Below are 130,905 nucleotides of genomic sequence, written 5' to 3' on the forward strand. Positions count from 1 at the left end.
GTGTCGACGAGGTAGCGAACTCTCGTTGTCACATCTGTGACGAATAACAGACGGCTTTGTTTGCCGGCTACGGTTGCCGTTAACGCGTGCCGGCCTGGAAGTTTCCCGAATTGTTTTTCGAATCAGTCGGTTTCGTGTTGGGAAAATTGCAGGGTTTTCTGCAATTTCTGGAAAGCTTTCCATACTGGTTATGATACCAGCACCAGTCGGGGTTATCTGTCTCTCGTGGTCTAGAGACAGATCGCTTACGAGAAATGCTTCTACGTGGTGTGCGCGATCTCTTACGGTCGGTACAAAGACTAAGATAACGCGTGAGTGTGTGACATAAGTCGGTTATATCATTCTGAGTCGTGTGAGGCTTTTCTTTGACTGAAAATACCTCGGTAGTAGAAGGTTTCGTAATTTCTAGAATGCGGTCGGCAGATGCAGCTAGCTCGTCTAAGCCGTTGTTCTGGAACGAGACCAGAACTGCTTGCACCTGTTGGGGAAGTTTTGACAAGAAGAGTTGTTTGAATAGACCTTCGTCGAAAGTTCTTAGGCCTATAACCTCTCTCATCCGTTGCAACATGTCTGTCGCAGAACCGTGTTGCAGGTCGATGTTATTGAAGAGTTGATCTAACCTTTGTCGATCGGTTAGATCTCCTCGTTTAAGAATCGAGCGTTTTAAGATTTCGTAAGGATCGGAAACATCACTAGTAAACATACTAGGTGTTACGTACCTGTTGAATTCGCGCGGTAGTGCCTTGACTACTGAGAGGAATTGTGCACGTGTGTCGATCACGCCGTGCTCGGAGAAGTCGGCTTCTGCGTAGCAAAACCAGGCTTCGATGTTGTCGGGCCAGAAAGGCATCAGTTGAAACGAAGGTGGGGACAAAGTCTTAAGCTTGAGTACTTTAGGTGTCTGTTCAGTCATGATGAAGTATGAAGTACGATAATGAACGAGGGGAAAATATATATATATCCAAGAAAAAACACGAAAAAAAAATCACAATGTTTAAAAAAAAATAAAAAATAAGGCAATGATCTATAAAAATCCCAAAAAGGAACAGACTCACAGTTGCAATTAGGTGTACCAGATCACGTCGGTCTCACCAATGATGATGTCACAGGTATTCAGTGTTCGACAACGCTTCTACCAGTAACACCTAATATATTTCGTTCCCACCAAGAGAAATCAAAAGACAGAGTCGAGGAGATCGGAAGAGTATATTTGGCGATGACCAATATACCGGAATTCTCTGATCTAATCTGGCTAGCGATTGCGGTTGATGTTGAGCACGGCGTTACCACATGTGATCTGGTGCGGATGCCTGACCGAGCGCCTTCAGCTAGGTGAGTCCACTAAAACATATGGTCAGCATCCAATGTCGAAAACTTAGTGCTATTTATTTTGGGGATTTATTTACCGCTACATTCCGTTTAGTTATCAATAATAACTACTATAAAGTATTTGTTTTATGACCAAATGATTCTATTCTATCTACCAAAATTTTCTAATGATACATTTTCTCAGTATATTGAGCACAACTGACTTGAGATCAACTAATTTCAATAAGAACACTAATTCAGTTACTGTATGTGGTTAATTACAACACACTACCGATTTATAGCAGTATAGCCTAGAGATGAACTTCTTGAAATTAATTATGTGTGAATATTATTATTAATATGGAAGATTTTAGAAAATTGACAAATTTGTATTTTGGATCACGAACTGGCTTCAACTAAATAAGCACTGAAAATTAGGGGACACCTGACAGCTGTTTATTCTTAGTATTGTTCTCTTTAGCAGTCTCTGATAACAAAAACTGACTGAGGTTAGAGATGTAAATCAACTGAGGGCTCCGAATTCTATCCCTAACTTGATTGTTTATGGGCACTGCGAAAGTCCTAGATGTTCGATTTTTCTTGGTTTCGAACAATACTTGATCATAAAAGTTATATCGGTAACTCAAAGTTAGTTGTTCATCTTACTAAATTACAATTTTCAAAGTTAATTTACATTTAGAAAACAATAACTAGTATTCTTTTCTGAATTGGTTTAATGGTTTCTGAACACAAAAAATAGATTTTATCATCTAATGAAATTCAATTAAATATCTTAAATATCCACTCAGTGCTGTCATTGCTACACTTGTCCTATGTGATAGACACGCTTGTTGGCCATCGGATAAAAGTTGTTCTGAACGTCTTCTACGCTTATAATGTCCATATACATTGGGATCAAAATTTTCTGGATTCATTTCTTCTGTATCAAATTTATGATAACAACCCATGATATTTTGCCATGAAATAATTTTCATTAACCAATCAATTTTACAGATTTGCCAAAATCCTGCCAAACCACAAAATCCAACTGAAAATAAATAAAAAAGAAAGTGAAAACTTTCAATTAATCCTATTCACCAGAACTCAATTTATCTGTTTAAAGGAGATTTCAATATTTTCGTATCTGATTGATATAACATTGAATCTACTTATAAACAAACTACTTTGATATAAATCACTCTATATGAAAGATAATAAATTATCCTTTGTTACGTGTACCTTGTATCTTGTGAGTAAATTCGACAATCATTCGTCTTAACTATTACAAAATCTGAGATTTCAATAAACTTAAGATACGAATGATAAAACATACGCTGCACCTAAAAGTCATAGATTTATATTGAAATTATTGTGGTTACAGACTTGATAAATAGCTTATAGCAAATCTGTAATCACGCGCCTCCCTGATTTGTTCTAACCTTTTTTCTAGTCTTACTATGGATAAAATATCCAGCATGTCTGACTTGGCGAATTACTCAAATGTAATCTTGAACGTGCTCTGATCATATGTATATATGCTAGCGCGGATGTTTGCATGCTTACCTGTATCTCTTTTATGTTTATAAAGACTGAATCACCTATTACTTACGCAGTTGGCATGCCTACCATCTTCGCTTCGCTTTGTTTTCCCCCTTTTCAACTTAATATCTATCTGAGTATGAAATAAATCCAAATCAATCCGTATTTGCTTCTTCATATGATGGAATAACAAAAAGGAAAAATCAGATTTCGACTTCTGTTTTCAATTTAATGTGAGATTACTTAGTGTAATATTTGTTTTATTCGCAGAGTTATATTTTATTCTGTATAACATTAATTTCTTTGAGTGTGATGTTTATTGAATACACAATATTCTTTGTGTTAAATTAACATGGACTATGCTCAGTGATTTCGTTCTAATTTATAATCAAAACGGGTGCATAATAAGTGTATTTTCGACTAAGGTCGTCGTCTTGTCCTGGGATTAGTAAATGTTTACTCGAACCAGTCTTAGCGTCATGCGAATTGCAGTGGTTCCTTTTTATCAAGTCTAAGTAATGAGATGCGCGGATACAACAGCTCGTATTACAGCCGTTGCTCAAACAGAGTCAGCCTAGGTGTTATACACAGAATTAAACAGGAGATTTATGTTCACGACATATTCATTTATTCATCTAAACCGAAGTCAAATTTCGGGCTATTACAAGCTAAATTAGTGCTCAAAATTTGTTAACTATGCTGTAATTCATGTTTTAACACCGACTTCATAAACTCATACTGTCCTACAGAGCTTATATCTTTAGTGATCACAACCATATCAGTAGCTGTGGTTTACATCTCACCATTTTTATGAAGTTTGGTAATTCCAGGTAGATGAATGTGTCAAATATAAGCACATGGATACGAATGAAAATGTCTAAGCACCTGTTCTACAATTATTATTACTATTTAAACTTGGATTAATTTTAGTTTGGTTATTTATTCTCTGAAGAAGTGGCTTACACCTAGTCACGAAACGTCACAAAATCCGATCTTTCTTCTCATTGGGATATTACAAATATATTACTTATTTGCGACAATCTGCCCAATGCTCAAGTTATTCAAAATTATCAAATCAAACCTTGGTAATGATACTTATTATTAAGCCCGTCTACATAGGGCGTACAATTTAACAAATCCATCGTCGTGTAGCATTACACCATCCATCTTGGTTGAGTAAATGACAGTTAAAGTTTATCTGAAATTTTATTATCGCTCAATTAGTAAAACAAAGTATTAAGTGAACTTTTAATGTTATCACATGTTATTCCATCAAATTTACCGCTTGGTTTACGTGTGAGTCATCTACATACTTTTGAAGATATTGGAACTCATATTCATAGACCTAATCATCCCACTTGAAAGTAGTTTGTATAACCCCTCTCTCTATTTTGGCCATCAAAATAAGAGTAACTCATAACTCAACTTTGTTTCACTTCATTCTATTCAACAATCTAATTTCTTTCACCTTTTGAATGTTTACACAATTTCGATATTCGTCTTTTGACTTTCACACAAAAATCGTAAAATTGACTTTGCTAAAATATTTTGCCTACATTATTACTAAATATTATGTGGTCTGGCAACCATTAGGTTACATGTTTTTAATTTTCACAAGTAATTACCTTTTTAATTATAATTACAACATCCTCCTTTTAATCACTTGACACTATTTTCATATTCACTTATGAAACTATAAAATTATGCAACACTACTGCTCGATTTAAATGGGAATTTTCTATCTACTGTAACTTAAACTAGTCATCAATACACATTAACATGAAAACAAACCTTGTTCCATGAACAGATCCCTAAAATCAGTTGGAAAATTTTTACTGGCAATAATTTGAGCTTCAACTGCAACGTTTGTACATAACTGTTGCAAATATTTTTCAGTATTCATTCCCGGTTGATTGAATTTTAGAAGATAATCCAATGTTTCACTACAATTAGTCTTCGTTACAAGATAAGTGAAAATGAAAAATGAAAAACTCTTAGTATTCGGCATGAAAAAAACAACAAATTTTTGAATTAATTCGATTTAAGATTACTGCAACACGGACTGGGTATAAATCAGGTGATTTTGTTAACGTCTTGGATGTGAGAAAATGGAGAGGACAAAATAATAAATCTTAATAATCATGATTTCAACCGTTTGTGAAGTTTTCAGCAAGAATCAGTGATGTGAATTAAACTATAACACGATCTATGTAAACCTTTATTCAAATTTCAATAGTTTTGCAGCTAATGTTATTTTCGCTGAAGTTGAAAAATCCACATCAATCAATTAAACTCACATAAATCTACCTATAACATGTTAGCAATTGTTAAATTTCGTTGAATGTGGTCAGAATTACTATGTTCTTTAACAAACCCAAGTTTCATTGTTCCTTCTCTATTTTAAACCGAAAGGTCAAAGCTTAAATGTTTGATTCAGGATATCATGGCTTTCTATAAATATATTATATATGAGAATAATCACTGTATCCGAAACGTTTCCCAATGTTTATTGAAATTAATTAGATATTATTGATACTAACAATAGTCTACATACATGTATGAACATATTCTCACCTGTTTTCCAATCATAAAATAAAATACCTGGTGCGTAAGACCATATTCAGTTTCACTGTAATCAGTAGCTGACTTCCAGCATTGTTTTGAAATTTTACAGAAATCACCACTAAAAAAATTGTACAAAGAAATTAGCAAAAGTTTGAATATGGTGATTTATGATGGTAAACTACATGATCGATAACAACTGAATAATGTATAGACATTTGCATTCACACAATTGATAGTGATATGTGAGATTCAGTTGAATTTTTCTGGTTCTTGGTTATCATGATAGATAGCTTGAAGAATGTTTACTAGTTGAGCTGAAACTTTGCCTTTACTAGCAGATTTACGTGGTAAATCATCTGTTTGATGAGTTTGTTAAATGGCGTTTTCGGTTTATATTTAATTTTTCTTTCTGTACAAATACATTATTTTCTGTCATATGATTTAAACTAGTGGTAATATTAATGAGAAACTATTTCAGTTTAAAAGAGCAGACGAACATATAAAGTTTTGAATTATCTATTTCAATAGTTTATTCTGCGAACTGATCATAATCAAATGTTCATCAAAAATGTGGAAGTACTGAACAGCTATTTCGTCAAAAGTGTATATCTGCGATCGCACCATAAGCCGAAACCAGAACCATCGATCTCGTATCCAAGCCTCTAACCTCTTAACCACTGATCCCGTATCTAGTGATATACATCTCTAACTCCAATCAATTCGCGTTATTGTGCGACCACCTTTCAAGGCCTGTTGTGGATAACTGCCTCAAATCTGGCATATTCGAACCCAACGTAAAGTTATATTTTAGACAAGTTTACTAGAAATGTGATATTCCTGTTAAACTCATCCTGGTATGCGGGTGTAAATAACTACTAAAATAATACATATAATTATAGTATAAGTATTCCTGACTGGAAATAAGGTGTAGATAACAAATAAAATGAATCCACATATTTTGTTCTACACTTATTACTGATTGTGTTTAAGGCGATAGGTTTGAATTACGATTGCATGATATATTGACCAAAAAAGTTGCACTTTATCACTTGATATTCTTTTTGTTGCCCATTTACCGGTTTGATCGTATGATGATATTAACGAAATTCAGATGCGGCCTACCGTCATGCATATCTATTGACTTAATTCGCGTTAGAGAATAACGGGATAAATACGAGAATGAATTTTAGATACGTATATTTCATGCACCCGTTGATCCAGACAGAAAATCAAATAAACGAAGCGGAAAAGAAGACCAGAGAAGGCAAACATGTCAACTGGATTTGATCATGCGTGACTCAATGTCTATAGCCAGAAAAAATAAGCTAAAGACGTGATAAATGGGGTTAGCAATAGATACATATACATTTATACAAAAACAATCAAGGTTATATTTTGATGGAGTTTCGTTCTCTGAACTGGATGGTTTGGTCGTGAAGCTTTCATCGTTATTCTGAATGAAATCGTCAGTAAAAACTTCGGGTAGAAGTATGTTTGCAAATATAGATAACTTATGGTTCTACAAAACAATGGTGAAATCATGAAACTAATCTAACCATACATATTGATTCTACTAAATTCGGATCCAAAAAATGCTGTTGGAGCTAATTTGAGACAATGAAAAACATATATCCCCAGCTTAAGGTGTCCGTTATCACTTAGGTAAATAGTTGCCATGCTTAAGATATGTAAGATTCGCCAATAAATTGACTGACAGTAAAAGGCTGGACTATTTCAGCTAAAACAAACGGACTTCGTTTGAACGATTTATTCCCTGAACAAGTAGCTTACAGTGAGTTGAGAGATTTTCTAATCATCCGGATATCACTATATATATATATATTCACATATATAAGCTTAGAAATAAACTTATTTCATGGAGTTGGTATAAAAGCCGATCTCCAAGATTCAATTATTCACTCAAATAAATCCTTCCAGGATGTTTCGAATCTAGGTTGTTTACTATAATAATTGTACGATGTGGTCAGCCTAAGTGTAAAGTATGAAGTTAACTGAGGAGTTATACTTCATCATTGCCGTCATTCATAGTGTTGATAACGGTCATTTAAAAGCATATTTGACCTTTGAATTAGATGTTCAAACAGAAATTTTGTAGTTTTATCCTATACTTTACATACGTTATGGTCAAAAGTAATGTGAACGTTGATGAAGATGGAATAACTGAAGCTATAGATTCCCTTATATAACAAAATGAATGAATTAAAAAGTCTCATACAGGAATATCAATAATTCGTATGAATATCTTGATATTGATATGAATTAGAAACGTATGAGCGAAAGTAACTCAGCTGTTGTACTTCAAAAGATTGACAGTATGTTATAATTTCTGAAATTATAAAGACCTGAAATAATGTAAACGAGTATTCACTATGACAATTGCGGTTTCATATTTTGATTCATGTCAATTACAATTCAGTTTAAATAGTGATAAATATTAAAATCAGAAGATCGACGATTCTAAAATATTGCTACAGTTTAAAATTAGAAAAATAAAAAAAATTATTGAAACTCACACTGTCTTGTAAAGAAACTCTCTGAGACAATTATCACTCTTGTACTCTGTCCACGAATCGCTTTTGTACTTTGACTTGTGTACCAAAGAATAGTTTAGTAGCGTGATCGGATAGAAACTATTCCATAGCTGCGGATCCAGCAAAAATCCTACACCTATAAAGTTAATTATAACAAACATACAACTAAGTGAAAAATATTTCGAAAATTCTTTCAAATACGTAAGGTTAAATAAACTGAATTCTTATAAAGTTGTCAGCAGAGTTTATTAAAAAAATGAAATAAATATGTAGAGAATTTTGAATGTGATTTCTGTATTTTATTTCACGTAATGAACGCCTGTCGATCTTCTAGGGTTAGTGCTGGTCCCAAGCCTGGGTAAAAAAGCAGGGTTGGGCATGGGGTCAGCAACCTCATACAGAAGAAAAACATCTTGCTAAAAGGAATGCCAAACAGAATAAACAAAATAAACAATTTAAACTTTGTCCTCCGAGTTGAACGATATTCAGTCAGATTACTTATGACTCCACAAGGTGAAGGTCGAGATTCTTCGGAAGTCAATGTCCATTAGCCGGATACCATCAACAAAAGCCTCATATGGAAGAGATCAAACCAGCTTCCAGCTGAAGATGAAATTATGAAAAGACGATGGAGTTGGTAGATAGAGTATACATTGATAAAATCACCAAACAGCATCACGAGGCAAGCGCTTACCTGGAATCCTTTATGGAAACGGAAAAGAAAAAGATCGAAGAATACACTACATCGAGAAGTTCATTCAGACATGAGAAGGATGAATAGCAACTGGAAAGGATTACCCAGTATAGGATTGAATGGAGAATGCTGGTGGGTAGCCTTTGCTCCTCCACGTGGAGCAACAGGCGTGAGTAAGTAATGTCGAAAATAAAATATTCCTTAATAATAGTCTGTTAGAACTTCAAACGGCAGACATATTATAACTTTCTGATCCGTATAAGTGTGAATTTGTCATAAAATCCTATTATGTTATGGATAAATTTCATAAATACATTATGTTTTTACATGCAGAAGTTTGCTTACTCCCATTTGTTAGTTTCTTATGTGTTAATGACACTGTAACTGTATACTGGACTTACTAATAAAAAATTTCAGCAGTTTAAAAATCCCCATAGAATATTTAAAAACGAAGAATATTTGAGCGAACAATTGTTTTCAATAACTTCATCATCAGGCTCTACAGTTATAAGTCCTTTGTTATAAGCCTTTGTAAAATATCATAATTATGGACTTATAACTGTAGAGGCTGATGATGAAGTTATTGAAAACAATTGTTCGCTCAAATATTCTTCGTTTTTGAATAAAATATTTCTTACATAGATTACAAATATATATCTATAATCATTGAACAAAAAAGGATTGAAAATAAGAACAATGTAATTTCTAATTCATTTTTGTACATGATTCAGAAGCTTTGGGATTTTTTGTCTCTTACATATTTCAATTATTCAAAGAACTGTTATTAACCTTCTTAACTATGTAATGAATATAAATTTATAATCAGTTACGGAAAATTGATCAGCTGACAATCAAAAGTTTAATAGAAAAGTTTCATGAAAATGTTTTTAGATTCTATTCAAAGGTTAACGGAATTGAGTCGGAAGTTGGTTATCTAGTTTATTGACGTCCAGGTGATGGCAATAATAATAATATGTTATTATAGTTATTACAATATAGAATTCTCGGAACACAATATTTAAAAAAATCTCTTATATCATGAAACATATAAAAATCCGCAAGCATATATGTGCGAAATAAGCAAATACATTACATAAGAGTAAATGAAAAGTTTCTAAGAAAATAATTAAAAAAGAAAAACGATGCAACTGTGAATTAGCAACATAGTGAAGAATTAAGTTGAAATTTGTGAATGTACCCATCACTTGTTAGAGCTATGTTTTACCGTTAAAGACATTCCACTAAAGGATCTTCTCTCAATGATACACAAGCATTGTAGTGAAGGAGAACCCAGGTGAGGATAACCTGATTCATACTTGGTAAAATAAAAAAAACCCATACTATAATACTTAATTTGCAAAATGTTCAATAATTGTCTCGAACTTTGTTGTTCTTGTATTTCCATCCTAATTGCTGTCTATTCCCGCTCTTCCTTTCTTGATCTTCCCCATTTTCTGCTGCTGGACATTACATTCCTGACTCGCGTCATATACTACTTATATCAATATAAGTAGCACGCACCACAGTATGATCATAAATGAAATATTTATTTCTTTTTCTCAGAAATAAATACTAAAGGAGGCAATACACAAATGTCTACATAGATCTAACATGATCACTAACTACTTTAGAAAAAAGAATAACTTAAACCAAATGAATTTCATTGAATGATAAAGTAGATCTTTGTCTAAAAGACAAGGGCGGCCTGCTTGAGCATCTGGACTACCTGTTCCTGCCATCTAGATATTTCAACAAGTTATCTATTTTTGTTTGTTTTAATATATCATCATGTTTATTAATCGCATGACTTATTCTGCTGCGTTTCTGAAAAGTGTACAACCTTTCGTTGTCAAAGTTACAAAAAACTCAATAAGAGACAATGTGGTTGCTGGGAATATACAGCGAAAAGAATGCACATTATTCAGATGTTCATTTACTGAACTGCTAACATCTAACTGGCGATCACTTAATATTTATCGCCAGGACCGACCAAGAAGAAAGAAAAGGAAACTTGTTGAAATACTTTACGCTGAGAATTCTATATTGTACCAAAAATATAATATTGAATAAAGCTGATAATAATAATATAGTTCATCCTCTAAAAAATAAAATACATGAAGACATAGTATTGATTAAACAGTTACAAAGGCCCAATATTAATATATATATAAACTGAAAATTTTGTTTCGGCAATTGCTAAATGGTCAGTGTCTAGTACCTTCACGTTTTGTACTTATTTTATAAACTTTTTATAATAATTCTTAATAATTAGTTTTAGTATACATATTTGAAAAACATTGTCTTTTATTCACAATATCTAGTCAACCAGTTCAAAGCATTACAAAATGTATGAATATTTATTTATCTGCTTACATAAATCTATCACAGGGAAATGAGCAAACATTCAAAAGTGAAACAACTCTCATTTAATATAATGAACAAACACTAACAATTTTCACTGGTTGTTCTTTCACCTGGAGACAGAAAAATATCTTATTTCAGTTTAATCTAATGACTCCACTGAGAAGAACACTTATTTCATGTGAACCAAGTATTAGTTGACTTTCTAAATGAAAATCAAGTCATCCATTGTGTCGTTGAATGTAAATAAAGAGAATTGAATGAAGAAAATTTTCTTTTCAACGGAATCATTTATTTAATCTAGTAGTTATACAAGAATGAAGGGACGAATGTTGAGAATAAATAAAATACAAGAAATGGGAGGAACACGAAAATAGTTTATTAAAGTTCTGTTACCAACTCACTCCTATACCGACGACCAAGATATTGAGAGTGGTTGTACAAACTTCGTTTTGATATGAATGTTTGGTTTGTGAACATGAATTTCAATTGGTTCAAAATGTGCAGAAGATGAACTCGTAAACTGTGTGAGAAATTTGATGGAATATCGTGTATATTCTTATAGACTTTTTTCAATTCAACTTGATGAGCTATATCGACCAAGTGAGCGACAATAGAAATCTTAATCACTCTTACATGTCGTTTGCTTAACCAAGACGGATGGTGTTCTGCTATGCAATGACGGACTTGCAGAATTGTACACTCTATAGAACTGGCTCCACAGGAGCAGTTGGATTGGTAAATAAACATGGATGTGGCAAATTTAGGCAATCCTTCATTATTAAATGTTCTTATTATTGGAAGGGTTGTAGTAGACGACACTCAGTTTTTCCGTATCGCTTTTTTTAACTTGCGTCACAATTTCCTACGTAGCATCATTTACCATTATTATTATTCAGCAAATGTGAATTTCCATTTACATTGTACATTCTTATTCATGGGTAAATATATAAGTCTATAAAAAGATAGAAGAGAATGCATCACAAAGTGATTCAAGACTCCAACTATCGAATTAGGTTGCGTAAAAATCAAGGGGTTTGAAGAGAATAAGAGCACCAGAATAAGTTACGGGTCAGAGTTATAAGAGATAATTGTCCGTTTGACCAATATGAAGAGAAAAAATGAAAAGCCTAAACGTCATGATAACAACTGAAAAATGGTCACGAAAGATTGTCAAAGGATAATAGTAATTGATTACGGTTCAAAATTACAAAACATTAATTTAAGAAAACCGAGACCAAAACATACCACAGAAAGGAATTAGGGCCAAAAAAGGATAAGAGTTTGGATGTATCATTTTTGCAAATTTCTTGTAAGTCTCTTCTCAAGATCACTGAATCTAGCCAAATCTTAGTTATTTGCCAAGTAGTGTAATCAAGCAGGTTAAGTGAAATAACGACCTGTAAATCCATTTGTTGTAAGTCTTAGATTTATAATTAAGGAGAATGGTCATTATATTTACAGTTGAGTTTTCGCTATCTCCAGTGACGTCTTTTCATTCTAGAAGTATATTTAATACTGATGTAGATAACTTTTTACATAATCTCTTATTATGTGTAGCTTATCATAATAGCATGAATTGTCAGTGATTAGAGAAAAATTAGGTAAACACTATAGTTTATTTTACTTATGATGCAACAATGTTTTAGCTGGCAACAATATTAAATGATCTATGTTGTTAGATTTAGGGTTCACAACCAAATCGAATAAGCATTTGAGTTTGAATGGATGTGACACTGATAAGTTCGAAACATTTATGTTCAGTTTTAGAGTAATTTTGTTCATGGGACTAGATGTGTAATAAAACTGGATGATACTTCTTTCATTAGATGTATATGCATCATTACACCTTGTTGTAATCACGTCTAGAATTGTGGTTAGACATAAATAAGATAACAAATTGTGGAATTCTTTCTTAGTATGTTGTACTTTGATTAGCGTATTATCCAAAGGGTAGCAATATTTTGTTAGAAACTTTTAATATAAACGCTTTATCTCGGTGGTATTGTGGTGTGTGCTACTTATGTCGACAGATATAAGTAGTATGCATCACTAATCGAAATTGGAGTGCCTGGCAGCAAAAGGTTGAAAAGATCGAATAGAAGAGAATAGTAACATAGAGTGATTGGTAAGGAAATGAAGGAAAAACAAAGTCTGAGACAATTGATGCATATTTTGCAAATGAAGTATTTAATGTATGATAATCACATTTTGCTAAATAACTCTTTGATTCTGTGCTCAAATACGTTTAGCCGCCCCCATCTGTGTTTTCGTTTGTTACAGTCTAATGTCAAACCATTCGTTGATTTAATTAGTAAATTTAAGCGAAGAACAATATATTTTTGAAAAATAGTTCAACTATTTAAAGTGTTGAGTAACCAACTTTTGTTGTTGACTTAAATTTAATTTTATATCCATTTACCTTGTAACTTCATTTGGAAAAATCCCATTCAACTCCCATGATGCTATATTCTAATTTTACAAAAGTCATAAATTTGTAATAAAGTTGATATGCTACAAGACGGTGAATGGGAAACTATTTCTGTAGATCAAAGTCGTACATGGATCATATAATGAAAAGTTATCTACATTATGTTTTACTTAAACAAACGTTTAACAGTTTATCAAATGTTATAACTTAGTTAGTGAAAGATGATATCGTACTACATAGACTAAATAAACTGTTTAATCCACATACTGTGAATGAGTTTATATGCTATCCAGTATTATTTAATCAGTTCATCAATTATTCGTATGTCTAACTTTTAAACATTGTATTTCATGTGATTTAAGACATGAATTTAAGTAATAACTAATAGTTAGATATGAAAAGTAGTTTCCAACCAAGTTGTTTATACATATTGTTAGCTTTACATCTTAGTACCTGATGGAAAAAAATTTGTTTAAGTTATTAATGTCATAGTAAAAGTTTAAAGTTATCTTGAAGTGTAGTTGTCTCGGTTGTTTGTATAGATGGTATAAACTTGCAGTAAATTTTGTAATTAAGGTTAAAATAAAAACAATGAACAACTAGCTTTTGTTCCATAGCTTTACACTTTTTAAAATGGTCTGATAAACTGCATTATTCTGAAAGATATGGTGTTTTGAGTAGGACCGAAGATAAAACTGATTGATTTTCAACCGATAACTATAATGTTATGTTGAATCTATGCACAAAGGCGGCCTCCTTGAATATCTGGGCTACCTGTTTTTGCCATCCAATTATTTCAACTTATCATTATGTCCATTATTCGCATAACCTATTAAGGCGCTTTTATGAAAAGCCTACGACCTTCCGGTGCACAAGTTACAAAAAAGTACGATAAAAGACATAGTGGTGGTTGGCAATATGCGTTAAAGAGAATGAACATTAATCGTATGTAGTTTCCCGAGCTCTTAAATTCTTACTGCCGATCACTAACCAACAAAGTGGACTATCTGCGATTCCTACTAAGTCAAAATATGTATCGTAATTGTGGTATCATCACAAGAATCTTGGTTAAATGATTTACAGGATGACTGCCTAGTATCACTACGTGATTTGAAAATTTATCGTCAGGATCGATCAAACAATAAAAAGAGGTGTGGTTGCGCTGTAGTTACGTTTGTAAACATAAACTGGTGTCGATCTTCGTCTGTGTGTTTTAAGTTTTCAAATGACTTTATCGACTGTCTAACTCTAAGATGTCGTCCAAAACATCTGAATAAATACAAATATGTTTATGTTACTAATATCTACGTGGCTCCAGACTGCACATTGTCTGCGCTATCTGTTTTCGCTGATGAATTCACTGAGTTCGCTGTTACTGCCTTCAGTGATTCACTTTCAGTTGTATGCTTACTTACTTACTTACGCCTGTTACTCCCAATGGAGCATAGGCCGCTGACCAGCATTCTCCAACCCACTCTGTCCTGGGCCTTCTTTTCTAGTTCCATCTAATTCTTGTTCATTCTTCTCATGTCTATCTCCATTTCTCGGCGTAATGTGTTCTTTGGTCTTCCTCTTTTCCTTTGGCCTTCAGGATTCCATATGAGGGCTTGTCTTGTGACTCAGTTGGGTGCTTTCCTTAGTGTGTGTCCTATCCACTTTAAGCGCTTCTTCCTGATTTCTTCCTCTGCTGGGATCTGGTTTGTTCTCTCCCACAGTACGTTGTTGCTAATACAGTAGAACCGTCTTGACGTTTGTATTGAAAATCCTGACCTTGATGTTGGTTGACAGTTGCTTTGAGTTCCAGATGTTCTTCAACTGTAAATATGCTGCTCTTGATTTGCCGATCCGCTCCTCCACATCTACATCAGATCCACCCTGTTCATCAAGGATGCAGCAAATTATGTAAAGGTTTTTACATCTTCCAAATCTTCTCCGTCAATTGTGATTGGATTGGTGAATGCTGTGTTGTATCGGAGAATCTTGCTTTTCCTTTTGTGTATATTGAGACCTACTGCTGCTGAGGCTGCTGCTACACTGGCCGTCTTTTCCTGCACTTGTTGTTGCGTTTGGGATAGAAGGGCCAGATCATCTGCGAAGTCTAGATCGTCCAACTGCATCTTAGATGTCCATTGTATCCCGTGTTTCCCTTCAGATGTTGACATCTTCATGATCCAGTCGATCACCAGGGGAAAGAGAAAGGGTGAGAGTAAGCAACCTTGCCTGACACCGGTCTTCACTTCGAACGACTTTGTCAACTGTCCTCCATGAACGATTTTGCAGTGTAATCCATCATATGAGTTCTGTATGATATTGACTATCTTCTGAGGCACGCCGTAGTATCGAAGAAGTTTCCATAGTGTTGTTCTGTCCAAGCTGTCAAATGCTTTCTCATAGTCAATGAAGTTGATGTAGAGTTATGAATTCCATTCAATAGATTGTTCCACAATGATCTGTGGAGTTGCGATTCGGTCTGTACACGATCTATCCTTACGGAATCGTGCCTGTTGGTCACGAAGTTGGGCGTCTAAGCAGTCCTTCATCTTGTTTAACAATACCCTGTTTAAGACTCTGGTGGAGTTTCGTACTCCGAGCTGGGTGGTTTGGTCGTGGAGCATTCATCGTTCTTCTGAACGACATCATCAGCACAAACTTCAGATAGAAGTGAAGTGTTTGAATTTCTCCATATGTGTCTCAAAGCTTGTTCTGTGCACCTCGACGTTGATTGGTTCTTATTGACCTTAAATTTGTCGTTGTTTACTTCTTTGTTTTGGTTGTGTTTCCAATTGTTTTGATTTTTGTTCTTATGTTTGTGCATGATTTTTCTGATTGGTTGATAAATTGGATTGATTTCAATATGCTTGTTGATTGCTGATTGACCTGAGTGCCAGGCTTCTAAAAATTCTCTGGTGTTTTTGGAGTTTCCTCTGTCTAAGATTTCCACATTTTTCCAATCGAATGAGTGTCCGCAGTTGTCCACGTGTATTGATATAAGTGAAGAGATATCATGCCGTTTGATTGCTAATTGATGTTCATGTAGGCGAAGGTGAAGGGGGCGTCCACTTTGTCCGATGTAGTGTTTTTCGCAGTTGGCACAATTTATCTTGTAGATGATGTTTGATTTGTTTTCCTTTGTTATTTCATCTTTTGGTTTGCATAAGATTGATTGTAGTGATTTTGTCGGTTTGTGTGCCACACCTATTCCGAAGGTTTTCAGCAGCCTCGTCGCGGTTTCTGATATTCCTTGTATATATGGTAGGGTGATCCTTTTGTTGATTTTTGTGCTTGACTTGAGTTCTAATGCTGCGTGCGGTTGGTATTTTTTGATGAAGTTGATGGGGTAGCCGTTCTTCCGAAATACATCCTTTAGGTATTTCTCTTCATTTCTTCGTGCTGCCAGTGTGCTGCAGTGTGTCCTTGCCCTCTTGAACAAATTGTGTACGCAGGTGATTTTGTGAGCTCTGGGGTTGTTGCTATTGTAGTTGAGAATTTGATCCGTATGGGTCGGTTTCCTATATACTTGAGTTTCCAGTTTTCCTGTGTCGGTTCTAGTGATCAATATATCCAAGAATGCTAGTTGGTTGTTTGACTATAGTTTGCCTTATTTCTTGTTGTGTTTCTTCACTGATTCCCGAAGTTTTGAGTGATGACTCCAGTGCTGCGAAGAATTCCAGCTTTGAGGCGTCGCTTGTATTGTAGTTTAATCCTTTTTGGAGTAGGTGCTCTTCCGTATTTGTTAATGGTTGTTTTGACAAATTTATCACGCAGTTGTTTGTGTTTTCTTCCATGGGTGGTTTTGAGATCTTGATCGGTTTTTTCTTTAAGGAGTTCCTTCTTTGTTCTCTGTGTCGTTTGCATGATATCTCGATGGCTGTTGTCAAGATTTCCAAGTGTTCTGACGTAAGTGTCCTGTGTAGCTTCATCTTTTAGTCCTCCCCTACACAATTCCTGGACCAAATTAAGGACATCCAAATCAACAACGACGAACTGATGATATCCTTCGACGTGACAGCACTATTCACCTCAATTGAACCAAAATTAGCAAAAGAAACTATATCCCTGCTGCTCAACAACGACACAAACCTCACTAAATACACGAAGCTTCAAATTCAAAGTCTACAGGAACTCATCAGTTTATGCTTAACAACATACTTTCAATTCAACAACAAAATCTACGAACAAACGAAAGGGACACCAATGGGATCACCAATATCAGGATTGATCGCAGAGGCAGTGATGCAAAGACTAGAAGCCGCTATACTACCACTGACCAAACCAAAAATTTGGATTCGCTACGTAGACGACACCTTCGTCATCGTCAAAAAGAATGAACTAGAAAACACTTACAACCTGATCAACAACGTCTTCGATGACATCAAGTTCACCATGGAACAGGAGTCAAACAACCAACTAGCATTCTTGGATATATTGATCACTAGAACCGACACAGGAAAACTGGAAACTCAAGTATATAGGAAACCGACCCATACGGATCAAATTCTCAACTACAATAGCAACAACCCCAGAGCTCACAAAATCACCTGCGTACACAATTTGTTCAAGAGGGCAAGGACACACTGCAGCACACTGGCAGCACGAAGAAATGAAGAGAAATACCTAAAGGATGTATTTCGGAAGAACGGCTACCCCATCAACTTCATCAAAAAATACCAACCGCACGCAGCATTAGAACTCAAGTCAAGCACAAAAATCAACAAAAGGATCACCCTACCATATATACAAGGAATATCAGAAACCGCGACGAGGCTGCTGAAAACCTTCGGAATAGGTGTGGCACACAAACCGACAAAATCACTACAATCAATCTTATGCAAACCAAAAGATGAAATAACAAAGGAAAACAAATCAAACATCATCTACAAGATAAATTGTGCCAACTGCGAAAAACACTACATCGGACAAAGTGGACGCCCCCTTCACCTTCGCCTACATGAACATCAATTAGCAATCAAACGGCATGATATCTCTTCACTTATATCAATACACGTGGACAACTGCGGACACTCATTCGATTGGAAAAATGTGGAAATCTTAGACAGAGGAAACTCCAAAAACACCAGAGAATTTTTAGAAGCCTGGCACTCAGGTCAATCAGCAATCAACAAGCATATTGAAATCAATCCAATTTATCAACCAATCAGAAAAATCATGCACAAACATAAGAACAAAAATCAAAACAATTGGAAACACAACCAAAACAAAGAAGTAAACAACGACAAATTTAAGGTCAATAAGAACCAATCAACGTCGAGGTGCACAGAACAAGCTTTGAGACACATATGGAGAAATTCAAACACTTCACTTCTATCTGAAGTTTGTGCTGATGATGTCGTTCAGAAGAACGATGAATGCTCCACGACCAAACCACCCAGCTCAGAGAACGAAACTCCACCAAAATCACCCACCTGAGCTACAAATCTTCTCCACCATCCCTGTTTAAGACTTTTCCCGGTATTGAGAGAAGAGTGATGCCCCTGTAGTTATCACACTTGCTGAGATCGCCTTTCTTCGGTATTTTGATCAGAAGTCCTTCTTTCCTGTCTGTTGGTACTTGTTCCTCATCCCAAATCTTATTGAAGAGAATGTGGAGTATCCTTGCAGTTGCCGTTACGTCTGCTTTTAGTGCCTCTGCTGGAATGTTGTCTGGTCCTGCTGCTTTGCCACTCTCGATTTTTCTGATGTCCATGCTTACCTCTTCGATTGTTGGTGGGCCAACATTGATTGGGAGGTCCGTGGGTGCTGCTTCGATGTTGGGTGGGTTCAGTGGAGCTGGTCGATTCAAGAGTTCTTTGAAGTGTTCTACCCACCTGTTTCGTTGCTCTTCAATGTTGGTGATTACCTTGCCTTCCTTGCTTTTCACTGGTCGCTCCGGTTTGCGGCGATTTCCAGAGAGTTTCTTTGTTATGTCATACAGTTGTCTCATGTTTCCTTCTCTTGCGGCCTTTCCCGCCGTCGTTGCTATATCTTCCACATATTTACGTTTGTCGGCTCTGATGCTCCTCTTCATTTGTTTGTTAACTTCTGTGTATTCAGCTCGTGCCTTGGCTTTTTCTGCTCTTGTTCGACTAGTATTGATTACTGCCTTCTTGTTCCTTCTTTCTTGAATCTTATCCAGTGTATCAACAGTGATCCATTCCTTGTGATGGTGCTTCTTGTGACCCAGGACCTCATGACATGTTGAAGTGATTGCCTCTTTGATCCCCTTCCAGCTGCTCTCCACAGTAGTTCCTTCTCCATTGAGAAGTTCATGAAAGGCCTGGAACTTAATGCTGAGGACTATCCTGAATTTGTTGAGTTTGTCAGTATCCTGAAGAAAGGCCGTATTGAACTTTTGTGATATTGTCTGCCCCGTTGTCCAGCACTTCTTGAGTTTCAACTTCATCTTGGCGACCAGCAAGTGATGATCTGATGCTATATCAGCTCCTCTCTTGGTTCTCACGTCCTCTATAGTCCTCCTGAACGTTTTGTTGGTGCAAATATGGTCGATTTGGTTTTGTGTAGAGTGATCCGGTGAAGTCCATGTGATTTTGTGTATGCGTTTATGTGGGAATATGGTGCCGCCTATGACCAGCTTATTGAAGGCACATAGATTTGCAAATCTCTCACCATTTTCGTTCCTTTCTCCCAGTCCGTGTCGTCCCATGATGTCTTCATATCCAGTGTTGTCCGTTCCAACCTTGGCGTTGAAATCTCCCATCAGAATGGTCAGGTCCTTTGTTGGGCACTTCTCGACGATTGACTGCAGCCTATTGTAGAATTGATCTTTAGCGTCTTCATTGTAGTCGTTGGTATGCGCATAGCATTGGATGATGTTCATTGAAATACCCTCTTTCTTTGTTTTGAACGAGGCTTTGATGATCCTTGGTCCATGAGATTCCCATGCTATAAGCGCATTTTTCGCTTGTTTGGACAGCATCAATGCAACTCCTTGTGTATGTTGTGCATTTTCTTCTTCATGGTCGGAGTATAACAGGAGCTCTCCTGTAGTTAGTCGTTGTTGTCCAACTTGTGTCCAATGTGTTTCACTGATCCCAAGTACCTCTAGGTTGTATCTTCTCATTTCTGCAGCAGTTTGGAAGGCTCTCCCGGTGTCCGACATTGTACGAACATTCCATGTACCTAAATAAATGGTCGCTCTGGTTGTCAGAAGGGGCATCGGCCTCGTAACTTCCGAAGGAATTCGGCTTTCATCATGAGGCGTCATAACTCTTCTAAATGAAGACCTTCTGACTCCCAGGGCAGAGCTTAAAAGGTTTGAATTATTTTTTCTGGTTAGCGTTTTTTTAGCGATTTAGTTTTCTACGAGATGGGGTCTCTAACCCCATGCCCAACCCTCCTCCTTTGTCCGGGCTTGGGACCGGCAGTAGCCCCCGGAGGGACTTCAGGCGGAGTTTTTCAGTTGTATGTGGTGATTTCAGTTCATGTAACTGTAGCTTCCTTACGTCACCAGGTCACCAAAATGTAGTAGATTTTCCTAACCGTTTTGGATACTCATTTAGACTTCGTTTTCATTAATGATTTGGGTATACATATGTGACTCGTAAACTTGCTCCATTTTCTAGCCTGAATCACTGTATAATTCGTGTTCTACCCAAAGTATGTGGAAAGCATGGGAAGAGCACACTCTTACATCAAACCATGAAAGTCAAATATAGGAATTACTCAGAAGAAAATATCCGAAATCTGAAAAACATGTTTCATACGACTAACTGGGAATTGTTTACTGATGACTCACTGGAAATCACTACTGATGTTATCACTTGTTACCTTAAATTCTGTTTTGATATTTGTTGTCCCACTGAAACCTTTTTTGTAAGTTTTTATCGACTTACATCTTCACAACTAAAAGGAATACGGAGGGTGAAAGAAAGAATGTACAAGGAGAAGAACTCAAATGAAGTTCGTAAGCTAAATGGTCTGATAAACCTAGAGATTAGACGTCTCAACTCCATGTTTACTCAAAAACTCTTGTGTTGCAAAAACTCTCCAAGTATGTGGAAACTCTTTAAAGAACTTACAGGCGACAGACACATTAGGAGCGATAACCAGCTGAATGTTTGTGACTTAAATACGTCTTTTGTACGTCAGTCATCTGATGTAATGCTCCCTCCATCCATAGGTTTAAAGAATAGCTGTGTTGCTAGTTTCACTTAAACTGATGTCCGAAGATGTATCTGGTCACTTAATTCATTTTGACGTTTGGGACCTGATGGTATCCCAAAGTATTTTTGTCAGTTGGTTCAACTTATTTCATAAGCTGTTATGCACGAACTTCTACAACCAGCTGGAGAAATATCAATATTGTCATAAACATCTATATAATAAAAACAAATAAACTACTTAGTATTCATTACCTATCTATAACAAACATTACGACCGACATATCAGCTAGGGGTCACATGACACAATGAAGAAATGTCCATAAGTAAAACGTGATCAAAATCTCGAAACCATCAACTAAATAAACAATAGATAAATATGTAATACATCCAACAGAACATTCACTATTCAGAAAAGTATAGTATATTCTCTAAATCAATTTGATAATGAACATGGCATATAATAAATCATATTATGATGTATTTATACATTGAAACAATTATCAGAGGGTGTTTGTGTAGATCTTAGAAATTTCACTGATTGGAACTATGAATCAATTGAAGCGCCTGGCGCGAGACTGATAGGTCCTGGGTACGAATCTCGCTGGGTGCGGGATCGTGGATGTGCACTTTTGAGGAGTCCCATACTAGGACGAAACGGCCGTCCAGTGTTTTCAGGTTTTCCATGATGGTCAAGCTTCAGTTGACTCATGATTTCAATCATTAAAAAAATTGTTCATCCATATGAAAACTAGGAATTCAACATAATCTCAGGTAGAAACTATACTATTTTATTCTTTATTAAAGAAGAAACTTAGAAAAAAAAGAAAAAGAAAATAATTAAATGTTACATTAATTTAAGAGAGATAATACATAAGGGATTACAGTAATTATCTGTTTCATAGACTTCCGGATATTTTTTTTAAGGCTAATATTTTCTTTCTTTCTAAACTTCTCTATTTATTTCGAATTGAAGACAAAAGTCTAGTTACATGTAAATGAACATAGAATCATTGATTATAATGAATATTCATTTCTTATTTAGGTAAATGACTGATTATTTTACTATTTCCATTGTAATTATCGTATTATATAATAGTCATTTAAAACTACATTCTTAAATAGATTAATGGGAAACGACAGTTAGAGGATAAGAAATTATCAGTTTAATCTAATGGATTGTGTTAATCAATCAAAAACGTAATAATTCGATATATAAAAAAAGCGAGAGAGAGGGAGAGAAGGTAGATAGAAGATAGAATGATACAAATCATTATTCGATTTTAAGAGTTTAAGGAGGGAAATTATTAAAATCAAAACAGGAGAATTTTAAGGTCAACATTCTTTTGTTGCTAGGGCATTGACAGAAGAAAATTCTGATTTACAATATTAATAATAAAAGTAATAATTGATTATGAAAATTGTAGATAACCTTTTTTAACAAAAAATATCAATATCAGTTCAATACAGTCATTTAGGTACATCAGGAAATGTAGTCTTACAAAGACGAACGGATATATTTATTATAGCATAAGAGTGAGACTATAATTTGTGGACGGCCTTTGGGGCGACGCCAAAGTGACCTTGAAAGTGAAAAAAAAAAAAAAAAAAAAAAATTTTTTAAAAAAATTTTAAAAAATTTAATTTTAAAATTTATTTTTTTATTTAAAATTAAAAATAAAAAAAAGTTTTTTTAAAAAAAAAAAAAATAACTTATAAAATAAAAAATCTACCAAAATGGATGAGTGAATTTCGCGCCAAAATATGAGATCTGTTACCTTATATCTGATTGGTTCGTCCATTACTTATAGACTCGCCTTATTAAGCCTTAATAGAATTATTAATAACTGGATTTTAGCGTTGAGTCCATTAATGTTATTAGACGTACTACGAAATTTAGGACCAAAGGATAGTGATTGTAGCTGAATAGTCGATAATGTTATGCTTGAGTAATTGAAAACATATTTCTCTGGAGATTTGGGAAAAGAAACTTGCGTCTCGAAACGTTGATCTTCTGACAAATCAAATAATGTATGTAAACGTAACGAAATATTCCGTTCCAATTCTAATATTCTAGACTTTATTTTGTCTATATAATTCAAAGTAAGACATTTCAAAGAACGGTGATTTGGATGAATATGGTTACGGCATAATGAATCGAAAAATGGTCTTGGATATTCACGTTTGTTTATACAGTTTTTCAGAAAATTGATTCAATTATTCTTTATGGCAAGCTTGACAGAAAAACTAAGAAACCCACTGAGTTCCTTTATTGTCACAGGATCCTTTGTAGCTCTTTAGATAATTAAAATAACCCATAATGTCATTGAATAAGAAAAAGATAATTCAGCGAAGAAAATTTTGTAGTATATCTACTAACATTAATCAACTCAAGGCTAAAATCCAGTTTGAAAGTCACATTCGTCAAATAAATGACCTTATTCCAGTATCTAATAAAGAAATATTCCTCTCAAGTTCATACATGTTTACTGAGTACATTGAAATCGATTTTCTATTTAGTTTAGAAACGTATTTATGCATTTTTGAACACATTAACATTTTCAACATCTGAGTGAATTGTAGTTAGTTACAGATATACTATATTTCTATTTCTATCCTTAGGATAAACAGTTTAATAGACCTGTTTAAATGTTTATGGATCTAAAGTGATTTAAACTCAGCGTCTATACTAGTTAATAAAAGAATCATATAACATACACATAGTTCCCTTTATTATGTTGAAAAGAGCAAAAACAAAGATTCTAGCAAAATAGCATGAATTCATTTTATTTCGTAAGTTCTCGTCAGCTACTTACAACCTGTGATATTTAAAATCATAATTACATAATGGATTTAAATTGGTTACTGAATATTGTAAATATATATTTAATGTGAAAGAATATTCTACAACATTAATTGTGACAACAGTTCAAAAGTGGGTTAGAAACAACTGATTACATAATGAATGAACATTGATAAGAATATAGTGAGTAGAGTTCAGTTGAAAGATTATTAATTTGGAAGATAGTTGAAAAAAATAAAATCAATGATGTAATAAATACAAAAGAAAACATTTTTAAGGTGCAGCGAAAGAATAATTGTCACCAAGGCAAGGAAAGATTAACAACCGTCTCCTTTTGAACACATAGGTCAGGTTTATGACGCCTGATGGCAATCCCTTTTGAGCTGTTGTCACAATTAATGTCGTAGAATATTCTTTCACATTAGGTATATATTCACAATTTTCAGTCTATTAATTTCATTTACACCGATGATATACTTTACAAATATGTCTTCAATATAACTTTCAACCAAATCCTCTAATGTAAGTAATTTAAACCCATTATGTAATTATGATTTCTAAATATCACAGGTTGTAAGCAGCTGATGAGAACCTACGAAATAAAAAATGAATTCATGCTAATCTGCTAAAATCTTTGTTCTTGCTCCTTTCAAAATCCCACAACAGTTTGTTATCTTCAACTATTTCGTTTAAAATTTAAGAACATTTACAATTTAATACCTTCTGTCTATGGAATTATCATTACATTTCAATAAGTTTCTATACTGCTTAGAAACTACGTAATTAAATAGAAATTTCACTTGAATACACTAATAAACTAGTACATTTATTTATTGGTTTTAGTTGCGAAGTTACAGTTTTTAATCCTTGAATTGAATATTTCATTTATCTGATGTGTTTTTTTTAGAACTTAATAATAAGATAGTTAGTCTGTATTTAAGTCGATATAATCCCAAATGGTTTGTATTTTTACTGTAGCGGATTTGTAGAAATGTTTTTAAATCTGGCAGATTATATATCCATTATGTAATCGATAAAGTTCTAAATACTTATCAAAGTTCTTTATTGCATAATCAATTACATAAGAAAATATTGTTCAGTTTACCACTATTTATAAGATAGAATGTTTCACTGGTTTCGTTTTAACATCTTATCAAGTTTTGAAGTAGTCAAAATAGACAACCTTTCAGTGAATCTAAATAACCCCTTGAGATAATCGATTGATCAAAAAGTTATAAGTTTGAAAAATAATTGAGTTTTCCTATTTCATAATAATAGACAATCATTATTCAGGATTTTGACAGCAGATAGCGTCAAATCAACCAATTATAATGAAAGTAAAGTTGAATAATCAATTACCTAATAATTATTTACCTGACCGTCAATGATTCCTGAAAAAAAGGGACGACCCGACTTTTTTTTATAAAAAAACTTGTCTTTTCATTATTTTAAATTATAGAAAAAACCAACTGCACGAAATTCTTTCTATTTGTTTCTCGTTTAAAATTACTAATTAATATTAAAATTCTGTTGAAAGGTTTGTTGGGAATAAGTGAAATAGGTTGGTTTTTCAGGTTGAAATTGAAAGCTAGGGATCATCGTTTCACAATTCCTACTTCACTAGACACGCCATATATATATATATATATATATATTCACCACTAAGGATGAAAAATTGGCAAATATATTTACGAATACAAGAATAACACATTGGCGGCCTGCTTGAGTATTTGAGCTACCTGTTACTGCCATCTAGATATCTCAACAAGTTATATGTTTTTGTTTGTTTTAACAAATCATTGTGTCTGTTAATCAATTAACCTATTCAGTCGCCTTTATTAAAAGTTTTCAAACTTTCTTTCTGGCAGGGCGGCGTTGACTGCAGCAGGTGCCTCGGAAGGTCGATGGAGCTATGGAGGTCAGCGCGCCGTAGACTCGACAGTTTGACGGAGAGCGTGGCACAGACTGCAGAGAAGAAGAAAGTGGCACGGCGAACGGAACCACCGCAAGAACGAATGCTTTAAAGGGGGACGAGTGTGATGTGGGTTACTTATATCCACACAAGTAGTATATGACGGTGGTCAGACATAGAATGTATTTCAGTAGAAGATCGAGAAGGAAAGAACGGGAACGGAACACGATTGGTATGAAAATGCAGGAATAATGAAATCTGAGACAATGGACTGATATTTGCAAAAGGAACGGTCAAATTTAAGACGATCAATTGATATTTTGTAAATTAACTATTTACTATCTTGTTCTCAGATATTATTGAGATGCTCTGTAATTGTGTGTTCGAATACATTCGATTGTCCCCACTCTTGTTCTTGTTCATTACTGTACAAGTTACAAAAGGGTTCAGTCAGTGATATCGTGGTTGCTGGTAATATACAGCGAAAAGAATTATTGTTCAGATGTCGATTCCTGATAAAATAACTTCTAACTGGTGACCACTCGATATTTAGCGTCAGAATCGATCAAGAAATAACAAAAGGAAACATGCTGAAATAATTCGTCCTGAGAATTTGATATTTACTAATAATATAGTAATAACAGGTTGTCAATATAGGTTAAATAATGTAGACTAGGTAGTAAAAAGTTTTGATTTTCTGTTTTTAGTTTTAACTAAATAATGAAATAGTTTAATATCAGATGGGTTTTTGTGGAGATTGTAGTAATTTCAATGGGTAAGATCATGAGTCCCACAATAGGACGAAACAGCCGTCCAGTGCTTCCAGGTTTTCCATGGTGGTCTAGCTTCAACTGACTCATGATCTTACCCATTGAAATGAAATAGTTTATTAATTATGAATATCATAATAGTAATCTAGCTTGTCACCAGTCAAATAGAACATCTTATTATCATAACCGATACAAGCTGAACAAATTTCTTTATCAATAAAATTTTCTGATTTTCTTTTCTCATAGAAAAACAAACAAACTAATCCTAAACTGCAGTAAAAATTTCATTATAAGATGATATCATTTTCTATTATGGTAAACAATCATAACCGATTCGGTATACATTGGTTTTTTCTGCTACATTGCACATAAGTAAGAAAATCAAAGTAAGGTCATACCTCACATACCTAACAAGTTACTTATATTCCTCAATGTTTTTTGCTATCCAATACTAAAAAAAAAAACGAACAAACTCCATTTTAACTTCAATTAGAGTAACATTAACCTAAACTTATCATTGAATCTATTCATCCATTAATCTACATTTGGTAAAAAAAATTCAATGTACGTGATTTGAAACTATTTATTTATCTATCTATCAATTAAATCATCATTTTATCATCAATCTTCTAGGTGAACTATAGAGTAAATTATTGTTTGTTTATTTGTTTGTTTTTGCATAGCTTTTAATTAAACTTAATTGTATCCATAGAATGATCAGATAAATGGTTATTACCCACAATTAAATTAGAAAATAAAAAAGAAACTTTCTTGATGATGATTTTCATTTCATTTTATTATATGAGAATTGAACATGGTTGATGTTATCTGTGTTTTTAAGTATGATCATGAATTGTTTAATAGTTCAGTAAAAGAAATATATGCAATTTGGATGGAGTTTTGTTCTCTGAGCTGAATAGTTTAGTTGTAGAGCTCTACTTGAGCTACAAATCTTCTTTACCATCCCAAAGCAACAATTGTAAATTTTTGAGATAAAATTTAAAAGTTTTTCTTTTTTTTTTAGAAATATGTTAGACTTATGAGAATATTGCTTGTTGATAATAACCATTTAATCTCTGATAGTTTATATGAGTCTGATATATTGAAACAACAAATTAAAATATTTCTAAAGTCTTTAATCCATTGATCAGTATATGGCTTACGAAATTTGAACCTAATAAACACTTAAGTTTCATTTCGATAATGCAATGAGAAGACAAAGATTATCAGAACTATGTGATAATATATTAGCGTAATACATTTCGAACAATTTGATCACACATGTACTTGTTAAGAATATTGATATATGTAAACTAAAAGATTAACTAGACTAGAAATGGAGGGTAAGAGTTGTCCTATTTAAAATTGGGTTCATTTTAATTTGGTTATTTATTCTCTGAAGAAGTGGCTTACACTAAGTCGTGAAACGTCAGAAAATCTAATTTTTCTACTTATTGCGATATTAAAAATATATTAGTTATTTAAGGATAATATCAGATATCTGATATTACACAAGGATAAAAAAGAAATAATGTGTAGACAATTTGAAACAGACCCTTATAATATTAGCTTATTATCCAGAGAGATAAGGTTTCAAATTATTTTCACATTAATTTCCCTATTATCCTTGTCTCCTCTTACCCTCCATTTCTAGTCTAGTTAATCTTTTAGTTTACATATATCAATATTCTTAACAAGTATATGTGTGATCAAATTGTTCGAAATGTATTACGCTAATATATCATCACATAGTTCTGATAATCTTCGTCTTCTTATTACACTACTGAAATTTATCAAAGGGACTAATTGTTTTAAATTTACGTTCAAAAAAACTTTTAATTATGTTTATTTTGTGTTAAATATGTTGTATATAATCAAATTATTTTGGTATACGGAACAACATACGTTTCATCGACTACTTAATCTGTATTTTGACATTTCATTGGAAAGTAGAATTAATAAATGAAATATTTTTTAATAGTTGAATTCATGAGTCAATTGAAGCTAGACCATCGTGGAAAACCTGGAATCTTGCGAGGCGGGATCATCGACGTGCACAGCTGTGGAGTCCCATACTGTGACGAAACGTCCGTCCAGTGCTTCTGGGTTTTCCATGGTGGTCCAACTTCAATTGGCTCATGAATTCAACTATTAAATTACTATAATGTCCACAAAAAACCTCTCTGATGAAATATTTTTACTAATCACCTTTTGACTACATTAAATATATCAATTTTAGTCGATTTTTAATGAGCGAGAAGAAAGATGGGGACAATCAATTGTATTTGTAATATAAAATTATAGAATATTTTGGCGAAGTATAAGAACTATACACTGAGTAATTTATTTGCAAATTTCTATCATTTGCCCTCCACATTCTGTGTGATTATTCCAGTTCGTGACTGCTTTCCATTTTTCTCTCTATTCTCTTCAACTCGAACTTCTTAGCCTTCTACTGCCAGGTTTCTCACTTCCGACTGACTGATCAGACAATTCACAAAAATGACATTTATATGATTTTAATCTGAGATCAGTTTGAGTTCAATAAATTACTCAGAGCAGTACCTTATGGTCAATAAAAACCATCAAGAATATGGTTACACAAATCTTGTATCGACTGATTACAACGGCTGATTAGGCCAGTTGAGCTTCACTTGTATACGGGCACCCTAACTACGTACTAAAATAAGCTCATTGAATTTAAACAGCTTAGATGGAATAGTTTCACTTATATATGTGGCTTTATGTAATAACACTCAATAACTTCTATTGAATTTTAATAATTCCGATTATAAAAGAAAATGTAATCTGACCATGAATTATTTTATATCAGAAGGGGTTTTGTGGATATTATAGTAACTTCAGTGGTTATGATCATGAGCCAATTGAAGCTAGACCACCATAGAAAACTGTTTTGTCCTATTGTGGGACTACTCAGCACTGCGCATCCATGATCCCGCCCCGTGAGATTCGAACTCAGGACGTATCAGTCTCTCACACGAGCGCTTAACCACTAGACCATTGAGCCGGCATCCAACGATGTTAATGTCTAACTTCAAATAATCCACGAAATTGAGCGACACATCTACCATTGTCTTCAATGAGTCACTATCTCACAACAGACCTGGTTGAACTCCACTGGTCACTACTTCTCACTAGAACCCCAGGAAATATCTCTTGAAGCCAGTCACTAGTGAGCATATGCTGATTAGTATCGAGAGGGGTTTTGTGGAGACCATGGACCACCACAGTTGTCTAGCTTTAATTAACTCATGTTTTCAACCATTAAAATATTTTATACCCAATACAAAATATTAGTTTATGTAGTCTTTACTCCCTCAGAAAACAATAAAAAGTCATTTAACACAACACTCATCACCAAGTGTCATCCAAGAAATCTCTTTATCATGAACTGAAAAAATATTACTGTTATGTTTATATGATGCATAATAGTTGCAAATTTATGTGTTTAGATAAAATGTGAAACATTCTTATTGTTATGAAAAAGAAAAATCAAACGAGCACTGAAAGATTTAACATCTCTTCACTTATCCTAATCTTAACTAATTAACCTCTGTCTAGTTAGTTGACAAACAAAATATTACATTTACTTTCCAAAGATTATTTCAAAACCAGCAGATATATTTTAAGAGAAATTTGTAATGAGTAGAGTATATAAAAAATAGCGACATTTCCAAAAGACTAAAAGATTTATTGGTTAAAGATAACTTTAATCACAATTGATTGATCAATGGGTGGTGATCAATGTTATGTGTGTCAAGTACTTATTTAGTTCAGATTGAATGTTATCGACCATGTTGAAATATGGCCACCAGTCTAGGTGACTCGACACCAGTTCCCTCAAGATTACAGGTACACCTTGCTGACGAGTGCCAAGTAGCATGAAACCCGGGTCGAGGGTTTCCTGTCAACTACCTCCAACCACCACCTAATCTCAGACAACTTTAACCTCAAGTTCGTATAAGTGGATAACCATTATTGATCGTTAGTATTCGGCTCAGTTAGTCATTCGGTGGTAATGAGATTATTATAATACCTGATAGTTTCCTGTGTGGTCCATTGTAGAATTATTTATAAATGACTAATTTATTCATAGCTTGAAAAGATTGGCCATTTATTGATTTATGGCTTTTAATAATCTAGATAATGTCAGTCTGTGATTAATATCATCATTTAATACACACAAAATAAACAAATAAATAAAATCGAAGTAATTAATAGGGGGATTTTTCACGCTTATTAATGAAAGAATAAGATATTTCCTATTTGAGTTTTGTACACAGAGTTTCTATTAACTTCATCAAAAAAATACATTTTTGTTGCCTGGATTACAGTAATTTATTACCACTAATCATAATAAATCTTCATAAGAAGTTTAAATAAACTGCTAGGAAAAATAAATCCAATTAGTATTGTTTACTTGAATCTTCCCGTTGATGTTTAGGACTGCAATTGATCAGTCTCTTATTGGCAATATGTGCATATTGCTTCGATATTGCCCTAATTCACAAGCATTATAAGTAAAGATGGACAATGACTCGCAGTTAGAATGCAGGACGCGCGTTTCGTCTCGTTTGAGACTCATCAGTTGGATATACTGCATCTCAGAGTTGGTGTTCACTATAGGACTAGAACTCAGTGCCGTTCGCTTCAAACGCCATCGCGTTATCCACTTAGCATCCAGCTGAAGTGTACCGAATGGGACGAAACGCACATCCTGGATTCCACTACTAGCCACTATCCATCTAATCTCAGTATATAGTGCACGCAGTGTCGAGTCACCTAGACTGATGACTACATTGCAGCATAGTCTATAGCATTCGATCTGCACTAAATAAGGACTTGAAACACATAACATTGATCACCACCCAGTGATCAATCAATTGTGACTATTCATCTTTGCTTATAATACTAGGAAAAATACATTAATAGAATTATAATTATCAAAGCAAATTAAAATATCGATGAACTCAGTTTATTTTTGTGATCATAAATAATAAAGATGAAAGTTGTTTAAAATATGATCTCTTTTCTCTTGCCGTAAATCTAAGAATAAAATTGTATAAATTACTGTAATATAAATCAAATTTATTTGAAGAAAAAAATAGGTGAAGACATCCATAAATCTATCAGTCTGTTTACTTTCCTTTTAAGTTAGATCATTTTATTTATTTAAAGATAAATAAAATATGTCTCTTTGAAAAATAATTACACAATGCTATAACTGAATAATCCCTCTCCCTCTTTATCCCCCCCCCTACATGTGTATATACTTTGACATTAGTGATCAGTGAGTAGCTAAATAGAAAATAATCATTCTAAGAAACTTGGGTAAAAAGTATTACGTTTTCTTTGATTTCCATTGTTCTAAAGAGAAAAAACTCTAGTTTGTTTATTTATGTATCATTTACGTGTTTGGTTACTATGACTAAGTGAATAAGTTCCATGGAATTTGTGATATATATATATATATATATATATATATATATATATATATATATATTTGAATAAAATGTGTTATATTGCATGATCAAGCCTTATTTAAGCAATTTCACATATTTATGATTCTTATATGGTATATTTAAAGTTCATTTTAATGAAATGATATAACTCAATCAGTTTATGTTACAAAGTGGTGTATTGAACTACATTTACTAAAAATGTAATGAAGGTTGAATATCATCTAGATGTATGATTGCTCGCTTTCTGAAGATCTTTAATTTCATTTTAAAGCTGAAATGAAGAAACTTACTAAATAATATCTCGTAAACATCAATATTTCAATTTAAGGTCTAGTTTCCTTCATGAATTTAAATGAAGCCAGAAGGAACATGGATGCAGAATATTACGAATTGATTATATTTCGTGGTTTTATCATCAGCTGCTTACAACCAAATATGTATTAAAATTTTACATTGAGGTAAGATATAGTATGCAATAATGGACATAAGTGAATGTAAAGAATTGGGATGACAAAGGTTATAAATAATAACTATATATATATGCAAGAACAGGTTAGAGATTATCTGTCATTAGAATCAAGAAGAGTACATCTTGGCATTTCCGAGCATGTTACAAAGAAATTCAGACTGCGGGGGACAAGAGCTCTTAACAGTGCAACAGTTCGACATTTACTTGACACCGGGCATACCATTGACATTCCTCATGCTTTTAAAACTATTAGCAGATAAAAAAATACTACTTCTCTTCGTTTTGCTGAAGCGATCGAGATAAAAAAACTGAAACCTGATTTATGTATCCAAAAAGAGACAGTAATAAACCTATCACTACCCTCTTAATTCAATTTTTGGTCATTAGTTCTATTTTGTTAATGTTTATTTCGTTACATTTCTCTTTCATTACCGAATTCTTAAACTACCCGTTCTCTCATACATTTCCACACACTCGATTCTCTTAAATTCTGCAAACTCTTCAAATCCCATTCAATTATTACGTAACCCATTTTACTAGTTCTTTAATCCCATGAATCTGATGTCAACCCTTCATTACATATTTGGCTGTAAGCAGCTGATGATAAAACCACGAAATATAATCTATTCATAATATTCTGCATCCATGTTCGTTCTGGCTTTATTTAAGGTCTAGTTTTCGTTTTGTGAAATTTTCGTCTTCGGTAAATATTGGTTGAATTGACGCACTAGTCATGTATTGTATGTAATTATCACATGAAAGTCCAGTAATTAAATGAATACACTTTTCAAGATAACAGAAACTATAAGTTTAAAAATAAACATTTAAATACAAGACAATATCCAGAAATTAAAAAATTATCCCAATATATGATTAAATCAATGAGAGATTAGTTCAAACGTTAAGATAAAACACTAAATTGAGTCACCCAATAAAATCTATGGAGAAGAAGGACTTGACATACATGACATTGATCACCACCCAGTGATCAATCAATTGTGAATAAATCTCAGTCCTACAGGTGGTCGTTCGCGGCCCGGATAGCCCAGTGGTAACGACTCTGACTGCGAAGCTGGGTGACACGGGATCGAATCCGTCAGCGAACACCAGATCCCTCAAAATTACGGGTACTCCTTGCTGATGAGTATCAATGAGCACGAAAACCGGGTCCCGGGTTTCCTGTTGACTACCTCAAACCACCATCTTACCTCAACATAGTGCACGCAATGTCAAGTCACCGAGACTAGCAGCCACATTGCAACTTGGTCGATAGTATTCAATCTGCACTAAGAATGACTTGACACACATGACATTGATCACCACCCAGTGATCAATCAATTGTGAATAAAGTAATTCAAAGAAATTGAAGTCAAAGACAAAACATTAGGTACTGTAGGGATAATTCTTGAATAAAAAACGAAAAATATTACATAAATTATTTCATGGACTGTAAAAAGCACAGTAAAATTCCCAAAGGTAAGAAATTAATATGAATGTAAACTTACGGGAAAAATAAAATGGAGTTTGTTTCTCAACATTCATCACACCAAAATTATTTAACATTTCCAATTTTTCTTGAAGTAATCGCATTCTTTTATCAATTACCTGAGGCATTTTATGTCTGTATAATTTCAACAGGGTCCGAATAATGCCTATTCATCAAAAATAATACAAATAAAAACAAAACAGCAATCATTATTCTAATAGTTATGCTGTTTAAATCTAATAAAGCCTCAACGTCTTGGTTAAAACATTAAGTCATATGTTGTATAAATTCATTTATAATATTGATATATTTATAATTTAAATAGATACATATGGGTTTTTGTTTTGTAAAATGTTTTCAAACAATTGGAATAAAACAATTTTCATTTGAATTTATGTAATATAAACTTGTAATACATCAGAAACATTCATAATTGTGACACATTTCATTCAAAGTCTCTAAGCATTCATTTCACGTAGTCATAATCAGTGACTTTTACTTATATATAGTAATATACATTATCTATAAATTAATTTATTGTTTTTTATTAAGTTAACTAAAACATATTTTGTATCGTATTCTTATGGATTGGTACTGCAAATAATTAGCTCAAATGTTTCTCGACTGACAATTAGAAAATTTTCTTGCTTATGAACGTTCAGTATATATTTTATTATAATCAGAGAGTGGTTTTGTGGATATCATTAGTAATTTAGTAGTTGAATTCATGAGTCAATTAAAACTAGACCGTCATGAAAAACCTGAAAGTGCAAGACTGATAGGTCCTGGGCACAAATCTCGCGAGGCGGGATCGTTGATGCTCACTGCTAAGGAGTCACATACAAGAACGAAACGGCCATCTAGTGCTTCCAGGTTTTCAAGGTGGTATAGCTTCAATTGAGAATTATTTTCACCCCAAAAAAGATTCTTTAGTATTATCTTTTCTTTTGTAGTAATAGAACAGACATAATGGTGAACATATTGACGAATCTTAATCTGAATAGACTGGATGGAATATAGTTAAGCATACTACAGAAACTGTTGATAAATAAACAAAAACGTTGTTTTTAACATCCAGCCTATTTTGTACACCAGTAACAGAGATATAAACAATAACAGACGTTTTATTGATTAAGTCAATTATTATGCTTTGATTTATCATTAATTACTATTTATTAACGGAAAAGAGGAAGGCCGAAGAACATACTACGTTGGGAATCGTAAACAGACATGAAAAAGAGGAATAGCAACCAGAAAGGATTACCAAGGACAGAGTTGGATGGAGAGTGCTAGTGGGCAGCTTATGCTCCTCCATGAGGGTTAACTGGGGTAAGTAAGTAAGTAAGTAAATACTTATTAACATATTACGAGTAAAATCAACATGTCTCCTGACAGTACATACTTTGTTAACTTCAATTCTATTTTAGTGTACTTTCATTCTTATGAGTAATAAAATGTTTAATATTATCCCACCCGTAAATTAAAGCGTCACATACTTACTGAACTCTAATAAAAAAATAACACACAAATATGTAACCTGAAATAACTCATTTGGAACACAATTGATATTAAATGGTTTGTTAATATCAACACTTTCAAACGGATGGACAAGTGGTTAATACAAAATTATTTTAAATTTAGTTATCTTTCATAAATTTGATACTGATTATTTCCTAAGAGTAACTCGGAGCAGATTGTCGGGTGAAACCTTGTAATTAGTGTTCATTTTGAGTCACTAAGAATACTTTAAATACATATTGACATCTAATATCCAATTTATACTTGAGTTCTAATTTCTGTCAGACAATTTGTTCAAATAGGTATCCATAGCAAGACTGAACATGAGAGTTTCAAATAAATTGAATACTGAGTAGAGAATTAATAATAAATATATTTTTTTATATTTTATCTCATTGGGATAAAGCAAAAAGATATTTATTAATTTATTCATATGTTGACAAATGTCTATATGTAAATTATTTATTCGATATTGAAACGATCACCTGTAGTACAAATTTTAAGTTTTGTAATTTCAAGTGATCTCTAGCTTATTTATTTATTATTTATTTGAACACATAGGCATTGATACAACGAAACAACAAATACATGTTCGCCATATAAATTATTCGATTTATGTAAAGACTGGAATACTGTCCGGGGGCCCAGACCGAAGCAGGTGGTTTTCTTAGCAGGTCACACCCCGAGCCTTCAACTTAAAAATCTGATCTATAAGGCAGTGCAGCAACGTCAGGAGATGCAGTAACATGGTAGCCGGTGACCAACGATTGATTCATACGTTATTTATTTCCTTCAGGATCCTGGAGCCCATGTACTCCATTGGTTTGGAATCAGGATTTTCCAACTCCCCAGGTGGACCCACAGTATCCGCCAACCTGATTAAAGCGCCGAGCATTCGCTTTTCGTCCTCTCAACTTCGCGAACAAAAGTAATCCACGAGAAGGCAGTGAATAGGACTTTCTTGATAGCGCCTGTATACGCGTGGTCATATGAGAACATTTCACTACCTGCGGCCGTACCTGAGCATTCGTGGGAAATTTGTGAAACAAGTGGAATCGAAATGAATGACCTTTCAGAAAAATTTAGAGTATTTATTGTTATTGATTTGTTATTATACTCTGCCATTTACGAAAGTCAGTAGATTATTGTTGGAGAACTGGCTTGTTTACAGACCCATTACGTTGTAATATTTTGTTAGATTATATGTGCTACATTTATTTCATTACTTAAAATTCGATTGAGTGTATTAGTCTCCAAATCCCCTGGCGCGAGATTCGAACTTAGGACATATCTGTCTTGCGCGCGAGCACTTTACCTCCAGACAATTGAGCCGGCATCCAACGATGTTAATGTCTAACTTCAAACAATCAACGAAATTGAGCGGCACATCCACCATTGTCTTCAGTGAGTTACTATCTCACAACAGACCTGGTTGAATTCCACTGGTCACTACTTCTCACTAGAACTGCAGGAAATACCTCTTGAAGTCAGTCACTGGTCAGCATATGCTGATTAGTATCAGAAGGAGATTTTGTGGATAACATAGTAATTTCAATAGTTGAGATTGAAGCTGAGAAGTCACACGATAGGACGAAACGGCCATCCTATGCTTCCAGGTTTTCCACGGTGGTCTAGCTTCAATTGACTCATGATCTCAACCATTGAAAATACTATAATATCCACAAAACCCATTCTGATACTAATATTTTTATGTATGGTAGTTATTCACGTGTAAATTTAATCATATTTTTGTGAATTGTAGAATATAACTAAATTTAAGCATATGAAAAAATGAATGTTCAAAATACATACAACTAATTTGAAATTATGTATTGACGATAAAACGAAATGTGATCATGGAAACTATGCGATGTGAAAACTAACTGAATGACGTTACTGTAAACAGTGTTCATAATACATACAGAGGAAAAACCCAATTTTTTTAGCGGATCATAATAACGAGTTAATGGCTCAATCAGTTTCAATAATCACATTATATGTATTCAATTAGTATCAAATCTCTTTAGATAATCCATGATAAAAAAATTGGGAAGAGTTTTGAACAAAATAGTAAAACCAGTTATTGTTTGAAATATTATTTATTACTACTTTTCAAAGCTAATCTTACAGCATAAATAGTTGGCGGTAAAAGAAATCGAATTAATAATTTCTCATGTTGAAATGGTGAGTATTTGTAGTTTAGGTAAATTATTTTAATGAATTTTCGTACTGTGAACTGATAACTTGGATTGATTTTTAAATGTTTGCTGATTGTCAACTGACCTGATTAACAAGCTTCTAACAATCCTCCGGTCTTTTTAGTATTCCATCTGACAAAGATTTTAACATTTTTCAGTTGAACATGAATCCATGACTATTTACATACACTACTATTAACTACGATATATCTTGACGGGTGACAGTTAGTTGATATTTACGTAAGCAAAAATGAAATGGGCAGCTATTTGATCTGTTAAAATGTTTCTTGCAGCTGAAATAATTTATTAACCATATAAAAAAAGTTATGTAAAACTGTAGGGTAAGAATCAAGTCAAACAATCGATCAATGTCTAGGTTGACAGAACAGAGCGTTAGTTATATTCATGAAAAAAAACTTTCCGTATAATCTGATTACGTTTTTCATTTGTAGATACAACTAAATAATACTAATAATAAATATGTACTTACCTTCAACCATTGTAGTTCCTAAATAACCATCTAAATTCACCTTAATTCTATGTTTCCATAAATATTTTGTAGCATCTTCAATTGAATCCAGTACTAAACTTGTAACTATCTCCCATTCATAATGATCTAATAATGGTACATTCAATAATAGATCATTTTGTAATAATTCCGTTGTTTCATCACAATTTATAACATTCTCTGAATAAATAATAATAATAACTATTTTCAATAACAATATGAGTTTAGCTAAGAACATGTAAATTAGTCTGTTTTTTTTTAAAAAAGGAAACAAAATATTTCACTAATTCATAAATGTCTATAAAGAATGTTATAAATTTAGATCAGTTTGGATTCGGAAACTGTATTGAATGTTGCGCGAACAATATATATATATTTATTTATTTATCATAGCGACATTTGATTGGTTAATTATTTCCAATTACTGACTGGTTCAACCATCCATTTTTTTAAAAAATTTTATTTAAATGAAAACGAATATTTGACAACACTTCCACCACCACCATCAACACCACCATCACCATCAACAAAACCACCACCACCACCAACAACAACAACAACAACAAAAATGTATCATGAAAATTGTCTCAATAATTAAACGTATCCTATTGAATGTTAATTAGAAATTATGATTTATCATTTTTATTTATTTATTTACTTTTCTTTATTTTGTTATACAATGAATATGATAAAAAGTAAATTAAAAAGAAAAGAGAGTTCCGGATTTTCTGCAAACACAACAAGCGCAGCAACAACAAAAATATTGATGTGTATAAAGCAAGAATAAATGAAAATAAGATTTTCTTCTTATAAATAAAATTTATAAACAATAATAATACTGAATAAGATAACTGAAATGACCTTAAAGAATGATAGAAATATAAAGAATAATATCTTATGTATTTAAATGTGGTATATCTATTTTTGTTCTTATTATTGTATAATTTCCTTTTTTATTTATAATTAGCGTGATAAATCTACTTAAATAAATTGTGAATGACATGATACAACTAATTACAATTGAGAATAGAAATAATTTAATTTATTCTTATTTATTCTTAGAAGGGGTTTGTGGAGATTTTAGAAATTTCACAGATTGAACTGATGAGTCAATTGAAACTAGACCACCATGAAAAACCTGGAAGCACTGGACGTCCGTTTCGTCCCAGTACGGGACTCCTCAGCAGTGCGCATCCACAATCTCGCCCCCCCCCACGAGATTCGAACCCAGGACCTATCAGTCTCGTGCCAGGCGCCTACCCAACTAGATCACTGAGCCGGCATCCTTCTTATTTATCTGAATAACAAAATACATTCGGTTATAGGAATCGAAATATAAAGTGTTATGCTTTAATGGAAAAGGAGTAATGAAGGGCTAATAATGATGATCAGTCATTCATGCAAGAAAATGTGTTTTTATTCTGTTTTGGAAATATTTCTTATTTGTTGATTGACCTTACTTAGACAATCATTGTAAATCATCAGGAAGCATTCAAAGAAACTCTAGCTTTCGTATGAGATTCTCTGTTCGTGTATACCTACAACCATATAGGGGATCGTACGCAGGTTATACATATATTACAGTAAGTGTTTGACTTATCGATCAGTGAGTTGTATACTAGAAAAATCAGCTATTCGAGACTTTCTAGTTTTAAGCATTTGTTTAACTAGTATTAATCCACGATGTATACTATAAAATAAGAAACTTTCGCAAACTCATATGGTAATATACTGGTTGATTTGAATATAGTACTATTTTTCTGTTTGATAAGTTCACTAGGATAGTTTGGTAAACCAGATGTTCTTTATTTAAAACTATGTTTTTGTTGCATGCAACTAAGCAAAATGTAGTCCTATTATTGAGAAATTCATTTAAGAGATATGCGAAAGCGTATATATTTTTAAAAGATTTCATGGTTTATTGATCTTGGAGTAAAAGAAATCTAACAGCTTTTGTTTCAACATTAAGTTTAACTGATAAAACAAACAATGTTACTGTGTGATTTTTTACCTTTATGAACCATGAGATTATAAAGATCTTAAGAATTGATACCCATTATCTGAGTATCTGATGTGATCGTTTAACTTGATATTCACTGACTAAAACCGTGTATATTACATGATTTCCATGAGTGACTGTACTATCTAATGAATCACGTCTATCAATAATTCGTTATGAATTGTATGGAGGTCTATTCAACCATTATTTTAGCATAAATGTCTGTTTGTTACTACTAGTGGTTTAGATATAAATATAGTAGATTGTTATATGCTCAATTATCCTTTATTTCAATAAATAGGCAGTGGAGCTTTATTAGTAAACGTTTGTTTTACTAAACGATGAAACATTTCAAGTTTGATACAAATAACTGCACTGTTGTTGATCATTCGATAAACAATATATGAGAATCAATATATAGATTTGGTAATGAATTTCAATATCTATCTTCCTAAATATCTAGCAGTGTCAACAACTCTCATAACAGATATTCTTATTTCTAACACGTTAAAAGACACTTCCAATTGTTATAATAGAAAATATTACATCATATAAACCGTTAAATATATAAATATCAATGTTTCAATCTCAACTTATTTTTGACAATTTAGTAAATGACATGTATAGAAAAGACAGTATTTATAATATACTGTTAAGATACGATAAGACAACTTTTTAAGTTGAGTTCAAATGAATCTGTTATTTTTAAGGTTACGGTATTGCCGTTTGTAACACAAAGCATATCATGATTACGGTAGTTTTTTATATGTACAGTTATGTTATTTTTTTGAAATTTTTTATTGGATAATTTTTTTGGGTAAGCTTTATTTTAGCGAGTTAGTTTTTTACGGGATGCGGTCGCTAACTCCATGCTCAACCCTCCGCCTTTATCCGTGCTTGGGACCGGCGGTAGCCCCCGGGAGGGACTCCAGGCGAAGTTATTCTTTGAAATACTAACCAATAAATCCTTACAATTCATATTTTATAGAATAAAGATATGTTTGAGATTGATTTCTAGAATAGATATTTAATACAATCATTATATTTATTGATAGCACACTGTAAAACAGGATGATAAATTAGGCGGAGAAATTATTACTTTACAAATCATTTTAAAAATAAAAAGAATTCAGTGAAGAAAATTTTCTTTTCAACAAAATCATTTATTTAAGCTGTATATTCTTATTGATAGTTGTATGGTAAATAAATGTCTATCGAAGAATAGAAAAGATTGTTTTATATAGTGATTGGAGATTCAAAATATCAAATGAGGTTATGTAATAATCAGGCCATTAGAGAAGAACAGTAGGATGAAAATAATTTACAGATCAATCTTTACTATGCTTTTACAGACATAATATTTACTATGCAACTATAAATATGAATGTACAGCTCAAGTAAATGATTTTGTCGAAAAAGAAATTTTCTTCACTGAATTCTTTTTATTTTTTATTCGATGACACAATGAGTTGTTTTAATTATCTAAATGTTTTTACTTCTATGCTTGTGATTAGTTTATAAATTAAGATAAATATAACATTAGATAATAATTTCAATCTTAATAAAAAAGATATAAATTTTTTGTTATATTCCAATGCTTAGAAAACTTTTATTTCTGACATTTCGTGACTTGATGTAGATCACTTCTTCGGAGTGAATAAATAGCTGAAATAAAGAGAAGACAAGTTTAAATAGTAGTAAGGAAACAATAAAGAATACTTTTAGTACAATTGAGATCATAGTTGTTATATCCCTGCGAGAGTTATGAATGGTAACTTTTGAGAACTATTCATGGACTAATACGATACATGTACTTTTATTGCATAATTGTTAAGTAATTTAACCATGCATATTCATGTTCCTCTTATTATAAGCTTTGTTTTGTTCCATAGACTATTATTAAAAGATTTACCATTCCTGAGTTATGCCCTGTATATCAATTACTATCTCCCACATTCACAGCCATATTTGGCTAAATCTTGTACAAATATTGTTTCCTATTTTATGATACGATGTGGTCTGTTTGGATTATATATAAACTCAGTGTGTTTGAAATAAATGATTCATATCGCAGAGGCTGAGATTAGTGTTCTGGACATAACAGTCAGGGCTAGGCAGGAAGCAGGACCGATAAGTAATCTAGACTGGTCGTACGGGTTTTATGCGGCATTGGTCCGGTCGATAATTCACTGTTCTCTAATTGGCGGTATCATTACGTTATACATTGACAAAGCACAAGGTATATATTCAACAAGATAAAACAAGTATTCTTTCATCTTCATAGCTCCTAAACTTATCACTTTAAACTCAGTTTCAAATATTATCTAATGTATATTCAACTAAATAGTTGACAAAACTCTATAAAAAACATTCTGTTCATGAACTGTAATTCACGAAACGTCTTCATCAACAAATCCTAATCTCAAAATAATAGCTTTAATCTATTCTTATTACTTTGTCTTTTAACCAAATGCATACAATGCGAGTTATTTACTCAACTGCGATGAACTAATGAATTATTTGTAATATACTTTTACTCTTTTACTTTATACTCTCCCCTGGGATCCAGTCAGCTGACGAGTCTCAGATAAGAAGAAACGCGCGTCCTGGATTCCACTGCTAGCCAATATCCATCTTTATTTATAATGCTTGTGAGTTAAAGCAATATCGAGGCATACGCACAGTATGCACATATGCCAATGAGAGACCGATCAATTGCAGTCCTAAACATCGATAGGAAGATTCAAGTAAACAATACCAAGTGAATTCAAATTCACCCTATTGCACAAGCTAGTGGCTATCAAGACTCAGTAGCTGTGTGGAGAAAGCGGTGGCGTTTGAATCGAAAAGTACTGGGTTCGAGTCCCAGAGTGAACATCAACCCTGACATGCAGTCAGGTCCAGCTGACGAGTCCCACATAAGATGAAACGCGCGTCCTGGATTCCACTGCTAGCCACTATCCGTCTTTGCTTATAAATTAAATCAGTTGTAATACTGTAGTGAACGTGAACATAGGCGCGGACAACTAAATGTAGTTGAATACGGTAGTGGCTTGGCTTCATTAATCAATCACCCTAATAATCGTTATTATATAAATCTCAATGGTGTTTGAAACTAGAAGGCAATTAGAAGCTGCGACTACAGTTTATCAGCGGATAACACAGACAACAAAGTCATATGCACATCGAGCGAATTTGAAGCAGAGACGAATGTGTGTATGCAAGCTCATACAGAAGCAAATTCGTAGTCAAATCGGATAAGGCGCAGCTAGACAAGGCAAAGGCTAATAATAGAATTTGAGTATATATATACACATGGGAAAGAGAAGGATTCATCGAGCGATATTTAAGCTATCGACATTTTGGCTATGGAGGGATATGTGCGTAGGCTTTCATGTGATCAAGGGTACACGTTTATACAGACAAGATAATGGTACATAATAGTACAAAGAAATATGCGGATTGTTACTGTTCGGATAATATTGTCTGTTAAGTAAGTTATTAAAAAGGCTTGACAAAATATAACCATTATCGAAATTGATTTTACGAGAGTTGCTATAAAACAGTAAATATTTCATTTGCAAAATATCCATCAATTGTCTCACACTTCATTGTTCCTTCGTTTCCATACCGATCATTCTCTGTTCTCGTTCTCTTCACATCAATTTTCTCAACCTTCTGCTTTTAGGTTTTCCAATTTCTATTGATGATACATACTAATTATATCTGTCGACATCAGCAGCAAACACCGCAATATCAACACAAATACCATGCTGAATTAAAACATGATCATATATTTTATCGTATCTTAAAAACTTTGTTAAATGTTTTGCAAATCGACATTAGAAAATCTTTTAACCATATTTTTCTAAGTTTGAAGAGATTACGAGATCATCTAAAATCGATAAATGGGACTAGGTATCAGCGTCATAACGACCAGCTAAACTAACTATTCCGATGCGTCTTAGCCCCGCTAACTAGAGAACGAACACCAAAATCAGAACAAGAAAATTATATTTCACAAGCATCCATAAATATGTACTACAACAAGCACACAACTGGAGCGTATATATACAGCATAAAACTGCCCTTGGGAAACGTCACAAAATAGCATATTAAAAGAGGGAACGAACCGGTGACATTTAGTGTCCTTTCAAGTGGGGAATATAATCTGAGTGTAAAAATGGGCGCTTTTGGCACGAAAACAAAAAGATTCAAATTTCCAAAATAGAATTACAAAACTAAGACGTTTACCAAGTGACTTCTGAGGACCTACCCTCCCCCAACATATTTAAGTACATTCTGAGATTTAATACAGATTGAACGTTATATACATGCTCTGTTGAGTAATGAAATACACTTACATACGGTAAGCAACCTTGGAATAGTTTTTTTTTATAGGTTTTCATGGTCATATAGTTCATAGATAGATGTTTTATATTAGTTTTTATAATTTTTATAGTATATCCAATTATTTACTGGTTGCATAATTAAACAGCCTGATGATAAGTGTTCAAGCATATTTTCCACTTACTTTTGTGTAAGGAACATTTCTCATAAAAATTCATAGGTTATAATTACAACTCTATTGCAACTTGGGTGAATCAGTTTTTGTAACAAATAACCTTATGAAAGTATATACATTAAGTGTAATATTGAAAATCAAAATAAGGGAAATAATATATATCTGAAATATTAATAGATAATCGTATTTAATTTCTTTAATATTCTTAAAACTATTGAGATGGCCCTCAAAAAGCTCAACGAAACCTTCAGGAGCTCTAAAGGAACCAAAGTCGTAAACTGTATTAGCTGTAATCACTTAAAGGATTTACCAAAAACCTCTTTACTTTATTTTACCTTGAAATCTGTTTATATTTAATTGACTTTTAATACTTAATTTAATTACAATATTCAAATTAATATCTATTCAAACAGTTACTTATTCTAGATTGACCAATTCTCAATACAAGAGAATACTTTACAATTAGGCTGTTATAAAAATAATATAAGAAAGTTAAAGTGGGAAAATGTTTCAAACCTGTTAATTGACTATTAAATCAGAGTTAAATTCTCAATATCAATAACATTTAAGAAATCTGTAAACTGTATTGTTATGTAATAGTTTGCAATAATTTGTAAGAATTATAGGAATTAACATTTGAAAATTACCACCAAATTCTAAGTAGTTACAAGATTCATATACATATATTTCTATAAAATGTTTTATATTCGTTATTTTATATTAGGAGCTGTAATATTAAGCAGACCTTCTATCCAGTCACCAGGTTTAGATATTACAGATTCCCACAATGATGTACTTTTCGTTATTGTACTGCCTTGATATACATTAGCATTTACGTTGTTATCATTGATCGTATTCATTAATTCAGATTCTTCTTCGGTTTAAAAAAAGGACAGGAAGAAAAAACAAAAATAAAGAGATGTATTTTATAATAATAAAATTTTTTAGGAGAATTGTAATATAAAGTTGATATTCTCAGGAGTATGTAGATGTTCAGAAAGAAAATTATAGCAGTAATTGGGGGAAGGATAATGTATTTTAGAGTTGAGAGAAAACCGTTGGATGCCGGCCGACTCAGTGGTCTATAAGTTAAGCGCTCGCGCGCGAGATTGATAGGTCCTGGGTTCGAACCCCACTGGCGGGATCGTGAATGCGCACTGCTGAGGAGTCTCGTAGTAGAACGAAACGGCCGTCCAGTGCTTCCAGGTTTTCCATGAAGGTCCAGCTTCAATTGACTCATGATCTCAATTATTAAAATTACTATAATTTACAAAACCCCTTCTGAAAATTGTAGTATTTATAGATAAAAATAGAAATGATGTGTGACATAGGAAAATGATATTTTACATGAATCGGTCAAACATTTCCTTAAATATTATCTTCAGGTCTTGATGCTTGAATTAAAATTCAACCAGTGAGCATGGAGTGAAATAGTTCGCATCTTTGATTGAGATGAAATTTCTTGAATGTTGATTTTCCATTCTTTGTTGAACAGTTTAATTTATGTTGCCATAGAAAAGTATGGAATAATTTCAACGAAATCATCATTATCAACATTCATTTTTACTTATGAAAATGTTGTTGACGAATAAAGAATGTTATGTAATAATCATAACTGGTGATTATTTCGTTCTCTCATCATTGATTATCGTATTATTGCATGTTCTTAAAAGATAATGGGACAAAAGACGTAAATTTCTAGATGCTCACTGTATAATAAGTATTCATTCATTCATTCCTTCATAAAATATCTATAATTGTCTGATTTGGGCCCTATGTTTGCACATAGCAGTTTAATTCGCAAGTTAATCATCTGTGGGGTATTCACTATCACATATATATATAATTCATGTGATTACCTTTATTGGCAATTTGTACGATCCCCAATAGTTCTGGATCACTAAAGCTACTTGAACGATTCCAAATAAATATTTTCATAGTAGATTCGATTAATTCACTAAGATGTTTGTCTGAAAACTGAAGTAAACTATTCCAAACTGGTTGATCACTTCGTAGAATTTGATCAGTACTTCGACATTCTGTTTTGTGGTCAGGATCAGTTAGTTCCCTAATTAAATTAAATAATTGCATGAATGTGGTTGATAAAAGCAAATGTTTATTTGATAGATTCTATTTGATGTCAAAGTATGTCTGCTAATTGTTCACTTATTGGAATCTATTTACTGCCTTTTAATTTTCAATACTGTAAAAACAGTGTACCATATAACTGAATATTGAATATTTTGTAAGTATCGTTATTGCTGTTTAGCTTGTTAAATATGGAAAAACTTACGGACCATTCATTCATCTAAAAAATAGATGTAGTAAAGCAATATTTAATATTTTAGTTCATTGAAACACGGTGGATACTTAATTCTTTTCACTCCATCTCACTTGACTATCATACAATAACAGTCGAATACACAATCCAATGTAGGGATGTTTATTCTTATGGCAATCGCAAGTTAGTTGAGGTGTCTGGTCTTCATCGAGGTGTCAATATTTCAAAAAACTATCACCTTATTATATTTACCATTTGTCATTAAATGCCATCAGTTGGTAACTGTCATATCATTGATATAGTTAACTCCACAAGCTGTAATTGATGTACACATTATAGAATTCAAAAATAAATTTCATGAGTGAAGTTGTTATTTGATTTTTAAAACACAGAGTTATAATTGTAAACGTACACGGTCACGTAAGAATTTATATCTGTACCAGCTTTTTGTGAATGCAAATTCTTTCCTTCCTTTATCCATACATTTAATACGCCAATCAAATCAATAGCTTCATCAGTTACACACAACACTTTTTTCTGATAATCAGATATTGCAAAACGTAAAGCAAGTTTGATTTCACCGTAGTAAGCTGTATTTATGTTAGGATTTGTAATGATTGAATTCTATGAGGAAAAATATTATTGACAGATTATAAATCTTTTGTTATAAATAAAACAATAGATTTAAATGTTCTACATGAAATACTTAGTCAGGGATTATTCATTTACGCTTTTCTCCTTATGATCCATAGTCAAACGGTCAAGCAGCATGGATACCTTTGAACAAGCTTTACCTTAAAAGAAGATTGGATGAAAATCTGAGCAATTATCAAGTTTTTAACATTTTATCCAGTTACGGCTAATCTTGCTATTCCAGTGTGGAAATCGTTTGTGGAAAAAATATCAGGAAAAGGTGTCAGGACGACTTTTAACCTCCTGCTCTAGCCAACAAAGATAGAGAGACAAGGAGAGAATATGTACACTTGCAGTTTTTACGTAAGAGATAAAGTGTTTGTAAAGTCATATCACAGTACAAATAAATAGGGACTAGGAACTATAGGAAGAAGAATCGGAAAAGTTTTGTTCATTGTGCGAGAGATACTTGGAACGTGGGAAAAACAAATCGTACACTTAGGGGTAAATATAACAATGAACATAGAAGACGATGTAATTAATTTTCAGCTTATTATACTCATGGATACCTCGCGAATGAACACAGTCAGTGATGAAAAATTAAGAAACAGAAGTGATAGTTGTATGAGCATAAAAAATCAGAAAATAGAACGCTACCAGGAACGTGAAACTAGGTAGACCAGAGAAAAATCATATTTTTCACAAGAGAGTAGGTCCTTGATAAAGTTTACAAAGTTAAAAGAAGGCTGAAAACTCTTTGTCTAGTAATTATACAATAGAGATTTCCCCCAGAGAGTTTAAATAAACGATAGATAATCTGTCATATCTTGATTGGTTATTTACCAATTTGTGACTAAACTTAGAACGTTTCTTGAATATTTCAGAATATCAAGCTCCAAAATGAAGCTATCAATATCTTTTTTTTCTCATTCTAAAGTTATCTTGAAAATAAAACATTTTTCTTGCGTCTCTCGTTGTATCTTTCATTCAGAGTTCAATTGTAGGAGATTCTGAGGATCAGTGACTAGGTAGAAAGTCCCTACCAAACATGTGCGTACTATATATATCAAAATGTACAGAAAAAACTATCTTCTGAATAGTTGGATGTGTATGAATGCTGTTCAACTGCTTGGTAAGCTATCGCTTTGAATTGATCTGGCAATCATATATAGGCATTATTTAGGCGGTAACGAATGATACTTAATTTGAATAATAGTTTACTTTTCATGCTTCTTTATAGCGTACAAAATTTGTGACCATCCATCATAGTATTCAATAAATAGAGATGAATTTCCGTAATTAGTTCTTAAGTATTTGTGAAGAATAGAAGTTTCATGTAGTTAAAGTCACAATTTAAACTACAGCGTTTGGTGTATAGTTCAAAAATGTTATACACCTTGTATATTTTCTGGAATAGCTAAAAATCAACCGATATTACTATTCAAAAGCAAAAGATTTGTGCAGCTCATAAGCAAACACTCACAATATGTTTAAATTCAAGGAAAATATGGGTAAATGCTTTATATTAAACAACTGTAAATAAAATTGGTTTTAATAGAAATAGTTTAATTTATCTTATTTCGTTTTGCCCCTTATGATATTATATTTAATGAACACTTACATTTTCACTTATCAATTGGAAGCACTTTCTACATGGTGAGAACAAAAGATTACATTCTTTTATAGGAATAACAGTTTGGCCAATGGTGAATTGTGATTTTATACCATTTCTAGACCATAACTTTATTACAATAATCTTCTTGTTTAAATCACATCTATGTACTGTAAAACAAACACTAAGATCAAAAACTGCATCTCTTCCATCCCATTTATTGTTACCAGATACTTTGAGATTATATTTTACATTATCTGGAAGCAATGAGATTGTAGCATGACTAAAACATATATAAGCAACAAAAAAAACAAACTCGAATCACTTCAAGGTAGTTGTTATATCATAACCCTTACACAGTTTAACCTATTTTACATTGAAACAACGAAAAAACGAACAATCTAATTATCATCAATTTTGAAAATGTTGATGTGAATCAAATACTGGCAACAAATTCGCTAGATAATAATGACCTTAATGTCCTAGTATTTTGTATTGATCACTCTATAACTGTTAAAATCAGAAGATAATACATATTTATACATTGATTATACTGGTTTTTACTTGCTTTCAAACTAAATCGACAATCATTCAACTACATTTCATGAAGTTATGATATTGAGTTTCCTATAGAAATGTAAGCAAAAAGTTGCTACATGAAGCCTCAACATTTTTAAGTTAAAAAGGCTGTGGTGTTTGAATGAACTAATGATACCTTTGTACTTGTTGAATGCTTGATTTCCAATTCTAAATACAGTACATTCGTTTGTGGTTATCTAGTACTTCTTGATCCTATTAAATTATTTCTGGGATTCTTAGTTCATACTATAACTCAAATACTTCCGATTATCACAAAGGCTTAAATATTTCTTATATAGGACTAACAGTAAATAATTCACTTATAAAACAAGTTAAATTACAGAGGAATTATTTAAACAAATATTCAAATAGCTAGACTACTTTCTTGAATATTCATTGTAACTTCAGTAACTGGGAAATTACAATATGGTTATCTACGTCTTAAACATTTTCAGTCGTTACAATCGTACAGTAAGAAACTATGATTTTGTTAGCATAAAATACATATAACTATAGTCAACAAACTACAGTCTGATTATTACTTAAATAAAACTCCCTTCATTTGCTTTTACAAACAACATTCTATTCACTATGAGTGATCACTTAAAATGTGGAGCAAATAACTAAATATATATGGTTAAAAATCAACTCATTTTAGATTATTAAAGAAGATAAGTTACTCAAATAGAATGTTATACAAAATCTTACGGTAAGCCGATTATATATTTTTCATGTGCTAAATTATTAGCAGCCCATAAACTAACTCCAAGTTGTTGATCTTGAGCATTATATTCCATTGATACATCAATTTCACCATGAATTAATTCATCCATTTCATTATAAGCTTTATAGTGATTTGATTTGTATGATTTACTCTAGACATCAAAAAGTGAGAAAATGAAATGAAAATGTATGTAATATTTTGCATTACTATTTCATGATAAATTCACTGCGGATCTAAAATGTTTACAATCAAATTAGTGATATGAAGTTCTGTAATGCTATCGAATTATAAAACTGATTAAACATTAATTATTGAAGTAAAAAACGTGGTTACATTCAGTATCATAAAATAAAAATCCCATTTATTTGCTAAATATACAATACTACTTAGAATTATTAACTACAAGATGGTGGAGATTTGTAGCTCAGGTGGATGATTTTGACAGAGTTTTGTTCTCTGAGCTGGATGGTTTGGTTGTGGAGCTTTCATCATTATTCTGAATGGCATCATCGGCACAAATTCCAGGTGGATGTGAAGTGCTCGAAATTTTTCACATGTGGTTCATCAACCAACATTTAAGTCTACAGGAGAATCTGTGAACCACATGTGAAGAAATTCGAACACTTCACTTCTATCTGAAGTTTGTGCTGATGATGTCGTTCAGAAGAACGATGAAAGCTCCACAAACAAACCATCTAACTCAGAGAACAAAACTACATCAAAATTTTGAAAAGAGCAAGAATAAAGATTCTAGTAGAATAGCATGAATTCATTTATTACGAAATAAAATGAATTCAAGCTATTCTGCTAGAATCTTTGTTCTTACTCTTTTCAAAATGATAAAGGGAACTATGTGTATGATAGATCAAAATTATTAACTATAATCTGTAGTACATTTATTTTGTTACGGCTTTTTATTAAACGACATTTTTTGAAAGGATTCCTTCAATGAATGACTTATTTTCTGATCTATTAGATATACTTAAATAAAATCAAGTTATAGAGGTTAAGTAATTGTGGAATAGTTTAACGGTGTACATTTAAAGTTTGTTTACAAACCCATTGTACTAAAAACTAGATTTGCTTTAAATGACGTTTTACGATCGTCTAATGTTGGATTCCATTAGAAATAAAATTGAACTTGAGAAATGTTTCATCATAAAATGAGACTTAACTACAATGTAAACTAACAAGTTCATTTGAAAAGTGACTAAGGTTCCCGATGTATCTAAATGATAAATTCAAATGATTCTTATATTTATATTCATTCAGTATGTCAATTGAAAAACTCACAAATTGTTCAGAAGGCAAGTAGTTTAACAAAAAACTGTAGTATTAGCATATTGCTTTCAACTATAATATGCAAAATCTAAACATTTTATAGTTAACAATGAAATACATTAACTAATCTGCTCGTCTAACTTTAACATGTATGAATTCTATTGTTTTATTAATCTGATTTTGTACGGACATTTTTGTAAATAGTAGTTGATTCTAATAACCAAGCGACAGTAATGTTTTCATAATGATTTCACGCAATAATTTCAAAACAAAAACGAAACATGATACTCAATAAATGGAAATTATTCTTCTGTCTAATTTTGTTATTAACTCTCCGTAAACTACAAATCACATGGAGATCTATAGAATGATCAGCAGGTAATCAGCTGCCAAAAGTTATCAGATGATCATATTTCTCAATAATAATAATTAAAAAAAAACGTGGAGACAAAATGTGTGGTAGTAAGTGTATAAACAAAGTATAAAAACAACTTATCGATAATTGAGAATAGACCAAACATAAAATATGGAATTTTAAACTATTCAACAATTGTGAACGATAAATATCCACTGTGTTGTGTTAACGTTGCTTTAGACACAAAAAAAAACGTAGCCGAATGTCAAAAAATACGATTTCAGTTTGATCATATGTAGTCAGTTTAAACAGGCCGATAAAAATTGTGGTTCATTTTATAAATCGTATAGAGGAAACTTAAAAGTCTAATACAGTCATGTCATTTTTGTATTCAGTCACAATGTAGTTACATGAATACAACTTACATAGTGTTTACAAATAAATCTTATAATTATGTTAAAACAGTTATTGTTTTAAGTGATAGAACAGACCAAACAAATTGTTAGGGAGATCCAGAAAAGTCCTCGAAAAGAAGTCAAGAAAGGCTCAAAAAACACTATGAAGCGTCTTATCCAATCAGCATTCATTAGAAGTTTTGCCAGAAACATCTAGAAGGTGAAAAGTCACATGTCGAGTTTCTGGTTGAATGCTACTATGTTCAATAACATTCCAGAATTTTCCAGAAACCCAAAGCCATCTAGAATACTATAAATACCCTAGACTTTCTGTACATAAGTGAACCTTTGGAGTAAAGTGTTCTTTCCATATCTCTCGCCTTTCCTCTCGTGTTAAAGTTGATGTGTAGATCTAGTCTGGGGGTTACTAGAAGAGCTTAGGAACCGAACTTAGCGTTCCATTAGAAGATTTATCACGAAGAGTGAATAATGACTGCTAGTATATAGACAGATTAAGTAATTACTCATTTCTGTTGATTTAATGTTAAATCTTTTTGCTAAACCGTATTACATAACATTGTGTCAATGATCTTTGCAAGCCGAATTCTTGAGCGAAATAATCCATGTGGTTTGGTTGTCTTTCTCAATTAAATTCCTAATAGCATAAATTAGTTTTATTGTATTATTGTGGTATATTTTAGACTGTCAAATATGTAATGTGTTATATTAAACACTTAAAGATTTAGCACTAAATAATATTTTATGTTTGGATCATTATTTAGCGGTATCATTATCTACTCGCAAGTCCTCATATTAATTTGCATTGACTTCGAGATAACAGAAAACCTTCGAATATAAAGTTTTCCCTCCACGTACCGACCTCAACGAATGAAATAAACATAAATTCCAATCATCTACATAGTCACTAGTCAGTGTAGGTAGTGAAATCTAATGAAATAAAAACTGTAACGTTATTAGTCATTTGCTGTTGGGTAGTTAAATGCTCTACATGTAAAACCCCAGTTCTTAGAGTTTACCCAATAAGAAATTTATGTGAAAATGACTTGTGAGCCTGAGGAAGATTTTAGCTTTTCGGAGATTCGAACATGAGTTTTGAAGCTTCATGCAGATTATAGTTTTTCATCTTATATCAGATCCATTGCACCACAAAGTTGAGTAACTACTTACTAGTATGAGTAGAAACATTCAGTAGGTGATCAAAATTAATGATTTGATAGTTTTAACGTTTTGGCTTCACAACTTCTTCATAGATAATGAAAAATACTTGTATTTTGTACTATACGTAAAATCTGTTCGCTACTCATCTAACACAACACTAATAGCCACCATACTACTTTGTTACGATTAGTAGTTTGAACTGATGTAAATAATTTGTATGCCTTTTCAAATATAACGACCGTAACAAACTAAGTCTGTTTTTTTTTCAGATTTACATCACCGTCTGATCTTAGTTAGATAATCAGTGAGAACCGGAAGGCGCTAGAAATAGTATGGGACTCCACCAAAGTGCACATTTATAGCCATTATAGTCATAATGCTACTTCCTCGAAATCTGAACTCCATAACTCTCTCACCTAAAACTGTTAATTTCTGATTTTGTAGCTTGACATCGTAACATATTTTCCTTATGGACTTGTGATAAGTGATACCACTAATTTCTTGGACATTTACATGAAGGATACATTTTCCTCCAGTTAAAACTTTCAACAGTGTTATTAAATACCGTAACAGTTGAAAACATGAGATTTGTAGCTTTCTCAGTTTTGTTTTGTTTTCCATAAAACCAGCATACTTCAAGAGATACCATGTCTTATTCTTCTCTGATTCATTCTCTCTTTCGATGTGACGAACTTTTCATATATGATCTGCGAAAACAAAGCTAGTATGACTTTTATCAGATGATTGCAATAATGTATAACTAAATTCATCAAATTGTCCTATATGTAGTCTTCTTTAAGGCGGATTACGTATTTTATGATTACTTGTATATACGCATGCTAAAATTATGGAGTTACAGGTTACCGAAAAACAGGTAGGAATACACCAGTTTCACATGTATGACTGAAGCATTGAAAAACGAAATTTTAAGTTTTTCTCGTAAATTATGAAACATCGAATTATTATGTGTTAAATAGTGATCTACTCACCTTCTTCAATAGTCTTTTTAGTCGTAATAGGCGTCTTCGTCTTCCAGATTTCTTTTTGAACTCTTCATGATCTTCAGACGAGTCATTTATTTTACCCAAATAATCACACGACTGAGAACGAGAAAGTGTTGATTGTTCTAAGAATCCAGATAATTTTTTATCCATTGTACTTTGAGAGCCAGATTTTAAATACTCCCAGGAGTTTTGAGTTTTTAAAGTTTGTGGTGACTTAGATCTCGATTTTTCTTTACTTTTAACTGGATGAGTTTCTTCTATTAACTGGTTATTATTTATTTCAAATAAAAAACCATAAATATTATATGAAAAGGTAAAATTTACGAGATCTGTCTTAAATGTGTACTGTGTAGTAATAGTAATAATAATTATAGTAGTAATGTAGTGAACGAGAACACACAAAAAAACAACCAAATGAATCGCTACATAAGATTACAGAATATCTTGGTAAAATCTGAGAATCTTACAGTAAATGTTTCGTTTGCAAAATATCCATCAGTTGTCCCGAACTTTGTTGTTCTTTCGTTTCCATAGCACTTATTCTCTGTTCTCGTTTTCTCCGATTCAATTTTCTCGACCTTCTGCCGCCAAACATTCCGATTTCTATTGATAATACATACCACTTATATCTGTCGACATCAGTAGCGCACACTACTGTAGTGGTAGTAGTGCAGTTGTAGTAGTGAAGTAGTAGTATCTATTTAATAATTGGAACTACTTCTAGTGTTTTAATTTTTGATAGTTATTAAGAAGAAAATCGAATAGAAGATGATTATATCATCCCGTAAGAAACAATTTTGCTAAAAAACGCTGACCAGAATAAACAATTTAAACTCTGCTCTTCGAGTTGGAGGATATTCACTCAGACTACTTATAACGCCACAAAGTGAAGGCCGGGATTCCTCGCAAGTTACGAGGTCGATTCCCTTTCTAACGACCAGAACAACAATTAATTTAGGTACATAGAATGTCTGGACAACGTGGGGAACCGGGAGGACCATTCAAATAGCTGCGAAATGAGGACATATAACTTGACGGTTCTCGGAACAAGTGAAACCATTTGAATCCAACGGAGACTGCAAAGATTATATTCGCGAGAGATGTTATTGTATTCTAGTCATGAAGAAAATGCTCAAAACACTTGGAGGGTTGCTCTGATGACGTTCAAAGAACCACGTAAAGCAATAATAGGATGGGAGTCTCATGGATTCCGAATCATCAAAGCATCCTTTAAAACAGAGAAGGAAGTAATCATAATGAATGTTATCCAGTGTTATGCACCCACCAATGATAGCAATAATGACGGCAAGGATAAATTTTATGAGAAGCTGTAATCGATCATAGTGAATTGGTCAGAAAAGGACCTGATCATCCTGTTGGGATGTTGCTGAACTGGATGAAAGATTCAGTAGACGTCCAGCTTCGGAATTAACATATCGGATCTCGTAAAGATTGGTCACAGACACAGACCAAATAGGGACATCACGGGTCATTGTAGAGCAATCAACTGAATGCAACTCGTCAGTATTCACCAACTTGATTGACTATGAGAAAGCATTTGACAATGTGGATAGGAGGACCTGATGGAACCTTCTTCAACACTATGAAGTGAGTAGCTGAGAGGATCGCCATCATCATGCGTAACTAATACGACGAACTACAGTACCAAGTGGTGCATGGAGTACAGCTGACAGATGCATTCCAAGTGAGAAGTGGAGTCGGACAAAGCTGCTTAATCTCTCTCTTTCTCTCTCTTCTGGTGGCCAACTGGATTGTGAAGACCTCCACGTTTCAAATAAAACACCAAATACAATGGACAGCTAGGAATCAATTAGACGATTTGGACTTCACAGATGACCTAGCTCTTCTATCTTATACACAGCAACAAATTTAGGAGACTCAGCCAGTGAACTAGCAGTCTTTGCGTCAGCGGGCCTCAACATACACAAATGAAATGCAAGATCTTGAAATACAACACAAAGAGAACCAACCCAGTCACACTTGAAACAGAAACTTTGGAAGAGTTGGAAACTTTCAAGTACCTGGACAGAATCGTCGATAAACAAGGAGGATTTGACTCAGATATGAAGGCACAGATTGACAAGACATTTGCATGAAATAGTGACATTCAGTCCACCTATCGCTATAATGATCTCTCCCTAACATTTTTGACAGTTAGATTTAAGATTTTTTCCCATTTATCAGTTTTTATATTTTTCGTCTGCATTTGTTGTTTCGATTGTCGAATGTGTAATACACTCAAAATCTTAAGTGTCAATTTGTAGTTTCGATTATAGATCTTCTTAATCTTAAGTATATGTTCTTGCCCAGTGTTGTCATCATCATACATAAATGCATCTTATGCGTTAACTGGTAGATTGAATTACTTTTTCACCTATTTATCTCTCTTCCGAACTCTCACAGACTCTCTGACCTTCAAACTAACACATAACCTACATTTCGACTAAATGAAAACCTACCAAAAACTGAGTGTTGCAGCTGGAATTGTGTTGTTCATACAGTAACTGGCTGTTACATAACTAGTTTGTCATATATTTTAAACATGATTCTTATATAACTATTTCAGAAGACATTTTTTATTCAACTGTACATTGACACTGTAAATGCCTTAAATGCCTCACGATTTGAGGTTTGTTAATGTATTGCTAACATTGTTATAAATAATATCATCGTATTCTCAACATATCTCGTGTCCTTACTCCGGCATTTTTACGTGTTAGTTATTTGGTTAGAAGTGCAAATCAAAATTAATAGAAACATAACTGTCATTGAATACTTTCTTGGTGTAATAATGAAGATTAAAACATAAAGATTATACTAAATTTCTTGCTTAACACTACTTATAACCGTTATGGTGAAATGAATATTTGACTAGAAATATTCAATGGGTTATTTGTTATCGTTTAATAAATAACATGAAGTCACTTATTGATTTCTTTCAGGTAAGATCTATTTTCTTCAACAAGTTTAAATCAAATAACAGACGTAAAAAAGACTTGATGAACAAGTTAAAAAAACATTTAGTGAGTATAAATAAACTACACTACAAGGTTGCTGATAAATGTATTCCAGGTGCTATGTTCGGGGAGATTAAGAGATCACCTAAAATCGGCGAACTAAACGAAGCATAGCCGTTATAATGACAAGACAAGCCCAACTGTTCTGATGCGTCCTAGCAGCGCTAACTATAGAGAGAAGACCTGGTTAACAAGCGGGAAAGTATATTCCACAAGCAGCCCAGAAGCACGAACAACAACAAGCACATAACTCAAACGTACATATACAGCATAAAAATGTCCTTGCGAAACGTCACAAAATAGCGTATTAAGAGAGGGAACAGTGAAAATGGGCGCTTTTAGCGCGAGAATGAGAAATTTAAATTTCCAAAATAAAATTACAAAAATATGACGTTTACCAAGTGATTTCTGGGAATCTAGCATATCCAACACCAGGACTACGAACCATAAAGTCCTTCGCCTCTTTCTATTGGACTTTGCAATCTTACTTAGATGATATAATAGTTCTATGAAGTTGCAATTCGAAAATCAAACAATAAAGGATTGTATCACAAGCATTTTATTCTTCAAATATCAAATCCAGCAAATAAAACTATGATTTCTAAGGATATAGTGATAATACTCAAGAGATTCACAGATGAAGTTTCTTAGTTGTTCGATATATTTTATATTATCTAGCTAAACATTATCAACGCTAATGTATACAACAATAATTAAAGAAGTATATGAAAAATTAAAGTTCGAAATTTAAGAGTTTACTAAAGTGTTTGTTTTTAATAGTCAAGTGGATCTACTCCTCAGCAACACAAAAACTTTTTTTAATTTTAGCATTTTAACCTTTTAAAATGTTCACTAATCATCATCAAGAAGTCAGTTCCTTTGTAGTCTAAAAACATTTCTTAGTCACATAGTTTATATTATGAAGTGTCTACAGAAAACATAAAACTCACCATTTGATTCAATGAGCTCTTCTCATTCTCATCACCTGAAAAAAAAAGGTCAGTGATTAAAGTACATGTATATTGCTTAATAAAATAATCCGAAAACTAATGATCATATCAAAATGTAGAATAAGCTTTCATCAATAAATTTTTGATAATGATTCCTGAATCGATTTCTTAACTGATTACAAGCTACAGATTAAATACAATTTGAATATTGTTTCATAACTTAGTTTCACTTAATCATTTCGAACTAAGCATAATACACAAATGTGTTTAAAGCTTAAATCTAAATTATTTCAAGTGATAGTGAACTTCTATTGAACATGTTAGTTAGTGATTACGTGGATATTGTAAAGTAGTAATAATGATTTTAATTTCAATGTTGTACATAGTTATTAAGTTTTCGTTTGGTAACTGTAACCAATCATTGAATAATAAACTTATTCATTACATATGAAAACAGAGCCAAGTAAACAGAGATCGTTGTCTATTATAAAGCTATTATTCTTTTTATTAATGTGAATTTATATGAACGAAAATTCGAATAAGAACTGGAAATGAATGAAAAGTAAATCTATTTTATTTTTAACTATGTCTACATCATTTACTTTTTTCTTATTATAATATGTGGAGTACATAATGAAGACATTAACTTTCTGAGAGCAATTCAATTGACATAATAATAATAATAGTAATTAACAGTCATAAATATGTCGATAAAAGTTTCCTTAATCCCTACTTTCAATTTTCACCAGTGAATTGTTCAGTTTCAATTGAAGTGTCATTATCTAAATTAGACATTTCATTATTACCTCCATCTATGTTATAAGACTTTGAATGTAAGTTACTACACAATACAAAGCTTATATCACTTTTATATTTTGAAACTGGTTAGGTCAATACAAATTTATGTTAATGTTTTTAGCAGTTGATAGTTCTATGTCAACTGAAATTAGGTCTACGATAATGATATACAATTGATTGATCACTGGGTGGTGATCATTGTCATGTATATCAGGTCTTTCTTAATGTAGATTGAATCCTATCGACCAATTTTCAATGTGGCCACCAGTCTAGGTGACTCGACATTGAGTGCACTATGTTAAGATAAGATGGTGTTTGGAGGTAGTCAACAGGAAACCCTGAACCTAACAACATCAAACCGTTATTTATATTTTTTCTATTAGCAACATTAATTGAAATTTCAACCGAGATTTATAAGTCAATTAGCTGAATGACACTCAATCATGGGAGAGTTAAAAACAGCACAAATTATTTGACCGTCTTATTCAATTATTTTCTAACACCTATTCACAATTAATACATTTTTCTAAATTTTGTACATTTATATTCTAAGTAGTTCTATGGATAATTATTCCAGTGCTAACGAAATTTATTGTTTAGAGGATACTTTGGATAGACTGGTTATTCAATAGCTTATTTTATCTATGGTGAACAATACGTTCTTATGTATTCTAAAATCAATCCACATAATATAGAGAGGTGATATTAACAATTTCATTTGTTGTACGGATTTTAACATACATATATTTGGATAAACTATATAATTTTAGAACTAGCAACATCCTAAGATGGATAGTGACTAGCATTAGAATCCAGAACTCGCGTTTCGTCCTATTCGGGACTAGTAAGCTGGATGTACCTGCATCTCAGAGTTGATGTTCACTCTGTGACTTGAACCCAGTACCGTTTGCTTCAAACATCACCGGGTTATCAACTTAGCGCCCAGCTGAAGAGTCCTACATACGACGAAACGCGAGTTCTGGATTCCACTGCTAGCCACTATCCATCTTTGCTTATAATGCTTGTGAATTAAGGCAACATCGTGGCAATACGCACAGTATGCACATATGTCAATAAGAGACTGGTCAATTGCAGTCCTGAACATTGATAAGAAGATTCAAGTAAACAATACCGGGTAAATTTAATGACATCCTAATTTTTATATGAGCTTAAATATTGATTAGTAAGACACTGAACTATTAAAAAATGTTTATAAATGGAAATTCTATTAAAGAGGGTAACTTACTTGGTTTAGAAGGTGAGTTCTACAAAAAATATAATAATGCACTTAATGTCTAAGATAGTGAAAATGGAAGTTACATTCTTCATTAACTTCGAAACTACTATTGGAATCATATTACTGATTAGTTTAACTCGATACACTTGAAATTCAGTAAACATTGTCTACAGTTTAGAGTCAACTACATGTTGATTAATGTTATTAATTATAAAAATTGAAAAGATTTTTGTGGCGACGTTGCATTTTTAGAAAAAGTATATTCAAAGTGCTAGGTGAAAATTTATATATTGTTTTCGTATAACTAAACCTTTAACCACGAATATCGAATATGTAATTACAAAGCAACTAGTACAGTTCTATTCATTGACATCATCTTATGATTAAAATGCCTACTACAAGTTCGTATTTATACACACACATAGTATAAATACGTAGATCAAATTAGCTTTTTCACAATGTTTTGAATGTTTATACTTGTACCCCGCTGAACTTTCAGACATTGAAAACAAGACTAAAGTTATGTTTCTCTGACATCATTAGGAATCTTTTGAAAATCTAATATCATATAGAATATTTCAGACCACTCATTAAAAGCTTCCAACCTATGATTCATACATGCTTTCATAAGCTATTTGTAACTTTTGCCGAAAATCTAACTAAGGATATTCATTGAGCTCCATTCCTTTGACGTACACGTATAGGATGGCATTAGTTATCATAGTTAAAATTTATTTACATCCAGTTAAATGCATGTGGAGTTTAAAGAAAACGTGATACCTGAGAGGCTACAACGAATGGGACTTTTAAGAAGTTCCTTTATTTGTGATTGTGGTAATAAAATGACTTGTGAACCTTGTGCGGACTACCGATTGAGACTATGCCAAATCATGATAATTGTTGCGAACTGAATAATAAAAGCACCAGTTACATTGACTGTAGCTGGGTACTACAATATATACGGATGATTGGAGAGCGTACAGATGACTACATAGACTTGGTTATGTGCATCGTGTCGTTATCCATAAGCGGCATTTTGTGTACCCAACAACCGGAGTACACACAAACAATGTTGAAGCTATGTGGTAGAGGCTGAAAGAGATTTTGCAACCTTATCATGGCTCCAGAGGCCGATTATTATGGAGCCATACAGATGATTTCCTCTACAATATACATTATGATTTTAGAATATCTGAACCTCTTTTTAACCTTGATAAGTTTTAAAACCATGTAAAAGAAGTGTATCCACTTTAATTCTTTGATATTGTATAAAATATTTTTATTCTGTACTAACTCTTTTCTGATTGGCCAATAGTTCTCAGGGTCACTTGGGACGCGTTCAAAGGTTATCCATAAATTATAGTCTCGCCGTATTTACATATATAAAATAATTAGTTTATGCATAGAACTCACAACAATATTTTTTGATGAATTATTCAGTTTTGAAATCACTTCACTTTCTAAAATATACATTTACACAAATAAATAAATTAAGTAACTTAATCAAAAAATTATTTTTCTTACAAAAATTTTCAGTTTAGGTTTTGTGGAGATTGTTTAGTTTTTTGATTGAAATCATGAGTCATTTGAAACTAGACCACCATGGAAAACCTGGAGGCACTGGATGGCAGTTTCGTCCTAGTATAAGACTCCTCAGCAGTGCGCATCCACGATCCCATACCCCGCGAGATTCGAACCCAGAACCTAACAGTCTCGCGCCAGGCGCTTAACCAACTAGACCACTGAGCCGGCATCCAATGGTGTTAATTTTCAACCCCAACCAATCCACGAAATTGCGCCACCATCTTCCATTGTACTGAGGCAGACACCTGTTTCTTCCCGACACGGATTAGCTCCACTGATCACGGCTTCTCACCAGAACTCCGAGAATGATTTATTGATTTGTATTTCTTTTTCAGAAATGAATCCCACTGTAGTTTACATTCATGAAAGAAATTTCATTTCATTTCCTTTTAAGAAATTATTATAGTTGATTTTGATGCAAAGTTGAATCAACGTTAACAGTGGGATCCCGGACACATAGTTTGTCCCATTTTGAACTAATCTGTTGGATGTTGATGCTTCTCAGTAGTGATGTTCACTATAGTGTTCGAACCCAGTAAATTTTGCTTCAAACCCCAGCTAGCTAACCATTTAACTATTGAGTTCAGGCAGACATCAGCTTGTCTGACAGGGAAAAGTCTTATTCCACTTTTAAGCATTTAAATCTTCCAGTTATTAATGTTGAGGACTGAAATTGATCACTCTTATTTATGTACTTATAAATGCTTCCTGGGCAGATCACCTGGGTATTTTCACTAAGTTACAAGCACTTTTATGCAAAGGTGGATATTAACTAGCAATGTTAATCCAATCTACTCAGGATGCATATATGCTTGCATTGCTTGATCAATTGCAAATCTTAACATTAACAATGTGAAAAATTAAAAGCGTACAAAAATGAAATAATTATGATTAATTTCTTTTATTATTCCAATGATTTAATAGAAATCATTCAGAGTCAATATATTTATAGATTCTTGAACATCTCATCGTAACAACTACTACCTATAGTGAATCCACTTAAAACGTTTATTAATTCATTTCCAATTACTTAATTTGGCGATTGCTGAGCATCGAATAAAGTAACCATGAACCTTGTTATATTCCTGCGAGAGTTATGAATGATAACTTTTGAGAACCATTCATAGACTAATACGATACATGTATTTTTATTGTATAATTATTAAGTAGCTAAACTATTCATATTCCCGTTCCTCTTACCATAAGCTTTATTTTGACCTATGAACTTGGATTATACGATTTACCATTCTTCAGTTATGCCTTGTCTATCAATTACTATCTTCCACATTCACAGCCATATTTGGCTAAATCTTGCACAAATGTTGTTTCCTATTTTATGGTACGATGTGGTCTGTTTGGATTATATATGTAAACCCAGTATGTTTGAAATAAATGATTCATATCGCAGAGGCTGAGATTAGTGTTCTGGACTTAACAATCAGTGCTAGGAGGAAAGCAGGACCGATAAGTACTCTTGACTGCTCGTACATGGTTTTATGCGTTATTGGTCCGGTCGATAATTCACTGTTCTCTAATTGGCGGTATCATTACATTATACATTAACAGGGCACAAGGTATATATTCAACAAGATAAAACAAGTATTCTTTCATCTTCATAGCTCCTAAACTTATCACTTTAAACTCAGCTTCAAATATTATCTAATGTATATTCAACTAAATAGTTGACAAAACTCTATAAAAAACATTCTGTTCATGAACTGTAATTCACGAAACGTCTTCATCAACAAATCCTAATCTCAAAATAATAGCTTTAATCTATTCTTATTACTTTGTCTTTTAACCAAATGCATACAATGCGAGTTATTTACTCAACTGCGATGAACTAATAAATTATTACTTTTTTCCTTTATACTCTCCCCTGATTCTTCCATAAAAATGAAGGCTATCACTATCAAATCATTGCATAAACTTACTTGCCTTACGTAGATTATTTTGAAGTGGTTTAAATCTTACATCAATTTTTAACGGACTGGTTTCTTTTGTTTCAGTATAATGATTAAACCAATCACCTGTATTACAGATACATTTCCTGTTATAAAAAAGGAAATTGTGTAAAACATTTATTTTGTTTCATCAAAATATTCATTCAATAATTAGTATGACGTAACCTCAACTGCCTTCTAGCAGTTAAACGTATAATTGTTAAACTGGACAAATATATTCATAACAGATCTTCATGACTACCTCATTACAAATTAATAATGTTCAATCAATGATATTGGGAGGACGGCCCACACGTGAACTTGAGAAAGCTCTAAGAAGCTCAGAAAGAACCGAAGATATTCCATCCCATCATCTTTTAGAAGAATATTGCGTAATCCCTACGTGTAGCTTCTCTATCAGACAAATGCTAATAACCCCCTGTGTGCGGATTGGAAGACTATAATAATGATTTCGTTTTGACTAAAAACTGTAAATACCCAACAGTTTTGTACCATAATTTACACTGTTTGGAATAGAAGTCCTTACACTTGTCTTTTATCTTCTGAGTTGCGACTTGCCAGGGTTCTAGCGTTCGAGTGCTCACGTTTTACGCAGTATATTAAGAATCTAAGATCTAGATATAACAGATATCATATTACGCTATCCATTTTAACTGATAAGTAGCCTGGTGAGACCAGAATGATAATCCCAATGCAACCTTATAATAAAAACTTGTGCAGTTAATAATAACAACTTACTTACGCCTTTGACCCCCAATAGAACATAAATAAGTTGTAATTATTAACTCCACAAGTTTTCATTATAACGTTGAGTTGGTATTATTATTATTCTAGTTCCACCAGGCTACTCGCTAAAAAAACGCTAACTAGGAAAAAAAAATTTTTTAAAACAGTCATTAAATGGATTGACGGTTTTACTTACAAGTTTGAATATGTAAATTCAGTACTCTCTTAAAAGATCCAAAACATTTGAGTTTAAACATCAACAGATTTTAATAAATACTTGAGTTTATTATTATAAATTTCTTCAAATATATAGTTTAGTTTTATTTGGCATATATGCCATATACATATTATTACTCAAACTACTCCATATATTTCACAGGTTGAAATCATGAGTCGATTGAAGCTAGACCATCATGGAAATCCTGGAAGCACTGGACGGCCATTTCGTCCTAGTATGGGACTCCTCAGCAGTGCGTATCCACGATCCCGCACCACGCGGGGCTCGAACCCAGGACCTACTGGCTTCGCGCGCGAACACAACCACTAGACCACTGAGCCGGCATCCAACGGTGTTAATGTCTAACTTCAACCAATCCACGAAGTTGCTCCACCGTACACCATTGTCTTCACTGAGTTGTTATCTCACAACAGATCTGGTTGAACTCCACTGGTAACGGCTTCTCACTAGAACTCCAGGAGTTTTTCCTGATACTCCATATATACCGTTTTAAGTAAATCCCAAATTGGATATTCAGTTCATATAAACTTAGTAATGCAAGTAATAAGTCAAAATATATCTTAAAATAACACTGCATTTTTACAGGTAGATCGTATTTTTCCTTGTTGTTATAAGTTCTGAAATGAATATTTGAAAACTTGATTTCGAGTTCTATCATAGACTTTGTTAATGAGATTTGATGGGTAGATTATATCCATTCTGTTGACTGTTTTAACTACAAATCTTGTTTTTTAATTTATGTTTTAAAAGTTGACTAATTCCAAAGTCTTTCAGAAATTATTTGTAGCTGAATAGGTCTAATTGGATGGATATATTTTTCAATTTCTACTCTTCGTCACTTATATGCCAAGACGTTTTATCTAGAGATTATAATAATAAACCACTAACATGTAAACAAATATGAGTCAATTGTTTTATGACTGGTGATCGACTATTATGACTGTGTCATCAATTGTTAAATCTGATCGTCAGTGCTAATTATGTCAGAATAGCTTATCACTTATACTTGTAAAGCGAGGAACCATTACAATTCTCACGGTGAGTAAATATGAACACAAAGGCTGATACAAGTGAAATTTTGTTAACCCCAAAACACGACGACGACCCTAGTCTAAAATACACTCATTTATATATTGATTAATAATTAGGATGAAATCGTATATATGAAAAATACAGTTATAACAAATCATATGCTACATGTCATGCTGAGCATAGTATATCGTACGTTATACAGAATAAAATGTCATACAGGATAAAAGAAACAAATACTACACTGAGTAGTCACTGCATTGAATTAAAACAAAAATAATGTTGAACAAAAATTATAATGAATAAATCATTCTTATTTTGACATTTCTTCCCGTCATATGAGGTTGAAATTATAGTCTGATTTAAGGTGCTATAGGAATTTATTTTAAAATTGACAGTTCAACCTGCAACAAATTAATTAGCGTTAAAAATATAGACCGATGAGTGACACTTCAATGATCCATTAGTTCTGTTACTTATGATATTATGTGAATGTGTTATTAAACATTATTGAATTAGTACCGATTCTCTATCTACTGTTCCTGGTTTTTAATTGTTCATCTTAAATCTTTATCACTTTGAAAATGGTATATCATGATCTAGTTAGCCAATTTATAATAACATGCTTTACTCATTTCACAACCTTCTTTTTGTAGAATATTTTGTGAAGTTTCAAACATTCCGAAGATAAATATATTTATGACATTTACAAATGATTGTATCAGGTTAAAAATCTTTGAAAAAGCTATCCAGGTTACACACAAGAATTATCATTTCTATTATATAATAACAACTAACTATTCCTGTGATATAAAAGAAACTCCTCAACTATAAACTATTATGCAACTCTATCAACTGTTTTTGATTGAGATCATGAACTGATTGATGTCAGACCAGCATTGAAAACCTGGAAGCACCGAACGGTTGTTTCGTCCTATTTTGGGCCTCTTCAGCAGTGCGCATCCACGGTCCCACTCGCGAGATATAAACAATTTGTTTAACAACGGTATGTTAAACTTTCTAAACTGATATATTTTAAAGAAAAACAGTTTTAGAATAATCATAAAACACTTCCCAAATAAATAAAGATCATGTGAAGATTTCTGTTGAGGTTTGACCTGTATCAACAACAGACAATGTTAAAACTATCAGTTTTCTATTTATTGTTTTATTAGTACTTTAATCACATCAAGATTATAAATTTACGAACTAGATTCCTTACGATGTCGTAACTGTTCACTTCTAATATATTTCAAATTGTAATTTTCAATTGGTTTAACATCTTAGTCAGTGAATTAACTGACTTTGACAATCATTTCATTCTCCTATGACTTTATCCAAAAACTTGTTACTGATTACCATAAAATCATAATATACATTTTCTGAATAATTTCCTCGACGAATGAACGTCAGTTGGAAAACCACTAAGTTACAGAGAGCATTCAACACATACTTATGTTTTCAGTAGTGCACATTTAAAAACATAATTACAAATAACCTCAAAAACTAAAAGTATCATAGAGATCATAGTTCATTTAGATTATATAAATAAAATAAACGTTTTTAGCTATAACTCTTTAGCCCTCCTATCCCATGCACTCGAACAAATGCAGATAAAGACAGTTAGTGTAGTAGCAGTCTCTGCATCAGTAGGCTTCAACATACACAAGGGGAAAACAAAGGTCCTCAAATACAACACGGAGAACACCAACACAGTCACATTTGATGGCGAAACTCTAGAAGATGTGGAATCCTTCACATACCTGGAAAGCATCATCGATGAACAAGGAGGATCAGATGCAGACGTAAAGGCGAGGATTGACAAATCAAGGACAGCATTCCTACAACTGAACAACAAATACAACTCAAAACAACTTTCAACCAATATCAAAGTCAGGATCTTCAATACGAACATCAAGACAGTTCTACTGTATGGAGCTGAAACTTGGAGAACTACAACGACCACAATCAAGAAAGTACAAGTATTTATAAATGGTTGTCTACGCAAGATACTCAACATCCATTAGCTGGATACCATCAGCAACAGCCTTCTCTAGGAGAGAACAAACCAGCTTCCAGCTGAAGGGGAAGTTAGGAAGTGACGATGGAAATGGATAGGGCATACATTACGCAAATCATCAAACTGCATCACGAGGCAAGCCCTAACTTGGAATTCTGAAGAGAAGCGGAAAAGAGGAATGCCAAAGGACAGATTATGTCGAGAAATAGAATCAGATATGAAAAAAACGAATTGCAACTGGAATGAGCTGTAAAGGATTGCACAGGATAGGGTTGGATGGAGAATGCTAGTGAGTGGCCTATGCTCGTTCACGAGGAGTAACAAGCGTAAGTAAGTAAGTAAGTAAGTAAGTAAGTAGGTAAGCTATAACTCTTTGAATGATTGTCTACATATCAGTGTCATATTTTAAAGTAATCTCAACTGGAATTCAAGTTTATAAACCAAAAATATTTAATTTGTTACTGAAAGAGATAGGTTCATTTTAATGGGGACAAACACTCCATAAAACTAATTTTTTGAAATACAATTTTTCTATTAAAAAAATATGTTAAAGACGGTACTTTGATGAAAAAACAAACATTTTCAAAACAAAACAATAGAATTCCAATTATTGATTAATTAATAACTATCAATAGATTTTTGTTTTGTGGAACATAGAAATAATTTATCGATATTTTAATAGGAATATGCCTAGTGATCTTAGTAACTTGTGATTTATTGATTTAAAAACTAAGTACTTAGTGGGTTTTTTTTAGATAAATGGAGACTTTTTTTATTACTTGTAACAATAATAAGTGATTAACAAAAGATAAAACATTCTTAGATCATTTGAGATTTCTAGAACTTTCACTGTGAAATATATCAAACGATATAGTTTACTTGAATGTTTACTATCAACACATGGACTGAACTAATTCTCTTGATAATATGTTAGTTAAAAATTTGTAGATAGAAATAATTCTAATTCATTCATTATAATTACGTTTATATTCAGTACTATGTAATGCTTCACTACAAGTCAAACAATGCAATAACAATGAAGCTGTAATCACAAAGTCGTCGTCAATCAGTACACTATCCATAGAAATTATGTATTATGAAGTTGTTTGGCAAACAAAATGCTGACCGTCTAACGCTTCTACATTCTGTAGGTTTACTAATTCGATTTAGTAAAAAAGTATTGTTATTATGGGCCATTCTAACGGCCGATGAATTGTAGATACACATCATCGACTAATTTTAGTTATATAATAGCTAGACATCAGAAATTAATAGAAAACTATTTCATTCAGTGATGAAACTTCTAGATTCCTCATCCACTACTACTCCATGGCTTGAACCCAGAACGTTCAGGTCGAGCGACAAAAGCTTGTGTTTTAGAATTGGTATCAAATAGCCTACATTTCTAACCTCAGTTAATCTGTGATATTGGGCTGCCACAATCCATTGATACTTACTAAACCTATCTCAAACCCAAGATGGTTGCACCTCACTAGAACTCCGTGAATAACTTAAGTCAATTCATAATGTGAAACTTCAAAAGTGTTCTTAACACTATCCTATATATACCAATTTTGATAGAACTTTGTAGACACATGAAATATTGTATTATTTAACCACTGAATTAGTTTTATTCCCATAATCAAGTTACTTTAATAAAAGAAATAAACTTCCTCTTAACAATCTATTGTTTTTTAAAACAGTATCCGTTTATTTATCAATTTTTGTAATTAGTTTCAATATGTTGCTACACATGTGGTTCTCATTTATCATACTAATGATGTGAAAATATAAAAGATAAACTGTATTGCACAAGACAAGATGTTTTGAATACTTTAAAGAAAACTTCTAAGATAAATATTTTTTTTAATTTCTCAATTTTTTTTCAACTGTAAGTTGATGCTTCAAAACTGAACATTTAATAGTTGCATTTATTACAAGCAGCATCAATTCAATGTTTTAATAGATTTTGAAGATGTGAAAATTCTCCCACGCTGGGAGTCGAACCTGGGTAACCTTGGTGAAAGCCAGGAATCCTAACCGCTAGACTATACGGGAAATACAGTTTGAAACTTATTTATCAGTAGTATTTATTCATAAAACTAATTTCATATTACATTACTCACAATTGACAAAATAAAAATAATTTATTACTTGAAATAAATAGACATTTATCCCTTTCAAACTATTATATCAAATGTAAGAATCTATGATAAACAAAATGGAGTATGATTTTTTGTATTACGTTAAATCATTAATCAAATATCTTCAGTATTTGTATTAGTGAAAGATCTGGATCAATGTTTTTTTTATACTGAGAACATTTTATAACTAACAAAACTGTTATTATATTAGGTATATTAGATGACATGGTTTAGAATGAATCATAATGACTTCAATGTAATAATATAATCATACATTATCGTTTGTATTCACAAACTGTTAGGTCCCGATAAACATAATGAATGGTAACTGTGGGATCTTTTTATGGACCAATACTAAACGTATATTTTTACCGTATAATTGTTAAATAACTAAACTATTCATATTCATGTTCTTCTTACTATAAGCTTTATTTTGACCCATAAACTATTATTATACGATTTACCATTCTTAAGTTATACCCAGTGTATTAATTACTACCTCCCTCATTCACAGCCACATCTGGTTAATTATTGTACAAATGTTGTTTCATATTTTATTGGTACGTTGTGGTCTGTTTGATTGGTATATAAACTCAGTATGTTTGAAATATAATGATTCATATTGCACAGGCTGAGACTTGCGTTCTGGACTAAGCTGGCTGGGCTAGGCGAGAAGCAGGACCAATCAGAACTCTAGGCTGCTCATACGGGTTTACGCGTCATTGATCTGATTGATAATTCACTGCTCTTTAATCGGCGGCCAGAATTCATAACACAAATACAGTACAAATTTATATTTGTTTATTTCATGTTAATCAATTTTTGATGGAACAGTACAGTCTGTTTTATTTGTAAAAGTCAAATGGATTAAGTTATTGAATTCAGTTACTATGGCATATTTCAAAAGTACAGAACAAAAATAATGATGATTTATTGATTTAAATTATTATGCTTTTACAAAATCTTTTTGATTACCATGTGACCCAATTGAGGTAATTTACTAGTGAAAATCATTACTTTTTTTAAAAAAAATATTTGTAACACATTATTGTATTGTATTAATTTATCATCTGATTTAATGAGAAAATAATGTACCATTCTATTCAGTCATAATAATTCATACTGCATTAGTTATATTTTTCACTCATATCACAATATGAACTTTGTTAGACAATCAATAAAAAGGAAGAAGAAACACTGGTAAATTGTTGAGTTCTATTATGAGACTTCTGTTCTATGGTTATACAGCTGTTAAATACTTCCTTGCTTTCATTGATTTCTAACTATAGCCAATTCATTTTGTCAACAAACGATAATCATCATCACAAAGTCATCATACTGTTAGATATATTTATTCATTGTTATTTTTTACGTAATTACATTTCTTTAAATTTATAGCAATCCATATGTTCAACATATATATGGAGATTGTAGATTCTTCGGTGTGTTATGTGCAATCACCCATAGCTGAAAATGTCAGGATATGTATTGGTGAATTTTTACATTTTTAAACACTTATGACCAGTAAATTTCACGTTTTGGATCATTTAGAGTGCTAGTAACAAAAATTGACAAGACTTGTCTGTTGATGTAATCTATTTAATGAGTAGAAGAAATGATTGATGGAATATGACTGTTAATATTCATTTCCGAAGGACCGTATAACTTAATTAAGAAGGTTAAACATTGAGAATGTTTCTTAGCTGAAATTTTTTTCACTCTTATTAATGCCGAACTCTGAACATAAACATTTATTAAAATATTTAGCTCCTGGTCATACAAATTCCATAGAAGAGAAAGACAGACTGTTTACACAATTTCCTTGTCGAAAATCAATTAAATATTGTATGTATTTAGAGTTCTGTGTGTACAGGTTTATGAAGACTGCTGTTACTGATAGACGGTCACGTTTGAACAGCCATACGACTGTGTATTCCCTTGTTTGATCTGCTGGACATGTTAACCAACAAGAGTTGAAACAAGATGCAAAGGTTGTGCCGTATGGGTTTAAAACAAATATATCATTCTGGGCATGGTTTACTCTGCAAGTGACGTCTTCTCATTAGAGCTTCCGGAATTTTCTCTTGAAGTTGTCCACGAGTGGGTACACGATAATTGTAAGTGTAGGGTTTTGGAGAGTGTTAAATCTCATTGAAGTCCTGAACCCTATGCTAACACTTATCATGTGCTCACTAATGACTAGCTACAAGAGGAATTTCCCAGAGTCCTAGTGAGCAATCGTGATTAATGAAGTTCAAACATGCCGGGTGTGATGCAGTTACCGATCGAAGAACTATATCATTTTGAAAAACGTATTATGGATTTTACAGATATATCCATAAATATCCCTAATTCGCATAATAGTTTTAATACCCGATAAATATTGACAGAACGACGTGGAAATATTTACCATATTTTTTTACCTCTAGTTTTTAAAACAAGGATCATACATTTAAAGCATCATCTTTATATATCAAACCAAATTTAAAAGCGTCCTGTAATTAAGGAAACCAGTTTTGTATATGATATCATAGTAATCAGTTACAGACTGTTATTCAAATTTATTATTGACTTGGGTATAGCGTTTAATAAGTTTACTACATTATAAAATCATTTCAAATTTATCATACTGTTGAGAGTTCATTTCAGTTGTCTAACAATACTAATTTTCTCATTACAAAATCATGAATTGTCTGTTTTGATTGTGATCAATAATTAATTTAGATCTTTTGAATAGTTTAATTTCATATGATTTTGAGATGGTGGAGAAGATTTGTAGCTCAGGTGGATGATTTTAATGGAGTTTTGTTCTCTGAGCTAGATGGTTTGGTCGTAGAGCTTTCATCGATGAATGTAATTTGAAAAATGTACAGGAAAATGTGATTTTGGTATGTGAGTAAATTTTAAAAAACCCAATCACACGTAATGGAGAAACTCTAGAAGAGGTGAAAAGTTTCACGTGGAGGATCTGATGCAGACGTTAAGACGGGGAATGGTAAAGCAAGTACAGTGTTCCTACTTCTGAAGAACATATGCGACTCAAAACAATTGTCAATCAACATCAAATACAGAATCATTATTACAAACGTCAAGACAGTTCTACTATACGGAGCCGAAAAGTGGAGAACTGCTACAACCATAATCAAAAATGTATAAGCATTTTTATAAACAGTTATCTACGTAAGATACTCAATGTCTGTTGACTGGATATCGTCATCAGCAAGCTACTGTGGGTTGATAGGACATACATTACGGAAATCATCAAACTGCATCACGAGATAAGCACTAACTTGGAATCGTGAAGGGAAACAGAAAACAGGAAGGCCAATGAACATACTGCACCGAGAATTGGAAGCAGACATGAAAATGATGAGTAAAAACTGGAAAGAACTGGAGAGAATTGCACAGGACAGCGTTGGATGGAGAATGTTGGTGGTCGCCCTGTTCTCGTTCACGAGGAGTAACAGGCGTAAGTAAGTAAGTAAATTAAAAGAACTAACTCATGTAAGTAAGGGGTAAAAATAGTAATGTAAATGCTTCAGATTAACAAAATGAAATTTTTAAACATTCGAGGATCTTTGCTGTTCATAAATATTAAACTTCTTGCATATTTATTATTTGTCAGCTAACTTTATATACCATTTATTAAGAAGCGATATTTTACTTAAGTCCTCAATCTGGTTCATTATAACATGTCGTAAAATATCATTCTTATCTTTAAATGTTTTCTATAACTCAAAACATTTTTTCCAAGCTCCGCCTTCTAGGTTGTATCTTTTCATTTCTGCAGCAATTTGGATGACTATCCCGGTCTCCCACATTGTACGAATATTCCATATAACTAAATTAACGGTTGCTCTGTATGTCAGAAAGAGCGTCAGCCTGGTGACTTTCTAAGGAACTCGTCTTTCATCATGAGGCATCATAACTCTTCTAACTAAAGACCTTCTAACGCCCAGGGGAGAGTTTAAATGGTTTGAATTATTTTTTCTGGTTGGCGTTCTTTTAGCGAGTTAGTTTTCTACGGGATGGGGTCGGTAAGCCTATGCCCTACCCTCCTCCTTTATCCAGGCTTGGGACCGGCACTAGCCTCAGAGGGGCTCGTCAAAATTGAATGGACATTGATGATTCGTTTTATTGCTAAAGACAGTATTTTAATACTTTATAATAATTTTTCATTATATCTCCGTCTGAATATCGATCAGTTATTTGAGTAAATAATCACCTGATCATTTTAGTTCATTCTGTTAACCATTAACTGATTATTTAAATAACTGTGACCGAACACGTTTATTGTAACACGTTTGGCTAAGATCCTGAATTAAATGTTTTCAAAATTGCTAAGATCTCTTTGTGATGATCACTTAGTATAATATAATGAACTTTACTTGTTAGCATATATAATATTTATTATTACATATTGCATAAAAGGCATTTGCAGATACTTAAACATCTTTACACATTTATGCTGAACTCGCTAAATATTTCTATTCAATAATGCAGCTACATACATCTGTTTGTACGAGAAATATAGTAAATCTATATTTCACTCAGTAGTAGTTATCTATGAGTAATATATTACAGTAATTTGTTAAAAATAAATAAATAAACACGAATATTAGACTAGAAATAATTTTTCAGCTAAATAATTAATTAGTTTCAATGGTTGAAATCATGAGTCAATTGAAACTAGACCACCAAGGAAAATCTGGAAGAACTGGATGGAGTGCGGGACTCTTCAGCAGTGTGCATCCACTATTCCACCCCTCGCGAGATTCGAACCAATTGTCTTCAGTGAGTTGATATCTCACAAGAGATCTGGTTGGACTCCGCTGGTCACGGCTTCACACTAGAACTCCAAGAAATGCCTCTTGAAGTCAGTGTACGATGGCGCAACTTGATGGATCGGTTGAAATTAGACATTAACACCTTTGGATGCCGGCTCAGTGGTCTATTCTTTAAGACTGATAGGTCCTGATTTTGAATTTCGCGAGGGGCAGGGTCGTGGATGCGCACTTCTGAAGAGTCCCATACTAGGACGAAACGACCGTCCAGTTCTTCTAGGTTTTCCGTGGTGATCTAGCTTTAATTGACTCATGATTTCAACTATTGAAGTTTCTAAAAGTCTCCACGAAACCTTTTCTGATAATGAATTAGTTTTTAAAATCCATTAGGAAAAAAACAACCCTTTCATTAGCCAATGAATATTTAAATAATTAATTATAAATTTTGTAATAAATAATTAAAGACCTACGCAATTTCCCAACACTCTTTACATAAAATATTCGAATTTGACAATGATATTTTGCATGCACAATTTTGACAAACATTACGAATACACTTAATACATCGATACGTTTCTGTTAATGAATTAAATTGATGTAAACAGATTGGACATAACTTTGAGAATTTGGATGTAAATCTACGTAACTGTAATGTTGCATATGATCTGCGTTTGTGAATATATTCTAAATGTGACATGTAATCCTCATCTTCAACTGGATTTATATCATTAGATTGAATAATTGTCGTGTAAGTTGAAACAAAGCCACTACCAGGAACTGCTGGGATTTTATTACGCAATTGGTTCATATTACTGAGTAGAATTTCAGGTTGTAGTTTAGAAGGAAATGATCCAACTAAGTCACTGAAAATCGTGAAAAAAATTCTTTATCATACTTTCTAAATAAAAATATACTTATTAATCTTGTCAAGGCAATTAATTTTGTAAACATTTAGAAAGTTAATTTTGTCCGTTTTCTACATTAAATAATACCTAACTTCTCATTAAATTTAGACAAAATATGAACTGGAAACTGGTTAGGGATGAATTTTACGCTAACTGATCAGTGAATGGAAACCAATAATGTCTTTGCCTAATTCATAGTGCACACACGCACACCGGTTTACATCACTGAAGATTTTATACACAATGTTTAGATATTTCCACTTCCTGTCTATCCTGTTCAACTATAAAGCAGTTGTGGAAATCATTGAATTTTTTTCACGTTATTCCGAAAATAAGCTTCTTACGCTATGTCTACATCAGTTAATATTATTAGTTAGATATATGTCGGTTTTTATCATACTTACGGGCAGATGCGTACAAATGTTGTGGATTATAGTTGTTACATAAATATGATATTGTGTTTAGTTCTAAATTGATTTGATTAATATACGTGTTTCCTCTAGTCAACCGCGATATGGATTAGGTTTTATTAAAACTAAACAGAACTAAACGAGAATTTTCATCTACAACACAACCAAATTTTATCAGACAATACAAGTAGAGTATTTGGTAAAACGATAAATTTTAAAGAACTTCTATAAACTCAGACTTTTGATATGAAAATAAATGGAAGAAAAATAAATGAAAGGAATGGTGACCTGTCAAGAGAAATCCAAGCAACACTATTACCAAATGCCTCAAAACATAGTTCTTGAATATCAGCAGGTGGATGAACAAAATACAAGTAACTGGAGAAATAGTATTTTTAACTTTGAGTGTGACTCCTATACCGGGTAAAAACTGGATGAGAGAAATATATTAAAACAGTAGGACCGGGAAATCCTACAGGTGTTCATTTGTTCATCTTAATTTACCTTAGTTTGTTGAATCTAACATGGTTGGCTTTCAAGGAAGAGGGTGTATTTCCACTTGATACTTTTAGGTTCTTTCAAAATCGTGTTATATGGTGTGCCATAATGTTACCAGCGGTTTTGGTAACTAATTTGTTACAGGGTAATGAGTCACACGCTAAGAAGTGGATCGACTTTTATTCTTAAACTTTATAATTTATAGATCTCATGGCATTTGGTGTTTGCTCTCTATCAATTGTACAATTTACTGTTATTGTACCCAGGTAGCTTTTGGTTGTCTGAATAATACGATTTATTGTGATCACATATGTTCTTCCTTGCAATCAGTCTCAAGAAGATTAGGAAGCCTTAGTACTCCTAAAGACATCAATATTTTGGTTTAGCTATTGCACCGAACGAAGTTTGCTTGAAATTTGAATTATTATGATACTTCTATGATACTGTGAACTACCAAGGTTTGATGCTTATCAAAGTATGTGACGGAAAGTAATAATATCATTTCTGGGAATCTTTGGTTTTGGTGAAATTTATCCGGTCTTGGTTGTAGAAAGTTACGAATCCACTCATAGTTGGATGTAAAATATATAGTGTTTTGCTTTTATTATTATTGGTTACGTGCAATAATTCCTATAACTTTGAGATGTGAATACACAAATGTAAGCTTTGCATTTTAGGATTCTGAATTTTTAGTTTTAAAGATCTTTTCACCCTTGTAATTTCAATTTATTCAATATATGAAAGCTCTACGTAGCGGGTAAGACATTTTCGTTTTGCAAAGTACGGATGCGTTGGGAGCGTCCCTCATAGAGTCGATTTGCGGCGTGGGGAAGAATCCTGAAATATTTATTTTTCCCTGTGACTATTACCCTGTTTTTTCTTCATATGTCTCATCTCTTCTGTCGTTCTCTGTATATACGTATATTCCACATTTCTTTTGGCTTACATGCAATTATCATCACCGTACTGTTTATAACCACTGAGACGTGGTCAACTCTTAGACACTATTGAGGTATAAACCACGGTTTCACTCTTGTTTGACCCAACATGTTAAATTCCGGCTACTGTCATATTAAGCGGTCGCGTTTCTGATAGATCATGATTGATTCAACTGACTGTGTTGCTGGAGGGAGGGGTGTTTGGTTCCTTAGTTGTTGCTAAGGTTTATTGTTTTGAACAGTTAATAGCTCAGTTTCAAGTTATTTAGTTGGTGATGTTTAGGCTTTTCTGGAATGGGTCAATATTCTCATGTTGCTAAGTAATTATTGCACATTCTTTATGTTTAATAGCTGACCGTACCTAGCAGATCTTACGTGATTGTTCTTGTAACAATGACCTTACCTAACACAAAAGGCATTGTTCCGGCATATTATAAATCCTTTGTAGTTAGATTTGTTCATTCAGCAACGCACATCTATATTGACCTGTACAGTTTTCATCGTTATTTTACAGAAAATATCGTATGTTATCAATTCAACCGGGGTGCATCACTGAAATTCCTCCCGTTTTGGCCCTTTTTAAATTGCCGACAGTTTCACATTATATAATGGTCTGTCTAGACATATTTTCTTGTCTAAACTTCTTCAACAGGTGCAAGCAATGTGTGTCATTGCAAAACGACGCCGTAGACGAGTTGGTTGCATCTGCCGGTCGTATTTTAGAGATCACCAAGTCTTCTAACACTGAGGGTTTTTCAATCAAACAAAAAAACTCAAACGACACGGAATGACATTACCGGACTCTGTCGTACGCTGACACGTAACCTACGGATTCGTAATGACCGCAAACGACCACAAACCTTTCAAAGGAGTTTTTCACGAAAGCTATCTGTCTCTAGACGACGAGAGACAGATAACCCCGACTGATCCTGTTGTCATAATCAGTACGGAAAATCTGCTCGGAATTGCACTGTTGCAAACTTCAGACCGACCGATATGAAGAATGTTTCGGTAAACTTCCCAGCTGGCACGCGTTAATGGCAACCTTAGCCGCTGAGCACAGCCGTCTGTTATAAGTCACTGATGTGACCACGAAAGTTCGCTACCTCATTGATACTGGCGCCGAAGTTAGAGTTCTTGCAGCGAATCCCAGAGACCGATTGCACACACTGGTTTTAAACTTACAGTCGGCAAACGGAAAACCGTACATCACATAGGGCGTTACTGCGGAAATACATTAGTAAGAATGAGTACAGTAAAGATAGTGAGACCCTCGAATGGGCCAGTTCATGGCATACGATTAACTGATGAGCGTTCGTCATCATTGACCTTGACGAGAATCGATGATCTGTTCGATATTCAGTGACTCATCTACCAGATGATTTGGCTACGGCTCTGTGACATATTACTGATCCTACAAATTCTCCTTATGTTTGATTGTTAGACAACTTCAAATTTCTTCGTTTCTTCTTTATGGATAATGACTGAGAAACAAATTCTGTGTACTTCATCATGCATAGGATTGACAAAAAGTTCGCCAAGTTACTGATCCGACCTCATTACTCGCAACCTAAAATATCTCCATCTTTCGACAACAATAGCAGCCTTAACACTACAGGATCAGCAAATACCAACATAATGTGGTTAGTTAAAACGGCAACATGGAGAAAATAATTACATCAAAACATTTGACAACGGCAAATGAGTTATCAAGCAGATGACACGAGGGACAAAGATGAAACACTACCAAAGAAAAACCAATAAGGATTTAAGAATTATGCACAGAAGAAAACAGAAGCAGTTGTGTTGTCAACCTGTCAAATCAACTGTCGAAAAGGAGCACCAGTAGGGCAATCAATATTAAGGCTGATTGCATAAGCGGTGATGTAGACACTGGAAGCCTTGATTCTTCCAGAGACCAAGCTAAAATTGTGAATCTGTTATGAACACGGCACATTTCTTGTCAAAGAGGACGAGCTAGAAAACAACCACGATGTGGTGAGCAACGCCCTCAATGACAAGAATTTTGGAATGGAACAGGGCACGAACAATAAAAAATCATTATTGAATGTCTTGATCACCGAAACTGACACAGAAGCATTACTGGACAGTCTGTTATTCGTATGCGGAGAATGTCGAATAATCTACTTCCAACTGAATTTTGAACTGATGCTGTTCAGAAGAGCATTGATAGCTCCACGATCAAATTTTCTTGTTCAGAAGATGGAACTGAACCATAATCAACCCGCTGAGCTATAAATCTTTTCACAATCATATGGCCTGAGAATTATGATTAGAGAACCTCTAAAACCAAAGAGATATTGAAACACTGAGGTCCGTATGCATTCGCTGATTCAAGCGGAATTAGACCTACATTCCTTATAAGATAGGCGACATGTGACTTTCCTATAGTACTATTTATAAATGTCCATTTGTCAGTAGTGAGATACTTTTTGGTTGAGAAAACAGCATGGTTGAAGATTTCTATATCAGGATTTTCACAGTACGATCAGATCCACGTATCGCTCTGCTCTTTTCAACTATCCTATTCGACGCTATGAGGGCGAATGAGTTATCGTCGACAATCTTTATAGAAGTTCAAACAAACATAATTGTAAACTAATGTGAAACAGCTTCTCAATATTTTCTTGAATCACATTTTATATCAACGTGTTTATCATGTTCCACTATCGCAAAAATAAATTGTTCTAGAAGAGAATGATAACCGAAGAGTAATCATTGTAAAAAAGACTACCCTGCCTGTTTGAAGGTAGTAAGCTTTAGTCTTGCTTGGTAGAGATGCATAAGGATAGGCAATTTGACGAAATCTTGTATCGCTAATAGCCCTTCATATTAAAGATTTAATAGTGTATTTTAGTGAATAACTACATCTAAAGTCAATGTATGTATGATCACGTCGTTTCATTAGTAATTCGGAAGTATTTCTTAACAACATGAGTGCGCCTCATATCATCTCAGGCTATTTTGCTGTTAGTTTGTACCTCAAAATTCAAGTTACTGTCTTTATTTGTTACTGTATTAGTCATTTTTTAATAATTGATTATTGGTAGACGGAACAGGAAGAAAATTATCGTAAAAAGTAAAAAGTGAGCTATAAGTTAGGTTGACGGACTGCATAGTATGCTGAATGGATGTTGAAATTATCATAATACATTATAGCAGCTAACAATATAACTCATGCAAAGGAAAACTACTTCAGACCATTTCGTACATGTAAAAACTTTTTCATTGTCATGTGAATACACAAAGGTTGTTCTAAACTCACTAGATTCTCTCGCTATCTGCCTTCTTGAGTGCTTGATCCCTTTGCATCACAGATCTCAGGTGATTAACTTCCGTTTCAGAAACTGATGGGTTTGCTAGGTAGTTGTCTATCCATAGGCGTGGGTCTTCATACTTTGAAGCCATTTGAAGCAACAAAACATCTTTCATTTTATTAGATTCTATGGTCATATTTTCTATGCTTTCCCACACTTTCGAATGAAGCTCAAAATTGGCGTTTTTGTGGACTGAATAATTTTGAGGTTATCATAGTTGTGCTGGTATTTTTGAAGAATGAGAAAAAAGTACTAGTTATCGATAAATACTTTCATCAATCATGTTTTTAGCGATATTAGGGAAAATGTGTTTATTTAAGTTAAAATGTGTCCGTTATACAGATCCTTGCTAGCGGGCACTTGGGATGCATTGTAGGTTCGATCGTTTTGTTGTAGTGTTTGGATAAAACGTGGAAGGTCAGATATTTTTAGGATGACAATATATTTGTCTCTACGTGAATTTATCGCGTACTAATTATTCATGAAGACACTAAACGTACTGTGTGTCTAGTTACTGTGTTTACACTATTGAATTACAGTTGGCTTAGTTTTTGACTTTAAACAAAGTTTGTATATGTGGCTCGTACGTGGTAGAAGTTTACGTTCAGCTTCTTAAGTAGTTTCTGTTTCATTTGTGAGATTTTTTCGCAAGTACTTTTAACAGTACTTTGTCCGAGTGAATCTGTAGCAGGCTATCATGACTTTGATTTTCGGTGATTTTCATGTACGTTCTAGGATACCTCTAATTCTACCTAGAAGTATGGCGGCATTTACCAATTCACATATTTGTAGGTTTTTTTCATTCAAAGTTGTGATAATTTTCACAGTCACTTACCAACCTCCTGTTATATTGTCGTGCAAGCATTTCGCCATGTTTCACGAAAAAGGTTGTCTCAAGGATGTGACTAAGATTTCCAGACAGTTCATGGAAATGCAATCGCCTTCTGTTGTTTTAGATTACTCGTTAATATCAGAAGTTTGTAGAATTAACGAGTTTGAACTGCCAGATTGTAATCCAAATTTAGGTCCAGAAATATTCGTCTACTTAGTATTAGTCTTATTAGTAGACTGAAGTTTATTCTGGTTGCTTATTTGACTGACTACCATGTGATATTTTTATTATACCAGTGCAGTGCTATATACCAGGTGTGCCCCCCTTAGAAAACCACCTGCTTCGGTTTGGGCACCTGGGCAGTATCACAGCCCTCACATATCAAATGAGATCTGTGTGCCGCATATGTAGTTTGTGCCTCCTTGTAACAATATCTATGTGTTAAAAGAAATCAATAAATAGTGCGATATCTTAATGAGGCGACTTTATTTGAACTATGTTCAATGTCTTTTTGGGCGAATTATGTGACAACCCGACTCATAAGTCTGAATACCTATAGCATTAACGACTATGATGGGTTTAGTGAAAATGTTGATAACGGTTCAAATAATTGTTTAATTCAAGTGGCATAGGGATATTATAACGTATGTGTAAATTAGGTCGCGTGTAAGTTGATATGGATTATAAAAATTGAAAAACTTGACTGTAGAATTAAAAATTTTAAACATGAATTATGGCACTACAGTTGGGAACATGATGGTGTAGTTATTGTAGTTAGCTTAGTGACATTTATAAACATATGGCAATGGTAATTAAAACTAAGAAATGTCAGATTAATGCTTTGTCTGAAAACAACACACTTCCATAGTAGTATGTTGTCATATAAAGCTTTTAAATACACTTATGTAACAAACGGTTTTGGAAGTGGTTTATATAAAATAGATGTTCATTGTCTAGGCGAAAATATACAAATGTTAAGAAATATCGTAAACAGTAAATCACACAGCAAAATAGAATAAGCCTGTGATTTATGGACGACCTTCGAACGACGCTGAATTGATTTAAAAAATACCTACTTATTAGGGTCAAAAAGGGGTTATGAGTTAGTATGAGGGGTCAGGATTAGGAATTAAAGTATGATTTCTCATCACAAGCCCACATAATTTATAGTGCCAAAATGTTATTTGACCATTTGGATTAGTGAATCCATTGCTAAAAACCAAGGTTCTTCATCTTAAATCTAAGTGTCTCATCCCCAAATTATAGTCCTACTCCACTCACTGGTCATAGTATTTACAATACGTTTTATATATTGGACCAATTTTCAACATTATTTACTTTTAATTAGTTTTTTTTATAACTTTAGTGTGAAACTAAATAGTGAAATTTGTTCTCTCAAATGGAGGATCCTGAACGACATTTCGACTGGGATCATGGATTTCCTGACATATCTCCTATTTCTAACAACACATCTTATAGCTCATTCAGAGTAAACCAGTCTTTAGATAAAAACCTAGGCATGTATACTTTGCCTGAATTTCATAACGAAGATAAGGACGAATTTTTTATTTATGGGACGTGTATATCAGTACGTGGAGAGCAGTCTGAATCCCGACCTGACTATATTGATGAAACGGTAAATGATTCTCCAGTTCTTCCAGAATATACATCAACAAATGTTGAGGAAAGTTATAAGTCAAAAATTAATGAATTACACAAACAAATAAGAAACTTAGAGGAGGAGGCTAGTCAGGTTCCTATTCTGCAGGACAATTTACGTTATTTGTATGAAGAAAACGTACGCCTTCATGAGAAAGATGAAATTAAAGAGTCTCATCGATTTCAAAACGGTGAACACATGGATAGCACTGATGAAGAAGTAGAAGAAATTGTTGAAGAGGAAGTCCGAACATATAAAAAGGCTCCTAAATCTGACCCTGTTGCTAATGACCTTCCTAGTCCAAATCACATTGGTAAATTGAATAACGGGATCGATAAGAGCCAGTTTCCTTCGGAATATTGGTCTAAACTGGAGTCATACTTCTACAAACGCTTTTTATCGGAACGACCTTTTACTCATAAAATTGCCATGCAGTCATCGGAAGCTAATAAACGCACCACAGCTACTATGGCTTGTCCTATCAAATCGTCCGAATTTAGATGCGTTGGTATCAATGTTTGTCCGTCCATTCAGGAAGTTGGAGTTCTCTGTTCACAACCAGAAACACGCGAATTCGGCTGCCTTTTTTATGAAACCGAGTCGATGACTAAAGAATGGTTGAATCGAGTTTTCCCAAAAATGGAAGACAAAAATAAGAAGATTGTACACAAGGTTATACGAAGCTTTTATGAAAGTCGTGAAGAATTTGTTAGTACTTTGTTATCAATTATTAAAAAGTCTGTTTGTCACGTGGGTATTCAATCTCAAATAGTCAGCCAATCTCGTGGTTGTTCACCTATCCTAAATGAAATAGAAAAAACAGTCTCGAACCCGAACTTAGTCGGTCAGTCCCTTCAGTCACAGGTCTCTGAGTTTATCCAGGCCATGCCTGTTTTAAACAGTCGGTGTACTATGACAAAACGTCATCTGGGTGTTAATGCTGGATGTCTAACAGAGTCACCCGTCTTACGTAGTCAAGGTACCTCCCCAAAAAAGGATTTACGAAGTTTTACTACATGTGGTGTACAATACGAAAGCAATGTAGAATTGGTTCATAGGGCTTGTGATCCAATATACCCTGAACTAAAACGTATCGCATCATCAACACAAACACTTGAGTTCAGCAAAATGGTCACTGACGTTCCTTTACATAAAAAGGATATCATAGTAAAGTCCTACCGATCTACAGAATCCTTTGAGGTTAGTCGCTGTTCTCAGGCTTGCTAAATATATAATTTGTATGCGTCTTGCATTAGTTTTAATTGTTGCATTGTTTTGTTTAAGTATCGGTTTACACTCATGCTCATCTATCTAAATTTTAATACAAATGCTTAGTCTCTTTTTGAAACCCTCCGAATCGGCCCATTTAGCAGAGTATCCATGTACATATCGAAAGGCACTTATCTTGGTTAGTAGTTTTATTTACCCCACTATGTTGTTCTGAGACTTCTCGTACAGGTAAATAACATGAGATTGTAAACATACACAAAGACGGAACACTTGATGTGAGGCATGTATCATACACGCTAATCTGCTTCATACTATGGACAATAGTATGACGATTAGGATTTAAATATAAGGTTGACTAGATCAGAAATTTCGTTAACATATGAAATTGTTGACTATTGTTACAGGACTTGTAGGTAATTGTAAGCTGCTAGAAAATATCGCAGTAGAACAAATGGATCGTCCTTCTAAATCTCAAAGTCTTTACTATCCTTTAGCATGTCGTTTCTGTTCCGTCTACTATTTTTATCCTTTTGTTAAATCTATTATGTTACAAAGCGTGGTAACTTAAACCGTTCCACTCACTGTATTCTTTATCGTTGCACGTATATGTTTGAATCCCGATCTTCTGTAGAGCTTATTTTGTTAGATTTAAACTACTTTCATACATGCATTTCCTGTGTCATTAATTGCTTTATGAAGAACCGGCATATACCGTTACACATATATGACGCTCACCGATTTCCAATATTGGGATCTTGTGGCAAGACTGACAGTAACTGAACTTGTGACATGGCTTATAAGTCTATTGTGATGGCTCGTATCCATCCATTCCTTAGGTTTCAAGATTGTGTTTTGCTTTTTCCTTATTTAATTCCTTCTTTCCGAACCGTATTTTCTATGTTTGATCTTGTCATCGTTTTTGATACTTTTATTCCGACTTGCGCGCAATTTATCTTGTTAATTTTATGTCTCTGTTGAAACGATTTATTAACTTGAGGTGATGAACATTTGTATCTGGTTGCACATTGATTATGACTGATTAGTAAACACTGTGACATAAATTTTTATATCTCTATAGAATTGAAGAATAATTTAATCGACATCGTTATCCACTCGAACATCTCAAGAGTATGTATACTGATTTCGAAGTAAACCATTATTCATTTAAGTTAGAAATAATCCAGCCACTAGACGTAAAAAAATACGCTAAATGACGTTTCATAGTGCCTAATATTCAGTTCCTACGAAATATCCGCCGTCTTTTAACGATATAATTATTTACATAACTTTTTCGATTTTCTTGTAGAAGACTGAAAAACTTCCAAGTATTCAAGAGACAAATGATTCGAATTCTGTTTGCATTACTAGGCCATCGAGATGTGATTCTCCAAGGTTGAGTCAAACAATGATTCCATTATCGAGACTGCCTTCATGTACATCGAGTTATTCTGAGGGTTATACTGTATCTACTGAAAGACGTATGGTCGATGAACTTTCACAACGTTATATGCTCTCGGATAAAGTAAATCTAGATGAGCTAAGTTCTGGTGGGCAGACTGCATTCCAGGATGTTATGTCAAAAAGTGTTGATTTAGGAAGTACTCATGTTATAAAAGAATTCCAACCAACCGTCGAAGTTTTTCATCATATCGGTGATGAAATTGAAGAAGTTGATCCTTCTACTTTGCCAGATGAAATGCTATCCCCATTTCGAGTAAATTCACCTCCTGGGTTTCCTCTTTCCCCTGATTTTATTAATTTGAAATCTGATCACAGAGTGCGCCATAGTTCCGGTTTATCTAATCCACTGACTTCTGATCCTCCTACTACGCCACCCGTATTAATACCTATTATTCATGGACAAACTGCAAAACTCCCCGAGTCAGTCCCAAAACCATCATATTCCAAGTAAGTATCTTCATTAAATCCTCATTCCCTTGTCTCTCGTTTTTTATCATTATTAAGGTATGTTCTGTTCGATAACTGCTACCATCATCGCGATATAAATAGTACTGTGATCAAAAACTAATTAGAGTTCTGTTACAGGTGTTCAGGCGGTTATCCATACCTGTTATGATTATTTCTTGAGGGATTTCAAAACAATTCAAATTAGAAGTGAAGGCTTTTGACCTTATAGAGCAAACCTAAGGTATATTGGCTTAAGAGACGTTATAAGGACGTTTTTGTCAGTACCTTTCAACTAACCAACTCTCTAGTTTACAGACCTTACCTCTGGGACTAGAAATTTATGGGGCGATAGGGAGGTACGGTCTTCTCAAGTCAGTATTTTCCGTTCCTTCTTATCTGTGGATAGGCAGTATCTGGACCTAATAGTAAGAGACCTGTATGAAACAACAAGATCACAAGGATTGTGTTTTCAACGAACACACCTTGATTCATTTGTCATAATAGGCAATACCATTCACTTTAGTGTAGCAACTTTGATAAGATATATGGGATGTACAAACAACCAATGACTAATCAACAAGTGTCATCGTAAAGACTACTTATTTTACACCTTTTATACTTTATTCACTCAAAGGAAACATAAACCTGAAGTGTACTTGAATATGTAGTCATCCCGGTCTTTAATAATATTTTTGGTGAGGGAACGGGTTAATTGATAAGAAATGTAGACACATTTGTGTCACATTAAACGTTGATGTCATAAATTTATGAAGCGAAAACTCGGTGGTTTTAAGAGCCGAACTTTCAGCTATTCAGTAATTAGTTAGTAAGTTTTATTCGACTGGATAACTTTATGCTTTTACATTCGTTTCTTGGGGTATTCATTTCAAATTTGGCTTTCGTGCATTTATTAGCACCTCATCATGCATTGCCATCATTTCCTGATTAAACCGACTATTACGAGGATATAGTAAACATGATAAATAAAGTCTTTAGGCCTTTATGTGTATAGTTGCTGTAATTCCGATTATTTCATTTGTGCAAAGAATTGGCTTTAAAAGTAGCTGTTTCATTTTTTCTAAGTCATTATAAAACTAGTGATCTTACATGAAGACAGATGAGTGCACTACATGACAATATAACTGCATAATATGGTATGCATCATTCGAGCAGCTTACAGCCTTACTATAGTATCCCAAAAGGGTTACTACAATAGCAAAAGTAATTTGGTTCTCCGAATCTCATCAGCATGTTTTAAGTAGGTTTTTGCATGATGTTTTTTATGTAATAGCACTCATAGCGAATCGCTATTAGTCATTAAACAACCTGAATACGGATAATAGTGAGTTGTTATGTCTCATTTTTAAATTCCATAGACCTTAGATGTCACAACTTCACTACTTAGAGGTCCCATAATCTGATGAAAGAGATGCTTGAGTTTTCTTTCCCAGTCATGTTTTCTGGCTAGCTCTTTGGTTAAATAAAAAAAACCCAAACTCCATTTTCATCTAAAAAGTGTAATCGGCTTCTGTTTTTCTACTGGTGATATGTTTTGCGCTAACAGTGATAAGGTTTTACTGTATGATACCACAGCTCCTTCTTACTTTTAACTCTCACTACCAAATGAAATCTTGGAATGATTTTGTAGACAAAAATCAAGGATTATTCCACCATTCGAATTCGCTTATTTGTATGCAGAATTACCCGTATTAATTATTGATTAACGAAATTGTTACGCTGAGCTAATACTGATAAATATTATACTGAAGGAGGGTCAAACTGAATTAATGTGAAAATCAAATGAACGAAAGACACATTAATCATTACATTATCTTAAGCTTGCTTTCTTCCTAATATACTGTATTTAGGCATCCGACGTCTGCAGCAACCGAGTACTGAATAATCTGTTTAGAAAAATATCAAATTAATTAATGCTTCAATTTGCTTGTTCATAAATCGTATGATAATTTGTATCTTATTAAATCAAATTGATTTATCCAATCAAGAAATATTCAGTTCTACCTAACCTTTAATTTGAAAAGTGTTTAAATTTCTAAATGTCATCTATTTGTATTTCAGAGTTCATAATATGGAAATTCTGAAACCTACTGCTGTCTCTTGGATTCCTGTACGTAATTACCGGTAAGGAGATTTTGAAACAACCTAGATCAGTGTTTCAAAGCTTAAAATCTCATTCATAATGATTAAATAAAACCCCTGCTTATGGAATAATACTATGTAACTTTAACGAGTTATGTTGTTCGAAGTATTTGACAGGGATCTCTGGACCTAGGTTTCATGCTGTTTGGGACTCATCAATAAGGTAAACCTGTAATTTTTGTGGAACGTATGCTCCCTGTTAAATTCAGACCAGTGTCACCCAGTCTGTCTCAATATGTGTTGCTTTGGATTTCAAGTTAATTAGACTAGTGGTGCTGCATTGCAACTTGATCGATGTGGTTTAATCAGTACCGAAGGACTAGAGAAAAGTGATATTGGTTAAAACTCAGTGATTAAACAATTGTAAAACGTTATTTTAATTCGTAATCAGTTATCAGTCCTCGTTCTTTGCTTTTAATAACAGTAGAAGCTGATATATCTAGGTAGTTATTTTTTATCCATGCGTTAAATGTAGATTCAGTGGGTATCTATGTGTTTTAACTGTTCTATTGTATTGTTCAATTAAGTTCCAGTGCATCCATAACTTCGACTTTTTTTAAAAAGTTTGTTGGCAAATTATTTCTTCATGAATTGAGAATCTTTCCTTTAAGAACATCGAGAAACAGTAAAAATAAAAGTATATGGTTGTGGAGACTGTCGGGCATCATCGCAATCATAGACCGATCAATGTTAGACCACAGTTGAAAACTCAGATGGTCGTGCCATATCGTAGATTGAATTTAAACATTAACATCGCTGGATACCGGTCCAGCTATTCAGAGGTTAAGAGCTCACGTTTGAAACCGAAAGTTTGGGTTTCGATTTCCACTCACGGGGTCGTTGACTCACACTTTTGAGGAGTCCCACATTATGGCGAAACGGCTGTCCAGTATTTTCATGTTTTCACTGATGGTATAACATTGATCGGTTAGTGATTCTAATAAAATTAGAAAGTTTGGGAAATAAATTTTATAAAATACTCGAAAAATGTTTATCTATAAGTTATAAAAAAGTTGGTCGTTCACCGCGCCATATCGTATATTGAAGTTAGACATAAATACCGTTAGATGCTGGCTCAGTGGTCTAGAGGTCAAGCGTTCGCGCGCGGGGTCGTCGATGCGCATTGCTGAGGAGTCCCATACTAGGACGAAATGGCCGTTCAGTGCTTCCAGGTTTTCCATAGTACTCTAGCTTTAATCGACTCATGAATTCAACTATTAAATTACTACAATCTCCACAAATTCCCATTCTGAAGATTCCCTTTTTGTAAATTTAAACAAGACATATAGTCAAACCACATTGGTTTCAATTATATCTATCAGGTTTCCCCATTATACATACGGTTATACTTATATATATTTATAAAAAAAAACATGAAAATAACCAAGGGTGTTTGATAGTCAGGGACAAACTGTGTGGTCTCAAACTAATTGACGTTTGCCCAAATGTTGTTTTAATAGTCTCACAAGAAATATTAAATTGTCATTGGTTTTTCTGGTATATTTTTTACAGGTTCATTTTATCAAATGAAGCAAAAAAAGCATGTGAATCTTTAATTGGTTACTATCAAGCTGAACCAACTGTTGGTAGAGCAGAGGAAATGGTATGTTACTGTTCATCAGCTTTTAACTATCAGAACAGAAAATTCCTTTAATGAACCGTGCTTATTATATTATCTAATTAAAAGGTTTAAATGTTTCATAAGCATCATAGGACTTAGCACACAATATCCATCGATTCTAGTTCTCATATTACATCAGGACAGTATGACGAAATTATCATGATATTTCTCAGAATGGGAAATGAAGTAGTATTACCAGTGGTTGTAGAGAAGATTAGACACAGTAAATATGTTTCGAGAATGATTAGCTTACGGAACATGAAGTATGGAATAGTTTTGAAACTGAGGAGGTAAGAGTGAATGCATCTGCAGTGTTGTAACTGTCACCCAATACCTCAAACCATTGGTCACGATCATCGCGCTGACCTCGATCATGTAATGTATATCTACCACTGTTACTCAGATCAACCGTCAATAAATTCATGGACTGATGTTACGTTTCGGTTTGGGCACCTTCTAACTCTCTTCCAATTCACACATTACCCAACATCGCGAATCGAGATTAGTGGTGGCTGATCATACATAATAAATACCCTTTTGGCTCACAATCTGATCATCAGCTGGTTTTATCCTGGAATATCAAAACTCAGTTGCCCGAAGATTTACGTTTAGTTACTTATCTTTTTTTGGTATATCCTCTTGCGACCAACTCCATCTTAATCAACATTACTTCAAGTGATCTGTTGGGGTCAGGTATATCGTTGAATTCACCTTTTCGATCAATATGCCTCCCTCGTAGTCTGATATTTACATAATTCTATGATGCACTGTTGATTCTCTGAACACATCAGTAAAGTTATACCCACATGGAGTCGAGTACAGTTCGCTTATTGACTTCAAAACTCAAGTCTTTTTAATATGTATATACTTATCTGTTCTATGAGTATTATGAACCCGTCAATATCTGACGAGATTTATAAATCCATGGTGATGTTTTACTGGCTATCAGCTTATCGAAATAAATAATAAATAAAGTCAGTCAGTCAGCTACAACGCAGGATCAGGCACATATATCCATCAGTCCAAGTTTTCATACTTCATTAGCACAAAAAAATGACCACCAAAGTCATAAAAGCAGTTACTTCAATGGTAGCGAGATGTATAAAAAAGAGATTGCATATAAGGACACGATAGTCGCGCGAACCCCCACCAAATAGTCCGCATCTACCGGCATGGCTCAGATCAGAAGTTAGTGACTTCATGGACTGATACCACGTTTTGGTTTGACGGTCCCCAACAATAGTCAGTATTGTGCGCCGTAGTAGTAGGTAATTGGGCATGCTTAATATGTGGCCCAACCATCTCAGTCACAACCTCGTCAACTGAATTACCATCATTCCATAATACCCTGCGTCTAACCTCACTATTAATTACCTAGTGATAACAGCAGATGTGAGCAATATTTCTAAGACATCTGGGATCAAATACTAGTAGCCTACGAGTATCATCTACTCGTAAGAACCACGTTTCGCAGCCGTCAAGCAAGACAAAACGAACTGCTGAACATTATACTCGTCCTTTATTTGATAGACGGATATCTCACCTTCGCCATAGGTGACGTAAGTTAGCAAAAGCCAAACGAGATTTGTGAATCTGTGTAGTGATTTTGTCAGACACCAACCCATTAGGGCTGATCAGACTTCTAATATAAGTGTAAATGTCGACACGTTCAACTACTTCACTCCCTATTCTTAGTTCAGGTGTAGGCTAGTTTTGAAGCAACAACTTGCATTTTTTAGAGGGAGAGAAACGCATCCCAAACATTCTGGCATTATTGCTTAGTGCTACCAAAAGACTGCATTTTATCAGTGTCTTCACGAAACAGGACTATGTCGTCTGCGTAATCTAAGTCGATAAGTGAACCTCCTGGAAAGAGATGAATCCCCGAAAATTCAGTCGACGAGAACATTATATCCATCAGTATGTCTATGACGAAGTTAAACAAAAATGGAGATAGTGGACAGCCTTGACGGACACCACTTGAGTTTGCAAAATCAAATGACTGTTCGTCATAAGCTCTCACTCGATTAGTAATGTTCGAGTAAAGAGCCTTCACATGGTTTATGTACTTCTAAGGTACACCTTTCAATGACAGACACTGCCACAGAATCTCGCGGTCTACGGAGTCAAATGCTGCTTTTAAGTCAAGAAAGATCACCATTGTTGGACACCGATAATCATGCCTATGTTTTAAAACCTGACGAATGGTGAATATGTGGTCGATGCAGTCACGACCAGGTCTGAAGCCAGCCTGATTTCCTCGTGTTTTAGGTTCACGAGTCTTTGTTAGGCGTCCGATAATTATTGAGGCTAGTATGTTGAGGGCTACTGATGCAGAGATTGCTTCAACACTGGCTGTCTTTATCTGCATTTGTTCGTGTGTATGCGATAGGAGGTCTAGGTCATCTGCGAAGTCCAAGTCGTCTAATTGGTTCTGAGCTGTCCATTGTATACCTTGTTTTCCCTCAGATGTCGAGGTCTTCATAATCCAGTCGACCACCAGAGGAAGGAGGAAAGGAGAGAGTAGAAAGCCTTGTCTGACTCCGGTCCTTATATGGAATGCGTCGGTCAGCTGTCCTCTATACACGACCTTGCACCAACTCTAACCAGAAAAAAATAATTCAAACCATTTAAGTTACCTACTTGAGCATTAAAGTTACCTGCGCCTAGTACTATGTCTGGGTGTTTGGCTTTTAGAAGAAGTTCAGAAGGCTTCGTTTAAAATTCATCTTGCACTTCATCCGGACTGCAGTCAATGTGAGCGTAGGCAGAAATAACGAAAATGCAACGATGTGTATCCCTCTCCTTCCGTTTTGTTATAGAACTGTTTAACCGAACAGCACATAGGCGGCTGTTAACAGGAATCCATTCTAAAAGTGCCTGATGTTCCTTCATACTTAGTGCTGTGCCTACACCCTTCAGTCTATAAGAACTTTTCATCGGACGGCCAGATAGACAGAATTTGTATCTCATTAGTTCCCCGTTTTTGTTAATTGTAGTCAGGTGAATGATCACACTAGGATCCAGTATGCACATTTTGGAGACACAACATACATCTAAGGTCTTAGCCAAGGAGGCGTGCTGGCCGATTTGACGTAGAGTGCGTACATTGAAGGCTCTATTGTGTAGTTTGGGTCAAGGTTTCAGCGGACCTGAGACAGTGTTTTGCGCTTTAGAATTGTTGGCCATGGTGACATTCGGGGAGGAAGTATTGAGTTGATATTCAGAGTAGGAGAAATAATCGGAATTGATTATGAATACGATGGTCGTGAGTGCTATTATAGGTATGAAGGTGGTTATCATTTCTTCGTTTCCCACACCGTGGAAGGGTTCTTCTGGAGGTACCTGAAATAAAAATTGGGTTAGGGGTGGTGTTAGTGATCTGAGAGTGTGATCGCAGTACCCAAGGGACAACTACTTGAGGCCGGTCACACGACCATTTTGTGAGTAATTTTTGTGTTAGCTCCGTACTTGTTGAAACCTTACCGACGGAGACGGAAATTCGTTGGATAAAGCTATGTGTGTGTTTTTAGGGTCGACCTTTTCTTACCCCACCACTCCTTTACGGTAAGGCAGCATCGCTGTTATGCTGTTTATCTGAAGGAAAAACCTTGCTGTCGTCACATCTGTATAGTCAGCGGTACGACTTCACTGTCGAACCTTGGATTTGCTGCTTTCAGTCTTACCGCTCTTCAACCGATCTGCCTGGTATGTTAAGATCTTAAGGAACGATTGCTCTAGCCAGTATAGTCCGATTGGCTCATCGCGTTGGGCAAGTCCGACCGCCACGTCAAGGTAGCAGCAATAGTCGGGCAATAAATGAATCATTGAATGCGGTCAACCAGTTTACTTTTGGTAGTTGAAATAAGTTTTGTTACACTGGACTCTTGAAGTGTTGCCCTTGCAATTTCTCGGCATCCTTACTTCGTGGAACAAAGTCATCAACGTACTCCAAGGTAATCAAAGCATCTTAATGAAATTATCCGTTAATATCGATTTTGAGACCACAGGTTTCTTACAGAAAACGTTCCTTATTCATGGGAAATTAAGACAATAATAATGTGTGTGAAAAAACTTTTTCATCAGTCTGTTCTAAAACATAGTTTATGTCATTAAATTTTCCAACTATTACATTATTTGTTTCGAAGACTCATGTTCTTCATATTTTCCCTGTTTGTATTTTCAACCTTGTAGAAAGATAAACTTCTGACTTTAGTGAAAATTTGGTTTGAACTTGCTGCAACATCACAAATAGACTTACTTAGCATTGAAGATTTCATTGCAATTCTTCATGATCATTCACCATCTCTGTTACGCGATGTAATTCAATCAATCGATGAAAACGTATGTTTTATTCTTCCCCTCTTCAATATTTTGTTCTCATATAGGTGTTTACTTATTGTAACAAGAACTTAGAACATAAGGAGAAAAACTAGGTTAAGTTTATAATTCTACTTCAACTAATCAACATCGTATACAAAGCCTTTACGTAATACGTATATACAGTCTTCGATCATCCATTTTCCTGTTTCGGTTCGTTCTGCAATCCGAACTGTCTTCTTCTTCTGCCTGTGCCGTGCTTTCAATCTACTGAAACACTTCTCTCCTTTCGATGACTGTCACAACCTTGACAGCACGTTCCGCTACATACTACTTACAAGCATTCTTATGAATAGCATTCACCACAATATATGGCTGAATTCATATATCAGCCTACGCATCTGTTTGCTATATCCGTTTATTGATTGCTCAAAAACTTGGCGACTCATTCGCATACACATAACATATTCACTTTTCAAGCTGTGTTCACTTATCCCCCATGCCATGTGCTTTCTGGCACCATGATTTTATCCGTTCGTTGAAATAAGATGGTTCACCTACTTTGTTTCACCTTCTGGGAATTATACACTATTGAGAAATTACAGTAATAGCAATTGTCCAGTCGATTAATATACGAAGTATAGGAATAATGGCAAACATACCAGCAATGATTTCCTCTTATTCGTAAAATCACTTTGAATTTAGTAAACGCTATATCATCACTGAAAACTTTTATCTTCATCAGTTATAGCGATAAATTCCAAGTCATTAGGTTATATATGTATATACTCCTAGTTTCGTTACAAATTTTAAAGTATTTCTTTTAATAGTGATGTCATCTACATTTAAATAAGTCAAGACTTTGAAAATAACCATACAATTGCAGAGTTTCATTAAAACCAATAATGTCATTTAGTTGATATACCCAATTTAGAACAATAAAATATTTTGGTTTATGAAATATTGAGTTTATTCATGAGAAGAATCATTTAAAGAAATCATACAATAATTGATGTGTTTGTTTCTGTAGTTATATATATATATATATATATCTTAAAGAAGATAAATTTTACACATAGTATGTGCACTTATACAAGTATACAATCGATGAAGTGTACTAAACTTTGTAAAGTACTAACTACCTCCTCATTAGTAAATAATTATTTTAACAAATGATCGATCATCTAAACTCAAATTCCTAACATTTATTAGTTATAAAATGAATTATTATTGTTATTATAGTTATTGTTTAGCCTCCTACAATCAATTCATTATATTATTAGTACTTACTCGTTAGGAATACTCTCTCTCTCTCTCTCTCCTTTTTCTAATCTTGAAACTGTGATACAGTCGATAATGTTTATCAAAATAAAATTCGAAATGATTATCGCAATGAAAACTATCTACATCATATTTGTAAAAAAGTTGTTTTGATTGTATTTATTGTGTATTAATTTTAACTTTATAGATAATTCAGTGAGAGATTACTGATTGTCTGACTTACCTCAAAAAACATGTGACTTTATAACACGAGTATAGGTATTGTAGATCAAAGTGTAATCCGTCTAAAGCCTTCATAAATAATAAAGAAAACAGTAGAGAGGAAAAAGTTTCATTGTTAAAAGGGTTTATACGTTAGTAATAAAGTCTTAATGCTCCATACTAATATGAATTCACAATATAGTGTTATGTAACTCGTACTAAAAGTTCGTATAAAAGACTTTCAAAAGATAGTCACAAATATTTCATTGCCGAATTCATGCATTTCGGTTGTAAATTTTTTGAGACTTCGGATATAACGTGTATAACCCACAGTTAAATCTGTGGCATACATACTAACATAATCTAAGTTAAGGCAAACAGGTTTTTTGAAAGTTTTGTCACCAGTTTTAAATGTAATGAAACAATGAATTAAAAATGAATTTTATTACTACTGTTTGGATATTTTTCTACTTATAGGAATGAAATCATGAAAGTTAATACTGTTGACACTGTCTCACTCATATAAGCTTTCTGCAAATGTGTTTAAGGTCAACATCATCATGTCTCATCCTAATAGGGGCAATACTAAACTTTTTCTATTGAAAACCAGTGATTCTTAAACAAAATATGCTGATATAAAATCCTTTCTCATATAGGTAACAAGGTTATGTGATGGACAGGTTTTTGGTCAGCAAATGAAATAAATAATCTTGCGTCTAGAGATCCAGTTTGCAATGTACAGGACAGAATAAACTAGTATGAGCCGAAGCTTATTTGCGTCATAAAATTTCAAATTGGCCCTCAACAAATCGCACACTGTTTCTAACAATTCACTATCATATGCACTTTGAGCCTCCAATGGAAACAAAATATAACTTCTCTATAATTCGTTTGCTAGAACTGAAAGCATATTGGCAGTCTTGGACGATACTAGGAGTAATCTCGATACTAACTAGTCAATTATTAATCAATCGGGATGCAGATTCTGTCAATGAAATGAATGTTACGTAAAAACGATAAAATCACAAAAGATTTAGGCTTTCGGGATGCTACCAGTCTATCTCTATTATTTTAAACGTAAAACTCCTAACCGTAAACGTCCTAAACTTAATAGTTTTAACTGTTGTGTTCGAAGAAGACTAATTTATGGGTAAATTCTGTAAACTAGTTTTGGACTGTTACTATGTATATTTTTATTTATTTATTATATAACTATTGAGTAGCTAGGTTATATATATTTATATTTCTTTTATCATAAGCTCTCATTGGACCTATTGGTTATTATTATATGATTTACTGTTCTTAAGTTATTTCCAATCTATTAGTTACAGTCTCTCACATTTAAAACCACTTTTGGCTTGATTTTGTATAACTTTTATTTTTCATTTTATGGTGTTATGCGATCTGGTTTGCTTGTATGTAAACCGAGTATATCCAAAATATACGATTCTTATAGTGAAGGCTAATATTTGTGTTCTGGACTGAACTGGATGGATTAGGTGAGAAGCTACTATACAGTGTACCAATAAGGACTCAGAGTTGACTTAAAGCTAGTCATGATGGCTAACGCACAGGGACTAGGTCGTATAAGTTGGTGTTCTAATTGGTGATATTTGACGGGCCATAAGACATAACACTAACCCTAACACTCCGAACTCTGTACCTTCAGTGCGTGTCATTTCCTGACCATAGATACATAGTATTCTTTTTCTCGATGGTTCCATATTCTGTAGGTGGTCCGCAATCATTATCATCCAGATTAGTTAAAATGAGAAGTATCATCCAAAAACATGACATAAGATGGCAGAATATCCGTAATCCTATTTTTAAAATCGCTCATATATTCAACAATCGCTACCTCATCCTAATTAATCGGTCCTATTTGTCTCAAGGTCGTCAGTTTGGTATATTATCTGTGGTTTGTTTTTTATCATAGTTTTTAACCAATTAATTGCTTTGTCAATATGGGTAATATTAGTTGCCTTCTTTTCAGTGGAGATTTCCTTCCTATGAAACTTTGTGAGTTTATTTTCTGTCTGCGCATTATCCGTTCACTACAAGTAATACAAGAAAATTAACTGTTTATAATCCTTCCTCTCTTCTGTAGAACTTTTTCGAATTTTACAGTTTTCTGTGACTTTCATTTTTTCTCAGTTTAAATCACGAATTGATCGTAGCTAGATCTGTGTTGGTGCTACAATTTTCATACATCCCTCATACTTTCATTTTTCACAAGTATATATGTATATTAAAATAATATCGCTTTAATGCATTCATTATCCTCTTTCTTGCAAATATAGAACAGTACCTGTCTGCACTATTCCGTTGGTCATGGTGCTTGGCAAGTTGTCAATCTGATTTTAGATACTGGACATGCTCATCCAGATCATATTAATCGATCTGGATTCTCACCTATTATGATTGCTACGCTTAGTAATGTAAGTTGAAATCTCATTTCCTAAGAATTTTATGATCGTAGCAAATAAAATTAAAAATCTTTAAATATTTTCCCCGGGACATATAGCCCATAACATCATTTAGAAATAAACATAAAACTGACCAGAAGAAATCATATTAATTTCTCTGTTTTTACCCGTTGCATCAGTCAAAAAACATTCGTATTTTTCAATTTCGTTTGTTTTTATAATTGAAATACTTATCAGTAAAAGTATAATTATTGTATGTTTTTAATCATTATTTCTCATATTTTGATAATTTTCTTTAATAATTTTTACTGTTTACAGATAACTGATTCTAGTGCTTTAAAAACACTTAGTCGACTATTCAGTATGGGTGATGTTAATCTCTGCACAAATACATCTGCTCGCCAATCTCCACTTATGTTAGCTGCATTACATGGAGGTGTAGATATTTGTTCTTTGCTTATTGCACATGGTGCTAACATAAATGCTCAAGATGCTTCTGGTAATACTGCCTTAATGTATGCAATAGAACACGGTCATATCGATGTCGTAAAATGTCTCCTTGGTTGTAGAGACTTAGATTTACCTTTGGTCGATAACGTAAGAATAGATTTGTTTTTTTACTTCTTTTGATTCTTTTCATTTCAGCGATAACTAGTTTAATTATTGAAACAACATAACATGCTTAAAAACCTTTTTAAGACGTCTAGTTTGTTTGTTTTTATTGACTGACCTTATTTAGACAACCATTGAAAACTAGGAAGCACTGAACGGCTGTTTTGTCCTGATGTACGACTTATCAGTGCGTACTCACTACGTCACCAAGGGTAGAACGCTAAACCTTCAAGTGTTACAGCGAGCTCTTAACCTTTAAATCACTGAGTGAACATTAAATAGTTTACATTTTTAACTTCAATCAGTTCGCTATATTGAGTAATCACTTTCCAATGTCATTAATGGCTAACTACCTTACACTCACTTGCTTGCTCCTCACTAGAACTCCTCAGTTATCTCTCAGTTAGCTATCCAGTGCTTACTAATCTTTATTGATTATCTAAGTTCACTATATGATGTAAACCACAAAATTCAGTATCCAAAAATCTCTTATATCAGTTATAACCATGCTCCCACTAGTAACAGGCAACTTCCAGAGTCCTAGTGTCAAGCTGTGGCCATTGTAGTCCATCCATATCGGTTGTGGGGAAGTGATCCACCACTGATTTTAAATGATAGCCTCATTAAATCGTGAATTGGTTGGGATTAGTTATGTAAACCATTGGATGCCTAGTTCAAAGGTTATGAGACCCTAAATACTAATAAAAGTTTATTAACTTGAATGTTACTAAAAAGAGAAAATTAACAACATACAATGGATTCATTCTGTTCTACCAAACATTGTTGTCTTTACTTTTTTCTAATTTGTTAGCAATCTTTATTATAATTATATTGTTATTTATTAACACCTACTAAAAGTGTATTTTGGCAACCACTTAAAAACTGAGTGCATTGTATAGTCTGTCTTTAGTTTTCATTTGCTCAACAAAAAAATTCCAGTTACTAATATAAAGTACACGTTACAAGTTGCAACCGCTAAAACTCAGTTTTTTGATGTTTTCATAAAAAATTAACTAATAATAAAGTGTAAAATTCAATGCTACCTTTTCAATTGGCTTCTTTGATGATTACACATTGTTTTATTAGTCCAAGTCCATTGACAACTATTTAGTAATAGATAGATTTTGTAGACAGTTACATTAAAAATTTTAGCATCTTTACTAACCCGTAATTTGTATATATGACAGGCACATTGAATGCAACACTTGAATTAAATTACCGCCTAATAGAAAAGAACATTGTCATATTGTGATATGTTTTTTTTTGTAATGAGTAAAACTCAAGAATGTATGGTGAATCATATCAAAATACCGATAAAACATTGCTCTGGTAGACTCTAAATTAATTGGCAGTGATTGATTGATAGAAATATCGATTTTCTCATGAGTTGAATATAACTAGTCTCCAACAGTTGATATGTTATGAAAATAGAGTGCTAAACCCTTGGATCCTGATGAAGCAACCTATAATCAAGTCCAGTTGTTTGGTTTAGTTTTTTTTAGATAGCTTTATCCTTTAGTTTGTATTTTTTTTTAGGCTAACGGTCTGTCAATTTACACTGATGACAAGTTATTCATTAGTTAAAATGGCTATCTTAAAATATTTGCTTACAAAAGTGTACATTTTCCATTAAATCTTGAAATGAGTCGAAGAATAATTCAAAACAGTTGCTTCTTATGAACCATCAGAGTAAATAGGAACCCAACTTTTTATCCGCCAATTAAAATTTCAAATCGAGTGATATGAACCATACTTTTTTATTTGTGGTGATCGTTTTATCTCAATTACCATTTTGAAATTATATTAGTTTGATTCATTGAATTCTTGCTAAAAAATTTTAATCTGTTGTGTAGTTTATTTGTTAGTTCCGGACCCAGTTTACATTATAATAGTTTCAGGAGTATTATTATTTGCAAATGCACAACTTTACTCTTAAATTTGTTAGAATTATACAAAATACGAGGCGCTACAAGTACTTAAATCCAAAACATCGGCACATGCCTTCATATTTGTTATGCTAACATACCTGTTATCTCTTTTTGTCCATCATAATTACATGCTATGAATTAAGTCTTTTGTTAAAAATGCATACAATAAAATAGTTTAGATGATTATCATTAACTATACGTTTTTTTATTTGTTTAACTTAATAGAATGACAAAAATGCTCTTGATGTGGCAAAGTCAAAAAATGATTTAGAAATATTGAATTTGATTCAATTGGCTTATAGTGTTCCTTCAAAGGTAACGTTTTATATTATATAGTCTAAATTAAATATTATCTTGTTAACTCAAAACAAAAAAATTCACAAGTTAATATGGATAGAGAGTTTTAGCTAATAGTTTGTGTAAAAATCGTAATTGGTTTATATCCTTGAGAATGCTTAAAAGCTAAGTCGAATCGTCGTTTCACAAAGTGTACTATATATATTGTCTTTTAGATTATATAGATCACTTTAAAAAGACTTTATCCCAACTGCATTTTGTCCCATCTTATTTTCTTAACATTTTTAGCTTTCCCAGTTTCATGACTAAAATCATAATAAAACCGAATACTGAGATTTCAATGATTAGTTACTGTGAAAACTATTTAGGACATTACATACTGTTGTACAATTATTACAAATCGTTATTTTACTGAAATATAAAAGACAATAATGATTGGATATGGCAAGCATCTGTCTGTTCATGTGGTTGATTCTCAGGTGCTATTCTTAAATTTGTTAAAAATATGAAGATAATGGCCTTATATCTCAACAGCTTATTGTTTAGTCTTACTAGTATAGATAACTAAGCTTCAGAGTTCTTAAAATGGTCACTTATCTTAAATATGCTTGTTATACAGCCCTGGAATGATTTCGAAATTTTGATGTTGAGAATGTTTTTTAGCCATCATGTAGTATAGCTTGCTTTAATACATTTCTGGTTAGCTCATGAGATTGTAATCAGTTCTATTCAGTTATTTTTTCCAAATTTATAAAATGCCGTCATTTGCGTTTAAAATCAAACGCGTGTGGTCAAGTCTCTTTTCCATACAGTTGATATCTTATTGATTGCGCCAATAAATAAATAGTTTCACCATTAATCTTAGTCGGTATCATTTATATTCTTCATTTATTTTTTATGGTTAGGGAAGATTGGCTGAAAGACAGACTTAGGATTCTTGCTAGTTGAATTTCATCAACAAAATGTATTTACAGTATCGAAGAAACTGGTATTATCTGATGAATCCTACCTTCTGTCATTCAGTTTCTTATAGACTCCTTCACTAAACAATCAAACTTTGCCCATAAAATTCGTTCAAAATCAAAGGTCCTTTAACATAAAGTTGGTTACTAAAGAATTGTCAACTAATCTGAGTTTGACGCTTATGCAAGTAATCATTAACGACACTGATTTCAATCCCACAATAAAGCATTAGTTTCCTGAAGATTGCACCTTACTGAAGAGTCCCAGATAGTATAAAATCCAGTTCCTCGACTTCCTAGCAATCATCTCTAACATCAAACATAGTTTACCGCGATTTTAAACTACTTGAGTCAGTAGCCTAATTACAATGTGATCGATAGATGTCTTTCAGCATTCTTAGCGTAGAAGTAATCATTTAGTCCAGCTTTTAGTGACTGATTTTTATATTTGATTTTTTTACTTGAAAAGGCAACTTCATCCACCACTGAAATTTCACCTGGAACCAGGTTAGTACATATTATTTAATCGAATTCTTGACATTTGTTCCTGTGATACTCATAAACTTTATGAGTCTATCTTGTTTACTGTTGTACATTTGGTTTTTATTGCGATATATTTGGTTTATCCATATGAAAGATGGTTAGTTCAACCAGTATATCCGCTCAACAGCATTTTTCTTAACTCACTGACAGTTGTATATAAGTGTATACAAACGTATATATATATACATATTTCATACAAAAATTCAATCTTCCTGAGTAGATATTTGTGAACCAACAGTATTTGCACACAACACAATTAACATGAGTGTATTCACGTAGTTTATTGTTTCTTCTATTTAATAAAAAATATGGAATGTAATTGTTCTACGTTTCTGCTCTGTTGACTCCTTTTCGTTTTCTATTTTCTAATATATAGATATAAATCAATATAAAAATAGTTTTTCTTTAGGTCATTGTATGCAGAATAACATGAGTGTATTTGTGCGCCCGCTTTGTTTGCATTAAAAATGAACATATTCGATCTTTTATATACGAAAGCTGTCCAATATTTGAAAAAATCTAACAAGATTATTCATTATTGTTGTATGAACTATGTAAATTACACAGAGAGTCAATTTTAATTTTGTTTCTATTCGACAATGTATATAGATGCTTTTTTATATTTGTTAAGTTATTGTTAACTTAGCTAGTAAATTGTTTATTACATGTATATGAATTCATTGTAAAGTTCATCATACTGTGGATCGATAATAACTAACTGTCGTTATTAGTCTTTTTCATAAACACTTACATCATTTATTGTGTCCCATTAAGCGACAGGAGGTACTCAATCCTACTTTAGAATTATCCTCCAGTTGTGTATATCATATAATTTATACGGTGTTGTTTCTAAGATTTTCAGATCTTACTGCTTCTTTACTACCAATATACTACTTAGTCAGAATCCTATCATGATTTCATCTGGTAGTTACTCGGTATACAAATAATTCACAACTTTTCATATATTTATAATAATTGTTATGTCTTTATATTCTAGAACATAAGATACGGGAAAAATAATCCAACTATAATTTCGGGTTAGCTCAAATACTTTTTGCTATTGCTGTGAGCATAACTTTTCTTTAATCTATATATTCTGCACGGAGTATACAAAAATTTGCACATACCAATCCTATTACTTCCTCTTGAAAAAAAGACAACTTATTAGCTTTTCACGTTTTTTTTAATTTTGGCTAGGTGTATAAAACAGTTTTCATCATTGATTCAAACTTAATTTTTCCACACTTCCCACTTATTTTTACTATCACGTTTTTTCGGGGTTTTTTTTACGTGGATTAGTTGACTGGTGATACCTTAAGATGTGAAATTCATTGTATAAACTACTTTATGTGTTAAACCAAAGGTTACATTTTCATTGTATAAGGTTAAACCACAGTAAAACTTTTCATCTGTCATACAGTTATAGACAAAGTAGAATGTGCTTTGACCCAAGTTGTCACATCTCACATTAGTACAGTAAGGAAGGAATTTAAGGGGAATTTCTTAATTAAAAAGAGGATTCAAATTTATAATAATTATTCTAAATCCCATTTACAGTGAACCGTTTCAGCATGAAACTTCATAATCTATGAAGTCATATCCCACCTACGGTTGTATGAACATATCCAGGTAAACCTAAGCGTTTTCAAATGTCTGGTCGAAACATCCACCATCAAATCTGAAATTTACCCTAAGATTTTCAATTCCCAGCCTCCAGAAACTTTAATTTCGAACAATCTCTTTGTATCAGTTACATGCAAGTTTACATCTTATTTCACACATTCAAGCAAATCTCAGAAATCATTTTATTTAACCATTAGATCGTGATGTAATCATAGGGTTTGTAATAACTCTGAACTACCATTTTCTTAGACTGACACGTCAATACTTTCTACTCCTTTTGTTCCATTTAATTACTACGACCTTTTAAACGTCGCTAAGAACTAGGGGTTTAATGTTATTGTCGAATTAACACTGTCCCAAGAATATAAGCAAATGCAAAATAACTGAGGATAACTTGTTTTCCTATACAACCACCATCTCAGTAATGCTATTTTCATGCATCCTCATGGTGATTCTTTCATAACCGATGATTTTAAATTGTTAACAAATTTTCTAAGCTTTGATAACCCTATATTAGTTGATTAATGCTAATGTTTTGCCCATTAAATTTAGATCTTTAACAATCATTTTGATTTCCCTTACTGATATGTTTCTCTCTTGATGTGGATAAGGGTTATTCGACTTAATTAACGAGATTTTTTCCAATGTAAATTGAGTAAATAAAAATCTAGCAAAGGGAATATTTTTCTTTATCATTAAATGAATCTTTATTTTCATGTCATTAAAGCACATGTCCTTCTATCTTTTATTTCAAATTATTTATCTTGCCACCATATTTATAATTTCAGTGAAATTATTATTATTTTTGATGTATAAAATATAATGCCCAGTTATAGTTTATCTGTTTGATTAACTCTTGTATCACTTCTGTTGCGTGTGTATTTGTCCACCCCTAAAAGTAAAGTGTGCTAGAAAATTAGCAGATTTCTTATAATGTTTTTCACTTTCATTCTACCTTACTCAAAAAGTTATATTCCTAAGATATTTACATAGATCTTCATTATCCCCATTGTTTGTATACAATGATAGCTATTTCTTAAATTTCCAGTAACATTGTCCCAAATGAGGCTATCTATACAACTTTGAAATGGGTTCTCAGCGGTAGACTTTATAAGCCTGTTTGCTCTTACAACATATTCATTCTGAGTCGTCAGATAATCAAATAGTTTAGTAATTCTTTGTATACAGGTGGTTATTTTACGCTCTATTTCTTCGACAAAATTTAAAAAATCACTACAACTTAATTGAATGAATACCAAAGTAAAAAACTTGTAGTTTGTAGTTCTACCTCAGTTGCTGAACAATTTTACTTTAAAGCTATCTTTACTTATAGTATTTTTCTTACCACTTACTTTCAAATTTCAGTAAATAAGTTCATCGAACTACTCCTAAGCCCTTTATTCAAATATATTATCTACAACATAAACTAAATAAATAAATACTCAAATCTTCACTGTTATTATAAATTCATACAATTATTCGTCAATTTTAGAACGAACAGTTTGACAAAAATTGTACACTGAGTATAATATTATTATAAATGTTTGGTCACTAGGTTAAGGGATACGCTTAAAATTATTGAAACAGGTCTGTAATAATGTATAGCCAATAGAATTTTATTTATTCTACTGGCCCTTGGTTCCTGTTTAGCTATCATTTCGCATAATTAATGAAATTTTCCTGAAGTTTATTTCACTCCTTGTTTCTATTGCTTGAATTTCTTTACAGATATGCTGTTGAACGAAGAAATACACATAGATTACTGTTAGACCTATGTGACTTACATCAAATTCCCATCCCAAAACCAATTCAATAGTGTTTGTAGTTACTATTTAATATTAATTTACTTCTTTTGTTTTGAAATATTTCTTTTTTTCTCATATTAATACCATTTATTCAGTACTTTATTTTGCTTGATTGTTTAATAACTCCTACACTTCCTGTTTCTTGTATTGGGATCATTCCTTTTTTTCAATTTTTGCAATTACTACACTACATTTTATGAAGGCTGTGTATCTTTATTCTTTATTCTTTAAAACAATTATATTAAAATATTGTATACTAATTATTAGCCAGCTTGTTTACTAATTCTATATTTATTTTATAAGCTTTATTATGTTATTGTTTTCGGATATTTTTATATTTACAATTTATTTATACTTATCAGTTCATTACTACAGTTGTTGTATTTTATATTTTATGATAGTGTATGTTCGTCATCATTATGTATTTGCCATAATAGTATTCGCAACATTTTAAAGTGATAAATTGTTTGTATACCTTATATAATACACTACCTTTTCTTTATCCAACCTGATTTTCGTGTAATTCTCCGTAGTTTAATCATATTAATGAAAATGCTTACAATGAGTTGTAGGAAAAAGTTTGGAATGATAAATACCTGATGAATTCAGCAGGGATTCAATTTACCACCAGCTGAATCCGTGAAAGGAAAGATCTATACCCTCGATTTGGCAATATCGATTGAAGATGTTTCTTACATCTGTAGAAGTTTGGTCTTCGACGGTCATTAACATGATAAAATATATATGACAATTCTTCAAACAGTTGTATATAACGTGTTACTACCATCTGACATTCATAAGTGCTTGGGATGTTCACATATTTGAAGAAATAATATTTAAAGTAACTTATAGATTTCTGATACCTATACTGATTTTGCTGTTGATTCTTCTGAACACGTAATGATGTCAGGATGAAAACTTATTTTAATCACTTCGCAGACTCGATTTGGGCAATGCTTCCTACTAAATTTGGGACAAATGCTATTATTGGAAATAGTCTCTAAAAAGTTGTTTAGTAGCTACTAATCTAAGTCAAGTTCCAACCGGGAAAAATGAGTGGAAAGTATATAGTAGTATTTCGTTTACATGACTTATAATTATTCTATTAACCTGATGGCGTATGCTTTGATAGTAAGGAGATTAATTTTTCAATGTTTCACAAGACGAACCTGAACCACAACATACCATGTCACAATGTGATCGTACGGAGCAAAATTTGCTTGCTTTAATAAGCACCTCCAGAAGGTTATATCAGTTCTTTGAAGTGCTAGATGCCTATAAATCACTTTACTAACTTTTTATTATTGTATTTTAATTGTAGAACTTTGGGTTCTTCATTTTCGCGCCAAAGGAGGCTATTATTACCTTCACTTTGTGTTTCTCGCCTGGAAGAACTGCGAACAACATTCGTCCGTTCTCTCATTTTGTACACCATTTCGTGATGCTGATCAACTACATTTTCGTTTTGTATATATTATGCATGAGTTATGTGCTTATCATTCGCTCTTCTCAGCTGCTCGTGGAATTGTGTTTTCTCGGCTGAATTTAGCATTCTCAATCTAATTAGCAAGGCTGGGGCTCAGAGGAATGCTTTAACTTGTCCTGCTTTTTATCCTGTTTGCCGGTTCAAGGTGATATCTTGATCCTTCGAACATAACCATAGGTCCAAATCCCAACAGATATTTGCACGATGATTAAAAAGTTGGAATTTCTGTCAAAACAATCCAATTATCCTTGCATGTTCCTTCCTGCACGATCTAAGAATTTGACGATTTAAATGCAATTAATGAGATTTTTATTTCCAATGATATATTCCTGTCTGAATATGAACGGTCTCTTCTGTAAATATGAATTTGTCTGTTATAATTAGCCTATTTGTGCAAAGGATTGTCAGAAGGTGGTTTCATTTCCTTTTCGTTGCAGTATTTGTGTCTGATTAAGACGAAGGACATTTGCTCGAAAGTGAATCGAGAAGCGAAGTAGTTTCACGAGTATCTGCACAACAAAAAATAACTCAGAAATAATCTGATACTAGTGTTTTGAGACTGTCGATATATTTTTATTGCTATCGAAGTTCCATGGTGCACTTTTCATACGTGTATCCGAACGTTGTACTCGTCATTTTATGATCGATCACCGAAGGCAAATTAGCTAAGTAAGGACTATCATACCAATGTCCTTGAATATATATTTCACTAATTAAATTGACTAGTATATACAGCAGTAATAAATAATCGAGGTATGATTGAGATTATTCTGCATGTCTGTAGTATTTATACATCAATATTGTAATAGGATATGATTAACTAACAGAGCGATGGGCAACCGGGCAAAGGAATATTAAGAGGATTCACATGTAGGCATTCGAAGTAATCACACAACTGAGCACAAATTAACAAATAGGCTTAAATCAAAGTATTTTTCAGCCACATAGTCCAGTACACGCACCAAATTGTATGGTTATATACCACCACTCTCAAAAGACTTCGCACTTTGAGCGGCTACAAACACTTAAACTGATAATTTCTATGTAGACTGTAGATCACCAACGTAGACGATCTATGTCGAAAGTGATTGCAGGCCTACTCGAGTTAGACGTGAATGGTGTGACAAACTAGCTAACATCGAAGTCACACCTCATGGTCAGCACCTTACGTGGACTACCCCCATTGACGTAACAAGGTACTATAGATGCTTTGAAGACTGTACAACACAGAGGACGTTATTACAGAAATATATTAGTTAAGGTAGATACAAGCGAAAGTAAGACCACTGCCGCATGGGCCAGTCCATGGCATATATTTAACCAATGCGCGTTTGTTGTACATGACCTTGGCAGGGAGCGACGATCTGTTCGACATTCAGTGATCCAACTGCCAGATGATTTGGCTAGGGCTCAGTGACATTTCACTGGCCCTACAAGACAAAGTGAGTCTGAATCAATTCGCACACAACATTCCTTAGGAGAATGTGTGCTTCAGGAGTAACAACGGCACATAGGGATGGTATATGTATCTCTGCTATTCTTAAGATCTCAAAAGCCAAATAACAATTTGGAGATGCTACAAGTATTCTGAGTTTGACAACGCCCTAACTCGTAACACCTTTACAATCGAAGAATGCCAACGCAGTCAAATCAGAAGACAGGATTGAAGGAGTTCGAATATATTTGGTGCGAATGCATGACCGAGTGTCTCCAGCCAGTTGAGTCTATTAAAACTAATGCGACCAGCATCAAATGTTGGAGACTTACAGAACTATTGATTTTGGGGTTTGTTTACGGCTACAAATCTAATGAGAGCAATCGAGCAACAATAAAAAACGTCTTACCGTTTTATATTTTCTCGTAAATGCACCATTTGATGTCGCACCCGCGCCGACATATCATTACCCAGTTCTTTGGTTTCAAGAGTGACGTTCAGTAAGACTTTCTCATTACGAACTTAACCATTTTTCAGCACTAAAGATGGTAGCACAGTTGATCTATGTTACTCCTTACGGTATGTTTTTCCATAAGTTAAAAGCTTCTTGAAATTGTTCTCTAATAGCACATTCCATTAGTTCTAATATTGAGCCATCTTATATGTAAAACCTAGTTCATTCATGGATAGTGGATTTTAAACCATCTTGTCATTTTGTTGAAGTTAACTACTCCTTGGTAAAAAAAATATTATTGCAACTTCATTATCTGCCATTTCAATACCTTAAAGAACACAAGCACATTAACTGGCCGAATGAATGCAATATGTAACGGGACAAACATTTGCTACCTCTGGAGACCTATTTTAACGTTGTTCTCAAATAGTTGCGTATGAACACATTCATGTCCTAGTTGTGTCTCATCAAATGTTCATTGATTACTTTTAATGTATTGATTAATAAGTAGAGTATTGACTGAGTTCATTTATCAACACCTATTTCTGAACAAAGTTGTCGAGATTATTTTGTAATTCTAGTTCGTCGGTGTCAATGATAGTACCTGTACAGATAAATAAATCCCCAAAATAAACTCCTGTAAGTCTCAAACAGTGGTGCTGATTTTATTAGTTTTGCTGAACACACACTATCCTTTAGTGAAGCTCATCATTTTGACATCAATTTGACTGCATGGTGTCGTCAACGGGCCCACCGCTTTGGTGGCCCCTATTCTGACTACAGATCAGAAGATCGCGTGTTCGAATCACGGGCTCACCACTTTAGTGGGTCTAGATCTGATTCTAATTAAATCATATGAATATTATGTCGTCAGTCCTCGAACAAAATCATTAACCTAACTCATATTAGTGAATAACGGTTCTTATGAAATAATCTCCTGGTTGCCGCGACATGGCCAATCTGTGTGGAATGTGATGTGACTTCGACGTAAAATCGGAGTTACATCATAATGAGTCAAATGCAATACATCACATTTATTAGTCTTATAGAAAACAAAGCACGTTATTACTGATCACAGACCTGAGAAAACAGATTTTGTGGTTCACTGTTGCGAAGCGAAATATTAACACTTTGATACTTTACTAAATAGACAAGCATGTCTCTACAACTTTCAGCTTTTAAACCGTAAAACGTCTGTCTCGTGAATCACAAATACGAATGCTACAGACATTATCTACACAGCACGACTATATAATGAATTTATAAGTTGCAGAACAACATGGTATGAAGGGCGGCTAATACGTCAACTCGCATAAATCAATGTGCTAATAAATCGTTTGATCATCGTCTTATCATTTAAATAGTCCTCGTGATGCCAAATAACCTGTGAACTCTCACAGTTCTTGTTGAACTAATACTCTGTTTGACTGTCAATTCACCAGAACATCATCTCAAATTAATAGTTCAATATAGCTTCAGCTATTATCAATTACTATTATGTTTGATGGTCTCACGGGACTTCACTGTAAAGAATTTACCGACTGAGTCCTAAAGATTGATGTTATGAACTTTACTGTAGAATTTCCACCACGAGTTGTTAAAACATAACTGTAGACAGCCAGTTCTAAACAAGAAAATATTGTACAAATCAGATTGACACAGAGTTTTTCATATGTTCACCGATATATAAATCTTTAGTAAAAATCGACACTGGAGTTATTAGTATTCATTTAACTGTTGAGAAGATGACTCTGGCCGGAGATAGAGGATGATTGCAAATGGTAAACAACCTAAATTAGAGCTGGTTAAAAGTGGTTATCCATCATTTTTGTTCACTAATGATTTCTCCTTTTCGTTAATTATTCTTTGGGGATGATGTCAAAATCTGAAGGGAAATAAGTAACAGTGAGGTTAACATGAATTAACATGTCCTATCTTTTTGCTCCTCTTATAACTGGTCATTTCAAGGTTTCAAAACCGCGATCTTACAAACACGGACTGAGGTTACGTTTTGCTCATCGAGTGCTCAGAGACTGAGGAGTTCATTACCGGAACAAATGGCATCAGGCCTATCAATGAACACTTTCATGAAGAAGCTGTATCTCTATTGGAAAACAAGCCGTAAAAATGGGCATAAGCAAACCTACTTGCTATCTCCACCAATAAAGACTGAAATCTGAACTGGTAAAAGCATTCGTATCACATCAAAACCTGTCAATTATCTTAACTGCTCTCAGAATCGTGTTTACCTAGATAAAGGATTTAGTTACAACAGTAGTAGATTAGTGAAAGAAAACATAGGTGAGAACAACCGATTATATTTATCATAAGTTACAGAGTTACCTGATAGAATAAAAAACACCGACACTTCATTTGCAAAATGTTCATCAACTGTCTCACACTTCATTGATCCTGTATTGCTTTCTGTTCTAATTCTTCCCTCCTCGATCTTTTCAAACTTCTGCTGCCAGACCTTCTGTTCCTGACTGAAGTTATGTGACCCTTATGTCGACATGATTATCACACAACACAGTAGCAGTTCTCTAGATATGCACACCTCAGAAGCAGCCCTCGTATTATCTACTAAACCCCCACCTCTTTTTCGTAGTCTCGTGCACTCATACTTTATCTCTGAACAAATACCGCATTCTTTTGACGTACCTTGAAAATCGTCTTGAAAAGAACTATTGGATGGTAAGGAATCCTTCAATGAAAAGTGACTACAGGAATTTCGCATAGTGGCCCCACTGATGATACGTAAAATATCAAAGCATGACATAACACCCCTAAATTCTAGTCAATGAAGATAAAATCGAATCAAGGAGTGATAATAGCCAACTATTCGTAGGATCGCAAAACCAATATTCTCACCGTAATTAAGTGTAAAGCGACCATATTATAGGCTCATCACAAATTTTAAGTGGATCAACCTTTTTACAGATTCCGACTAAACGATATTACTAAGCCTTCGTAATTTACTGATAGTACGCAGAGATTCAAACGTCAAAGTTGGTCTGTTGGATGATCATGATGTTAAGTACCTCAGTTATGTCATTATTTGATAAAATACCAATAAGATTTGATAATCACATCCTATCGTCGCTTGTTTGCATCCACTATGGCTTATTCAAAATCTCCATTCCCAACTAATTAATGAAAACACTGGAAATCAGTTCGAGGTTTTTCTTGAAGCCTGTGGATTTCAAAGCTGGAGGACATTCAAAACCTACTGGCATCTGGTCATGAACTTCTTCAAGAGGCTCCTCATATTTGCTGAAATTTAACGGCCCTCTTTTTCGACGCCAATGAAATCGTTTGGTGGCGAATGTTATCGAAATATACATGCCTCCAATCATCGTATACAATCATTAATTTTATCGCGTTGATGAATAACGGAATGAAATCAAATCAAATACGTATGTTTCGTATAATAACTGATCTGGACAGACGATCGGGGGAACGAGGCGAAGGAAGTGAAGAGGGAGTAGCGAGATGAAACAAAATGATGATCAGTGGAGAAGGTGATTGAATCAATTTCATTCAACCAAACGTTACTCAATATTTATAGTCAGACTAAAAATAAGTTACCGACGCGTGGCGAGTAGGGTAAGCAGTTAACACAGACACAATCATATAAAAAAGTCAGGGTTAATAAGTGAGTATGCGATAAGGTCAAAATGTGACTTTACGGAAGTGGAGAAAAACTGGTCTGTCCAGAAGCTAAAATTACATGTGTGGGTTTGATACAGCGCCAACCATTACAAGATATTTGAATGACTAATGTCAACGTTAGACGCCGGATGCTAGAGTAAATGGCGAGTTCACTGCAAACTTTTTGAATCTTCATCAACATAGGTAGTTGAATCATGAACCAGACCACTAATAACCACCGTGTTCGGAGGACATGGAGATATTTTAGAAGACAGCTTATCTAACATTTAAAACGTTTGATCTCAAAACATAAAAACTTAGTGAATTAGAAGCAAAAGTGAATGATACTGTTAAGTCATTTAATGCTTTTTCTGTTGTAGCGGAGCATACAGCTACTGAAATATGTTTTAAAGGATATCAAAGTCCGTTTGGACTTATTGCCACCTCATCCATCCATATTACAGAATACAAAACAGTAATATATGTTCAGCAAGTTACTGTGAAATAGTGGCTTTTACAATTATTCGGATGACATAGGATAATGAACGATCTTCCTCATGACATAGAAATAGCCTCATATAAAGAATTGGATCATCAGCCTCGACCTATAGAGTTTGATCCCCTTGTCGTATCGCAGGACGGGGGGTCACCTTGTACTGCCATTTCATATCCTTAATTGTGATTTGGGGGTTGATATGTCTGATTTTTTTTGCTCCCTCCAGCACTAATGATCTCCGAGGTCATGGCAAGATGGTTCACAAACCGGAATGCCTTACCCGAATCAGCCCCAGCAGTGAATATTTTCAGTGAGAAGATGGGCCTTCACACGAAGGCAATCTATCAGGATTAACATGTGTTCACCAACATACTCTCCTTATTACTGAAGACTGATCTTTAACTGCGCTCTCAAATGATGAAATGTGTGGCGCGTTTTCATACTTTCCAACAAGTTTACACTCATTCATAAAGGTTAGCATTGTATTTAAAGTTTATTTCACTGTAAACAGGAAGGACTCCGTTTTTTCATAAAGTTTTGCTTAATAGCTGGAATAGTTAGTTTGTTTGAAAACATTTCTTGTACTATTCGACTTTCAGGGTTTGTTCTTATTATGATGATCTGAACGAGCGATGCATTCCCATGAAAACAGGAATAAAAACGCTTAAACCATACTTTTATTCCAACTTTTGAAAACAAAATATACTAGTTTTATTAAATTATGGATCGAGAAAACCGTTTATGTTGGTTTATAATGTCAATTGACGATGCCAAACTAAATGTTTCAGTCATTTTTGTGCAAGTTTTAACCGTAGTCTGCAGCATTTCAAGGGAAAAATGTAAGCATAACCGGTGAGGTCGTTGTCATTTGGGTACTACCATAGGTTCGAAGTCGAGCTTGGTTAATACAAAACTGATAATTTCTAGTATATGTTGTTCCTAAAACTACAAGTTATTCAAAATGACGTCATTTAACTCAACAGGGTTGCACCCATTTTAGTTCAAAAATTAAAACGCTCAAGTTATGTAGAATTATATTTATGTCTCTTTTATTTGAGTTTGAGACTAAGCAGATTAAACATATACAAATGCATAAACTTGAAATCGGTCACTCACTCCACTTTTCAGATATAGAATATGTCTTAGTATCTTTCTTATTTACACAATTCCAATCATGGTTTGCGGTTAGTGAATGCTACTTAAGTGGCTCTGAAAGGAAATCTTAAACAGGTGTTTGACATGGAAACATATGAACAAGTAAAACGATATCTAGACTATCTGCTGCCAAGACAAAAGCAGGTTACCTGATCTATTGTTTCCATTGATGAAGACTGGTTCATTCGTAGCTCTTGATATATCCCAAGTGTGAATGATCACGTTCCTTTATCTTTGTTTGTTCACAATATTAAATTTTTGTTTTAGAGAGTACCTTTAAAAAAGAAATTTGGTTCTCTTGATACGCTCAGCCATTAATTCATAAAGTTTTAGAATATCGAGGGTGTAATGAATATCCCAGGATATTTGAATTTAATAACGACTGTTTTATGCTAAAAAGTTATCTTATCTACTATACTTGATCTTTCTAACTTCCCGAATTAACTGGGCTTGAAACCAACCCCAGTTTCCTGAACATATGATGTCATATCATTTCCGACACAATCTACTCACCACACGAGAATGTTATGCACTGTGGAATAAATTCTGCAATGAAAATACATGAGAAACTCCATATCGGTACACGAAAAATAAACAGTTGGAAGCCCATCACCTGTTCCAATTTGCGAATAGCAAAGTGTAGTTATCATAGAACATTTTGGGTCGTTAGTAACGTTAATCAAAGCATGAGTTAGCATCAATCAAAGTATCTATGGTAGTGACTAATATCACAAGCTGCAGAATCAGTTTATTCGGTAGCTCTCCAGATATAAGCGTTAATGACTAAAGAAATCCGGCCACGGGTGTAAAACTTCCCTTTGTGTTTAAAGAACTATATCTTTTTCTGTATAGAATAAGATTTCTATTGAACTACATAAACGAAGGCATAATGGGCATCAATGTACTGTGTAACGCACCTTATAAAGACGAATGTATTTTAGGCATTTTAAGTATTTGACCATGTGTCTCTTCGAAACATCACGCAAGTGTGATGGAACAGTTGTGTCAGCAATACCTAAAGTAAAAAATTGGAATCATCAATTGCTCAATAGGACTTACATTCTTATGGACTCAAATGGTTCTAATATCTGCTTTTACACTGAATTCACAAAATCACAAATTTTGGTAAGTAGCCTTTTTCCCAATATACAACTGGCAGCTCAGTTCTGGTGCTTAATGATGATATGTTTCATCTTTTTATGTCATGCGTACAAATCATTCACTAAGGTGGACTCTTTCACACAAATTGAAACAAGACATTCCAAAAGGATTTCACTACATAGAAAAGATTGTCATTCTTGGTAGCCATTACGCTCTTATACAAACTAGACATTTAAGACAGAAGCAACAATACTTGCAGTAATCTTATCAACTGATAAGTTTTGCGCATTTTGCACCGCGACCTACGGTATACTAGTTGAACTTATTGTTTCACAATGAACGACAATTCACAGACCTTATATATTTGTTTCCCCGCTACAAAATTATTTTTACTTTACCACTTCCTAATTGTGTATTAATTGCTGGACCATACACTCACTGTACTCAAAAACATCTTGTTTAACTGATTAGTGCTTGAATATTATCTGAAGTTCATCATTTAGTTTTATTTCTATATCAGTGAGGTAATTCGAAGACCGGTAGTATTTCTCCGTTGGATTATACTAGCTATGATCCCACCAAAACAATGTCACACTTTAGTTTGATTCCAACGTTATGTTTTCTAGGTAACCTGGTATAAAAAACTTTGACGACATAAGACTCACATAGTTAGAAAACGATAGGTTTGAACGTTTTTGACTTACGAATATATTAGTTCAAATATTTCATCCATGAGTATCGTTGATACAGTGTATCATTAAACTGAGTGCATGAAATAACTTTGATATACACCACAAAATTGTGGAGACAACAGTTCAACATGCACATGGTTAGAATATAGTATTTTAAAAGAGCGTTACTACATTCTCTGATTTGGCGTTTTTCTCGATAATTTCATCTTGATTTGACGTGGTGTGGTAACCTTAACTGACCTACATATATACCAGATTTAATGCTCCGTATGACTGACTAATTCGTTCAACTGACCGCATAAGTTTGAGAAAACCTGTTTTAATTACTATTCTTTGTTCTGCAGCATAACTTAATCTTCATGTATTAAAATCATAATTCATAGGCCTTCTTTGATTTATTACCGGAAGTTTATACATGTACCTAAATAAAGTGCTTCTGCAATATATAGTTGTAATGGATATGTCAATATTTAATAATTATTTTCACTTTGCCTGATGTTTTCCAACTTTAACATCGACCAATGTCAAGTGTGTTTTGGTATCAGACGTTTTTGAAAAGGCAGAATACCAAAGGTTAACAAACTTGACATAACGAATCGTTTAAAATATTATTATCCTATAATAATGAGTCAATACGATAATGGGGCTAGTCACGTCATATCAGAATCAGAATTCATGACCCAGAATAGAGAACCAGAGTACACGCTAAGTGATATTATATTCAGTACAATTACAGACAAGCACTCACGGTGAGACCAGGGTAGAAATCGATGACAGGAATAAAAATAACATATTTGGCAGTCAGTAGGCTAAGAACATGTTTGTCGACGCTCAGTAAATAATGACATTTTAATTTCACCATAACATACTAGAATCCATAGCGATATATGCACAATTAAATAGAACTAAAATATGTTAGAGATAAGTGACCGGTTTCAGAATCTCTCATGATTGCATTTTTACGACTTGTGAGTAAATACACGTCTGTTTGTTCTACTTCCTTAAATCTTACATGATACTGAAGTACATTAAATAGAATACCGATGACGCAAAACATAGTTTATCGTAAAAAATCATTGTATAACAAGGATTACCAAATTGAGGATCACAATCGTTAATTTTTTAACAGTTTTTACACGCCCCAAAACGGTTGTTTTTAATAAAATAACTCAGATCACTCCTGAGACATATCGCTGTCAGTACTTTTTACACATAAAATGTCATTAAATAACCGTAAAATCCTCAACACAATAATTCAAATCTACGGTCATATCCATCTGTTGTGCTTTGCATAATGAATTAACTTTCTGAGGTTTTCACTGGGTTAAACGATATAGAAATATCTTGAACAGGATTTCTACATACCAATTCACTGTTGTCACATCCGCATGTTGAAATTTGTTAGATTTCTTGTTTATGAACTAAAGATTTGTCTCAAGGAAAATTAGGTCACTAGTGATATAACGTTTACGATAACACTGCAGGATCATCTATGGATGTCTAACGTACGCGTAACCTGTAATTTTTAATGATTTTCTTTCAGTGGTTTATCAAGTCACCTAATTATTCACTATGATAAATGAACGATTGACAGTTTAGAAATATATATATTCATTTTAACTGCAATATATGATACTCGGTTTGTCAAACATGAACACCAGTATGAACTGACTTAAATCGCCACACATTATAACAATACACTAAAAAGGAATCAAAGTAATGAAATAACGATATCCCTGTTACTAAAGACTAAAAAGACATGTTACGTAAAAAATTCTAGTGCAAAAAGTGATAAAAAAATTCAAGTTTTATGCAAAGATGAGCACTGAATGCACTTGCACTAGTGAGATCAGTTTGGAGTTACATTATAGAAAGACTTTAATTAAAGATTGTGATAATTTCATGAATCCCAACCAAGATGTTTATGTATATTATATATCTTTTCCCATCCGTTGACGGCTTCATAGATTGATGTTTGCCACTTATACTGACAGATATAAGTAGTATGTAACACCAATCGCAAGTGGATTGGCTATCAGCTAGATACTGAATTAAAGAGAACAGGTAGAGTAACGGGGAACAGTTGTAGTAACAACAGAAGTGGAAGAATCGTGAAGCATGTAAAGGACAACTGATGGAAGATGTTCAAATAAAGTATTGAATACATGGTTTTCATATTTCACCAAGCCACTATGTAGTTTTTCATGAAATAGTAAGTTACTTTGCCTCACTAGAGTTTTCATTTGTTACAGTAGGAATTATTTTAGTCCCTTGAGGTGTACATTTAGATGATAGCTAGTTATATTACTAAACATATTTTGAAATTAATTCATATAGTTAGCTAACATATGCACTTAGCAAAAACATGCACAACAAAAGATTAATACTACTTAGTCTACTTATTTTGAAGAAACTATCAAGTATTTCTTAGTAAACTATATACCTAATTTAATAATTCTTCTTAAGATATATGATTTAAAAAAACTATAACTACAATAACTCGATTATATTTAAAACGATGTTTTGTTTTTTTCATTTTCGCTAAGATGAGAATTTGAAAACAATATTCTTTATTTCAATCAAGTTTTTATAAGAGATAAAAGGTATTTACGAGTAAAAGAGCAAAACACGAACAAAATATCTACTGCAGAAAGCTCTTTAGTTAGACCGTCAGTTAAATTTTTAAAAAATTTTCTGTCACAATTGTAATATCGTTCATAGATTATTTATGAACTTGATGTTGATTTTACTAACACAATTTTGATTTCAGTGGTGTGGCAAAACACAAATAAGATAATAAACATTATGCTTGTTGTTTTGTTAAGAGCATCATGAACTAACTTTTGTTTTGTGATTGTCTCTAATAATGTGGACTAGTGAATAATTTTTTAAAGTGATGTATACTAAGTACACCTCACTGACTATTGACTGATTGTTTGTACTCAAGAGCAGTGTTATTCAGTGCCGAATTCACACCTTAATTATATCAAGAATCAACTCTAGAATACAGTATAACAAGTAGTAAAGTGGATATAGGCAAATTGATTTTTGTGGTTATAATGTTGTTATTGACTCTGAAATGGTTCTTATTCACTGTGCACCTGATCTCTAGCGGTTATCAATCCCACAAGTCCGATTACCAATATGACCCCATTAATTTTGGTTGATAAATTTTACAGTTGGCTAAAATCAAGTTAATCGCTGAAATATTCCAATCATATTAAAATACACATAACTGTGTTTTAAAATCAAGTTCTTAACTTCATAGACATCTAACAAGACTCCTAAGATTCCATTACGTAAAAATTTTATACCATATTTCAGCTAAAAATATTGTTAAATACTAAAGGTTTCGGTTGATGTACTCACACAATTACACTCGATCACAGCAAATCTCAACTCACATTTACTGTCACCCGATCATTATTTGATATTCAAGTATTTATAATTTACATTTCGTGGGATATTACTAACTACATTAGTCAACAAACCTTGGCTTACCCGAGCGAAATCGGACCCATACCTTGATGGTGTGCGAGAAATAGCGAAATTGTGTCCTATAAATGAATATGAGCGGTCGATGGAGATTAGCTTTATCTACTACCCAAACATAGTTTAGTATTAATCGGTTTTCTACTCGATCCAGATACACGAACCCATCCATGTCGATTTGTATACTATGGATTAAATGAGCTGGTTAAATCTGTCTGTTCCATGTTTGCATGCAATATGTGCTTGTTTGATGTGTGCCTCTTATGTGGACAGTTATAAGTAATATGTAGTAGGAACAGGAAGTATAATGCTCATCAATAAAAGATTGAGATAAAGAGAAGAAGGAGGGAAACAGAAAGCAATCGGAGTGACAACGAGATTGAAAGAATGATATGACAACTTAAGGAAGATGTTCAGATTAAGTGTTTGATGTATAATTTTCATAGTTTACTAAAGCACAAGCGGAACAGCATGTATAAAAATATGGGATTAGAGAACATACTATCTTCCCAAATATTAATATCTACGCCTAAATGTATGCCACAGATTGCATTGGTCCTGGAAGAGTGTATTGCAGATACACATGTAACGCGCATTTTATAACGTAAAAAGCTGGGAGTTCATCTTGCTTCTCATTAAGGGCAGATTTAAAATAGGGGTGTGAAGAGCATCTTACCTTCTCACTCATGACGTTTATGTTCTCGCGTATGGGAGACAATGCATAGGTTGAGTCGACTGGTATATTTCAGGTTTGTATGAAATATCTACTTGCTAAAACAATGAGCTAAGTAACACCTTACCTACTCAGAAGTAGCAAATCATGATAATCTATCCCTCGGGTTTCATCGGTACACGGTTTTTCACTAAAACCATTTATTCTATCACAGATATGTGCATATCATAAGTAACTAAAATCTTATTCACAAGAACCAATCGACTATTCCAAAAGATTATCAACATCTATAGCTGGACCGGGCTTTAGGGGATATCTTGGCTTAGGAATTTAATTATCACTTTGTGATAGTTTTCTTATTAAAACTATAGCGATATTCATGTGTCCTGACCACGGTTATTATCTAAAAACAAAGAATATGAATAAATCCCTGATATGTACAGTTTCTTCAAAATTCATTAATCTAAGCTGTAAATTGTATTGTCATAATAGTACAGTATTTTATATTTAGAGTTGATTTCAGGGTGTATTTATTGGAAGATATAAAAACAAGACGTTTCCAACAAATATATAAGTGGCAGGTAATACATCAAAGATTAAACAACTTTCAGCCCCGTCAAACTTAATCTCCGTGTAAAACTTTCAAAATGCTTGGTTTATGAATTGCTTTAATCCATACTGAGAAATGTAGTTACACTAATGATCTATTGTAGTTTAACCCAGTGATGAGTCAATATTTAGCAGTTTGAACACGAAACGACTGTATATTTACTCATTTTTATCGGATAGTCATCTCTTTTCATCTGATTTATTGAGATAAACTTGAATTGAGGTAAAGACTTTGGCAAATTTATAGTCGATAATGGTAAATATATTTATTCACTCAAGCGTATCCAATATGTTGGTTACGTTTGCACTACATTATGAAAATAAATCACTTATTACTCATTTAAGATGTTTTTCTATTTTCAGGTCTATTTTTTGGGCGATTATTTTATTTTCCTAACATTAGAAAGTTCACCATTCATATCGTCAGAAAACTGAATTGCACCTGTCACGTTATTTCGTATACAAGGTGATCGTCAGGTAATTGTGAACTCAGTGCATAACTTAGTATTCATAGCAAAAGTTTACATTTATTCATTGATTTGAAGAACGATTGGTTCACGAATGAGTAAGTTCTAGTGTAAATATATTTACGTTGATTAAATACATTGTGTAATATTTGATTTTCTTTCCGGTGATTAGAAAATTGTTTTGAAATCATTTATATCAAATTTCGTAATCACAGTAAAACCAACTTACCAAAATGGTATTTGGTCTTAAATTACTCATGGTCACACCATTCGGAAAACCAATGGGATAATTTTTAGTAACTTTGTTTACTTGTATATCAATTATACTGAAACTCTCGCGGTCTTGTTTTTCTTATGGGCAATTTATCAGTCAATTAGATGATGTACCCTGTATACTTTACTTGAACCATAGAAGTTATAAAACATGAAATCTTATACATAACGTTTACCAGGAATCATTAAAGATTTTGCTATTTTTCAATATACAATGCTTTGGCTAAAGGTAAATTATAACTCATTATCAAAATACAAACTGTTGTTTAAAAAAACAGGTATCTTATTTGTTTGGTAAGAATATTTCATCTCCAAAATACGTAGTATGATCTGTTTTGAAAATACTTTATTATAGAGTCATAGCGGCTATTAATTAGTAAATTATTACCTTAACAAAGGTATGTTACTATGCGTCAGACCTGTAAACTACTCTTCTGACAAAATTATGAGCTGACGTATGAAGTTACCTTGGTAAATGTTCAAAGGTTTACTTCAGTTTGTCACAGAAATATAATTGTCTGAAAAGTACAAAGAAATCATTTAAGATAGATATCCATATTAAAATCGCATTCTACAACATCCCTAATCAATAATTACAGAATTTCAATCACTCTTTTATGTATGAAGCATACTTTAGTATGTAAATTTTGAGTACTATGTCAACAGAAATTCACAACGAATTTGAATTCAGACTTGAAAATTCAACATGCCACGGTTTATCTCAAATAACATTATTTTTACAAGTCACAAATCAGAATTAACTAAAACAATCTTATAGTCAATATGTCAAAAACACCAATAATAGGATTAGCACATTAAAAGCTTCTTGAGTTATAATATATGTTCCTTCAAATGAATATCTTGAGTTGCCTACTTTTAATAACCAAATCTTCCCGTTTGCCATGTCCTTTCTCAATCTGATTGTCATGGACTAAAATTAATAACATTCTGGTTGAAATGAATATTTATTCATAACGTTGTTTTGAAAAGCGTAACCTGAATATATAGAAGTACTTCTCTATAGATACCCTTAGCCAATCAATATGGTTAATCTAGAGGATGATAACTGGAAAAAATTGTAAATCTGATCAAACAGATAGGTAAATAAAAAAATTACAGTTAGAGTTAGCCACAAGTTATATACAGTGGGAAACGTTTTGCAGATCCATTAGTTTAGATTTACTAAATACAAGTTCAGTGCTACACTTTAAAAGCATAGGGGCTTCAACAAGTACTTTTTTTTATTTTCTTAAACGATGAATGATATTATCAAGCATAAACTGACAAAAAAACATTTTGCGCGCATGTAATCACTAATTAATATCCCTTAAATAAACTGAAGTATTAATTTTATTGTAGATGGGTTTTTCGTTCATTGTGAGCTGATGAGAAACATCAAGGTTGAAAACAACAGGCACAGTTGAAATAACGAAAGAAATCGATTTTATCAATGTGGAATTATAAATAGAACTCAGTGAAGAAAGTTTTGTCAGGATGGGAATTTGTGGAGATTGTAGTAATTTTAATAGTTGAATTCATTAGTCGATCTAAGCTAGGCCACTGTTAAAAGCCTAGAAACACTGAATGGCCGTTTTTTCCTAATAATGGGTGTGGATGCGCACTGTCACATACTAGGGTGAATGCTTCCAAGTTTTGAATGGTGGTATAGCTTGGATTGGATCGTGCATTCAAAACCCCACACTGGTAATAATCATGTGCTCACTAGTAACTAGCTTTAACATCGATTTCATGGAGATCTAGTAAGAAGCTGTGAACAGTGGAGTACAATCCGTGTCATTTCTTAGACAGTTATCCACCTCAGACAGTGGATGAATGGTTGCGCAAGGTCATCGATCGATAGATGTTAGGCATTAACAGCGTTGGATGCCGGCTTAATGGTTATGAGGTTAGGCGTTGGTGTGCAGGATCGTGAATGCGCACTGCTGAAAAATTCAATACTAGGACGAAACAACCGTCCAGTACTTCCAAATTTTTAGTGGTGGTCTAGCTTTGATCGACTCATGAATTCAACAATAAAACTATTAGTATTGAAAATACTGCTGTTTAATGTTTATACAAACTACCTTATGGGTCAAATGAAATTTAATGAGATTAATAATCAGAAAAATAGTGTTTAAAGAGAAAGTTATCAATAGATTTTTTACTGACGACTTGTTGAAGTTCTTCTTATAAAAGCCTAGAAATGCAAGGAATGAGTAGTTCTTCATTGATAAAAACAGGACTAAAAAAGTATAAATAATAAAACTAATTCTGTCTTTGGGAAAATTAGACATATGCCTAAATGCCTAAAACATTTGACGTTTTTATTATCAATATTCAGTTTCAAAACGCCAATCATCTGCTAAGATCTATCCAGATTTGAGTAATATCACTATTAATCATCAACCACAAAAGTTGTGACTCGAAGATGTGCACACAAAACTGTAATTAGCAAATAAGTTACCGTGTAAAAAAGTTTACTTATTTTAGGCATTTCTTCAAATTATATGAAACTAATAATAATGTTTTTGAATGACACTTAATATTAATTACTGTCAAATAACATCAAACTAATTATAGTACTAGAAATAGCACTTTTTAGATTTTATCCTTCAAAATATTGGCAATGTTAACTAAAGAAAACAGTAAATATAATTCATTTCAAGGATGAACTTTATTAGTCTCAATGAACGGAAATGTTGCTAATTAACCATTATGTCTATAATTAATTAAATAAGTTCTATGTGACTCAAACCTATTTTTGCATGAATTCTAGAAAAGGAATAATTATCTTACCAGTAAAAAGGTAGCTTTCTATCTCTATGTACAGTGAAATCAAATTAAAGTTTGCATCAAAGCATTAGTTTTTGCAAAACTACATTCTAATATAAACATCACCTACTGTGATTGTTATTGTTGTCGTCAATTTTGTTTTCTCTAGCATAATCTAGAAAATTATTGATGTTTCGGGTTGTCGATATAGTTTATTTTAATCAGTTTCTTTCTCTATGTTATCAAATTTGATCTTTACGAAATACATATGTTGTTAAGGATAATATATGTACTCTTTATTTAAACGAAAATTTTGTCTCAATTCCGCTGGAATAACTGATACGATATTTCTGAAAGCAGATGGCCTAAAACTGTCAGACAAATGAGAACCATCATTGGTAATTCCGGTTAAATATGTTAACCTATCTTTGGAATCTGTTTTCAAATAATTACATAAATCTTTTGTTACTTCATTTTTTCAATGAAATCGAAGTTAATAATCCTAGATTTCTTAACGGAAAATGGGAATTTGCCAACTTAACAGAAATAGAATTACGGAATACTTTCATGCTTTATTTAGATTTTAAACATGATAAGATTTCCTTTCATTACTGTTGATACTTATACTTGTTCAAATATAACGCCATGGTAAACCATCTGTTAGTCAACATAAATCTTTAAAAAACTAATAACGAAAAAGACTTGTATCCACTTAAAAGATCATTATAACCCATTATTCGCTTATTGTTTTATTGATTAACTAATCGTTAGAACTACTACAATATTACGGTTTATGTTATTTTACTTATGTATAACATGGTTTAGAAATGGAACGAAATAAAAGTGGTGAAAATTAGCGTCATAACCAATAATGCATTACATATTTCTGAAATCATTAGAGTCGAACCAACAGGTCAAAACTTATCAGTGTAGGGTCGTGGAGATTGTAGAGTTTTAATGGAGATAAGGAACCGATCAATTTTAGAACCCCAGTGAAAACCTGGAAGAACTTGACTGCTGTTTTGTCATAGCACGGGACTACTCAGTAGTGCGCATCCACGAAGCGGGCTCAGTTTCTAGGGTTTAGTCGTTCGCACGCAAGACCGAAGATTCCGGGTTCAAGTTCTGTATGCGAGATCGTGAATTTGCACAGATGGAGAGTACTACAATGAGACGAAACGACCGTCCAGTACTTTCAGGTTTTAATGGAGGTCTGATCGTTTCGTGATCTCAATTAAAAGTTGTTGAAATTTAATTTGCAAATCAAGGTATTGAAGCCAAGAATTTGTAGACTAGGTAAACCTTCTGTACTGAATCTGACTACTTCATATATTCAAATATATTTTACCCACTAACATTTTGTGCGAAAACGTCTGGTCTTCTTTGAAACAGTCAATATTCTTTCCCACCAAGATGGGATTGGAAATAAAAATAAAAGCTTGTAAAATATTTGCAACTCTTTTTGTCGCCCATAGTAAATTTAGTTTTTGGTTAGTAACTAAGATCGTGTTATCGTGACCCAGAAGACAGCTCTTATCGCATGTAAATAATCTTCAAAATTTGCCCTTACTTTCTTCTCTTGCAAAATGGAGATGCTTGTCATTTCACTTCACAGAGTTACCTATGATCAAATTGTAGACCAGCAACTACTGTTCAGCTTCGCAAACTATCACTGTATGGTGTTACATAACAGATCATTTCCGGTATGATAAAGTATGCATAATACTTTAAAAGTTATGAATTTCATTACGAAAACCCATTTATATACACACGATCCGTTTTTGTAAATTAACTACGTTTATGTTTTTTTTCGCAGAAAAGTGAAAAAAGTTCTACCTCCCTTTGATTTCTATTATAATAATGAATGATAAGTGAATTTACCAAAGCAATATACATATGTCGGTGTCTTCTGACAAAGCACAATTCTTTATTTTCAAATAAGAATAATTAAGTAGTGAAACTCGGTTAACAGACATAATTTAGTGTATTCAACTTTGAACAACATCTTATTTTTGAGGGTTAGTGATATGATTGACTGCTCAAACTAAAACAGATAAAGTTTGAATATCGAGTGTTTTCCATCAATCAATACTACCTGAATTCTCAATATTTTTCTGATGTACTTTCGTGATGTGTGCTACTGATGTTAACAGACATAAGAAATATGTATCCTTAATCGATAAGGAAATGCTTAGTGGTAGAAGGTTGAAAAAATCTAAGACAAGAGAACGAGAACAGAGCATGATTGGTGTGGAAACGAAGAAATAACAAGGTATGAGACAATTAGTGGATATTTTGTAATTGAGGTATTACTGTATGGTTCTCAAATTTCACCAACATATTCTGTAATGTCGTATTAAAATACGTTTGGTTGTCCCTACTGTTGTTCTTTTTCACTACATTTTGTGAAAAAGTCTGCATTAACTTAATCTTAGGTCATCAGGAAATTTAATCCTCCTATGTAATTAAAAAAAATAATTCGTTTCTAATTGGAATCTACTCCGGCCATTTATAATACACTTTAATACCAGATGACAACTTTCAATATTAAGCCATTTATTTCTCTCTCTCTTCTATTTTCACTTGTTGCTTCGTCAGATTAGTTAACCTTCAATTTAGTTGATCGCCCTTAGTTTTCTTATAATGTACTTTGGAGAAATAACTAGATGATCAAATGTTTCAACATGTATGTTACACAAATACATCACATATTATTCAAATCAATTATGTCTTAGATTTATAACACTTATGAAATTAATAAAAATGACCTATTATTTTTAAATTATATTTATGTACTTTTAAGGACTAGCTGAATTAACGGATTGTATATTTAAAAAAAAAGAAAAAATCAAATCATAATTTCTCCCGGAAACATTATAAAATTTCATAAAGACAATATAAAATACCCCTGAAATAAATTGATTAGATAACCCCCCTTTGTATGTTAAATTATTTTTTTTATTATTAAACAGTGTTAACTAATCGATACATTTACAATAAAATTTATTATTATTATTATTATTATTATTATTATTATTATTATTACAGACAAGTGGATATAAATCATTCATTCATGTAAGCGGGCATTCATGAAAGTGAACTAATTTTAAAACATGGTCACCTGTTTCTTTAAGAAAAAAAAATCATTTACAGATATAAGCCAATAAATGAAATTCAAGAACTTTTTTTTTATTTCATTGACTTATTCATGTGAATTAATCATGTTGAATGTTAATTATTCAAGTATATGTATAGTTTCAGAATGGGTTTTGTGGAGACTTTTTTTTAGAAGTTTCACAGGTTGAAATTATGAGTCAATTGAAGCTAGACCACCATGAAAAACCTGGAAGCACTAGATATGTATATTTATAATATTCATAAATTCTAATAAGAGTACATTTAAGTACTTTACAAATTAGAAAGTAGTCATATTACTGTTTATATAATAAGAAAATTATAATAATTATTATTATCTGCTTTATTCATTATATTTTTGGTACAATATAGAATTCTCAGTGCAAAGTATTTCAACAAGTTTCCGTTTCTTTCTTCTTGGTCGGTCCTGAAGATAAATATTGAGTGATCGCCAGTTAGATGTTAGCACTTCAGTGAATGAACATCTGAATAATGTGCATTCTTTTCGTTGTATATTGCCAGCAACCACATTGTCTCTTATTGAATTTTTTGTAACTTTGACAACGAAAGGTTGTACACTTTTCAGAAACGCATCAGGATAGGTTATGCGATTAATAAACATAATGATATAATAAAACAAACAAAAATCTATAACTTGTTGAAATATCTAGATGGCATGATCAGGTAGCCCAGATGCTCAAGCAGGCCGTCACAATTATGATTATGATTACTGTTATCGTTTCCTTTATAAAGTCAGTTGATTATACACAAACATACAGAAAGTTATGTCCATAGATTTTATATTTTTTATTATACAATCACAATTTTATTCAATAAATTTGGGAAGATTTTATTTTGATATATTCAATAACTTTATCTTACTATCTGGCTAAAGTATTTCAATATTGTACATTTTGTCACTTAATTCTATCTAGGATAATTAAAAACAAAGATGGATAAACTCTTATGTAAAAAGTATGCATAAATCATGAGAATGTCAGGTTGTATACACAAAATGTCAGAATTATTAATCAGTCAGTTTTAGAAAGGTCAGGTTCTGATACCGAGATCTGATGATATTTGGTTTATTCTCTGTTAAGGTCTTACATGTTGAATTCTGAGGAGTATCTCATTAAAACAGTTGTTCATCATCCCCTAGGCTGGAATGCCCATCCATAAAAAGTTAATCGTGACATTAGCTACAAAATATTATGTGATTAAAGCATAGAAGACTATTATTTAATAGTAGAAGTAACGTTTACTATTAAAGTCATTAGTGTTAGAAATTTCACTTTATTGATGAAATGAATCCAACTGTTTGCTAGTGACTTGTACTCAAGAATCATTTTGATTGTCATAATGTTTTACACTAATTCTAGATTTAATTCTTTCGTTTGAGACTTGAATTTCAAATTAACTGTAGTTCATACATGAGTACGCTTGTCCCTAAATATTAATTAATCCAAAAAGTGAATATTTTACACTCAAAATTTCTAAGATCTATTCTCTGTCAACGACGAATAGAATTTCAGTCGATGCTTTATGTCAAATTGTTAATTCAGTCAGATACCAGCCTGAAAGCCTGTAATTTTCATTTTGAGATCACATGTAGCTAACTCACTGACAAATAAAAGTGAAGCAGGACGAACATTAGACTGTAATCTGAATGCCTTGAGTGATAATAATGTTTCATATACTTAAAATCAGGTTAGTATTCTTTGAA

The 130,905-nt window shown here is 33.1% G+C and overlaps 2 protein-coding genes across 5 annotated transcripts; one reads left to right on the plus strand and one right to left on the minus strand.

Moving 5' to 3' along the window:
• Window positions 1-1,368: 1,368 nt before the first annotated feature.
• Window positions 1,369-82,018, minus strand: SYTL4_3 (synaptotagmin-like 4; the record flags this gene model as incomplete). Of its 3 annotated transcripts, XM_035732639.2 has the most annotated exons (15): window positions 1,369-2,356; window positions 4,639-4,801; window positions 5,422-5,530; window positions 7,947-8,100; window positions 34,510-34,656; window positions 38,697-38,894; window positions 45,984-46,112; window positions 47,098-47,306; window positions 47,932-48,143; window positions 49,774-50,047; window positions 51,052-51,218; window positions 55,267-55,545; window positions 59,270-59,304; window positions 61,314-61,332; window positions 62,718-63,230. In XM_035732639.2, the coding sequence occupies 15 exons, from the start codon at window positions 62,775-62,777 to the stop codon at window positions 2,079-2,081; spliced, it is 2,433 nt and encodes an 810-aa protein (XP_035586076.2). In that variant the 3' UTR covers window positions 1,369-2,078. The 3 variants fall into 3 exon arrangements, with proteins under 3 accessions (XP_035586076.2, XP_051072388.1, XP_012798440.2); XM_051212231.1 differs by lacking the exons at window positions 1,369-2,356; window positions 4,639-4,801; window positions 5,422-5,530; ... (1 more) ...; window positions 34,510-34,656; window positions 38,697-38,894 and adding exons at window positions 64,823-64,938; window positions 81,831-82,018 and having other exon boundaries at window positions 44,772-46,109; window positions 62,718-62,764; XM_012942986.2 differs by lacking the exons at window positions 1,369-2,356; window positions 4,639-4,801; window positions 5,422-5,530; ... (10 more) ...; window positions 61,314-61,332; window positions 62,718-63,230 and adding exons at window positions 71,332-72,476; window positions 76,264-76,656; window positions 81,831-82,018.
• Window positions 82,019-82,076: 58 nt separating this feature from the next.
• Window positions 82,077-109,791, plus strand: KANK1_1 (KN motif and ankyrin repeat domain; the record flags this gene model as incomplete). 2 transcript variants are annotated; one of them, XM_051212232.1, is made up of 10 exons in its annotated part: window positions 82,077-82,254; window positions 84,081-85,574; window positions 86,911-87,512; window positions 89,592-89,654; window positions 91,185-91,275; window positions 95,488-95,637; window positions 99,396-99,533; window positions 99,840-100,118; window positions 102,287-102,376; window positions 103,790-109,791. In XM_051212232.1, 9 exons carry the CDS (start codon window positions 84,114-84,116, stop codon window positions 103,844-103,846), a joined length of 2,931 nt encoding a protein of 976 aa, XP_051072389.1. In that variant the 3' UTR covers window positions 103,847-109,791. The 2 variants fall into 2 exon arrangements, with proteins under 2 accessions (XP_051072389.1, XP_035586075.1); XM_035732638.2 differs by lacking the exon at window positions 82,077-82,254 and having other exon boundaries at window positions 84,114-85,574; window positions 103,790-103,827; window positions 108,613-109,791.
• Window positions 109,792-130,905: the final 21,114 nt, after the last annotated feature.

The sequence above is a fragment of the Schistosoma haematobium genome, chromosome ZW (genome assembly GCF_000699445.3).
Source record: "Schistosoma haematobium chromosome ZW, whole genome shotgun sequence".
Taxonomy (NCBI): Eukaryota; Metazoa; Platyhelminthes; class Trematoda; order Strigeidida; family Schistosomatidae; genus Schistosoma; species Schistosoma haematobium.